At 38.1% G+C, this 144,179-nt stretch overlaps 1 protein-coding gene across 1 annotated transcript; it reads left to right on the top strand.

Moving 5' to 3' along the window:
• Nucleotides 1-59,698: 59,698 nt before the first annotated feature.
• LOC149153034 (uncharacterized) lies at nucleotides 59,699-93,168 on the top strand. Its single transcript, XM_089443669.1, has 3 exons — nucleotides 59,699-59,939; nucleotides 60,022-60,219; nucleotides 93,098-93,168. Exons 1-3 carry the CDS (start codon nucleotides 59,702-59,704, stop codon nucleotides 93,166-93,168), a joined length of 507 nt encoding a protein of 168 aa, XP_089299795.1. The 5' UTR covers nucleotides 59,699-59,701.
• The last annotated feature ends 51,011 nt before the right edge of the window (nucleotides 93,169-144,179 follow it).

Genomic DNA, 144,179 nt, shown 5'->3' with positions numbered 1-144,179 from the left:
CTAAAAATATAGTGAACAAAGATTTGAAATTAGTTCATGAGGTTCATCAAGATTTCAGCTCAAATGGGTTTTGATTTCAGCTTCTTAATCTTTGTATAAAAAATGTTATAGCGAAACTTCCACGATGACTTGTTTGAAGCTGCAAAATCCTAGAATCCAAGGCTCTGAACTTGCTTCAAAACAGACCTTCAAACTTTATCATAATTTTGTTTCCTATCTAGAACTCAATGAAACCTTAAAATAAATGCAATAGATCCTTTGTTAGAATCTCATGAGGGCCGAAAAATTACAGAGGTCGTCTCAAAAGATAGTTTGTTTAAAAGTTCTTCCTAGAGGAGGATATGCGGGTCACTATTTATATAAATGTCTTGAGTTGAGATGGTCTTCAACAAGTAAACATTGGAGGGATTGTAGGAGGACAAAACATTATTAATTATTGACTATTAAATGACCTCAACCAATGATGAGTGCCATGCCACAACCCCATGGGGTTTTACCCCAGTAACTAGGTTACTAACTTCAAACACGAATAACTCTCAAACCATGAAGAACTACGTGGTGTACCATATATCAACGGAAACATCCAGAAAAGTATAATCCATATAGAAGATCCTTGACTCAAAATAAGATGATTTTTCAAGTAAAAAATTCACATGCAATATCTGGGTAGCCCCTGGTGCTGCTTGGGTTGACATCAATGACAACCATTGGTCAACAATCTCCCCCTTTGGAATTGATGGCAACACAAGTACTTCCCCTACAATCATGATACCTCTTCCTACTACCTTCTCTCCCCCTTTGTCAGCAATGGAAAAGGGTAACTCCCCTTGACAAGCTGTCATCCTACATACCTTTACACACCTCCACTCACCCTTTCTTCCTAGTTAGATAAGAGAAATATTCTAATGAGAACTTGTGAGAATCCCAATATTTTTCCAAAGATATTCAAATCCTTCATGAGGTAATAGTTAGGCAAAGATGTCAGCAATTTGTTCCTTTGTGCCAACATATTCAAGCTTGATATTCTTTTCGGTGACCTGCTCTCTAACGAAATGATATTTGATCATTATTTGCTTTGTTTTGGAATTGGTCACAAGATTCTTGGAGATATTTATGGCACTAGTGTTATTGCAGAAGTTGGGAATAGGCTCATCAAACTTGACTTGAAGATCTTGCAAAGTTTGTTTCATCTAGTGAATTTGTGTACAGCAAGCAGCTACCGAGATATACTATGCTTCTGTTGTGGATAACGAGATTGAAGATTACTTTATACTTAACTATGAAACAAGGAAATCACCTAGATAGAATATTTCTCAACTAGTACTCTTTCGATCATCAACACTTCCTGCCTAATCTGCATCTGTATAAGCTTGGATAACTAGATCATTTCCTTTGGGATACCATAAAACATATTTTGTTGTGCCCATAAGATATCGAAGAATTCTTTTGACTGCAATAATATGAGATTATTTTTGTGTTTCTTGGTATCTTTCTACTTGTCCAACTGCCTACATTAGGTCTGGACGAGAAGATTACACATATAGAAGACTTCCAATAATAGATCTATACAACCTTTGCTCCACATACTTTGATGAATCTTCTAAACTTAACTTGCAAACTGTTACCATTGGGCTAAGGACGGGCTTGCAATCTTCCATCTTGAATTTCTTGAGCATATCCTTGATGTACTTGGTTTGATATATAAATATTCCTTTATCTTGCTAAGATATTTTAAATCCTAAAAAGTATATCATATCACCAATTAGAGGTGTTTCAAACTCACTTTGCATCTTTGTAGAATTTTTTTTATTTAATCTATCAGCATTTGCTTGCAACGATTATTTTGTCCACATATACCTCGATACTTGTTAGGTTATCTTGATCCAATTTCACATAGAGATTGTTTTTTATGCTTCCTTTCTTGAATCCTTGTTGAGATATCCATCAAGACGAGCATACCAAGCTCTATGATCGTGCTTGAGACCATATAGTTCTTTATTTAATCTGTAGATGTAGCCTTCCTTGTCAGAGAGCAGAAAACCTTTGGGTTATTCAATGTAAACTTCTTCTTCCAATTCACCATTTAGAAATGTTGACTTAACATACATTTGGTACACCTTGATTTTTCTCGAGCATGCATAGGCGAGAAACATCTTGATAGCTTCCATTCTTGCAATAGGGAAAATGTTTCTTCAAAATCATTTCCTTCTACTTGTGCATATCCTTCGCTGACTAATCTTGCCTTATTCCTGGTAAGTTGTCCTTCCTCGTTCAATTTATCTCTGAAAACCCATTTTGTTCCAATAAAAATTTTATCCTTTGGTCATGGAACGAATTTCCAAGTGTTCTTCTTCTCAATTTGATTTACCTCTTCATTCATAGCTACTACCCAATGTTCATCTTGACTAGATTCCTCAAAATTGTTGTGATGAATGAAGTTGTTGACTTCCTTTGGTTCTAATTCCTTCATTTATGTTCTCGATGATTTGATTTTATGGATGATTCTTTTGACACAATTCTTTTAAGACTTTCCTGCTAATCATTTCTTATCTCCTCTTGGTTGTCTTTTGTTTCCTTATATGATTGGTCTTGTTCTAGAGCTTCTTCTTCATCCTTCCCAGATTCTACTTCAAGCCCCTCATAGACGATCTCATTGTTATCCTTTAGAACAGAGTATTCGTCAAAAGTAACATTTATGCTTTCAACTATTTTTTTCACCTCAGATTGTAGCATCTATAAGCCTTTCTTTTGTGTGAATAACCAACGAAAATACCTTCATCAACATAGGTCGAACTTGCACAATTTTTGGTCTGCCTTTTTGATGTAGCATTTACCTTCAAATATTTTGAAGTATTTGACATTAGCTGGCATTCCCTTCCATAGTTCGTACGAAGTCATGTTATAATTTTCCTTGAGTAGACCTATGTTTATAATGAATACGACTGTATCAATTGGTTGAACCAAAAATTTATCATCCAATTTTGAGTCACTTAACATTGTTCTAGCCATTTCCTGTATGGTTTTGTTTTTTCTTTAAGAAAATCCATTCTGTTGTCATGTTATGGCTTTTGAGAATTGCCTTTCTATTCCATTTTTGTCACAGTATTGCTAAAATGCTTTGGACGTGAATTATCCACCATTATTTGATCTTAGACATTTGATCTTCAAATCAGTTTCATTTTCAACAAATTCCTTCTAGATTTTGAAACATTCGAATGCCTCTGATTTTTTCTTTAAGAAAGTGACGGTTGTCTTTCTAGTGTAATCATCTATCATTAGCATAAAGTATAATTCATTTTCTAAACCTTTTGTTCTCATAGGACCACATAGATCAGTATGTATTAATTCCAATGGACATGATGCAAAGTGTTCCTTTGTCTTGAACTCAACTTTTGTCTGTTTGTCATGCCGACAAGATTCACATATCATATTGGTAGGTTTTGAAATTTTAGGCATTTCTCTTACTCCTTCCTTTTTTCTAATCATAACCAAATTGTCGAAATTTATATGTCCCATTCGTTTGTGCCACAACCAACTTTCATCCTCTTTTGCCAAAAATCACCATTTATGTGTTTCATCCAAAATGTATAGGCCATTTGGAGCTCTTCTTGTTGTAGCCACAATTATTCCAAATTTACCTTTCCTAATTTCACATCTCTTAGAGTTGAATAGCATCATGTGTCCTTGATCGCACATATGTCAAACACTGAGTAGATTTTGATTCATATTTTTAACCAACAACTCATCCTTTGCTAATGCATCCTTGCTTCCAAGTGTGATCGTACCTGCTCCTATGATGTTTGAAGACATGTCATTTCCAAAATACATTGTTCCATCCTTCTTCTCCTTCAAGGATATGAACTTATTTTTATCTCCAGTCATATGCGTTGAGAAACCACCCTCAACATACCAAATGTTTTTTCTTTTTTGAGCCTTGAGCACGATAGCACATTTTTCAGTCTTCTTTTTCCATACTTGTTCATCCTAATTTTGTGAGAACTCCTTTAAACAGCTTTGAAGTCTGCAATCTTTAGCCAGATGTCCAAAATTTTTACTTTTGTAACATTCAACATCATCTCTCAAATGACCAAATTTGTTGATATTATGTTGAGTTCTATAAAATCCATTTCTGGAAGACCTCCTGGAACTATATTCATTCCAAACATAAATGTGACATTCTATAGCTCTATGTTCAAACCTTCCACATGAATAACAATGACCATAAAAGATAGTTTGAAACTTGGGAGGAAATATTCTTCGAGGAATTGTTTTCCATGGTTCTTCTTGCAAGTCTTGATCTCTTGATTTAGCTGAGATATCTAACTACTTGGTAGATTTTTCATATCCATATTCTTGTGTTGTCATAGAAGGACATGACTCCCTTTCATATTTTTCTTTGTAACCAAGACCACTCTTGTCACTGCATGATCTATGATTTCCAATGAGTTCTTCCAATGCCTTTGAGCTATTGGCATAGTTTTCAAGAGTTTTTTCCATTCTTTACTTCCTTTTGTAGAGAGATTATTTCATCTCCTAATGCCTCTCTTTCCTTGTTTCTTTCCTTTAATTCTTCCCTAGGTGATTCTTCAATGTGTTTGTATTCTTCAACCTTAATTTTAAGATTTAGGACCTGTTCTCTCTCTGTCTTTAATTCATATTCAAAAGTTTTGATGTGGGTCTTTTCGGCCTTAAGCTCTTTGATAACCCTAATCACTTTGTTTTAAAATTCAACCTTAGTCATCTCTTCTTATCCTTCTTCATCAGATACCTCTTGCTTATTGTGATTGGACGTAAACAATACTCTTTTATTAATTTCTTATTCATTAGCAATTTCTTCATCAGATGAGGATAAATCTTCTTTGGGGAAGAAACTCTTCTTAAACCATTTCTTCTTGCCTTGCTTGTTGTACTTCCTAGGACCTTTCTTTCCCTTAGTAAAAACCTCATTTTACTGAGGACACTTGGCTACAAAATGCCCAACCTCACCACAATCAAGACATATTAATGGAAGTTTACCTTTGAATTTTCCCACACCTATTCTCATTTTCCACATGAAGTAAGAAAATTATTTGTCTAAATTTTCTTCTTCTTCTTCTTCCTTTTCTACATCCTTACAATTGCAATTTTTTTTCTTTCAGAGTCTGCTTGTCCTTACTAGTCTTCTTGAATGTGGAAAATGTTGTTTCTAAGTTAGATGTACCATCCTCTTTTCCAATCCTCATTTCATATGCCATAAGAATTCCATGAAATTCATCTATGCTGAGATTGGTCAGATTCAGTCTATCTTCCAAAACATATACCTTTGGGTTGAATCTTGCTGGCAAGGTTCTGAGGATCTTTCAGGCAACAATTTTTGTGTCGATGGTTTCTCCCAAACCTTCCAATGTATTTGTTGTTTCATCACCACACTAAAATTATGCAGCAATATCTTCATCTTCCTTCATTCTGAGTTGCTCAAATTTTTCCCTAAAAATTTGAAGCTTTTCTTCTTTCACTTGTGAGTCACCTACATATATATTCTCAAACTTGCCCCATACCTCTTTAGTAGTTTTGGAACTCAGTACCTTAAGATAGATAGATTCGACAGGCTCGCTAATAATAAGATCTCTAGCCTTTGCATCATATACCATATTTTTATTACCTTGTTCATCTGGGATCGATGTGAAGCCTTTTTCAATGATTTCCCATAGTTTGTATCCTTCTACCAAAAAATGAACCTACATTATTCCACTCCAAAGTGCATAGTTATTTCCATTGAAAAAAGGAACTCTCTTCTTGGTGTATTCCATGATCTCCTTCCAGTTGTTAGACTACTATTGAAGGAACCAAACTCTAATACCAATTGTTGGAAATACTAGGGTAGTGAATCAATATTCCTTATAAATTCGCACCTTTAAATAGTTTTAGAGCATTAGTTAATATTCATTTATCATTAATATTTATACAATAACAATAGTAAATAATAGAACATAATAGGCACAACAATTTTAGGTGGAAAACCCCTCCAGGTCCAAAACCATCGTATCTAGTAACAACTATAAACAAAAGAACACAATAGGCACAAGAAATTGAGGTGGAAAACCACTCCCAGGTCAAAAACCACTAAAAGATTTTCTAATAAATTCTTTAATCTTCAGCACCAACTGAAATGAAAGTTACAACTTCGTAGAATTCTAGAAAACCATTCTTCTCCAGTTCCCACTGGAAGGACACCCCAACACTCTAGTTTCCTCAGTAGTCAACTAAATGGATGCACCAACATCCTAGACCATCCTACTACTATGAAGTGTTCACAAGCTCAAAACGATAAGTGACTTAATGAACTTGCCAAACACCTCCCTACCACCCTATAATGATCAGAAGTGAGGCAAGAGTGTGGACTCTCGTACCAGGGAAAATGATCCATGATACAATATGATTTACAATGATTTTCCTATACTTTACCGAACACCCAATCACACTATGACCTACAACCCAACCATGACATCATCCTACCAGTGACTCATATACCTCCCAACAATGGCTCTTTGATTCTAGGCAGATTTACTCTTTTACAATAATGACTCTTTCAATGATCACTCTTTTACAAATTTACAACGATAACTCTTTTACAGCAGTCACTTTTTGACAAGACCTGACACTTGACTCAAAATTGCTTCTTAGATCACTTGCAGCTACTGAGGCACTGTTGTGCCTACTTGAAGTAATGGTACTTTGGTATTGCATGTCCTTCTAGTATGTGTCTGAGGTGTTCTAAAGCATCATCCTTGTTGTACATGCACTAACAAGCAAGACCCAAACAAATACAAAACAATATACTTACGTTGTCTTGAAAGAACATATGTCAGAGATGGTACTCAAAATTAAAATGCAAACACTAATCAGATTTACCCTAGTATAGAAAACTTACCCTTGACTATTAATGTGTGGTCCTTACTGCAGTGATCCTTGAATGCATACTTTTTCTTGCCTTCTAGGTAATCTATATTGAATTTGTTGTATCTATGTAATTGAAGATATCCAAGGTCTGAAATTTCGCCCTCTGGTATCCCACTAAGTCCTACTTCCAACCCCATAACTTTGATCGATATTTGATTCTTCAAGAAAGAGATTCCCAATATCCCAGGATGACCCAATTATAGACTGCTTCAGTAGAGCGAATTTGCTAGAAGTGCCACAACTCACTATTTCGACCTTTGTCCCTAAAAATAATACCCAAAAGACTATAGATTCTCCTTTTTCTATCACTATTTACGAAATTTCAATGCAATTCTCAGAGAGAATCTTATGAAGCTATTCCTGAGGTCACCTATTTGACATGGAATTTAGGAGCATGCAAAAACCCTCACCTGCTCAAATCACATCTCCGAAGATATAGCAAACGAAGATCTGAAATATTGTCACAAGGTTCATCAAGATTAAGGAGCAAATGGGTTTTAATTTCCACTTCTGAAGATTTGTAGAAAAATATTTATACCTAAAATTCCACGATGACATGTTTGAAGCATCAAAATCTTAGAATCCAAGGCTCTAAACTTGTTTCAAAACATACCTTCAAACTTTATCATAATTTTGTGCCCTAAGTAGACCTCAACGAGACCTTAAACTCCCTGAAATAGATCCTAGGTTAGAAGCTCATGAGGGCCTAAAAATTACAGAGGTATTCTCACAAGATAATTCGTTAAAAAGTGCTTGCTAGAGGAGGATATGAGGGTCACTATTTATAGAAATATATTGTGTTGAGAGGGTCCTCAACAAGTGAATGTTGGAGGGATTTTAAGAGCATAAAACATTATTAATTATTTACTATTCAATGACCACAACCAATGATGAGTGTCATGCCACAACCCCATGGGGTTTTAGCCCAATAACTGGGTTACTAACTTCAAACATCAATAACTCTCAAACCATGAAGGACTACGTCACGTGCCATATATCAACGAAAACATCTCGACAAGTAGAATCTATCTAGAATATCCTTGACTGGGAATAGGATGAGTTGTTAATACAAAATTCCGATGCAATATCAGGGTAGCCCCTAGTGCTTCATGGGTTGATGTCAATGACAACCACCGATCCACAATTATTGTTGGGAATTGGATAATCCAACGCTTCTTGTTTGTTTCATGACATGTGCTTAACCACCTATTGTAGATCTATTAACTCTGGTGATGCATCTGTTTACTAACACCTGCAAGTTTTGGTGTAATGACAATCGTGACTCTAATAAGTGGTATCATAGCCAAATGTCTTGAGTTCAAGTCACACCCATTGTGCACTAGGGAGAGATTGTTGGGCATTGGATAATCCAATGCTCCCTATGTGTTTTGAAACATGTACTTAACCATATCTCGAGGATCCATTAACTCTAGTGATGTGTCTGTTACTAACACCTATGAGTTTTAGTGTAACAGAAACTGTGACTCCAATAAGAAGGATAAAAGCAAACTCTATTCATTCCATAAGTTCTTAGAGTATGGAGGCACATACTTTAGCTGGAAGGATTTGAGAAATCATAAGTGAAGTTCAATTATAAAATATGTTATGTTCCAAAACATATTTAGATGTGTTACTATGTGCCAAAACTTGCTCAATTGTCAATCATTTTCCAAGGGGCTACACGAATACTTGTTGCATTCTAAAACTTGAATTTAAAGCCACATACAGTGTTATTTCTACTCTTTCTTTTCCATGATTTTTTCCTTGCTTACTAATAATTTATTACTCGTTATTTATTAAATGTTTGATGTTTTAGTTGCATTATGGTCTCAATATTAGCTTTATTTCCTAATATTACTTGTAAAATCAGATCTACTTCAACCTTTGTTTCTAAATATGGATACAAGATTTTGTTTAGAAATCTTTATTCCCTTGAAAGAAACTCTCATTTTTTATTTATGTGCTTTTATCTCCTTGATTATGGTTGATTGTACAACTATTATCTTACTTTGGTAGCACCATGCACAAAAAACATGCATGAAGCAGCCTGCATGTACTTCCTACTTTATGAGTTGAATTGAAGATACTTCAACTAACTTTAGGAAACTAACTAGTGTATAAGTAGTTTCTTCCTTTCATTGCTTTATAATTCTCCCTACATAGAGACTCTAATTATCTTCATTTGTTTGGTTTGAGCTTGTATATTTCTTTCCCTACATTGAAATTATTATTTTTTATTCATCTTCCATAAATGGCTTGGTGCATCCTATTTTAAAAAATTAAACATATCTTTTTTAATTTTGCGATTACTTCAATGTCATGGAAAATAGTTGATCAATGATGGTTTCCAAAATTAACATATTTTTAACACACATCCAACACCTTTTTTAGTACCTTTTTCCATTTTCATACCACCCCATTATTTTTTTACCCATGCAAATGCATTATTTATCAAAGTACAATAATCTTCAAATTATTCCACTTTAAGGTTCATTTTTATGTATTTAGGAAGGAATTTTGATTTTCATGCTAACCTATGAGAATCCATGAAAATCACTTTAGGAAAGTTTAGGAGGAGACACTTGAATCAGCAGTAAAGAATAGTTGTTGCAACACCTTTTTGTGTTGTTGGAACACCTTTATATCACTAGAATACCCTAGGTACATCCTTGTAACACGATCAACATGCAAGTGTTGCAATTCCCATTGTTGAAACATGACTAAAGAGCATGTTCTGCAACTCTAGCCGCTACAACATGAATTGAGTACAATGTTTCAACACATTCCTTACAATATGATAGAGCACAATGTTGCAAATCCATTGTTGCAATATGACAAAACACAACATTACAACTTCATTATTTTAACACACCATGGAAATCCCTATAAAACCTATGTTTCAACACCCTAGAAATTGACCATCGATGATAACTGCTGGAAATCAAGGACAACCAATATAGTGCACCACCAACCAATTTAGCAACACAATGTTCATCAACAGATTTTAGGTTGACCAATTCACCACCTAATGAAAGAAGTGACAAGGGGTAGTTGGTTTCCTAGCAAGAAAGGATGTCCTAAATAGAAGATTGACCTAGATACCACCTATCACAATAGTAGAACCAATTAATGTATGTCTAGTCTTTCTACTCTTTTGTGAAATAATATTAGGTCCCTATACTACTAGTGTAGGCCCTTATTGTTATTAGTTCAACCCCCTTATGGTATTTTTGTGCCCATGTAGTCCACATATTGTTATTATTGTGCCCCTTAGAATCCCACTATTGTTATAGTTGTGACCTTAGAATATTATTTTTATGTTGGCTACGATTATATTGTGACCCCTTAGACTCTTATATATAGAAAGGAGGTCTTGTCATTTGTATCATCCAAGAATTGTTAATTTGTGTAATGTAAAGGAGGTTTCCCCCTTGAAGAGACTGATTTTGAAGTCATTGATCTATATTTTCTTCTATTTTGTGAGTTGGTTGCATAAAATTTAGTATCAGAGCTTTAGATTCTAGGGTTTCGCCACTCCAAAGAGGTCATTGTGGAATTTTCGCTATAAATTGTTTTCTACGAAGTTACAGAAGCTGAAATTATAACTCATTTGAACTGAAATCTTTATGAATCTTGGATCCGAATTTCAAATCTTGTATGAATATATTTATCTAGATATGATCCAAGGAAGTTACAGTTTTTGCAAGCTCCTAAATTACATCCCAAACAAGTGACCTTGGGAAAATCATCATAACTTTCTCTCTGAGCATCTGATTGAAATTTCATACGAAGTTATAAAAATAGGACGGACTTTAATTTTTTGTATATCGTTTTCATGTGAGAAGGTCTAAAAAATGACATGTGGTAGGTCATAAAAGTCATCTCTACTGAACTAGTCTATAATTAGGTCATCATGGGAGATTTGGCATAATGCTTTCTTGAAGAATCCAATATTGATCAGTCTGGAGGGGTAAGAAAGAGGACTCATAGGGATACTATAGGACTAAATTTCATACCTTAGAGATCCAAAATTATAAATATACAACAGATTCAATATCGAGCTCATACAAAGCGAACAAATGTGTGTAGGTTTTCTAAACAATTTCCATAAGTTTGGTTTTAAAAATTAGTTTGAAGTGATTCAAAGAGAATATTGAAGCATAATTATCATTAATTGATGCCCCGAAGAAAGAAAATGGAAACACCTAGTAAGAAGCCTGAATGATCTACCATGACTCATGAAGAAGAGGAAGAAATGCAACATGATATATCAAAATTACGAGACCAAGTGCAACAAATTTCACTCTCACAAAAAGTAATAGAAGCTAAAATGGATGGTTTAAGGAAAGGCATGGAAGCTAAGATGGGTGTTTAAATAAAGGCATGGAAGCTAATATGGATGGTGTGGAAGATAATATGGAAGCTAATATGGATGGTTTAGAATAAAAACTAAAAGAAAACATTGAAGATTTGAAGAAAGACATGGAAGGTTTGAAAGGAGGTTTGGAAAAGTTGCTACACGAAATGCTTCCTAATGGTGAAAAGGTAGTAGAGGAAACTCATGATGAGAACAAAGGTAATGTTAATAATGATTTCATAGAGTCTAATGTTGGATTGAAGACTCACCATGTTCCAAAGATCGATATGAGGAAGTTTGATGGAAAGGATCCCGTAACATGGATACTACATATGGAGAAATATTTTGATCTCCATAATGTGCAAAACACACAAAAGGTACGCATTGCAACTTTATATTTAGAACCCTATTAGTTTGTATGGTATCAATGGCTTTTCTCTTGTAAACAAATTGTCACTTTGTCGATTTTTATGGAGGAAAATATAGCACATTATGAGGATACAAAAAGCAACACCTTCTTTAGCCAATTGATAAATCTCAAACAAAAAGGTTCAATGGTGGATCACATTGAGGAATTACAAAAATTGAGTTTAAGGGTAAAATATCTTCTAGAGGAGCATAGGATTGATGTGTTTGTAGGGACTTTAAAGGATAACATCCAACATGAGTTTCAACTTTGGGAACTTGATTCATTGGAGAAGGCATTCAAGTTGGCAAGAAGAGTTGAATGAAAAATTATGGCAACAAGGAAGCCTACCCCTCACAACTATAAAGATGTAAGTGTTGCTGCCCCTAGCCTTCCACAACCTACAATGTTAACACCACAACAATTGGAAGAAAAAATAGAAAAAGGGCTTTGTTATAGTTGTGATATGAAATACACTAAAGTTCATAAGTATGCTGAGAACAAATTATTTTATATGGATTGTGAAGAGGAGGAAGAAAAGGAACCAGAAACATCAAAAGAAGAGGATATATACCAAGAACCAAACATAAAGAAAGAAGAAATGAATCTGAACATCTCTTGTACTACATTGGCAGGAATTACCACTAAAACCCTCAATATAGAAGGATAAATCAAGAAGAAAAAGGTAATAGTGTTGATTGATTCGAGTAGTACCCATAATTTTATTCATTGTAAGATAGCCAAGGAATTGAATTGCTTCCTATATCCAGCACCAGAGTGTCAAGTGATGGTTGCAAATGGAGGAACCATAAATTTCTCTAGAAAGTGCCATAAAATAAAGCTATCCATGGGAAATATGTATTTAATAGTTCAATGCTTTCCATTCCAATGGGTGGTGGTGATGTTGTATTAGGATTCCAATGGCTACAATATTTGGGTACGATAACTTTTAATTTTCAAGAATTTTTATTGAATTGTTTTTGGGAAGGAAAAGAATTTGAATTAAGGAGTATTGTAGGGAAACCGGGAAAGATAATAAGCTCTAACATCATGACAAAGCTTCTAAAGAAATAACAATGGGGCATAATTGCACAATTATGTTCACTTGAGGTTCCCACATCGAAATCATCCATTTCTGCATATTTCCAAAAAGTTTTGGACAATCATTCCAAGATATTTGAGACTCCCAAAGGCCTTCCAGCTATTTGTTATCATGATCATTATATTCATTTGATTCCAAGAATTGTTCCTCCAAACATCAGGCCTTACAAATATCCATATACCTAAAAGAGTGGAATTGAATGTATGGTTTCAGAAATTGCTAGAGGTTGGTATAATTCAACTTAGTCAAAGATCTTTCTCTGCTCCAGTAGTATTGGTCTACAAGAAGGATGGATCATGGTGCATGTGTCTGAATTATAGGGTGCTCAAAATTTTCACTCTTAAAGATAAATTTCCTATTCTTGTCATTGATGAATTATTGGATGAATTACATGGAGAAATTTACTTCACCAAGTTAGATCTTCATTCAGGATATCATCAAATAAAAATGAAGATTGAACACATTCCGAAAAAAGCATTTAGAACTCATGAGGTTCATTATGAATTTTTGGTGATGCCTTTTGCACTTACAAATGCACCTTCTACATTTCAAGGTTCGATGAATTCCATTTTCAAACCCACCCTTAGAAAAAAATTGTTAGTATTCTTTGATGATATACTAATCTACAATAAGTGTTGGAAGGATCATGTTCAACACATTCACAGGGTGCTCAAACTATTGGAGGAGAAACAATTATATGCAAAAGCCTCCAAATGTTTATTTGGAGTACAAGAGGTGGAATATTTGGGTCATACTGTATCTAATGAAGGTGTTAAGTTAGACCCTAGAAAAATTAAATCCATTAAGGAATGGAAAATCCCCACATCCATAAAGGATCTGTGAGGATTTCTCAAGTTGACAAGGTGTTATTGCAAGATTTTCAAGAATTATGGAATAATAGCAGCACCTCTAAAAAAAATATTGAAGAAAGATGATTTTTCTTGGACTCCAGAAGTAGCGAAGGCCCTTGAACATCTTAAAGAGGCAATGTGCCAAGCACCAGCCTTAGCTACACCAGGTTACACAAAAACGTTTATTGTGGAATGTGATGCCTCAAGATGGAATTGGTGTTGTTTTAATGCAAGAAGGAAGACCCATTTCCTTCAAAATTCATCCAGTCAAACGAAATTATTTACACAGAGCTAATTATGAGAAGGAAATGTTGGAAAATACTACATGCACTTAAGAAATGGTGACCTTACCTAATGGGATGACACTTCAAGGTAAAAAAGGACCATGATAGTCTTAAATACTTTTTATAAAAAATATTGTGTTCAGAAGAGCAGCAAAAATGGGTCACAAAGATGTTGGGTTATGACTTTGAAATCATCTACAAAAAAAGAAACAAAAATGTTGTTTCATATGAACTCTCAAGAAAGGATGAGGGTGTGGAAGCATTGTTTTGTGCCATTTCTATTATCCAACCAGATTGGATAAAAGAAGCAAGGGATGAATGGAAGAAAGACGAAGAAGTGTAGGAATGCATTCAAAAGTTGCAGGAAGATCCCAACACATCTGATATAGTTAGCTGGAAAAATTATTTGTTATGGTACAAATATCGTTTATACCTCTGTAAGAATTCCCAACTCAAACAAAAGATTCTTTTGGAATTGCACACCTCTCCCTTAGGAGGGCACTCAGGATTTTTAAAAACATACCACAGGTTAAGAAGGAATTTTTTTGGGATGGCCTTAAATCTGATATTCAAAAGATTATGGTGGAATGTTTGGTTTGCCAACAAAATAAAGTTGAGACAATTAAGACCTCGAGTCTGTTACAACCTTTATCCATTCCAAGTCAACGTTGGGAGGAGGTTTCAATGGATTTTATCATAGGTTTACCCAAGTTCGAAGGAAAAAGTGTCATCATGGTGGTACTTTATAGACTTACAAATTACACACACTTTTGTGCATTATCTCATCCATTTAAATCCAATATAGTCACTACTTCATTTATGGAAACAATTCAAAAGCTACATGGAAACCCAAAGATTATTGTAAGTGACAGAGATCCCATTTTCACTAGAAATTTTTGGACATAATTATTTTCTTCCTTGGGTACTCAATTAGCTCATAGCTCATCTTATCATCCCATGTCTGATGGAAAATTGAGATAGTGAACAAATTTTTGGAAGGATACCTTTGTTGCTTTGTATCTGATAAACAAACACAATGGGTCAAGTGGTTGCCTTTGGTTGAATGGTGGTATAACACTTCCTTCCATATTGCAGCAAAAATGACCCCATTTACGACACTTTCTAGATATCATGCACCATATGTCACATCATATTTGAGATAAAATTCTAAGGTTCAAGCAATCGAAGATCACATCGACCATCAACAACAAGTTCTCTAACTCTTAAAGGATATCCTCACATTAGTGCAGAATAGAATAAAACAACAAGCAGATGAACACCATAGTGAAAGAATTTTTGATGTAGGTGACTGGGTATTTCTACGACTACAACCATAAAAACAAATGTCCCTCAAGAAAGATAGGGAGGATAATAAATTATGACTAAAGTATTATGGTCTGTATAAGGTGTTATAAAAGATTGGTACAATGGCATACGAATTGGAGCTTCCTGCATCTTCACATGTGCACCCAGTTTTCCATGTATTATGCTTAAACAAGGTTATAGGTGACAAGCTCCCAGTTCAAAAAATATTTCCATAACTTGAAGAAGAAGAAAAAATCATAGTGGAACCTGAAGCAGTCACAGAAACAAGAAATCGACAACTACGAAATCGATCAATTTTAGAGTATCTCATCAAGTGGGATAACTTATTGGCTGAAGATTCCACATGGCAGGATTATAATTTTATACAAAAGCATCCAGAACTACTCAAGCATTGAGGACAATAATGTTTTGAAGGAGAGGGTCATTTTAGGTCCTTATACTACTAGTGTAGCCCCTTATTGTTATTAGTTCAACCCCTTATTGTATTTTTGTGCCCATTTAGTCCCCATATTGTTATTATTGTGCCCCTTAGAAGACAACTATTGTTATTGTTGTGCCCTTAGAATATTATTGTTATGTCGGCTCTTATTAGATTGTGACCCCTTAGACTCCTATATATTCAAACGAGGTCTTGTCATTTGTATCATCCAAGAATTGTTCATTTTTGTAATGTAAAGGGGGTTTCCCCCTCAAAGAGGTTGATTTTGAAGTCGTTGATCTATCTTTTCCTCTATTTTGTGAGCTGGTTGCATAACAAATTCTTATAACCAAGAAGAAATAGCCTGAGAATTTGAAGATTCTCATGGTTATCCCTCGATCTCTTAAACAAATTAAGGCTATAGTATTATGTATAAAAGAACCCTGCTCTATTTGAGCTACAAGAGGATGAATTAATTATCATTTGCATTTTGAATTTATACTAATACAAATTTCATGGTTTTGTTCCATTTTTATTCTCATATGTGCAAATGGTGTTCTACTAAATTAGGTGTTCTACTACTTTCATAAATAGTGTCTTACCTAAGGAGGTACAACCCTCTCCTTAGTTATGTGTGAATGGTGTGCTATTAAATTAGGTGTTCTACTACTTTCATAAATAGTGCTTTACCTAAGGAGGTACAACCATCTCTTTATTTAGGTACTACTTGTAACCATATAGATTAGCTTTTGGTAGACCCAACCAACAACATTTTTAGTAACTTTCTCCATTTTCATACCACCCCATTACCTATTTTCTCCATACAAATGAGTTTTTATCAAGGTATAGTTATCTTCTAATTATGTTACTTTAAAGTTCATTATTATGTCACTTAGGAAGAAATTTCCCTTTTTTATGCTAACCTATGAGAACCCATGAGAATCACTTTAAGCAGGTTCAAGACGATACTCTTGAATGAATAACAAAGGATAGTTGTTGCAACACCCTTTTGTGTTGTTGCAACCTAATATTCATTCTTATGTATTTATGAAGGAATTTTCCTTTTTTATTCTAATATTTGGGAATCCATGAGAATCACTTCAAGTGGGTTTACATAAATACACTTGAAGCAATAGTAAAGAATAATTGTTGCAACACCCTTTGTATTGTTGCAACACTTTCAGGTTACAAGAACACCTCTATATCATGGTAACACCCTAGGTACCTTGCTGTTGACACATGACTACGATACAAGTACTAAAACTCCTACTCCTCCAACAGGACTAAAGATTAGGTTCCACAACTCCATCCAATGAAACATGAATATAGTACAATGTTGCAACACATCACTACAACATGATAGATCATAATTCTACAACTCTATACATAAGAATTTATGGATTCACTGCTCCCCCTCACTTACTATTATGTATTTACACAATAAATTAGTACTTATAGATTACCTTTGGGTACAACCCTCAAACACCCTTTTTAGTACCTTTTCTCATTTTCATATCACCCATTACCCATTTTTCCAATACAAATTCATTTTTATCTAGGTACAATTATATTCAAATTATGTTACTTTAATGTTCATTCTTATGTATTGAGGAAGGAATTTTCATTTTTATGCTAAACTGTGAGAATCCATGAGAATCACTTTAGGTAGGTTTATTAAATTCTATTGAAAAAATAATAAAGGATAGGTGTTACAACGCCCCTTTTTTGTTGCAACATAATGTTAATTCTTATGTATTTAGTAATTAATTTACTTTTTTTATGCTAACATGTAGGAATCCATGAGAATCACTTCAGGCAGGCTTAAGGAGATACTCTCTAAGTAGTAGTAAAAGATAGCTTCTACAACACATTTTTTTGTTGTTGCACCACTTTTATGTTGCAGAAACACCCCTATAAACTTTGGTGTTCCTTGTATGGTATCAAACAAACTCCTAGAGCTTGGTATGAGAACATGGACAATTTTCTACTAGTTTCTGGGTTCAACCCTTTTCATTATGATCCTACTATTTATAGTCATAGACAAGGCTCAAATTTTTTGATTCTAGTTTTGTATATGGATGATTTGATCGTCACAGGCAATTCTTCACCTATGACTCAAAATGTTATGGACGTATTGATGGGACAATTAGTTGAAATTAATGGAGAAAGTTTGTTTCACGGTTGTGTGTGTCTTAGTTTAGACTTAGTTCCTATTTTCTAAGAGATATTTTTGGTCTCCCTAAATTCAATGTAATCTTATTTATTTCTAACTTTATGATGAATGGATGAGAGTGGTATTGCTTGGGCAATCTCCAGGTGTATCTCATTTCATCTGTGAGCTGCAAGCTTCATTTGCAAGTTTCATTCTCATTTGTCTTTCCATTTTTTATCTTGGTATCATATCCAGGTTAAGCTGTTGTTTGAGGCAACAGAGGATCACAAGAGGAATTTCTCAAGGATAGGCTCGGATTGGAGATTGCATGTGAGAGGTACACTGGTACATTTCTTTTTTCACAGAGCACTAATTTTTTTGAATAAACCTGATCAGCTTGCCCCAACAAAGATAGGTTATGCTGATCAACACTAGCAGCACATAGGGCAAGTGTTTTGATCAATGTTGATGTTCAGTACTACTCTCACGCTGATGGTGAAACATTATAGGAATTTTTTTTAGCACGAACTGCAGCAAGGTGAACTAACGCTGGTGTTTTTTGCATGTTAGAGGTGGCCCGAGACCAGATGTACCTGTGTTGGTGGTCTTGTTCAACATTTTTTTGTATATTGAAGGTCATCTATCTAGAGTTGGATCCATAACACCTAGATCTAGAGTTTTTGGAGGATCTGTAGTTAGATCTGTAGATCTATTTTTGGAGGATCTAATGTTGGATCCGTAGATTAGTTGCTAGATTACTAGATCTGTAGATTGGACCAATAGATCTATAATTGAAGTCGTGGATCTATTGATCAGACAAGCTATTGGTGGTGCTCGTGAATTAAAAGCAGGACACTATTGAGATTGTTTTTTCACAATGAATAATCACATTCCACAGACATACCTTAATGAAAGAAATAAGCTCCATGGGTCAAATTACGCCAATTGGAATTTCAAGTTGTAAACATTGCTCGAGGGTTCTAGTGCATGGACAATTGCAAATGGAGATGAAGAAAATCTGACTGCAATCGGTGGTGCCACAACCAGATTAGTTCAATATTGGGAAAACAGGGAAAATAAAGTGAACATGTTGCTGAAGATGTCAGTAAATATAACATAATCCCTCATATCCAAGACTGAAAAAACCACTAATGATATTTGTGTGACACTCAAGGATTTGTATAAAATGAAAAATACAAATTGTTTGTTGTTTCTGAAGAGTAAGATTCTCTCCAGTAGAATGGAAGAGAATAAATGTGTTGTTTCCTTCATCTCAAATATTAAAGAACTGAGGGACAAGTTAGGGGACATAGGGGAAAAAGTATCCAAAATTGATCTCATCACAATTAACTTAAATTACATGACAAAGGATTATCAAATGTTCATTAAAAGGAATACAGCAAGGAAAAAATCTCCCACCTTTGAAGAGTCAATAGGGATTTTGATCCAGGAAGAAGAGAGACGTAAGAATATGAAGCCTCAGAATGCATATCTAGCATTAGTGGCAAAGAAAAAGTTCTTCAAAGATAAACCAAGAGGAGGACATAAAAGTGGTGGTCTATCTCAGGAAAATCCATTTCAAGGTACGTCTGTAACACCATCCTCCCACATCTACCCAAGCAACTGGCCAAGTGGAGTAAACATGCGATGAGAGGCCACTATGATATGATTTGATCTCTTAAGGCACATTAAGGAAGTAAAATTGATAGAAACACACCATACAGACATTAATTGTTAGTTAGAGGACCCTTAATAACCAATTCAATACTTTAGACAGCTTGTTGTGGGGTCCCACTAAGCTTTTGGAAAATTTAAGGCTTAGTCACTCCCATGCTATAGGCATGAGTGCAACTAGAAACTAAAAGTCGCTCTCACACGCTTGCCTTCCAGTGACCAGAGACCAAAACTATTAGTGTTATGCCAACGACTCTGAGATTTGAGCCATTTTTTCAACCCCAGAGCCCAAGTCACTACCCAAAACTTAACCATCTCTTTAGATCAACAAAATAACATGGAAATGATAGTACTAAAGAAAATACTTGTTCAAGACCTTGATTAGACCCCTACTAGCCATGACAGGCATTTCATCAAACTTATTTCAAATGTGTAATATACAAGTGTAATTAACAATTTTGAGCATAGGAGTCTCATACTTAGCTAATAATTGCTAAGAACCATTGGTGTCTCAACACATCAACTGGAATTCCATCAGTTAGGTCATAGATACATGGATCATTCAATTACAAGTAAAAACATGAGGAAATCCATACATGGTTGTTGTCATAAAACACATACCTAACCAGCATAATAGGGGCAAAAATACTCATGAATGTACAACCATATAGCCCACATACAATCCATCAAAATTCTCATAGAAATACAAGGAGAAATAACCTTTTATTAATGCTGCAAAATCCAAACCCGGGATGGGACTTCCACATTCCACTCGAACATAGAATGGCTAAGCCAAATCTCTCTTCATTCATTCACCCCCATGCCATATTCCAAGCATGAATGTGGTATCTCATAGAACACATCATTGAAAACTCATCCAAGGCTTCTAGAGACCATCCACCTCAATCCATCAAACCGTGATTCCACCTCACAGTCGGACATCACAAAACCATCATTCGATTGTTCTCTATCCCAACCATCCAGGGCTCTAGATTGTTGTTCCAACCAAGGCTCCAGGACTAATAACTCAACACACAACTATTGTTGGGCTTGAGAGAGTTTGTTTGACCAAGGCTCCAGGACTAGTAACTCAACCCACAAAGGGATTCAAAGTGTTTGTCCAACCAAGGCTACAAGACTAGCAATTCAACCCAAGTTTTTATAGGGCTCTAGAGCGTTTGTCCAACCAAGGCTCTAGGAACTAGTAAGTCAACCCAATCTAAGGAAACATGAGAAACAACCAAAAACAAGTAATGAAAGTAAACTGACAGTCACCATGGCTATCTAGGAAATGACAAGGCTAGGAAATCCATTATCAATCTAAGTAATCCTCCATGCCAATGGCAGATCACAACCGATAAACCACATACATATGTCATGCATGCCAAAACTAGTGAAGGAAACATACATTCAACTTGGTACCCGCAAGAAAATATTATGTAGCTACTAATCTAGATGCCCTCTTATGCTTTCATCCTCTTCCTTTTCCTTCTTTCTCTAAAAATCCAAGTATGCCACACCCTCCAAGAGTGCTCCAAGGAAACTCTAAGTCTCCAAGAGTATGAGAGAGAGAGACAGAGAGAGAATAGAAGAGAGCTCAACCGCTGAACTGACAAAATGATACCAACTGATTCTCATAAGCCTTTTTATGATTGGGGCCCCTATTTTCTTTATTTTCCATTATTTTCCTTCATTTTCCTCCTCACATTAAACCTGTGACCTTTCACCTCCCTTTCCTCCTAATTTCGATTATTTTCATAAATAAATGTGCCAAAATGCCATTTTTACTTTCCAAAGCCTTAGGCATTTCCTTTGCCAATTTCCTTAGTCATAACTAATCACAAGTGATCCCCATCACTATGATTTTTCCAACATTCAACTTGGAATAAGTATCCCATCATCCGTGGTTATTATTTTTATTTTATTACATAGAATTTTCACCGGGGTTGTTATAGAACCGTCCCCCTTGGGGGAACACCATCCTCAATGTTCAACAACACCTATAACCACAAAACTACTATAATAAAAATATATTTTCGATGGATCTTTATAACTTATCTTGATGCATTATTTAAAATGATCAACCTACTAAGAAGCAACGCACATAATAACATAATAACATGACATCATAACAGCATACCGCATAGTGGAGCTTTATAACATAGTTCATGGCGATATTTACATCCATACACATATGTACATAAACCAACATCATCAAAACATATACCAAAATCACACCAAAACACCAAGCACAAATGGCTTTCACTCAACCCACAAACAAGGAAGGATACATAGCCCGCATTTGATACGCCATCTCCCATGCAGCTTCATCAGGCCCAAAGTGCTTCCATTATACTTTAACTTGCTCAATTGCTTCATTCTAGAGAATTTTTCTACAATATACACTAAGGATCCAGCTATAATTCTCCATCTAGTTCCACCTGCAATACAGACCAGCCAATCACATGGTCAACATCCTTAACATATGTCTTAATAAATGACACATGGAAAAAATCATGGACTTTCACTGTTAAATGCAATGCAAGTTGATAAGCTACTAGCCCAATCCTCTCAATGATACTGAAGGGTCCACAAAAACGTGGTGCCAGCTTCGCACATGATCTAATCCACAAGGAGATCTTCTTTTGTTTGATGTGAAAGTAACCCTATTCCCAACCTGGAACTCCTTGAACAACGTGCTCCTATCTGCATAAATCTTTTGTCTATCATGTGTTGCCTTTAGATTCTTCTTGATCACCAACATTTCCAGTTCCATGTCTTCTAACCTATCTAGTCCAATCAAAACCTTGCTAATAGGATCACTCCAACTGATAGGAGTTTTGCAACTCGGCCCATACAATGCCTCAAAAGGAATCATCCTCAATGATTCATGATAACCGTTGTTGTATGTGAGCTATAGAAGAGGGAGATACTCTTCCCACTTACTTTGCTGATGCATCACATACATCCTAAACATGTCCTCTAATATCCTGTTGACCCTCTCTGTCTGTCCATCTGTCTACAGATGATAAGTTGTGCTAAAGGCCAACTTTGTACCTAAACCTACAAATAAATCCTTCCAAAACTTGGAAGTGAACTTTGCATCCCTATCTGACACAATATTCTTTGGAACACCATGCAATCTGACCACATCTTAGATGAATACATGTGCTACATCACTAGCTTAGAATGTAGACTTAACCAAAATGAAGTTTTCAACCTTCATCAACATATCCACAATGACCATGATGGAATCATGTTGTCTCACTGTCTTCGGAAAACTTGTAATCAATTCCATGGAAATGACCTCCCATTTCCACTGTGGAATCACAATCGATTGTAGCAATCCACCTTGATGTTTATAGTTTTCTTTCACTCACTAACAATCAAAACATCTAGCCACAAACTATGCTACATCCCTCTTCAAATTCGGCCAATAGTAAAATATGCTCACTACAATTAATGTCTTCTGATAACCTAGGTGACTTGAATAAGGTTTCACATGAAACTATCCCAACATCACCTTCTTGAGCTCATTGTTATCTGGTACATATATCCTGTCTTGGAACCTAACCAACCCATCTGTTGTAAGACAATAATCCATACCCTATGCACCTTCTCGTGTACCTATACCTATACCTATTTCTGTACCTACACTTGTACTTGTACTTGTACCTATACTATCACATGTACATGTACCAACATCCTACTACAACCTATTCACAATCTCCATATACTTGACATCCTAGTGACTTGCCTGCAAGATCCTATCCTATAAGTCTATCCTAGGGGAGCTCACAACTTCCAAGAGATTTACTTGCACTCGTCTACTAAGATAATTTGCCACCTTGCTCTCTTTACCTTTGATTTACCTAATCTTGAAATCAAACTCACTGATCATGGCCAACCATCTAGCCTGCCTGACATTTAGATTTGGTTGGTTAAACAAACACCTCAATCCAATATGATCACTCATAAGTACAAACCGCCTACCAAGAATACAGTGTCTCCACATATTCAATGCATGTATGATCATTGTTAACTCAAGATCATGCATCGGATAGTCCTGCTCATGCTCAATTAGTTTCAGGACTCATAGCATACCACTTGTCCATCCTACATAAGGACTCCACCAATTCCTCTCTTACAAGCATCTCTGCATACTACAAATCCTTTTTCTGTAATTGCAATCTGTAATACCAGTGCTTACGTCAAAAACTGCTTAATATATTCAAAGATAGTCTCACACTCCAAAGTCCATTTGAACTTCTTACCTTTCCTTTGTAATGACGTGATAGGAAAAGAAATCTACGAGAAGTTCCTGATGAACCTCCTATAATAACCTGCCAAACCCATGAAGGATCTCACCTCATCCACATTCTTAGGAGCTACCCACTCCATGATGGCTCTTATCTTCTCTGCATCAACTACAATACCCTCCTTGGAGACAAATTCCCCAAGTAGTGTACCTCAGTCTAAAAAAAACAACACTTACTAAGCTTAGTATACAATTGATGCTCTCTTAACAACCTCAACATTCAAAAAGAGTGAAGGGATCTCTACTTGAATGGTTCATGAGGCACAATACTTGCTAAGGTTTTGCAAATGGGGTAGCAAGCTAAGTGGGCTTGATTGTGGGGAAAACTCCACAGTTAAGCGCGCTTGAGCCAGAGGAGAACTAGGATGGGTGACCTCCCGGGAAGTCCTGGTTACCGGGTGCAAGCCCCGGCAGTGACGATTGACGCTATGTGATTCATTTCACTAGTTTCAATCCCACTTCTTCACCCCTGTGAGCATCACCCGATGCAATGAGTGCTAAGTGAACAATTCAAAAATCATGAGAAATTAGTCAGTTACGACTACCGCTCATGGAAATGGTCATACGTTAATGACTTACTTAACGCAGTTGAATCCCAAAAATGATATATAATATAATGCACTGCGTAAACCCCTAATACTTAAATTCAAAAAGAGTGAAGGGATCTCTACTTGAATGGTTCATGAGGCACAATACTTGCTAAGGTTTTGCAAATGGGGTAGCAAGCTAAGTGGGCTTGATTGTGGGGAAAACTCCACAGTTAAGCGCGCTTGAGCCAGAGGAGAACTAGGATGGGTGACCTCCCGGGAAGTCCTGGTTACCGGGTGCAAGCCCCGGAAGTGACGATTGACGCTATGTGATTCATTTCACTAGTTTCAATCCCACTTCTTCACCCTTGTGAGCATCACCCGATGCAATGAGTGCTAAGTGAACAATTCAAAAATCATGAGAAATTAGTCAGTTACGACTACCTCTCATGGAAATGGTCATACGTTAATGACTTACTTAACGTAGTTGAATCCCAAAAATGATATCTAATATAATGCACTGCGTAAACCCCTAATACTTAAATTCAAAAAGAGTGAAGGGATCTCTACTTGAATGGTTCATGAGGCACAATACTTGCTAAGGTTTTGCAAATGGGGTAGCAAGCTAAGTGGGCTTGATTGTGGGGAAAACTCCACAGTTAAGCGTGCTTGAGCCAGAGGAGAACTGGGATGGGTGACCTCCCGGGGGAAGTCCTGGTTATCGGGTGCAAGCCCCGGAAGTGACGATTGACGCTATGTGATTCATTTCACTAGTTTCAATCCCACTTCTTCACCCCTGTGAGCATCACCCGATGCAATGAGTGCTAAGTGAACAATTCAAAAATCATGAGAAATTAGTCAGTTACGACTACCTCTCATGGAAATGGTCACACATTAATGACTTACTTAACGCAGTTGAATCCCAAAAATGATATCTAATATAATGCACTGCGTAAACCCCTAATACTTAAAAACCTCAACATTGTTGCTAAATGCTCGACATGGTATTCTTCATTTTTAGAATATACCAGTATATCATTAATAAACACAATAATAAAATTATCCAAATATGGACACAACATACTATTCCTCAAACACATGAATGTAGTTGGAGCATTAGTTAAGCCAAATGGAACAACAAAAAACTCATAATGCCCATACCTGGTCTAGAACATTGTCTTGTAAATCTTCTCCTCTTTGATCTGTACCTGATGGTATCTGGATCTCAGATCAATCTTTGAGAACGCTGTTTCTCCCTTTGAATGATCGAATACTTCATCGATCCTTGGGAAATGGTACATTTTCTTGATAGTCACTTTGTTCAACCGCCTTTAATTAATGCATAATCTAAGAGTACCATATTTATTCTTCAAAAACAATACTGATGTGCCCCATGGTGATACACTTGGCCTAATGTATCCCTTGTCCAACATTTCCTTCAACTGCAAATTTAACTCAACCAAATTAGGTGTGCTCATCTTGTAAGGTGATTTTGATGCTAGAGCTACCTTAGCACTAACTCAATAGAAAATTCTACCACCTTGTGAGGTGGAAACTCTGTAATGTCCTCAGGAAACACATCCTTTAATTTTTGTAGAACTGGGTATCTTCTCAACACATATATATCCTAAACTTCCTTACCCTTATCACTAGAAATGTGCATTGCAAATAACTTACACCCTTTCCTGTGTATATAATTTGCTTGCATAGTTGTCACCATCCTAATTGATGTAGATTTATTCTTACCCTATAAGACTCATGATTCCCCATTGTCATCAACACACTCAATAGCTTTGTCATAGCAGTCTACCTTGGTTCTATGAGATACAACCAATCCATGCCCAACAACATATTGTATGATCCCAAAGGTAACAAATTTAGATGTGTTGTGATAGGCATACCATTCAAATCAAATGCACAAGCTCTTACCCAATGATGAACTCATTTCTTCGTACCTATAATCAACTACACTAACCAAGACTTTGCATGCAATTCCTTACTGAAACCACACTTATCCACCAAGTCATGACTAACATAGCTATAATTAGATCTAGGGTCAATCAAAATGATATATACCTGACGCTCTGCTTGTTTGTTATCCAATGTTACATAGATACATGGAATACCCTGACCAACATATCCAACAGTTTGTGCCTCTTGTGCACTGTATATCTTAGGGCTACCACTCTGGCACTATGGACAATCTCTCCTACGATGATCTCCTCCACAAGTCCAACACCACATAGGCTCCTTATTTTGTTCCTCAGATCAGAGTCCCTGTCCTCTATCTGATGCATTGAACCTCTTAGGTGGTGTGGAATTCTCCTTTGTACCTATATCTTGAGGCCTTGCTCTCTTTTTGTCCCATTTTCCTTTGTTCTTTGCATTACCTCTCCAACCTGGCTTAGTCTCGGTTCTGTGCTATGACTTTTCATAGCGATGCCTTAGCTTCTAAATGGCCTACTCCAATGATCCAGGCTCATCGAACTCAATTCAATATTTAAATTAAACTTGTAACCCACTAATGAACCTCTGAATCTTGGCCTTTTCCTCTGTGAGATAAGGCACATAGCTCGGTAACTCCAAGAACTTGCTGGTGTATTCTTCATTTCTCATAGATCCCATATTTAGCTCATAAAATTCCTTCACCCTTTCATTAAAGTTTATTTCTGACAAATACTTCTTTTTCAATAATCGATCAAACTCACTCTAAGTTAAATCTTCCTCATGAATAAATCTGACATTCTTCACATCTTCCCACCAAATGTCTGCTTTACCTTTGAGAATAAATGTATCCACTCTAGCTTTCGTATTCTGTGAGTAGTCATGCAACCTAAAGAATTTCCTCATGTCAAGCAACCATGCCTCTACATCCTGTGGTTTCTTCATCTCTCCATCAAATGTTGGTGGCTTTTCTTTCTTAAATTCATCCAGAAAATATCCCCAGTTACTCCTCTTGTAAGGATGATAACGATGACAATCATGATGCATATCTAAGTCAGAACTAGAATCATACCTATGTCTATGACGTCTCCTATTTGGAGTGTCCATCAACCTGCTATCTCTCACTATGTCAGATCTATCTGACCTGTGACCACCATGCGATCGACTACCATATGCGCCATAAGTTTTATCCTCCTTCGTATAGCTAATCCTACATGGTCCCTATCACTGCAAATCTAACAAACTTTGAAGTATTACTACATTTACCTTTGCTTGTTTCTCTTGTGCCCACATGATTATGTCATTATCTGCCTTACAACTACTTATTTATTCCTTTAAGCTTCCTAGTGTAACTATCAAATCAGAAGAGTTCCCAACACCATATTGCTCTTCAGATTGCTAGGGAGAGTCTTTGTAGTCAACCATATTTCTAGCCATTTGATATTTCTTCCTGCAAGGTGTATCATGTCAGCTAAACCAAATCACAATAAACCAGCTTACCTTAGTATAACTCGGGGATGATACGTTGACTGTAAGATGAACAAATTAGCGTGATACATGTATAGCATAATCATGACAGCATATAGAAACATAAAACATAAGCATATGACCATGCAGTTGTCATTCTAGCTACGGTCCAGTCATCAATGCATGACCTCATTGATAACATTCATCACGACCTCATGCATGAAAACCACTATAATTATGTCACTATACACTTTACCACATGCAAACATGTCTTTGCATAAGCAATGCATAACCATCCACACATATGCATAAACACATATGATCAAGCATGAAAGAACAATGCTTGAAATCAAACCTGCAAGAATGATACATGCAACCAAGAATACAAGAATGTAACCAAGAATACTACAATGATACATGCAAGTGACATAAATCAGCATGTCACCATTCATACACTCATAGCGATGCATTCCATAATAATACCTCAAATTTCACATGATGACATCACTACAACCATGAACAAGATCATGCAAATGCAACAAGCACATGGAATGCAAGGGTGAGAGACACAATACCACTTTGTTACACCCTCCTCCCACATCTTCCCAAGCAACTGGCTAGCTGAGGTAAGCAAACAAAGACATGCCACTATGATATGATTCGACCTCCTAAGCCACATTAAGGAAGTCGAACCAACAGAAACACACCATACAAACATCAATTATCAGTTACAAGACCCTTCAAAAACAATCCAATACTTTAGACAGTTTGCCTTGTGGTCCCAATGAGCTTTTGGACAATTTAAGGCACAGTATCTCCCATGCTATAGGCATGAGTGCGTCCAAAAACTCAAATTCGCTCTCACAGGCTTGACTGCCAGTGACGAGAGACCAAAATTGTCAATGATATGCTAGCGACTATGGGTTGTGAGCCACTTTTTCAGCCCCAGAATCCAGGTCACGACCTCTAATTGAACCATCTCTTTAGATCACTAAAATAACATGGAAATGACACTATGAAAGAAAATGCTTGTTCAAGACCTTGACTGGACCCCTACTAGCCATGATACACATTTCATCAGACATATTGCAAGTGTGTGATCTACAGGTGTAATTAACATTTCTGAGAAAAGGGGTCTAATACTTAGCTGAAAATTACTAAGAACCATTGGTGCCTCAACACATCAATTGCCATTTCATCCATTAGGTGATAGATAAATTAATCATTCAATTACAAGTAAAAACATGAGGAAATCCATATATGGTTGTTGTAATAAAACACATACATAGCAAGCATAATAGGGACAAAAATACTCATGAATGTACAACCATATAGACCACATACAGTCCATCAAAATTCGCATAGCAATACAAGGAGAAATAAATTTTTATTAATGCTACAAAATCCAAACCCAGGATGGGACTTCCACATTCCACCTGACCGTAGAATGGTAGAGCTAAATCTCTCTTCATCCATTCACCCCCGTATCATATTCCAAGCATGAATGTGGGATCTCATAGAACACAACAATAAAAACTCATCCAAGTCTTCCAAAGCTCATCCACCTCAACCCATCAAATAGTGATTCCACCTCATGGTTGGAAATCAAAAAACCATCATCTAATTGACCTCTATCACATCCATGCAGGGCTCTAGAGTATTTATTCTAACCAAAGCTCTAGGACCAATAACTCAACCCACAATTGTCGCTCAACTCCACAACATTTGTCCAACCAAGGCTCTGGGACTAGTAACTCAACCCACCAAGGGCTTCAAAGTGCTTCTCCAACCAAGGCTATATGACTAGTAACTAAGCCCAAGTTCTTACATAGCTCCAAAGCGTTTGTCCAACCAAGGCTCTAGGAACTAGTAACTGAACCTGAGTTAAGGAAGCATGAGAAACAACCAAAAACAAACAATGAAAGTAAACCCATAATCACCATGGATATCCATGAAATGGAAAGGTTAGGCAATCGACTATCAAGATAGGCAATCCTTCATTCCAATGAAATATCACAACCAAGAAACCACATGCATGTTCCATGCATGCTAAAACTAGTGAAGGAAACATACATGTAACTCAGTACCTGTAAGAAAATATGATGTAGCTAATGATCTCGATGCCCTCTTATGCTTTCCTACTATTCCTTTGCCTTCTTGCTCCAAAAATCCAACTATGCCACACCCTCCAAGAGCTCTCCAAGAAAAATCTAAGTCTCCAAGAGTATGCAAGACAGAGAGAATAGAAGAGAGCCTCAACACTGAACTGAAAAAAGGTTACCAACTAATCCTTAGAAGCATTTTTATGAATGTGTTGTAGTAGATACAACCATCCTCCAAAAATTTTCCTTAGCTTCGTTTTGGAGCCTCCCTACCAACCATCCTTAGTAGCATGTCTTGCATTTTCAAGTACATAGGCTTCAACTGAGTTTCAGTGGCTTTCCAACCTATGCATGTCAGTTTTCTTCACTCCCTTCACAGGCTGCCATTCTGGACTTAAGCTAGTTCCTGGCTAAGTAGCTCTCTCATAAAAATTGTGTAATTCTGGATGGGAACTAGCCTTCCATCCAAAAATTCCGCAAATCTATTGGGCAACCTACTGGGCTCAGAAATTGTGCAATGCATTCAAACAGGCTTCCTTGAGAAAACTACGCAATCTGGCCCATCACTGTAGCTCAACCCCAAATTTGTGCAATTCTAGGCAGCAGTCACCTGCGGACCCCAGAAATTGTGCAATCACTCAGGGAAGACCAACCTAGCTCAGCCCAAAAACTACGTAAATCCCTCTCCTAGTCTTGCAAGCTATTGCATGTGCCTTCGGGTTGACCGACTCCCTTCGAGACTGAGAGAAACTTATTTGCATGCATGGGCTGCTTTCCCTGAAATAGCAAAAGGCAACATGTGAAAGGCATTCCTAGATTTAGGGATCTATTTTTAGCACCTAGAGGTTACATGCAAATATCATTTTAGAAACCTCTCACCAAGTGTCTCTTTTTCCTAGATTTGTGGCATGCACATCATAACCTCGATCTTATCAAAACTTATGAACCGGACACTGCAAATCTCATTCCTCACATCAACCTTGGAGCTCTAACACGCCAGATCTTTGATATTTTCAGCTTAGTTGTTTTAAGGTAAGTATGATTCTCATGCCTTGCATTGCTTTTCTGTCGCTTTTTTTGTTTTCCTTTTTGTGAGTGTTGTTTGCTTGATTTCAATGAAAGCTTCCTGTTGATTTGATGTATGTTATCTTGTAGAAGCATCATTTTAGTTTTTGTTCGCATCTCACTGTTGTCACATGCATGACACTGTTTTTGCACCAACAGTCACCGTTCTAGTGACCCGCTTTACACACATGCATGCTTTCCCGTTTTCTGAATCCTGCACTTACTGTTTGCATGGATGATCATTCACTCTTGTTTACACTCAGTATCACCATGCATTTAGACTTATCATGTTTTCATTCACCCTTTAGCAGGTCTGGGCTGCCTTGGCCAAGACCTTGCCTTGTTCGGCTAGCATTGTGCATTTCTGGAAGTGAAGACTCTACCTTCTCTTCATAAATTGCGCATGTATGACCAGCACTAACCTCTAGGCTCACATTACGCAATTCTAGGAGGCAGTTCCTTATTGGCCCTAGAATTTGCACAATGCAGTTTGCTGGTTTGCTTGTCACTCCTAACTAAAATTGTGCATTGCATAGTTTCAATCCTCAGTGGGATAGGTTTGACTGTGCATTGCATAGTTCCAGTAGTCAGTCAGCCTCTCGATAGCCCAGGTTGTGCCTTGCATAGTTTTGACAGTCAGTCTCCCAACCTCTCGGTGAAAATTGCACAATCTTCACAGACAGTCACACGGGTATGTTGCATGTTAGTCCTCCAATTTGTTTTGGTTTTCAACTAACAAATTTCTTGCCATGAGTGTTTCTATGTCTCCAAGTATCAGAGGTGTTCGTCTTCCTCTCAGCAGCATAGGTATTATGGTTTCTAGGAGAGCAGAGTTAAAGACACCATTGAGAGCGCAACTGAGGACGTAGTTGATCAAGTCTCTATGAGCTTTCCTATTTATGAAGATATCAAGTTGTTCATGGACAAGGATATTAAGATGAAATGGAAGCGGCATCACAACGAGTAACACCATCAGCAGCAGTAGACGCTAGCACACCTACGTGCAACAAATGCAAGAGGAAGGTTGTTGACAATGCAGAGGTGGAGAAAAGTTGCAAGTTCAAGCAGATCCACTTGTGATGAAATCATCTTTGGATATTGAGGCTATGAGGTGACAATGTGACAGGAGGATCATGTGAAGCTAGAGAGAGAGAAACAATGAAGGAGTTGCATGTGCTGAAGTAGCAACTCAAGGAAGAACAAGAGCTGCACAGACGAGAGAAGGAGTTGGAACAAGAACAGGTCTTGGTTGTAGTTTTTATAGCTATTTCTTATACTTTCTTTCCCAAGTTTTGATCCTCTTTCCCTTCAGGCCAACAAAACTTTATATGTTAATCGCCTTTTCTTATTATAAACAGGCTATTTTGCCATCATGTTCTTTTGTGATTTTTGCTGAATATAACGATGCAATATTCCTTTTTATGGGTAACTAGGGTAAGCATTGGAGAAATATTTTGGATCCTCTCATATTTTTTAGGTGTTTCTTGTGAGAACTAGGTTATGGAATGAACAGCTGTGTTGATCAGTTTAAGAGAAGGATGGAACAGATTGTTGTTACACTTTGTATGTTGTTACAGGTGTTGTTGTTACACCACGCGCTATTACAGGTTACCATTGTTACACCTCAGGTGTTGTTACAAATTTTTTGTTACCCAGTGATTGTTGTTACATCCCAAACTATCATTTGACCACAGGATGCTATTACACCATAGTTGGCAAAGTCATGGGTACTATTCCATGCAACAACTATTGGAAGTTATGAATTGTTTATTTAGAAAGTGATAGATCCAAGTGGTTATGATCTTAACCAATGTATTTGAATAACATTTCTATTTAGGAACTAATTATAATGATTTCTATTTTATGATCAACATGAGAATCGTGAGATTCTCATGACTGGTCTATTCCTGACTTTGGGTATGTAATAACTATAAGAGAAACATAATCTTTCATGTATGGAGACATCATAGAGATAATTGTTATTTTGATCTTGTAACTTTTAATTTTTTTTAATAACAAAGACACTGCAGTGATGTTGTTGATGTTTCTAAGTTGATTCTTTAACTAATCTCGTGTTCATTCCTACGTCACTGCTAGGGAGGAAGGGCCCTCCTCTTTAGCTGGGACTACATTGGTAGAGTAGTTGTATATTATTGTTTCTTTCTTATTATTTGTATGGTTTTCTATTGTCGGTATATAATTTGTAGAATATATTTGCTTCAGTTCCATAATTATGTTATGATGTTACACCAATTTGATTAGAAGTCTGGTAGTTGACTAGTTGGCGTAGTTATTAGTACAATGTGTGGTGTGAATTTGCTCTACTAATTGTGAAGTGTGATTTCATTATGTAATGTGTTTTAATTTTTGCATGAATGATTTAATTTCTGCAATTGATCCAACAACGTTCTTTATTGTTTTCTATTTTTATTCTTGTTTGTAACGTATTGGCATAGACAATGAAAACTCCAATGAAATAATAGACCTAACTAGGGTTGAAAATTAAATGGTTGCAGTATTGGTCAATTAGAATTGATTAAAACAACACTACATTTTGGCACTGTTGTCGGGGATGGCAATTGATGATACAGTCAGCCAAGTTGTTTGTTTGATGATAGAGTGTTCCTAGTCCACAATCGTTGGGTGGTAAAATGAGAGTAAGAACCTACACATCGCTCTAATATACCTATTTGGGCTCACCCTTGTGATCACTATGGCACTTAGGGTGTGGCATTTTGGTGTTTTCTTAAAGCATGTCTTCAACTCTTCAGTTGTTGAGAAAGTTAAAGCATGTCTTCTTAAAGCATCACTGCAACATACCTAGGCGGGCTCACCAATGTCAAAGATTGAGACACTTAGGGTGTGAATTAATACACATAGGGTCCATGTGTTCAACTGAAGGAATTATAGAAATACCAAAAATACCCCCCAAATCTAATTAGTCATAGAAAAAACTGGTCGTAAAAAGGAAAGGAAGAGTGTAGACTTGGGAAGGAAAACATTTATCTATGAACTAATCTCAAAGGAAGAGTGTAGACTTGGGAAGGAAAACATTTATCCATAAACTGATCTCAAAGGAAGAAAAATAACAGTGAAGTTCTCAAAGGGACGTAAGGAAAACAGAGCCACAAAAAGTTGTTACTCCCATAACAAGGGCAAAAACCTTTGATTCGTCTATCTCACTACCATACCATTCTAAAGCTAACGAAAACACTCCCAAGATTAAGCATTTGATTCAAAAACAACAGGGGGAATCTAGTAACCAGAACCTTAGGATTGAGGGACAAGGGGAAATTGAAGGGGGACATCAAAAACCTGAAACAGGAGTGCACTTATTTTTTATCAATATCTAGACTCAAGAAACACAGTGAAACAACTAGCCCTGAAGCCGCCTTTGTTTCCTCCCAAGATTTTTATCCTTTTAATTCATGGAATAATTCATATAACGCTCAACAATATCCATGGAAATACTCTGCGCCTTCTCCAACACATTTTCATTTGCCCTGGAACCAGTGGCCGCCCTCTCTATCTACTCAATATCCTCCATCTCAACCATATCCTTGGAATTAGAACTTGAGGGGGAATGCCCAAAGTAAATTCCCATCTGGATTACCAATGTGGTAGCAGCTACAATTTCCCCCTTCCCAAACTCTTGTTCCTACAATGCATGTGCGACCTTAATTGCATGTGCAACCTAACCCTAACCTAAATAATAAAGCAGCTCAGATCATAGAGGCTCCGACTACCTTCCAAACCTACTTTATCACTCCCGTTGGACTTAATAAAATTCAACTACGATCGGGTAAGTTGATTAAACAAAACCACTCCCCTATCATCACTGAGGAGGAATGTGAACCTGATGAACACCAATATTGCAGTAAGAATGTTGCAACTCCTAGGGCTACCAACTTTACTTTATCAACCTAGGGTTCATACAAACTTGGAGGTGATAGTGTTGTATACACAAGTAAATGTGATGGACCTACTCTTTTTCAATTCTAAGTTGGCAATAGACCACTAACATTTTTCAAACCAGAATTCCATTGATTCAAAAGAATCTTGATTACCAATGAGGAAAAGAGAGATCTACACTAAAAGCAATATTGTTTACTGTAGTAAGGAAAATGACTGAAATCAAATGCTTAAACACACCATTCTTCTAACTAACTACTAAGCGGTGTTGCTTCAAAAGAATGTTAAATTAACATGTATGCAAACCTACTATCCTAGCCATGCAAATTAAAAAATCAAACATTCTACTGTTGTGCATGTAAATGAATAAAATAACTTTGTTTTTCTTTTTGTCTTTTTTGTGTGAAAATGTGAAAGCTAACTTCTTTTCGTGATGTGGCAAGTGGCTTAGGGATGATGGTGAATGGTCAAAAGGCTTGGGAGACAAGTAGGAGTCCCTTTCTAGCTTCCCAGGGGATTTTATCACAATTTGGCCTGAAAACAAGCCACTACAGGTCAACCTATAGGATGTCCTAATGTGTTGTACAGGATGTCCTAAATCCCTAGAGGATCCTCTGTATTCCTATAGGCTACAACCGAGAGCAAAATGAGGGATGTTGAAGGTGATGGAAGCCTTAGGGAAGGTGTATGGTGGATGGAATGAGCCAAGGGAGTGCCTAAGACTCCTTCAAAGCTCAAATTATAGTTGTGAGATGGCTGGAGTTGCTCAACAAGCTTGTTGGGTTGTGTTATATTCTTTCCACGACTAGCCACCCTAGTTAACCGAGCGGTTAGAGGGGGTCCAGAGTGGAGCCCCCCCTTTGTTGCACCGATTGCACAGCGGGGGCATCACAGGGGGTTTGAGGGTGGCGGTTATGCCCTCTATACGAGGTCCAAGGCAGTGCCCGGGAGAATTTTTTTTTGGACCCTATATTAGGTGGGGCAAACCTACCTATGGTTTTGTGCATGGTTTTCACACATGGTTTTGAGTGCAATGGTTTCCATGGTATTGGATGCTTTGGCATGTATATATATGTATTGTAACATTGAAAAGAACATAATCAAAAATCAATCTGGTAGTCCCAGTTTTGGGATCTAGGGGAAAATCTCTGTATATATTTGTTTTCTGTGTTATGCTCTCTCTAGTGTTTATTTTATGTGTTTTAGAATTCATATGTAGGTAATTTCTGTATGGGGTTAAAACCTACATTTGGTATCAGAGTTATTTTGGCTTCAAGGGGATGCCTTTGCTGTTGAGGGGTTTTGCTCGGGCCTATCGTAGACCCTGTTCATTGGGAGATCTGCGAGATCGATTTTGGTGGTGAAAGAAGATGGAGAGTAGTGGAAAGATAGAAATCGAGAAATTTAATGGTTAGAGTTTTGAGTTGTAGAAACTCAAGATGGAGGATCTATTGGTAGATAAAGATCAGTGGATCATGGTAGATCCGGGTACTAAACCAACGGGAGTGTCCGATGAAGAATGGAAGAAGTTGGATCGGAAGACAAAGAGCATAATACGATTGTGTGTCTTAGATTCAGTATTGCTAAATGTATCAGGGGAAGCTACGTTGAAGTATTTGTGGGACAAGTTAGGGACGTTGTACCAATCTAAATCTCTGGTGAATAAATTGTTCCTATGAAAAAAGCTGTATAAATTGAGGATGAAATAAGGAGACTTAGTGATAGAGCATCTGAACACATTTAATACTATGGTAAGTCAGTTATTATCTATTGATATTAAAATTTCAGATGAAGATAAGTGCATGAGTTTGTTGTTTTCTCTACCAAATTCATGAGATAGTCTGGTATTGCAATAGGTAATAATGCAACTACCTTATAGTTTGATGAAATAGTCTCGTCCTTGCTGATGAAGGAGATGAGATGGAAAAGTATGGATAGCCAAAATGGTGATGCCTTGTCTATATGAGGAAGGTCCCAAAACAAAAACAAAAATAACTCATTGAGTGGGAGATCTAAATCTCCAGGAAAACTTGTAAAGGTGTGCTGGAAATGTGGAAAGGAAGGGCACTATAAAAGGGACTGTAAATCTAAAACTCCTAATAAAGGAAATGGATATGATGATGATCCTTCTGCAGAGGTAAAAACCACCTCAGATGAAGGTGGAGATGTGTACTTGGCTTCTCTAAGTACACATGTAGATCATGAAACATGGTTGATTGACTCAGGTGCATCCTTTCACTTCACTTCCCATAGAGAGTGGTTCTGCCAGTATGAGAAATATGATGGTGGTTATGTCTTCTTGGGGGATGACAAGAAGGCTAAAATAATTGGTCGCGGAAAAGTTAAGTTGAATTTGTAAGGTGGAAGGATTAGAACACTTCTGGGTGTTCTACGTGTTCCTACATTGGCCAGAAATATGATTTATGTAAGCAAGCTGGATGATGTAGGCGTAAAATCAATGTTCGAGAAGGATACCTGCAAGATGGTTCAAGGAACACTGGTATTGATGTGGGGAATTCAGATTGGAGCTCTGTACAAGCTATAAGGTAGCACTTTCATTGATGGGTACAACATTTTTTTGGTTCTTGAAAGTGGAGCAGAAAATCTAGTGGTCTTTGGAGAAAAGACCATGCTATGGCATCAAAGACTTGGACATATTGGAGAAAAGGACCTTCCAATACTTCATGGTAAAGATATGGTAGAAGGTATGTCTAATAGCTCTCTGGATTTTGATTTATGTGAAAATTGTGTATATGGAAAGCAGAATCGGGTAACTTTCCCCTCTAGTGTTAAGAGGGCGAAATGGATATTAGAGATTGTGCACAGTGATTTGTTTGGACCTATAAAGGTTCCATCAATAGGTAATTCAATGTACTATGTATCATTTATAAATGACTTCTCGAGGAGTACATGGATATATTTCTTTAAGAATAAATATGAAGTCATTGACAGGTTTAAAGAATGTAAGGCTATGGTGCAAAACCAGACAGAGAAAAAGATAAAGGTGTTTTGGACAGATAACTATGGAGAGTTTTGCAAGAAGGAATTTGAAGAATTCTGTAAGAAGTGTGGTATAGCACGGCAGAAGACTACTCCATGCACACCTAAGAAAAATGGAGTTTCAGAATGAATGAACAAGACATTGATGCAAAAAACATGAAGCATATGCAGTGGTGTCGGGTTAGGATAGGAATTCTTGGCAGAGGCACTGGAGATAGCATGTTACTTGGTCAATAGATCACCTTCATCAACGTTGGAGGATAAGACTCCACAAGAGGTATGGACTGCTAAGAAACCCTCTCTTTCACATATGAGGGTATTTGGATGTGATGCATACGTACATCTTCTAAAGGAGAAAATAACAAAGTTAGATAGTCAATTTGAAAAGTGCATCTTTATTGGGTATAAGGATGGTTTGAAGGGTTATAAGCTTTGGAACCAAATAACAAGGAAGGTTGTGTATAACTGAGATGTGGTGTTTAGAGAGGTGAAAGATGTTATTAAACATGAATTCCAACCAAAGGAACCTAAGAAGATAGATTTTGAGCTTAAGGAGGAAGAATCAAACTCTACAGCAGAAGAGGAATCAGAATATGAAGAGCTACAAACTCTGGCTGTGAGAAGATCAGATCGAGAAAGAAGGCAGCCAAAAATATATATTCCATCTCCTTTCTATTTAAATTTTTCTTTATCTATTACTAATGATGATCCCAGAACTGTGAAGGAAGCAATAGATTCAAAGGATTGAAAACTCTGGAAAGAGGCCATGGTTAATGAGATGGTATCTTTGCACAAAAATGAGGCTTGGGATCTGGTGGAGTTGCTAGTTGGAAGGAAACCCACTTGCAGCAAATGGGTGTTCAAGAAGAAGACAAATGTAGAAGGAAAGGTGGAGAAATAGAAAGCTCGGTTGGTAGAAAAAGGTTATTCCCAGGTGTTATGAATTGATTTTGGTGATATTTGTTCTCCTGTTGCCAAGGTAGCTTCTATTAGATTACTTCTATTTGTTGTTGTTGTTTTTGATTTTGAGGTAGAACAGATAGATGTGAAGACAAACATTTCTTCATGGGGATCTGGAAGAAGAGATCTACATGAAGCAACCTAAAGGCTTTATGGTGAAGGGTAAGAAAGAATTGTTATGAAAGTTAAAGAAGTCTATGTATGGGTTAAAACAGTCACCAAGGATGTGGTATCAGAAACTTGATATATTTATATGGGGCCTTGGCTTCACCAGAAGCAAAGTAGATCACTATGTGTATTTTAAATTAATTGGTGGTCGTGTTATTTATCTGGTCTTGTATGTGGATGATATGTTCCTGGTTGGAAATGACAAAGCAATTATCCAGGATTTGAAGACCCAATTGTCCTCCAAATTCGACATGAAATATCTCGGTGCTGCAAACTATATTTTGGGAATGGAAATTAGAAGAGATTGAGAAAAGAGGAAGCTCTGTTTAAACCAGAGGAAGTATGTCGAGACAATACTGCAGAGGTTTAATATGTAGGATAGTAAACCGGTGAAAGTTCATATTCCTGTAGGTGTGAAGTTATCTACTGAATAGTGTCCCAAGACACAAGAAGAGGAAGAGGATGTGTCCTGTGTTCCATATGCAAGTGCAGTTGGTAGCTTGATGTATGTGATGGTCTATACTAGGCCATACATTGCACATGCAGTGGGAGTATTAAGCAGGTTTATTTCAAAATCAGGGAAGGAGCATTGGACAATAGTGAAGCGAGTTTTCAGGTATTTGCATGGCACTAGTGATTATGGTTTGTGCTACCAAGGAAGACCAGGATTTATACAGACTGTTGGATATTCATGGCTTTGTTGATGCAGACTGGGCTGGAGATCTGGATCAGAGAAGATCTACAAGTGGGTATGTGTTTAACTTATTTGGAGGTGCAGTCAGTTGGATGAGTAAGAAACAATATGTAGTGGCACTATCAACTATAGAGGCAGAATACATGGCATCCACTCATGCAAGAAAGGAAGTAGTTTGGTTGCAGAGATTGTGTTCAAGTATGGGGTTATTACAAGGAGCTATAAGGATATACTGTGACAGCCAAAATGCAATTTTCTTAGCAAAGAACCCTACTTTTGATGTTCAATATCACTTTGTGAGGGATATGATAGAAGACAAAAATGTGTTGCTAGTAAAAGTGGACACTTTGAAGAATACTTCAGATGCATTAAAAAATCTGTGAGATCTAAGAAGTTCTCTTGGTGTAGAGAAACAATAGGCATTGCAGGGCTGGGTAAATGACTAAGCTCTCCTATGGAAAGAAAACAACAAGCGAGACAATTTTTAGTTGTGTTATATTATTTCCACAACTAGCCCCACCTTCGTTGCGCCGATTTCGTAGCGGGGGGGTCACAAGGTGTTTAAGGGGGGCGGTTAGCCCCCCTCTACGGGGTCCGGGACAGCGCCCTCTTGAGGGCCAAAAATGTCTACCTCAACATTGGGGGATAACCACCTGGTCTAGACCTTAAAGCAACTCCTTTTCTGTTTGGATTAGTGGCTCCGACTAGTTTAACTAGGTCCAGTTACCTTTTCCCTATCGTTATTGGTTTATGATGTATCTTTAACTACCAATAGACAGTGATATCATATCACTTCTTCTTGCTGATTGGGCAAGAAAATGAACTCTAAGCTAATTTGGGTTCAGCCAAGCCACAACTAAAATCTATCCTCTTTGAGAAGAGGACTTAAAAGAATGCATATTAATCTAAATGCAAGCTTATTCTATAATGCATGCAAAAAGAAACTAATCCTAATCCTATCTTAATTAGGCAGACATGGATCTAACCCAACTAAGAACAAGATGATTAAATGATAAGGATTTAAATATGTATGGCTTTTAGTTAATTTCAAGCTAACGAATTAGTTCAATTAACTGACATTTGTGAATACCATAACATATCCTATTGAGACCTTTTAATTGAAATAATAAACCAATAGCACTCAGGAAATAATTCACAAAAATGATATTGATTGTAAAATCAGTAAATCCAATAATTAAACAATAATATGCAAATATAGTTTGCAGCACATCACTATTTAATAAATCAGTTTTATAAGATAGATTTCTGAGTAAATAGTTACTCAGAAATCAAAATTTAATCCATAAGATTAGAAATACATAATAACAACATTCGGACAAATTACTCATATTGACAAAAGTGCACAAACATGAATAAAATGACGTATTCTTTTTATCATAAAAATGAAACTGATATTTGAAACAGTAGTATTAGAAATACCAATTTATTGCATCCATTTCTCTAACCCCGGTCTCTAACAATCCTCTACAGTGCTTGAACTTCTGCTTTCAAAACTAAATCCACAATAGTGCACACTCTGCTCCTCATACATAATTCAAGATACAAAGGAAAAATCTTCACTAATCCTCAGATCTGAGATTTTCTCTCCTCCCTCCTACAACTCTAAATTCTTATTACAAAAATGCTTTTAGAAGTCTAAAATTGCAGAGGAGAGCAGCCCCCTAATTACATTCTGCAATTTGCCATTTATAATATCTCCAAAGGTATTTTTGAGAGGAGAGTTTGTTGAAGAAAAATCTACCCAATCCAATTTTATTTGCTCAAAAATTCCAATCTTTAATTGTTGGACCATTTTCATTGATTGAAATCTTTTTATCCGTATCCCTTCTACTATTTTCCTGCAAAAAGAAATCAAAATAAATGAAGATGCAACAATAAAATCAAAATATAATTTTTGGCATTAAAACAAATCCAATCAAATTCAATTTAAATAAATAATTGAAAATAATATATAAACTCTCTTTTGATGCCTGGGATGGTTTAATTGGCCCAGGATATCATTGACAAATGAATCTGCATTGAGAAGAGGCTTGGACAAATGAAAATGCAGAAAATAAAACTCAGAAAATTGATTTTGTTTTAGAAATTTGGAGCTTGATCTTCTGCCTAATTTTCGACTCAATAAATGATCAAATCTATTAGTGAAACCTCCTCGGAAATGTTTTCTTTGATTTTATCTTTCTAATAAGCCATCCTGGGCCTCATTTGGCAAAGTAAAACTCAATCTATGAGCTTCCAAAGTTGATGGGTCAAATCTAGCATAAATATGGAAATTCTATTGCTGGGCTAAAAATTAGAATTTTAATTAAAAATCTAATCCTAAATTAGATTTTAATTATCTAACAATTATTTCTAATTTAATTGTTAATTATGAACTAAACTAATTAATTAATAAACTGTTATTAATTAATCTTAATCTAACTAATTAATATAATTAACTATTTATAACTAATTAATATTAATCTAAATAATATTTAAATTTTAATTTAATTAAATTAATTAAATTCTATATATTAATTAATTTAAAATTTATTATTAAATATTTAAACTATTTTAATATTAAAACTAACTTACCACTCCATTTAACTTTTCACTCATTCGTATGAGTGAGGTTTCAATGAAACTTCAAAATAAAACATAAAACCTTATGAATGCTTGTTGACTTTTAAAGATCAGCGATCAACGTTAGTGGAATGGAGGTGTCGGGGTTTGAAAATGATATGTGCTGATTAAAACCTCCGATCCGATTCAAAGCCCCGATGCGATCGAATTTTTATTATTATTTTTTATTATATATATTTTATGTATTAAATTTTATTTTAATTAAATTAATTATATTTTATATATTAATTAATTTAAAATTTAACATTAAATATCAATTTTAATTTTGGTTTTATTTTATGAATTTTAATTTTTAAACTATAGCCACTTTGAAAATAAACTACAGCCACTTCGATATTCTAGGTTTTCGAGATTAGTAATCAATTTGGAAGTTGGAGTAAATTTCTAAAATCCCAATGCTTCATGATTTGGTTGTATAAAAAAAATGAAAAATGTTAGTAAGAACTAACTAGGGGTTAATATTTAAAATAAATGCATTATTGAACTAATTTATTTACAAAAATGGTATATTATACATTTTTTGAATTTAAACTAGGCTAGATAAATTATTAGACTTCAAAAGGAGTGTCATTTACAAACCAGTTGACCAGATGGGGTGAAACGAGTATCAATGGGAAGCCTATAAAAAATCGATTTTAACAAAGCAATCAAAACAAGAATCCAAAGAAAATGAAAAATTTAACACAATCGTAGAATAATCAACTAAATAAAAATCCTAAAAGGTGTTTTGCCAAAAATTTTATAGAAAGGGTCCCCATTATTTGAAGTGAACAAGTCAAAAATGGGGGGTTGTGTTTTACCTCAACAATGGCGACACACAGGAGAAGAACCAGTTATCTCTGTTTAATATGAATGAGGTTTCCCCAAAATTCAAGTAAAAATAATTAAAGAATAAATAATTATGTTTGAAATGCTTGACTAGGTTCATTAGTCTGAATAAAAACAAGAATCATCTAACTATAATTTTTCTCAAAATTTCTCATAAATTAAAATATTTCAAAGCTCTATATCAGTCCTTAATTAGTTGTAGAAATAAAGCAGGGGTCACTTTCCAGCTTAGCTTTTAAAATATACTCATTTGTCACATGTAGAACCACTGCGGCCAGCAAACATCTATAGTCTCGATAGGATTACCTTTTAATCATCAATGATTCAGAATCCCATATATTTAAGAATAATTGACCTAGAGATAAATCATTTATATATGTTTATTTTTTAGTTTTTATTTTATTCTTTTTTTGTTCTTAAAAGCCATTGTCCTGGTTTGGTAGCCAAATAGTTGACAATGCCATTCACTGGTTATAATTGGACTAAACAAGTTGGCTCATGATGAGACCCCTTGTCTTATAATTAATTGCAATCATAAGCCATTACCCTGGATTGTTTAGCAATGTTTGTAATGTCAGACTATTTTTCCCCTATGATCATGGTAACCAGGCTCATGATGAGACCTCTTATCTTTTAAGTTTAAATATATTTCTAGATTATACTCTAGAAAAATAAGACTCTTTGGGACAGGGAGAAGCATTGACTCCTTAAGAGTTAAGAATGACAATTTCAGAGTTAAAGGTGTTTTGCTGTAAAATGTCTTTACTTTGTTAAAAATAACTTTTCTTGACTGATAATAGAACTTTGAAAGATCTTAATAAAATATTGAAATATCAAAATGATTACAATTTTGATGAAAAAGGAAATTTCTCAGATTTTATGATACTTTGTCAACTTCTCTTGATTGGTAATCTCTTCCTTAAGTATGTCTACCTTTATAATTAAGAAAATCAAACTTTATTAAGAGATTTAAGAAAAAGCTAATAGGTGACTATTAACAATTTTTCCCTATGTATGTCGACTATTGTTAGGTAACAAGAAGGCCTTTCATATAAATCATGGCAAAGTCACCAAAATCAAAACTGAAAACCAAAGGAAAAGAATTCTTAAGCCAAAGTGAGAAAAGAAATCAGCAAACAAAAATAAAAATGAAGAAATTTGAAAAGTGGAAGAAAAATGCAAGGTTTGAAATACAAACTCTGACAAGAATGGTTATACCAATATCTCAACAACATGAAGTAAAAGAAAATAATTATCTAATCATTCCTTCTTATGTTGAGATTCAGATAAATTTTACCTTTCAGGGTTGTAAATGTTTTAGGCTTTAGATAGCAGTGATGATAAAATTCAGCTACAATGAAAACTTTCTTTTTGATGTCAATCTTCTTGTTTCAAAGCATCATCTTAATCATTTTCTTAAAAATGAATGCTTAAAGAAACATATTAAATATTCAGAAACTTCCTAGTGTAGTTGTTTCAACGAAGATTATCACTGCTTCTTGAAATAAAACCAGGAGAAGAGTATAGGACTTCCAAAATATGATCTGGCGAAGGATTGAAAGATTTTATGAAGAGCTGCAAAACAAATTTATATGTCAGAAAAACAAAATTGAAACTAAAGTAAAGAAATGGAAACTAATTAAAGTGGGTACATGAATCTTACCATTGGATAATTGCATTTGATCTTACCTAAGAGGTATCAATTTCACCAATACTAGTTGACTTCTTCTTTTAGTTAACATTAAAACATGAAAAATTCAAACTAGACAAAATCTTATAACCCAAAATCATTATTTATTTGATTTAAACTAAAGCAAGCAGTACCATGTAAAAAATGGAATGCTTTGTGTTCAAGGGAATTGAGATTAAAACAAATACATCAGAAATGAGAATGAGAATTTGCAGTAATGAATGTTCTCAAAATATTATAAGTTTCATATAAACACCATAATTTTTATAAATGGTCCAGAATTAAGACCAAATCCAAGATAATGAAATTTAAATATGAAGATAAAAAAGTCTTGAATTACTTATTGAATTATGGAATTATATATTTAAATCTAAAATGTATGATAAAACGAAATGATTTGAATACACTGCAAATTTGTCATCAATCGCTTTCTTACCATAATGGTTACCCAAGATTGTTTTAAATTAACATAATGCCTTATCGTATGATTCACATTGCATGTAGAGGTATGTGTTGGAATTTATCGCATCGAAGGTTGCAATAGCAAATTGCCGATATGAGATCATGCGAAGAGAATATGTGCGATGAGATGGAGTGATCACACCATTGAAGAAATGTTATATTCAGATCGAGGACAGTCATATTGAAAATTGCACATCGCACATCACAGATCGCAGATTCGGAATAGTGGTATGAGCATAAATAAAAAAGAGATGAAGCGATTGCGATATCAACATATCGAAATAAATGAAAATAGTCATGTTGGAAATGCCAATATGATTCGTGTGATAGTGACGATGCAATGGATGACATGGTTCTTAGTGATCAGAAAACTTTAAGTATAGGATGTAATACAATATGATTCTTGTCATGCTGATATGCGATGAATGATGGGGCTCTTAGGTGGGACCAGCTTTGGACCTCAAAATAAATCGGCGATCAGCGATCTTAAGCACACAATGTAATATTCTTGATACGCCGATATGCGATGAAGAATGGACCCGATGGATTTATTATGAGAATTTAATATCATATTGGATTCGAAACATTAGTACTTTTAAAATTATGCCCCTCCCATTATTGCAATTGATCGGACTTGATATTTCTTATAAACTTGATTTAACTTTCATATCAGGTCCAGAATTATGTGTACATTACAATATTGGTAAAGTTGATTATCAAAGATCGGTGATTCAAGATAATGGAAGCATATTCAACTGAAAAACTTTGATATGTGAAACATGATATGGCATTTTATAAAAGAATGAGTGAGGTAACACATCAAAGGTCTTGCATTGTTGATCAAATGATTGTGATATGAATGATGTGATATCAGAATGAAATAATTGACAAAGATGAACGGGATGGGAATATTGTGAATATATATTCATTGTAGTATCAGAAATATGAAAATCAAGTTGAAATGTTTATGATATGAATCTTGGGATATTGTTTTAAATTTCACTTGAGTTTTCTAATGATTGAAAGCAAAGTTAAATAATTTTCAAATTCTAATCCCGGATGCGGGTGCAGGTAAAACGTGTTGATGGTATGGGCAGTCACGTGGGCAGGTGGCAGGCACATGACGACAGGAGGTACTAGGTGAGGTGGGTTATCAACTCGCATGCAATCCGACGGCCGAAGGCATTAATTCCGGTCTTCTCCGCTCGGGTGAGTTGCTTGGCAATCGGCGCCATGGAGCATTTTAAGGGGGAGGTGTTTGTTCTGCAAAATAATGTGGGATGGCATAGCGGAGATGCCCTGCTGAGTTCTGAGAAGCAAGAGGAGACGTGCATTCTGCTGATTGCAGGGAAAGGGACGAGCACGCCCTGCAACTAAGCTGAGATTGGGTTTGTCCTAAGCGCTAAGGAAGCTCCGGGTGCCTGCGTGAGGGTGCATCTGGAAAAGCCAGATATGGAGAGGGAGAGGCCGCGTATGTGTAGCAGGCGAGGGGGAACTAGAGGCAAGGCCTTCACGCAGCAGCAAGGCCACAATTCGCCCTCCTCCTCCATTGAAGTCACGTCAATGCCTCAAAGGTTCCAAGGAAGCAATGAGGAAGGTGGCGAGCGTGCTGGTAGAAGCATTCGTTCAGAGGAGGGTCAGTCGGAGCATCCAACGCTCAGGTATAGGCTCCCATGCCCTCAAGCCAATTCTACTCTGGTAATTTCCATTATGATTGAGCCGGGTGTCTCTCAAAGCGAGGAGGCAGAGACTATTATTGCTGCAAGCCATCCTGTGCGAGAGGCAGAGCTAGCACCGGATAGGCAGCGCTACAGTAGAGAGGAATCCCCCATCGCGTGCCTTCCGGTTGAAGCGGTTCCCAGTCGTCAGGCCCCTAGACGAGAGTTCAAAATTGACCTTGAGTGCCCAGTCCCTGCCGCCGGTCCTTCAGCGCTTGCTGGTCCAAGCAAGCCAGCTCAGGGAGGAACCTCTGGCGCGGTCATCCCTCTCTCAGACTCCGAAGATTCTCTCCGTTTCGGGTGCCGAATAGAAGAGGTGCCTCACACCACCGATGAAGAATGAGCTCGCTCCCGGTAACCTCAGCTGCATTTCTTGGGTTTTCTGTTTATGCTTCCGCCAACTGGTATCGACATCTTTGTCTATGTGTCGGCTATAATTGTTCATGTCTGTCTTTGTCTGGGTCAGTCCATGGCCCTGGTGTCTGTTCAGAGTCTATGTGTCTTCAGCGGCAGTGTATCAAATTCCAATTTTTGATTTTGCTCAATTTTGGAACTGTAATCAGGGCAAGAAGAAGGCTGACAGGCAAATCTCCATAGCCTTGCCCACTGTACTCCATATGTATCTCTGTTTTGTATGATAATAGAATTAGTCGTATTCAGAAAAAAAAAAAAAAAAAAAAAAAAAAAAAAAAATTCTAATTCTAATGAATCACAAATAAAATTTCCCTGAACCTGTTGCAAATTTGGAATGGGTTTGCTGCTTACTTCAAGTTTCGAAAACAAATGAAACAGAATAAGAATAAAAAATAAACTAAGGAAAAGAGAAACTAATAATAGATGAAAATGAACTTGTAAATGCGTACTTGGAAGGAAATTGTCTGTAGATTTTACCTCATGAATTTTCAAATTCTTCTTTCGATTTATCAAAATTCTGACTTTGTTCAAAATCATCTTATTATTTATTCTAAATTAGAGTGGGCAATCAAGCTAAAGGAAATCAATTATTTATGTTTAGGAAATATGAAATTCATAAAATTCACCAGAAATAAATATGAAACTATGCTTCCCTTTTGAATTGCAACAACAATTTATTACCTCTGCTCATTCCGAATTAACTTGAGAAAAATTTGTATTGTTATAGTGACTGTTCAATAATGCCTTTAGTAAATAAATATGATGCAGATTGCAACATCAGATAATAAACTAAAGATTAGAATGGGATAAAGCCACTCATTGTGAAAAAATATCAACACAGATTTAAATGTGTGCATATAGCAGCATAGACACCCTTAAGGTCATTTTAACCAATTTCGAAGAAAATAACATAAACTTCATGTGATTATAGTGAAAAGTTAGACTGACTAATAATGATTGAATTGAAATTAATCTTATAATAGATAGTCATATTTTCCACGAGATAATGAGATCATGAAGCTTTGTATCATCAAAACCTTCAATATATAAATTTCAAAAGAAAATCTTAGGAGGAAATCTCGAAATGAAGAAAAGTGGCTTTGAGGTGATTGGCGCCAAGTGCAACCTCAATTGAATTTAGTCAATACATTATTCAAAATAGGTAGAGAAGAGGTATTACTGCAAGAAATTTTTTGATTTAAAAATGGGAAGCAAGAATCAAAAAGTTTTCGATGAGAAGAAAATGTTTCACTGAACATGTGTGAGAAAGACTGATTGATTTGTTTTATTTATATATGCAGAATTGTTGAAAATAAATTAACTACATTAATTCTACTCATATTCTAACCATATGCAGGAAAATGGCTAGGTATAGTCATATTTTCAATGTAGCCACTCTCTCATTTTAATTCCTACATGTATGTATAATTCACATGTTAGTAATAAAAATAAAAATCTAATTAAACTAAGAAAATTAAATATGAAATTAGAGTGTACAGTTATTGTTAGCAACTTAATTAAAATCTCCTTCTCTTGAAATTTCATTTCCAGTTGAATACTAATTGGATCATAGAAATCTGGATGGGTTTCTATTAATGATTGGGAAAGGTTCAAAAGAGGAGATGACACGCCAGATTGTGGATATGAGCTTTTAGATCCAAAGGCCTAAAGAAAATTGTTAATGTTATTTACAAATGTTAAATTATTGACAATCTTCCATAAAGGAAAACTTTTCAAATATTTTTCAAATGAGTTAATGAAAAATGGATGGAAAACTGTTAGATATAATGGAAGATTATTAATTGAATTGGATTGCTGGCTAGATCATAAAAATACATTCTCTTGTTGACATTGCCTTTGAGAAATTTTGAAAAATAAAATCAGAAAATAAATTTAAATTTAATCAAAATAAATGTGAAAGAAAAATTAAAATGAAATCACTATTTATACAACTAATGTTGCAACACAATTGGGATTGTTTTGAAATAATTTCTTTTTCACAAGGATTGGCCAGAATTATGGAATTTGAATAATTTTCAATTCCAACTTGTGAATTAGAAAGAGAATTATGATTATGAGTAAGAATGAGAGCTTGATCATGATATGAATCATAAATTGGAATGTTTTCTCGAATAGTGAAATCATGAAGATAATTTGGTGCTTTAGAATGAGGATTGGTTGGAATAATTTCTAAATAGAAACGTTTCCCATTCTCAGATGTTATTTGAATTTTATCATGAGGATTCTCTTGAGAAAAATAGAAATCAACATCCTCAATGTCAGAGTAATTATTATAAATGACTTCACGATATTCTCTATAATTCCCTGATTTCGTTCAATATATCAAAACAAGGAGGAATAAAAGTTTCATGTTCACTAATGGCAAAAGAATAATCAATAATTGTTTCTCTATCTTGATAAAAACTTATTGGTAATTTATTTAGATCAACCTCTTTACCTTCTGAAATATCATTAATACCAAGAGGGGAAAAATTATCATCATTAAAAATATCAGGATAAAGGGAAAAATATGAATCTGAAACAATGCATTTACAAATGTCTATGTTTGAGAACTCTTGTACATTATGCTCATTGTAAATTTCAGATTGTAGATCATTCCTTTGTCTAGTCACGCTTTCTTGAAGAATTGTGCTCTAGTTCTCTGAATTTGGCATTTGCTCATCATGAAGAAATTCAGAAATTTGTACAACAGTTTGCATGTTATTATTTATTTTGATTGTTGCTTGTACTTGATGATTTGCAATCTGATTTTCTGAATTCACTGCAGAGTAACATTCATATTTCAAGGCAGCGTTTTCTCCAAAATTTTTGTTGTTGTCTTCTTGCATTTGGTTAGAAATATTTTCTAAGCTTTGTAAAACCACTTCATCATAATTTATTTTCACATCCATGTTGGAATTCTCATTTATGTTGGAAGGGGATGGAACAAAGCATGAACTAATTTCATATGGATTGGGAATGGGAAGAAGAGAAGACATATATTCAAACCAATCTAATGATTTTTCTTCTATAGGTTTATCTTCGACTTTAAATTTTAAACAATTCAAATGAAATCGAATATTAAAATCTCTAACAGATTCATTTTAAAATCTTTGTAGATATTCAATTTCATCACATACATGTTCATAATCATAACCGTCAAATTTACAAATGAAAATTTTAACAAATTGATCCCAGCTGTGAATTGAGGCAACTGGAAGAGTTCTACACCAGTTTCTGGCTTTTTTCGCAAATATAAGAGTAAAAATTCTGCATCAGATGCCTCCATCAATTCCTTGAAAATCATAATTTGAAACTTTTTGAATAAATTGAAAGACATGATTAAATGCAGAAGAATTTCTCTTACCATTAAACTTTACCTGAGACAAGAGTCTTACCACTTCGGGTGGAGTATTGGAAGGTGCATGTCCATGGATACAACTCCAAATTGGAAGTTTAAGAGGAGCCATCGTGATTTAAATAAAATGTTAAAATTGAAAAGACTCCAATAGACAACAAGTTTCAGGCCCTCCTTCTAACACCAAAAGTGTTGAGGGCCATGCCTCAACAATGGGGGATAACCACCCTATTCAGACCTTAAAGCAGCTCCTTTTCTATTTGGATTAGTGGTTTGGATTGGTTTAACTAGGTCTAGTTACCTTTTCCCTATCACTATTGGTTTATGATGTATCTTTAACTACCAATAGATAGGGATATCAGATCACTTCTTCTTGCTGATCGGGCAAGAGAATGACCTTTAAGCTGATTTGGGTTCAGCCAAGCCATAACTAAAATTTTGCCTCTTTGAGAAGAGAACATAAAAGAATGTAGATTAATCTAAATGCAAACTTAGTCTATAATACAAGCAAAAAGAAACTAATCCTAATCCTATCTTAATTAGGCAGATATAGATCTAACCCAACTAAGAGCGAGACGATTAAATGATAAGGATTTAAATATGTGGCTTTTAGTTAATGTCAAACTAATGAATTAGTTCAATTAACTGACATTTATGAATACTGAAACATATCATATCGAGACCTTTTAACTGAAATAATAAACCAACAGCACTCATCAAATAATTCACAAAAATGATATTGATTGTCAAATCAGTTAATCAAATAATTAAACAATAATATGCAGAAATAGTTCACAGCACATCACTATTTAATAAATCAGTTTTATAAGACAGATTTCTGAGTAAATAGTTACTCGAAAATCAAAATTTAATCCATAAGATCATAAATACATAATAACAACATTGGGACAAATTGCCCATATTAATAAAAGTGTACATACATGAATAAAATGACACAAACTTGTTATCAGAAAAATGAAACTGATATTTGAAACAATGGTATTAGAAATACCAATTTATTGCATTTATTTCTCTGACTCTGGTCTCCAACAGTCTACATTGCTTGAACTTCTTCTTTCAAAACTAGAGCCACAATAGTGCAAACTCTCCTCTTCATACATAATTCAAGAGACAAAGGAAAAATCCTTACTAATCCTCATATCTGAGATTTTCTCTCCTCCCTCCTACAACTCTAAATTATTATTACAAAAGTGCTTTTAGAAGTCCAAAATTGCAGAGGAGAGCAACCCCCTAATTACATTCTGCAATCTGCTATTTATAATATCTCCAAAGGTATTTTTGAGAGGAGAGTTTGTTGAAGAAAAATCTATCCAATCCAATTTTATTTGCTCAAAAATTCCAATATTTAATTTTTGGAGCCTTCTCATTGATTGAAATCTTTTTCTCCATATCCCTTCTACTGTTTTCTTGCAAAAAGAAATCAAAATAAATTAAGATGCAACAATAAAATCAAAATATCATTTCTGGCATTAAAACAAATCCAATCAAATTCAATTTAAATAAATAATTGAAAATAAAATATAAGCTCTCTATTGATGCCTGGGATGGTTTAATTGGCCAAGGATATCATTGATGAATGGATCTGCATTGAGAAGAGGCTTGGACAAATGAAAATGCAGAAAATAAAACTCAGAAAATTGATTTTGTTTTAGAAATTCGGAGCTTGATCTTCTGCCTGATTTTTGACCTAATAAATGACCAAATCTATTAGTGAAACCTCCTCAGAAATGTTCTCTTTGATTTTATCTTTCCAATGAGCTGTCATGGGCCTCATTTGGCCAAGTTAAACTCAATCTATGAGCTTCTAAAGTTGATGAGTAAAATCTGGTATAAATTTGGAAATTGCTGGGCTAAAAATCAAAATTTTAATTAAAAATCTAATCCTAAATTAGACTTTAATTATCTAACAATTAATTTTAATTTAATTGTTAATTATGAACTAAACTAATTAATTAATAAACTATTATTAATTAATCTTAATCTAACTAATTAATATTAATTTAAATAATATTTAAATTTTAATTTAATTAAATTCTATATATTAATTAATTTTAACTAATTTAAAATTTATTATTAAATATTTAAACTATTTTAGTATTAAAACTAACTTACCACTCCATTTAACTTTTCACTCATTCGTATGAGTATTCGTATGAGTGAAGTTTCAATGAAACTTCAAAATAAAACATAAAACTTTATGAATGCCCATTGACTTTTAATGATCGGCGATCAGCATCGGGGGAATGGAGGTGTCAGGGTTTGAAAATGATATGTGTCGATTAAAACTTCTGATCCAATCCAAAGACCTTATGCGATCGATTTTTTTTTATTATTTTTTTATCATATATATTTTATTTATGTATTAAATTTTATTTTAATTAAATTAATTATATTTTATATATTAATTAATTTAATTAATTTAAAATTTAACATTAAATATCAATTTTAATTTTGGTTTTATTTTATGAATTTTAGTTTTTAAAATATAGCCAATTTGAAAATAAACTACAACCACTTCGATATTCTGGGTTTTCGAGATTAGTAATCAATTTGGAAATTGGAGTAAATTTCTAAAATCTCGATGCTTCATGATTTGGCTGTATAAAAAAAATGAAAAATGTTAGTAAGAACTAACTAGGGGTCAATATTTAAAATAAATGCATTATTGAACTAATTTATTTACAAAAACGGAATATTGTACATTTCATGCATTTTAACCGAGGCTAGATAAATGATTAGACTTCAAATGAGTGTTGTTTACAAACTAGTTGACCAGATGGGTCGAAACGAGTATCAATGGGAAGCCTATAGAAATTGATTTTAACAGAGCAACAAAAACAAAAATCCAAAGAAAATGAAAATTTTAACAAGATCGTAGAATAATCAACTAAATAAAAATCCTAAAATGTGTTTAGCCAAAATTTTTATAGAAAGGGTTCCCATTATTTGAAATGAACAAGTCAAAAATGGGGGGGATTGTGTTTTACCTCAACACATCCCAGGGAAAATTGTTTTTTGGACCCTATATTAGGTGGGGTGAACCTACCTATGGTTTTGTGCATAGTTTTCACATATGGTTTTGGGTGCGGTGGTTTTCGGTCCAGGTATTGGATGCTTTGGCATGCATATATATGTATTGTAACATTGAAAGGAATATAATGAAAAATCAATTTGGTAGTCCCAGTTTTTCGATCCATGAAAAATCTCTGTGTAAATTTGTTTTATGTGATATGCTCTTGCTAGTGTTTATTTTTGATGTTTTAGAATTCGTATGCAGATAATTTTTGTATGCGGTTAAAACCTAAAAAGCTTGGAGAAGTACTCTTGTGAAATGATAAAATTGGTCAGGGTTTTAGTGAAAGAAGGTGATGAACATGGATGGATGAAGTTGGGATGAGGTTGTTGATAATGACATCTATATGTATTGTTGAAACTCCTCCACTACATCAAGCATTGACATTTATCCATAAATCATGTAAACAAGAAGGATTCCAATTAACTAAGGAAAACAAAATTTCATGAGCTAGCTGCCTATTTCATGCATCGGAAAACTTGCAGAATAATATAAAAAATTGATGAGATCTAATGTAATACTGAATATAGCAGAAATGGAAATCAAATCCTATTCTTGAAAACTAGCAAAATGCTGACCTAAGTAACAGAAAACCCTAAATTCCATAAGAAACTAGAATTTTGTTCTTTTGGGGCTGCATAGGAGTTTTTTCCTCGAACCATGATCCCCTAAGGAAGGAGTGAGGAAAAATCCATTACTGATAGCTTTTTGATATTTCTTTATCTCTTCTAAGCTACTGCTAAAGTAAAGCACAAATGGAAGCAAACTAATTAAATCCAAAACTACTTGCAATGCAATAATGTTAAAAATAATTCAACTATGAAATCAACTAAACATACAAAAACAAGAAGAGGAACCTCTTCTACTAGGGTTGGGTCCTAACCCAAGAGCTTCAACCCTCTGATTCAACACAGTGTTGGATCAAGGAAATGCTCATTCTCATTATCAAACCAGAAAATTACATAACAATGTCTTCCACAAGTCTTGAATTCCAAAATTACTAGTGTTTTTACATCAAAATTCCGAATTCTAATGAGGCTCTAGGCCTCCTTATTTATACAACTAAAGTCTCCAATGACTTCCTTCAATCTAGGGAGGCTTAGTTTCCAAACTCAAGATAAACGAGCTCTTTAACTTTCACTTGCTCAATTGCCTTTTGATCTCCATGACTTGGTTTCTTTTACTCCAAGCTAGTGTGATTGATGGAGGAATATTTGAATGAGTGAGGAGTAAATGAGGAGGATCTACCTCCTACAATCTCTGCTCCTTGTCTCATTCGATTTTTATCCCTTAATTAGCTAAAATTTCCATGATTTTCTCTCAAAAACATGCAATCAATGATGTTGACACCTAATCATCAAGATTGGGTGAATATAATGTAAATAAATGAATAGGTAATATGAACAGTCATCGAGAGATGAAGTGAACAGTCTCTCCCTCATGTATATAATGAAGACCTACCTGAAGAAATAATATACAAATCAATTTGTGTTGAGGAGTTATTGCCTGGTCTGACATGGTATCAGAGCCAGCTCCCAAAATAGTTGTAACTCCCTTCTGCCTACTGCTCTCTGTCCACTGTCTACTACACTCTCTGTCCCCTCCATAGTCACTGCCATTCCACCCTTTGTTTTTCTTCAGTTACCCATGCATTATTGTTCACAACTGCTCTGTGTTATTTTCCACAACTAATCTACGTTGAATGAACCGTTGTGGTGAACCCGTGAACATATTCTACATTTTTTTAATAACTGTGCAAGCAAACATTCACGGATGGACATACTCGCTTCCAATATGGATATCCGTTATCAGCACAAAGGAAGGAACTTCATAACTTGATAGCTGCTGTTGGAGAGGTAAATCCCCTCTACGGATAGAGGCGATCCCTACTAGCCCAATAGGGGTCTAGCAACAATCACACAATGCTGCCACGCATGTTCCTAGTTACAATTAAACAAGAAGTAAAGAGCACCTACTTGGATTCCTGCGCTGTCGTTGGACGAAGAGATGTCTCCTTCGCTCCTTCGCTTCGGCTGGTCACAGTCCTCCGCGATCCCCGCGAACGGACACCTGCACACACGAAGAGAAGGCAAACGCAAGCGTGAAATCTAGTAAAAGTAACTATATGCCAGTCAGAAAAGACATAATTCACATTTATCCATTGCATAAACAAACGAGAATGGAACAATAATAGCAGTCATCTATTATTAATCAGAATAGAGAAGAGTACAACCAAATGTTCTGACGTCGATAAACTTCTCAGGAGGGATCAGTCAGCATGTATCTCAAGCATTCACCTTTGAGGATGGTTCTCCCAAGACAAACAACTCTCTCTCTCTCACACAAATGTCACAAACAAACTTCCCCAAGCAATGAATCACTTCCACTCCTAACACACCAAACCTATAGCAGCAATCTGAGCACTACAAGCTCTGTACAATCCAAGCTAAGTTTAGCTAGTTCCCACTAGTTTCTAACTAGCTGCTCATGGTAATGGTGGAAGTTTATATAGGAGAAGGAGTCTCCTAAAAAGGTGGAAAGATGAGCTTATCTTCAAGGGGAGTAGTTGCAAAGGGTCGAACAGACATGCCATAGAAGGGAGTCGATATTCACAAAGCTAACAACCAAGCCTGGAGAGATCTAGAAGGCTGGTTGTTTGAACAAATTCGCCCAAACTGGATCAGCGCGGATTATATGGAGACTGTCGCGCTGTCAGCACATAACAATAACTGAACAAGTCATGTCAGCGCGGAAGAACATGGGAAAGCCGCGCTGTGCGTCATCGCGGAAAAGTGATGTTCTTCCGCGATGGCAGCGCACGAAATACACTGTGAGGCGCTGGTCATCGCGGTTATTTTAGGAACAGACGCGCTGATGCACAAAACTTTGGAAAAATGGGTTTTTAAGCCAGTTCAGGGATCAAACACTTAGTGATTGTGACTTCTGGACACAGCAGGGTGACTGACAGGAAGGCAGTGATAAATTACTGTGTAACAGATGCCCCCTAAAGCATGAAGACCGAGAGAGTGGGAGGGGTGAAATGCTTTACAACACACGCCGAACTGGAATACCGCCAGGAAGTACCGAAAAATCTTTGACAATCATATACATGCAGTCTAGGCATGGGCGCAGCCATCCAAAAGACATGCGAGACTGGTCTATGGTATGGACGCAGCCACCCAGCTAAAGAGACCATAATAATGACAAGGTATGGTCGCAGCCATCCATGAAGACTCAGGTATGGGCGCAGCCATCCATCAATGAGTCATGTAATGATTATCCACAAAATCGCAACCTGGACCACAGTGAGCAAGGATCCAGGGTCTTGCGCTCCATCTTGACCCGAACAGAGTACAAGTCCACACATGTGAATACAGGGGTTGGAGTCGAACATGCATGAACATCGTCTGATTACCGGCCAATGATGAGAACCGTTAACAGACGCGAGAGGTACCACCAATAATGACAATGGCCCTCAAGGTACTATAGGTACAATCCGTGGCGTGTGAATCAATGAGCTGGTGTCGAACACCCACGGAATCATTCGATCGTAGGTCAATGATGTAAACCTTGCGTCGAACACGAGGAACCTGCCATTGAGGCATGCAGGCTCCAAGGCACCTGGAAGGAGTCTCTAAGTCACTTTCTCGGATAATGAGTTGAAGTCGACGAGAAGTGGCCTTGATCGAAGGTGGGCCATGATGATTCCCACATCATCGACATGAGACAGAGGTATAATAATTTGTGATGAGATAGCGAACGAGGTTGCATTGTGGCAGAGGACAACTTCTCTTGAACATATAATGGCACTGTAACGGATTTGGCAGTACTTGACATCAAATGAGCAGCGGATAGGATGATGACGGCAATGAACAGATGAGAGGTCAAATAGGATATCCCAAACTCATGGAGGCTAGTGAAAACGAGATGAGATGACCCCACCCAGACATGAAACAGCGGAGTGCCATGTTCAAGAGTGACGTACTGCCGAGACGACTGTAATCAAAGTTCCATTTTCCCCACCTTTGCAGGCAGGTACCCCGATTATTTTTGGATGACAAGCTTGACGGGGGTAACATATGCTTGATGTGTGTCATGTTGACAATATCCGATGTCATTGAGTGTTTAACGAGCCTGACAAAGGAAAAACTCGGCTTCTTTTCTTGTTTCGAGAATCTGAAAAGAATGCGGAAAAGGAGACTCCAGGGGGGTCCTTTTTCATACAGTTGTGTCTCTCGAGCCCGAAAAAGTATAAAACTGTGCTCGAAAGAACCACCCGGTCATTACAACCGAGGAGTACTTTTCATGAATAGTGTCTCCGACCGGAAAAAGTAAAAAAGTGGTCGAAGACACGTCGTTTTAGAGCCAATATCGAGTGCGAAACGACAAACACCCGGCGATCTTTTTGGTTTAACGGTCGGAAAAAGAGCTTAAAACCGACCGCCTTTCGTTCCCTTTAACGAGCTGAAAGGGAGCTCGGCCATCTTCTCTTGTTTAACGTCGGAAAAGAGCTTAGAGACGACACTTTGGGAATCACATGAATTGTGGACTGTCATGACCAAGCTGCGATACCTGTACCTGCACAAGGGCACTACCCGCATAAATCCATTCGATATACGTAAAAAACATATTGAAACATGCTTGAAAACAGAACCAAGGCTAGTTTTATGGCTAAAAATGGTAAAAACCCAAAAAATATGGTAATTTAGGAGTTTTTACTATAAATAGGGGGGGGGTAATAAGTCATTTTTACCATTTTACTATTTGGAGTGCGAAGAACGTGGAGAAGCTAAAAAGTTGACGGAGCGATTCCCAGCCCATCCGGAGACCATTTTCAGATCTGCTTCTTCCAGGTAGGTTCTCATTCCTTTGCCCTGCATTCTGGTTCATTTTAGGAGTTTTTTAACGGTTGAATGGGCCCAATTGGGCATTTTTTATTTGCATGGGTGCGCCCTCGGTCAGCGCGGAAATTGCCCACGGGGTCGCGCTGACCGAAAAATAGCCAATGTAACCAACTTCGGGTCAGCGCGGAAAAGGCGTGTTCTTCCGCGCTGACCTCGCATTTTTTACACAGAGCCGCCATTGTCATCGCGGCTGTCCCTAAAACAGCCGCGATGGCGCGGAAAAGTTTTGTTTTTTTAATAAATGAACGTAAATTTCTCCATGAAAACAATTCTGATTGGTTTTTATTGTTCATGCAGGACATCATGGCCTTTCAATGGCAAGAGAGAGTTCACGATGTAGAGGATGTGGCTGCTTGGGGAGACGTAAATTGCTGCAACGCCATGCGGGCGTGCGGATTCATGAAATTCTTCCTTACGCCGCGTCTGAGGGCCCAACATGATCTGCTGGAGCTGCTGATCAGGGCATGGAACCCGGTGGACCAAAAATTCACCATCCGTGGTCACGACATTGAGTTTGACCACATGGATATCTTTTTCTTGACTGGGTTGTCGCGCCGAGGTGCGAAGCCCATCTTGGAGGGGCAGCGACCTAGCGGCGGTACTCTGGATGACCTGATGGCTGAGGTTTGCCCGGGGGCGGTGAAAACGCGGAGTGGGAAGTGCTCGATCCCCACAGTGAGAGACATAGTGCTGCGCACCATCCTATTCATGGTGACCCAGGCGGCAGGTAGCATGGCGAATCACGAGGCGTCCAAGACCCATCTCCTACTAGCTCTCGAGTGCCTCGAGCCTACCGTGTTTGATTGGTGCACGGCAGTGGCCAACAACATGAAGAGGCAATTGAGCAACTGCCGTCGTGGGGAGACGAAGCAGTTCGGCTATGGATCGATCCTGGTCCCGCTCATTCTGGAGTGAGTACCAGCCATGCGACTGCAGTCTATGGCTGTGGATGCCCCCAGAGATCCTCGAGAGACGAGGGCCTCACGATGGGCTCGGATTATGCCACGTGGGGGTGGCGGCCGACCACATAGCTGGGGGGCATTTTTCAGAGACTGGTTGGACCAGCAGGAGATCTTCGTACAGGATTGGCCATATGCGGGGATGGATTTCCGCAATGATCCTGACTTGGTGCTGCCTCCGGGTGAACAGTGGGATGATGCAGGTATGACACTTTTTGTCTTTTGAGTTTTGTATTGTTTTTAAAATTTTTATGTACATGTCCTAATAAATGTCTTGTCATGCAGATGTGGGGCCTACTAGACCGATTGGCCTGGCTGCCACGGCACGGAGAGAGGGCCCGGGAGCCGGAGCTTTGGCCTTAGCCCCTCCAGGGGCCAACACACCAGAGATTGTGGCTCGCAACCTTGAGGGGTTGCTGGAGGGGGTGCCAGACTTCCAGGGGGTCGAGGAGGTTCCTGTGGAGCATCAGATCCACACAGTGGGTGTGGAACCCAGAGTGCACCGCCTTCTGAGGCAGGTGGCACGAGCGGCTGTGTACTACAGAGAGCACCATCCATCCGATTAGTCACCTAGGTTTTATTTCCACTGTTTATTTTGAGACATTATGACTCAGATGTATTGAGATTTTGGGACATGTACTTCTATTTTTGAGCGCCTCAGTGCGCCACACGATATATATATATATATACATACCGATTTTTGGATGAGTCGTTGTTACATGTGATGATGTGTTATCTTGTGTTATGCGTTTGTTCAGTACAATTTGTGATCTTATGTATGAATTTGCACGACACTCGACTCATGGATTTTATATGTTTAATGCAAGCTTAAAAACACACACGTGCAAACTATGCTTGAAATGATTTATTTACATATGCTTATGGTCTTACTATGCTGTTCTTTCCTTCCTTGTATGATGTTTATCTGTTTCGCAAATGTCTATCTAATACACGATTTGCCAATGCATCAGTCAACGTATTTAATCGTCTCGGAATATGCTGATAAGTAATGTAATCGAAATTCCGTTCTAACAATCTTACACGTAGGTACAACCTTAATATGCGCTGGTCTCTGACGGAATATCGCCTGTTGAGTTGATGGACAACCAGCTGGGAGTCCAGGTTCACCACTAGCTCTCGGATGCCGAGGTCAACTGCTTCGGCAAGTAATTCTATTACAGCACTGTACTCGGCAACGTTGTTAGTGGTATGACCTAGGCATACACCCTGCAGGTTTATCAACTCCCCGTGAGGATCGTAGATCACCCACGCTGCCGAAGACAAATTACAAGTACTACGGCAGGCACCATCAGCGAAACCAACATAAGGAGTACGAGACATCTACGCAGGAAAGAGAAAGCATAATAAGGGGCAAAAACACGCCTTCACACCAAAGCAAAAGAAACTCATGCAGTAAAAACTCAAAAACACACGTATATACAAAGTGATTGTGAGCAGCTATGCATAGTACTTCTTCAGATACAGCCCATTTCGGGGCTTGTCAAGAGGATTTCCTTCATAATCAATCAACTCATATGCGCCCTTTTGTAAAACACGTTTCACGATGTAGGGACCTAACCACATGGATTCGAGTTTTCCTGCCCCCAGCTTATCCTTAGCTTGATCGTAGAGCAGTACTAAATCTCCCTCAACAAAGGAACGAGGATGAATATTCTGATCGAAGTGAGCTTTGACTCTCTTCTTCTGCGCTTCGATAGCCAGAGAGGCCAAACGACGAGTCTCGTCTAACCGTTCTAGGTAAAGAAGCCGTTCCTCCACCGGAGTGGTGTTGGGAAGCAACTCGACAGCTAATTTTAATGAAGGAATTTCACATTCGACGGGAAGGGTAGCCTCCAGTCCATAGACCAGTTGAAACAGGGTGAAACCGGTGGCATCCTTCACAGAAGTCCGGTAGGCCCACAAGGCTGGGAAAAGCATTAGATGCCAGTTTGACTTGTGTGTATTGACGGTGCGTTGAAGCATGGTGATCAAAACTTTGTTCACGGCTTCAACTTGACCGTTAGATTGAGGATAGTACGGTGACGAACTATCTTGACGCAAGCCTAACTGGCTCGTTAACTCTGTCATCATATGATTTCGGAAATGCTTTCCATGATCTGTAACAATAGCCTGAGGGACTCCGAAGCGAGTGATGATATGATTGAATAAAAACTGCGCCGCTGTGTGACCGTCTTCGTTTAATGTAGGCATTGCTTCGGCCCACTTGGTGAAATAATCCACGGCAACGATAATGTACCCATGCCCCCCGGCCGAACGAGGGTTACAGGACGTATAATCGATGCCCCATTTGGCAAATGGACCTACGGTTACGACAGGGTGCAGTGGTGCAACAGGTGCACGCATCTTCCGGTGGTAAACCTGGCATTCATGGCATGCGCGTACAGCAAGGATGCAATCCTTGAATATAGAAGGCCGGAAATAACCAGCGCGGAGGATCTTTTGAGCGGTAGCGTATCCGGACATATGGCCGCCACAAGCGCCGGAGTGGCAGTCATTCATGACTCGCTCAGCTTCCTCGAGAGTTAAGCATCGGCGAAGAATAGAATCGACGCCGAGGCGGTACAGGGTGTCGCCTAAAATGCGATACGGTTGAGCCTGATGACGTATCCGTCGTCGAGCTTCCTTTGATGTATTGGGACGAAACGAAGACGTTTGTAAATATACAATGATGTCCCCGTACCATGGGTCGAGAGTGCTGATGAGAAAGAGCGTTTCATCCGGAATTTGCTCCTCTGAATGAGATGGTGCAGACTGAGATGGTAAGGAACAGAGCAGTTCAGCAAAGACCAGTGATTTCTTAGACTTGGCGGCAGTAAATTCCAAGTCAAACTCTTGGAGGATGACGATCCACTTCGAGTATTTGCCCCCCAGCAACTGACGTGACAAAATATAGGTCATGGGGTTGCAGTCAGAGATCACGGTCGTTGTGCGCAACAGGATGTAATGACGGAAATGTTGGACGGCACAGACAGCGGCCAATGCCAACTTTTCGACATATGCATAGCGAGTCTCTGTATCGAGGAGGTTGCGACTAAGATAGTATACAACGTGCTCCGAGCCATCGTCGTCGTCTTGCACTAAAACCATGCCGATGGTGGTATCGGCAGCGGCCAGATAAAGGGTGTAGTCACGGTGGTAATTTGGAGGTCTTAGGAGCGGAGCTGAGACCAGAAGGTCTTTAAGACGCTCAAAAGATTGCTGAGCGATAGCGTCCCAATGAAAGGGCGTGTCTCGCTTTAGTAATCGCGTGAAACCCTTGGCCACCTCGGCATAATTTGGGATGAATCGTCTGAGAAAATTGGCTTTTCCCTGCAAGCTTTGTAATTGCTGTAGAGTGGCAGGGGGAGGAAGATTCACAATGGCCTCGACTTTAAGGGGATCCAAGCGGATGCCCTCTCGGGAGACGATAAACCCGAGTAGTCGGCCAGATTCCACGCAGAAGACACACTTATGCGGATTGAGTCGAATACGGTAGTGTCGACAGCGAAGGAAGATTTCGCGTAAATGAGATGGATGGTCTTGACGTTTAGCTGAATGAGCGGGTAGGTCATCCAGGTAAGGTTGTACGATGTGTCGGATATCATGAAAAGCATACGACATCGCACGTTGGAAAGTGGCGCCGGCATTTTTGAGACCGAAAGGTAGCTTCTTGTAAGCGAAGGTGCCCCAAGGACAAATGAAAGCAGTCTTGTGCTGGTCTGCGGGGGCTATGTTGATCTGGTTGTAACCAGAGAAGCCGTCCATGAAAGAATAAATTTCGCTTCCTGCGGAATCATCGATAAGCTGATCAATAAAAGGCGTAGGAAAGTTATCTTTTGGACAGGCGCGATTGATATCGCGATAGTCAACACAAACCCGAATAGTGCCCTGTTTTTTATTGACAGGAACTATATTAGATACCCATTCCGTGAGGGGAATGGCATAAATGAAACCAGCTCGAAAAAGCTTTTCAACTTCGGCCTTGATGGCTGCAGCCTTTCGAGGGTGCACCGGGCGTAAACGCTGACGAACAGGCTTAGCCCCAGGATAGGTAGGGATTTCGTGCTCCACGATACTGGGGTCAATGCCGGGCATTTCTTCGTAAGACCATGCGAAAACATCACGAAATTCACGAAATAGATCTTTGTAGATTTGAATTTCCTCAGGAGTACATGTGACTCCAATATGAATATTTTCGACAACCCCTGTTTTGACAGAGATGTCGATAGCCAAAGTCTGCGTAATGTTACCCATGTTCCCTTCCGAAGCCACTTGATATAACTGGATAGGTGTTTGGAGAGGGATATGTGGGAGACATGAAGCAAACTTTCCGAGACACGTGGCCATTTCCGAATGAGGAGGGAGGAACGAAGAGTGATGGTGGTGATCTGACCAAGGGAGCTCTTCGGGAGACATAGTCTCGATAATAGCCTCGTCGGATGGGAATGATTCCTTCAGGGGGTCCGAAGTGGCCTTCTCTCCCAACCAAGGGAAGGTTTCAGGTGAATCGGGAACGCTGCCTGGAATAGCAGGTTCGGAGGTTGAAGCCGATGCAGCAACTATTTCGATGTAGTTGAGCTCGGCTAGGCTCAACGGCATCATCTCGCCCTAGGAGTCTTCTTGATTCACGGGAGGGAGAACCCATGGATCAGAATGCGTTGTGATCATGTTAACGGATGCGAGATTTGGAGGTGGGAGGGGAAAGACTCCCATCAAGGAGGGATCTTTAAATAATCCGGCACCCACACTCTCGAGCGATTTGAAGGTATGCTCCACGAATGGTACATTCCCTTCAGAAGAGGAAGCAAAAAAGGACAGCTGGTCCACCGTGACGATTTTTCCTTGATGGGGAAAACGAACGACACGGAATAAGGAGGAAGCCACGGCTTGCATGGCATAAGTCCAGCTTCGTCCTAGAAGGAGGTTGTAAGTGAGATTAGCGTCAACGACTTCAACCTCGACTTCTACAGTTTTCCCTTCTAAAGAGATAGGTAAACGCGGGAGGATACCAAGTGGACGAGATTCTCTTCCATCGAACGCCTCTAGGGTGGTGGGAGACTGGCTCAGAGCAAGCGAACCAATAGCCTTCCAACAAGCAACCGACATGATGCAGGTTGAGGCTCCTTCATCAATGACAGTACGGTGAATCGTCTTGCCTTTGATGAGAACTTGTATAAGGAAGGCCACCTGATGAGGCAATCTCTGCGTGAAACCTTCGAGGTCAAAAGAAATTAGATCCGAATCTGCCGGGTCGATGCCACCAATTGCTGATAGCAGGGACTTCCTCTGGGAGGGGCAGCTCTGGAGGACTTCTAACGCGGACATAGCAGAGGGAGCCTGAGCTAAGTCCTCAACAATGCTATAATGCTGAGCGGCACGAGCATTGGGGTTATAAGATGACTTCCTGAGTACACCTTTGGGAGGGGGTCGGGGGATCGTCTCGGTGCTGGGCCGTTCAATGTGAAGAGGGCCAGAACTGGACGCGGGAGCGTTGGAGGGGACCTCCGGCTCCATCCCGGCTGAAGATGGATAATCTTTCGTTCGAGTCGTAATATGGACGGGGATGGTTCCCGCCATGAATACTTGAGAACTGAACGAGGAAGAGGATTGAGAAGGGTCTGCCACCTGATGCGTCTGCTGGGATGGGAAAGGCTCTTTAAGCACGGCGGGGGACCCTGAAGCACCTTTTAAAAGCCGACTAACCTCGGACCGCCTGGGGCAGTCCTTGGTGTAGTGATCCTCCTCACAAATGAGGCAGGGATACTTAGGCTTCCGCTTGGCTCCTTCCTCGGCGGGAGGTTTAGGAGGATTCTGCTTAGGTTGTCCGGATTTTTCTTTGGCCTTTCCTTTCTTTTTGCCTTTCGAGGATTTGTCTGCCGCGGTGGACTGAACGGCATTTACCTTGGAGGTATTCCCAGGAATAGATGGGCTCTGAGAAGCATTCTCGTTAGAGGCGTTTTGTTTCTGCTTCCCAGAGTTTGCGGTTGATTTCTTACTTGATGAATTCATGGAGCCAATAACTCCATCAACAGACGGTTTCGGTGGAGCTTTGGTTTGTCCGTGCCTCGGGGCATCTGGCAAATAGTCATACAAAGTACCTGACTGAGAATATACTAAGTCGAGGTATTGAGCTCGCGCAATCGCTTGCTCTTCAGTTACACACGCCCCCATTGCAATATCTTTGGCAATTTTAGGGACAAAGGACGTGGTAAACCAGTCGGTCAGGAGTTGATCGGGAATCCAAAATTTAATCAAACGACGGCGCCTTCTCCATTCATGTATATGATCAGAGATGTGCGTTGCCGTATCCTGTTTCAGAGACGTGAGCAAATGGGTCCCAGTCTCGTACCGAATGGGTAACTGAAAATGAGTAAGAAAGGCCATAGCCAACGAGTTAAAGTCTGAAAACATACCGCGATTAAGTTCGATGTACCATTTTGCGGCTGAACCAGTGAGGGTCCTCTGGAAGAGGCGCAGTCGGATAGAATCATCAAGCCATGAGTTAGATGAACACCAAAGGTGATATGTCATTACATGGGCTTGAGGATCCTCTCCGGCTTTTCCGTCGAACTTTGGACAGTCACCTGGTATTTTGGTCGGAACCGGTGGCCAATATGAGTTATGCAAAATAGGATCGTTTGTTAACTTGGACACATCGGGTAGTTCCAACGTAGCCAAAAATGGTAGCTGCGGGTTGAAGGACATCTGTGGCTGAGGGTTCGAGGCGGTATTAGGGTTCCACCCAGATTGGGGTTGCCCCCACAAACTTTGTCCAGACGGACCTGGCCCGAAAGGACCGGCCGCATAGGAATTTTGTCCCGATGGACCTGGTCCGAAAGGACCTGGCACATAGGGAGTTTGTCCGTAGGAGTTTTGTCCGTGTGCGGACGACTGTCCCTGTGTTTGCCCCCCAGCTCCCCATGAATTAGCAGCTTGCCCGCCAGGTTGACCATATTGATAATTTTGATAGGGAGTGACCTGTGGTTGCTGATAATTTTGGTAAGGAGCATACTGATTTTGCCCCTGGGGTTGCTGGTAGCCATGTGACTGCTGGGTCGCATACGGAGCCTGGTAGGCAGGCTGCGTTTGATATGGAGGTTGATAACATGTTTGAGTCTGAGGCCCAGAGTACTGTCCTTGAACCGGTTGAGGTTGGACCACACGTCCCGAAGGTTGACTTGGTCGGATTCGAGATGGACCTGGTTGGCCAGCAGGATAGCCTTGCTGAATGCCAGGTTGTCCATGTGCCACCAAGGGTTGTCTTCGCGGAGCGGGTGGTCGAATTGGTTGGATAGCTGGTTGACGCCGAGGCTGGCCAGCTTGTCCAGGTTGACGGTGAGGGTAGACCCCGGGTTGATTTGGCTGTATAGACGGTTGGCCCGTTTGTCCCCCACCGTAACCGGGTTGGGAAGAGGGTTGGGCTTGCTGTACGGCAGGCTGCCCTCTTTCGTATATAGGCTGGGCAGAGGGTTGCCCCCCTTGCCCAGAAGGATTTGCGATTCGAGGGGTAGGTGGGCTCTGTTGAACATAGGGTTGTCCACCCTGGCCATAGGGATACCCTTGCTGGACGGCTGGTTGATTTGAAGGATTGTAAACTGAGCCAGTTTGTCCAGAGGGGTACCCTGGCTGGAAACCAAGCTGGTCCTGAAAAGACGGTTGCTCTGGCTGCCCAGTAGGTTGATTTTGATATGGGTATGGCGGACCTCCCATGTCCATAGGTTGTTCCTGGTAAGGTTGACCTTGAGGATGCCCAGATTGTCCTGGGTCAGGCAGGCCATACAATGGTTGCCCTTGAGGGGGCTGCACGTAGAATGACGGGTCCTGATTGGGTGGTCCTATGGGCTGCCGAGGAGGGTCTCGGTTTCCAAAGTACTTAGTAGTGTGGTCATACATGACATTCAAAGATTCCTCGTTCTCTTCGAAAGGGCGACGAGGGAGACCTGAGATTTCCTCAAGGAACTCACCATTTGCATCGAAGAAGAAAACAGGACCATCGTAATCTGGGTCCGTTATAGGTTCCCCATAAGCATCATACGGTCCTGATCCTGGAATGCCTCCAACAAAAGAACCAGCTTGAGGAACTTCAGACGAGGGAATCGGTACAGCACTGACGACCGGAGTCGAACGTGCTACACAAACAGTAGGTTGAGCGGGAACTGAGGTGACGGGCGGGTTGAGTTCTGACGTGAGGGGTGGGAAAAGAGGCTGCGAAACAAAAGGGCCGATCGAGGCAGCGAGAGTAGGATCCCATATAGTGGTAGAAGTTGTTCTAGCATCATACCTATCCCTTAGCGATTGATATCGTGGAGGGAGGGGAGATGAAGACGGGATCGGGGTCTCAATGTCTGTGACCGCGGGTGTCTCGATGTCTGTGACTGCGGGTGTCTCACCCGTGCTGGAAGCTGCCCCCTCCATCGGAGATGACATACCTAAAGGGGTACGGGGGGTTTGGGGGGTATCCCAATCTTCTTCCCAAACGGGATTCCAATCCTCCAAGTAATCTGGGTTGCCTGGGGACCGTGCGTTAATAGGCTGGATACTCGGAACAATGGGAAGAGTACCGCCTACAACTGGTACCTCGGGAGCAACAGAGGATTGAGAACCTTGGTCAGTTATACCGGAAGTTGATGGGTCAGCCAGGATGACCAGACCCCTTAGAACTCTTAAAGGAAACTATCGATAAAAGCCTACTCAAAACTATCGCACACAAGACCTAGAAAAGGTGATGTTATCGTGGCCAAATTAATTTTAAGATGCAAGGACCAAACTTGACCTTTTCATATTTCAGGAGTCGATAAAAGGACAAAGATGACTCCAGTCTCCTTCGAATGTTTAATGAGCACGAAGTGACAAGACGCTCACAGGCACCTTTTCGTTTAGGGAGTCCGAAAAGGATCAAAAGCGACTGCTCTGGAACTCTAGGTAGAGGGTGTGCCAAACTCTTCGCAAAATCACAGAATACTTTTTAGGGTACGGGTGGTCAATCTTCGTGAATGCTGTGTTCACTGCATTGCGAATTGTAGGGCGGCCGACTCGGCTTCCTATGGATAAAGGATATAAGCCTAGTGGGGTCTCCCTATATACTCGACGGTACGTGGGAGCGCAGTCCGTATTAGACCACTATCGAGTCACAGAAGGAGGAATCACCCAACCTAATGTGAAACAACAGTGACTATGTTTTAAGACGCCGGAACACGTCTCTAACCTAGACCTCTAAATATTTGCGTTTAGTTCCAATGCGTTTTTAGATTCATTTGGTTCATTTTATAGTTGATCTTGAGATTAAGTTTCGATTTCAAGCTCTATCGTATGTTCGCTCACAATTACTTAGATGCAATCTATATGCAAAAGAATTTCGTTTCGTTCGATGAATTCTAGCTACGAGAGAGCAAAGAATTTTTTAAACAAAACGAATACAAACAAACAAGCAGCTAAATGCAACTAAAGCGAGGAAAGGAAACTTTTCTTTTGAAAATGCAAATCAATGAAATGTTCTTTTCCTTTTCGAATTTTAAAGCAAGCTACTAATTCGTTTTCTTTTCAGTGACATAAAACACCTAAAGGAATTTGGAGGAACTTGAACACCAAGTAAACTACTTAATGAGAGCACACAAAGTTCTCGAAAACACTCAACCAAAGTCTCGAAATCAAAAGGAAACAAGGCAATGCACGAGCTATGTGATCTAAGCTCTGCAAAACAAGCAAGGATCGCAAGCAAGGAGGAAGCGAAAAAGACCACTTGGGAGCGCAATCCAATACACTCTGACAATCACTGAAAAAATGCGAAAACGAGTCTAGAACGAGCTGGTCAATCAAGCAAACAGGGATCCTCACGGGAGGCTTGACACACACACGGCCACTAGATGTCCTAGGGTTCAGAGTGCGCAATCAATAGAGAAAAGCAAACATCCGACGGACCAGAGTCGCAACCAGTCAATTAGAGACCCAACACAATCCAGTAATCGCAAAAGTAAGGATGAAAACACGAACCAAGCAGCGAGAAGGGAAGTTGTTTGCAAACTCAAAACCAAGCAAAACGAAACCCTATGGAGTTGAGCTCCGTAATCAAACAGTTCAAAGTTCAGAGAGTGAAAAACAAGTCATCAGACAAGTGGGGAGAAGAAGGGAAAGTCACAGCAAGAGGTTTAGGAGGTCAATTTGGACAAAAATGAGTTTTTCAGGCTCAGCGCGGGTAGCCTTCAGCAACTTGGCGCTGACAGGGGGAGGCCTTTAGCAACTTTGCGACGTCAGCGCGGAAAGTCAGGGAAAAGGCGCGCTGCCCTAGAAGAAACGAGGTCAGCGCGGATATAAGGCACACAGACGCGACGACCAAAATCACAAAGAAGAGTGGGCGCGATGTCAGCGCGGAAGAACACGAATAAAGCGCGCTGCCCTTGAAAACGAGGTCAGCGCGGCTGTTAGACGTACAGGCGCGATGAAGAGAAAACCAAAGAACAGAGTCGCGATGTCAGCGCGACTGTTCCGAAATAAAACGCGCTGAGAGCAAAAAACAAGGAAAACCGAAATAAAACTTCCCAAACCAAAGGCAGGAGCTTTTCAATGATAAAAATGCTTCCCAGAAACGCCCAGAAAGTTCATAAGCAAAAAGACAATCCCAAAAACTCGAAAAGAGATCAATCAAAGCCAAACACAAAAGTGGACTCAAGAGACAAAAAGGCTGATCCCCAGCGGAGTCGCCAAATTGTTGGAGAGGTAAATCCCCTCTACGGATAGAGGCGATCCCTACTAGCCCAATAGGGGTCTAGCAACAATCACATAATGCTGCCACGCATGTTCCTAGTTACAATTAAACAAGAAGTAAAGAGCACCTACTTGGATTCCTGCGCTGTCGTTGGACGAAGAGATGTCTCCTTCGCTCCTTCGCTTCGGCTGGTCACACTCCTCCGCGATCCCCGCGAAGGGACACCTACACACACGAAGAGAAGGCAAACGCAAGCGTGAAATCTAGTAAAAGTAACTATATGCCAGTCAGAAAAGACATAATTCACATTTATCCATTGCATAAACAAACGAGAATGGAACAATAATAGCAGTCATCTATTATTAATCAGAATAGAGAAGAGTACAACCAAATGTTCTGACGTCGATAAACTTCTCAGGAGGGATCAGTCAGCATGTATCTCAAGCATTCACCTTTGAGGATGGTTCTCCCAAGACAAACAACTCTCTCTCTCTCACACAAATGTCACAAACAAACTTCCCCAAGCAATGAATCACTTCCACTCCTAACACACCAAACCTATAGCAGCAATCTGAGCACTACAAGCTCTGTACAATCCAAGCTAAGTTTAGCTAGTTCCCACTAGTTTCTAACTAGCTGCTCATGGTAATGGTGGAAGTTTATATAGGAGAAGGAGTCTCCTAAAAAGGTGGAAAGATGAGCTTATCTTCAAGGGGAGTAGTTGCAAAGGGTCGAACAGACATGCCATAGAAGGGAGTCGATATTCACAAAGCTAACAACCAAGCCTGGAGAGATCTGGAAGGCTGGTTGTTTGAACAAATTCGCCCAAACTGGATCAGCGCGGATTATATGGAGACTGCCGCGCTGTCAGCACATAACAATAACTGAACAAGTCATGTCAGCGCGGAAGAACACGGGAAAGCCGCGCTGTGCGTCATCGCGGAAAAGTGATGTTCTTCCGCGATGGCAGCGCACGAAATACACTGTGAGGCGCTGGTCATCGCGGTTATTTTAGGAACAGACGCGCTGATGCACAAAACTTTGGAAAAATGGGTTTTTAAGCCAGTTCAGGGATCAAACACTTAGTGATTGTGACTTCTGGACACAGCAGGGTGACTGACAGGAAGGCAGTGATAAATTACTGTGTAACAGCTGCCCACCTACATGCATGAATCAAAGCTTTTGGAGATCGATCTGCACATGAAAGGGTTGATGCGGAAGTTTCTGGTATATACGTTGAAGTTTTGGCATACACATTGAAGTTTTGGCACATAACACTGACATTCCTGCTGCATGGTATACAATTGAAGTTTTTGAAAAACGCTGCTTCGGAACGTTACATTCAATTGTTGATTTGTACGTTGCTCTTGTTGAAGAATGTTGGTATAATAACGTTGTTTTGGCATTGTAAAAATATGCTGGTATTATAAATTGACTTTACTGTCTGTTGGAATACACCTTAGCCTTCGTTATGAGCCTTTGTGGGTTGTCATCTTATTCTGTTGATGAGCCTTTGTTATGAGCCTTCGTAGGTTGTCATCTTATTCCGTCGATGAGCCTTCATTATCATTTAGTTCTTGCATAAACAATGAGGTGAGGGAAATATGTTGCATAAAGGTGTAGCGTGTTACCTACTGTCCAAGAACACTGATGTTCTGGTGCATTAACTCGACCGTGCTTGGTATATGAATATTGTGGAATATGTTATAAGGAATACAACATATATTGCATGATATATGAATATTGATAGCTTGCAGTTGATTCCATTTTTTTGTAAAGTCATAGCAAATTATTATTAGTATTTTGCTACGAATACTGTAATTATTTTTGGGCTCAGTTCAAATTTTTATGATGGAGAAGTTTGTTGAAAAAGATAAGGGTTTGGAAAAGAAGACAACTCTTCTTGCACACAGAGAGAATAATCTTGCTCAAGATTCTTCCAGAGGAAGAGGTAGAAGAGATTTTAGAGGCAGGGGGGGTAGAGACTCTCAAGGAGAAAAGGCAGATTTGCACTGCATACACTGCAAAAGAAATAGATCACATGATGCCTCTACATGCAAGCTACCATGGGACAAAATTGAGCAGCAAAGAAACCAAGAGAAAGGTAAAATTGATGATACAGACTAAGGTAAAGAACTTGAATCTGCTCACTATGTTGTGGCACAATGTAATATTGGAGTAAATGAAGATTTCTTTAATGCTTCACTTGCTTCTTGGAAAAATGATTGGTTGCTTGATTCAAGAGCAACCTGCCACATGGCTTATAGAAAATATTTTTTTGAATAATTTACTGACAATGTTGATGGAGCAGTATACTTTGCAGACCAATCAAAAATCAAGCCATCAAGGCTTGGCACAATCAGGCTTAAACTATGTGGTCTTCCAGACTTTCTTCTGCATCATGTTCTATATCTCCCTCAGCTCAAGAGAAACTTGTTGTCCTTGGTTTACATTTTCCAGCAAGGTCACTCCATTCATATGTTTGATGGCAAGCTTGAGGTAAGAAAAGCATCTGACCACTCACTTGTCATGAGGGGAATAGAAGAAGAAAGGCTTGTCAAGCTACAAGGTAACTCTGCTCGTGCACAACATCTCTTATACAATTTTCATCATGAAGAAGGTACACTTCCATCAAGTTTATTATGGCATGCTAGATTTGGACATTTGAACTATGACAGCCTTCGCTTCTTGAAGAAAAACGGTGTTGCTAGTTTGCCTACAATTCATAGGAAACTTAAGCAATGTGATTCTTGCATTCTAGGAAAGCATAGCAAATAGTCTTTTCATGATTCACATTCAAGAGAACATAGAAAACTTGAACTCATTCATTCATATTTATGTGGTCCAATGTCTGTTCCTCCTACAAATGGAAATAAATATATCATGACATTTATTGATGACTACACCAGAATGTGTTGGGTTTATTTATTAAAGAACAAATCTGATGCTTTTCAAACATTCAAGAATTTTCATAAATGGATTGAAAATGATGCACAATCTCATATTGGGTTTATTCGCATTGATAATGGAAAAGAATACACATCAAATGAATTTGAAAACTATTTTCGCCAACATGGGATCAAACATCAAACAACTGTGCCTTATAATCCGCAACAGAATGGTGTAGCTGAAAGAATGAATAAGACAATCTTAGATATGGTACGATCCATGCTATTCTTCAAAAATGTAAAGATAATGTTTTGGGCTGATGTTGTTCTATGTGCTGCATATATAAAGAATAGATGTCCATCTAATGGTATTAGAAACAAGACTCCATATGAAATGTGGTATGGACATGTTCCTTTGATAAAGCATCTCAGGGTCTTTGGTTCCACCTGTTATGCCTTGATACCAGAGGTACATAGAAACAAAATTGGTGCTAGAAATCGTAACTGTATCTTCCTAGGGTATTCAAACACCTCCAAAGCATACCATCTCTATGATGAAGTAAATAAAAAGTTTGTTGTATCTAGAGATGTAATTTTTCTTGAATCATCCAAAACTGACAATGTTGTTGAGCGGTAACTTGATCGTTTGGATAGATTCGCAAAAGCAAAATCATTTCAAGAATTTGATAATCAGATTCCATATCTTGAAGGGGGGATTCCTATACTAGATCAACACATGGAATCTTCTTCTGAAAAACACTCTCCCCCGTATGAAACTCCAACAATGGATGATGATTTAAGTGATGTGATTGATAGAATTGGGAGACTCAATTTTGATTCAGTCCCAACTCAATCAACGGAGCAGCTTGGACCATCTAAAAAATTTCCCCCAAAGTGGCTAACAAAGACACTTGAAAGTGTTCATCCTGATGAGGTTGGAAAGACAAGAACTAGAAATTCAAACCAGCAAAATGGAGGTGATGTAGATGATTCTAATTCACCTGTTGATATGGATGTTTCTTATGATTGTGAATTGAACTTGTCTACAGATTTTGAGCCAATTTCCTTCAAAGAAGTTGCTTCTCATGATGAATGGAAAGAAACAATGCAAAAGGAGTATGATGCCCTCATAAAAGATGGCACTTGGAAGCTGGTTGATCCTCCATTAGGAACCAAACCAATTGGCTACAAGTGGGTATACAAGAACAAGTATAAAGCTGATGGCTCACTTGACAAGCACAAAGCTAGGCTTGTGGAAAAAGGTTTTGCACAGAAGGAAGGGGTCGATTATGAGGAGACTTTTCCCCCACAGCAAAATGGGTTACCATCCAGACACTCTTTGCCCTAGAAGCTCAGAACGGTTGGAAAGTCCATCAAATGGATGTAAAAACTGCTTTCTTGAATGGAGATCTAAAAGAAAATGTTTTTATGTCCCAACTTGAAGGATTTGCTATGAAAGGACATGAACATAAAGTATGCAAACTAGTGAAGTCCTTGTATGGCCTCAAACAAGCACTGCGAGCCTGGTATGAAAAACTAACTAAGCATCTTCTGAAACTCAATTTCAAACCTTATGATCTTGATGATGAAACTTTATTTATCAAGAAAGTTGGAAAAACAGTTGTATATCTTGTCGTATATGTAGATGATCTTTTAATGAGAGGGAATAATGAAAGCTACATTGCATCCATAAAGAAGGAATTGGGGAAAAGTTTTGAAATGACTGATTTGGGCTATGTTCATTACTATCTTGGTATTGAAGTAACCCAACATCCGAAGTCCATATTTCTTTCTCAAAAGAAATACATTGGAGATCTATTGAACAGGTTTGGCATGACAGAATGCAATACTCTTACTACTCCAATGGAACAAAACTTAAAACTCACATCTGTTGAAGGAAAAGAATTTGAGGATGCAACAAAGTATAGACAGCTTGTAGGAAGTCTCAACTACCTAATTGCTACCAGACCAGACATTTTGTTTGCTATTGGAATCCTCTCCAGGTTTATGCAAAAGCCTTGTGAGGGATATTGGTCTGCTGCAAAAAGAGTTCTAAGGCACTTGAAGGGAACTCAAGACTTTGGAATCAAGTATGCACAGGTGGACAACTTCAGCTTCATTAGATACTCTGATTTAGACGTCGATGGAGACAAAGAAACTGGGGTATCTACCTCAGAATATGCTATGAGTCTTGGATCAAGAGCTGTCTCTTGGAGATCACACAAAAAATTAGTTCCAGTAGATTCCATAACATAAGCGGAATATGTGGCAGCAGCTGAAGCAAAAAAAGAAATTGTGTGGCTCAGGAAAATTCTTGAAGATTTGCAGGTAAAACAAGTACAATCAACTCCACTCATGATTGACAATACCTCTGCAATAAAGTTGGCCAAGAACCAAAAGTTCCATGATCAAACGAAGCACATCAATACTAAATATCATCTGATTTGACATCATGTTGAGGCCAAAACAATCCATCTCCGTCATTGTTCCACTAATGAGAAAATTGCAGACATCTTCACCAAAGCACTTGGAAGAGAAAATCTTGAACAATTCAGAATGATGCTTGGACTCACCAATATCCCTTCAGATTAGGGGGGGGATGTTGACACCTAATCATCAGGATTGGGTGAATATAATGTAAATAAATAAATAGGTAATATGAACAATCATCGGAAGATGAAGTGAACAGTCTCTCCCTCATGTATATAATGAAGACCTACCTGAAGAAATAATATACAAATCAATTTGTGTTGAGGAGTTACTGCCTAGTCTGACAAATGAAAATTAGTCCACTAGCATAATATCTCACTTTGATACATCTCATTAAGAAAAATACAATCAAAACATGTAATAAATTATGAGAGGAGTTGATTTGAATAAGCTAGGAGGTGTATTAATGGTCCATATAGTTACCCAATGATGAGGCTCATCGTCACCCCCTAATAAAAGTGTTACTCATCCTCTGAGAAACTCAATCTATATCCATGTCTTTCATTTCTCTAGTGGCCTCCCTGACATCCCATGCTTCTGCTATAGTTTCCTGTTCCTGTGCATAGAATCCTGCCTTCCTTTCTATCTCCTCCCACTGCTTTATTTCTTCCTCTTCCTTCCTTCCTTCAAACATTCCTAAGAGTGGTGGTGGACTGAGTCTCAAGCCAATCCAATTGAATTTGAGTCTTTGGTGAGCTTGCTTGTACATGGGTGTCTTGTTCAGTACTTCTGTCATTCTCTGGGGAGAATGTTTCTCTCTTATTTTCAAGTTGTAGGGAAAAGTATTCCATCTCCTCTAGAAATATTGCATTTTTTCATCCCCTAACAACCTGAACATTTCCTCAAAGTGTGTGATTTCTTGCTCTTGGGCAGCAAGGCACCTAGGTGCAAGTTGAGGGTCATTTGCAATCAAGTTATGGGTGTTGATGATAGTCATTAGATTTGATTGCTCAGCTCTTATCATGAGGTGTTTTGTTTCTTCCTTTTCCATTACTTTCTTCATTTCTGCAACCATTTCTTCCTCATGATTCATCCATGATGCCAAACGCATCAATTGTAAGTCCCCTAGTTTTCAATTAGGGTCCCACACATTTAGATCAGTCGAGGCCAAGTTGTGGAGGTAAAACTCAGACATTTTAGCTCTATCCTCCAATGTTCTTTGATCATAGAGATCAATGAATTGTCTATAATCTTGGAATGTCATAGTGCCTCTTTGTGCTTAAGTCTTGATTTGGAATTGCAACCACTATTCCTTAAGATACAATGCATAGGACTTAGATGGCATCCTGCACTAGATTGCCTCTAAGGATAGATTTGCCATGGATGTCAATTTATTCTTTCTCTCTCTTGTAGTTGTCCCCTTAACCATGCATTTTTTTGCCTCCAAGTGAGCTTTCATCATTGCCTCTCTATCTCTTAGGCTGCTCAGTTCTCTTCCCATCTCTTTAACTTTTTCCTCCATGTGACCTATGTCCTCCACTCCTTTAGATTTGGAAATTTGCATCCACCTATGTGTTATTTCCCTTTCTTTCTCAAGCTCAAAGAATAAGGGGATGAAAAATTTCTGTGGAATGACCCTACCCCCTTCAATAAATCGGTATTAGGAGTCAATATTAGGTTGAGGACTAGGATCCCTCAAATCTAGATCCTCCTTTTTTGTTTCTTGCTGCATACTCCCTTCTTTGTCCAATTTCTGAGTTTCCTGTAGCTTTAGCAGAGTTTCCTGTAGGATTGCCTCTGCTTCCTATAGGTCCTTCTGTGTATCCTCTAAGAGACCTTTTTGTTTGGATGCAAAGATCTAGTGACATGTATCCAAACATGAGTGATAGGAGATTTGGGAGAGGCTTGTCCTGATGATCCTTCTCCTTTATTTTTCATAAGAGGATTTATCTTTTCCTATTGTTTTGGTGAGTCTTCAATGACAATAGGAACCTTGGTGGGAGTTTGCAGTTTCCCTTACCTTATTCTTGTACTTTTTCTTGTCCTAAAGTACAATGGAGTTTATCTCTATCTCTTCCCTTTCTGTTTGATAAGGGTACTAAGGGCAGTGAGGGAAGCTACTGCCTCTTTCTTAGTGGGTTCTGGAGATACCTTGGGTGATTCCTCCCCTTATTTGCATTGCATTATAGACCTTTGTTCTTCCTTGTCTTCTATCTCTCGTTTTCCATTTTCCTTTTCACTCTTGTCTTTCTCCTCCTCTTCTCCCTCTAGTTCCTCACTTTGTTCATCGGTTTCCTCCTTTGCATCTTCTTTTGTCTCTTCACCACTTTCCTTCTCCTTTTCTTCCTCTTCTTCCTCCTCTATTTCCTCTTCATCCTCATATATTTTTTCTTCATCCTTCTCCATTTCTTCTTCATCCCTTTCACTAGCAGTGGGGCTTTTGTCATATTCAAGGGATTTTATGTCTTCCTCTGTCCACATGTCTTTGAAAGTTTCCCATGTGATAGGGATTCTAAGGTTTTGGAGGGAATCTTCTATGATAAGTCTAATTAACCCATGATGGGCTAATTGTTGATAATTTCCTTCCGACACCTTAATGATCTTATCTATCACTAATTGAAGAAGGATGTAGGGTATGCTGAGTCTATTTTGAGGAGCTGTGTTTGCTCCAAACCTCAACTCTTGGAGAAGCCTAAAGTGGTATCCATTTACCAAATTGTACCTACCTTCACATGATATATACTTAATAAGGAGGTAGCTAATTCCATTCCAATAATATGGTAGGCTTGCTCTTCTGACTCCATTTTTGTCTTCCATGGCCTGCTCTCCTTCTAAAAATAGTTTCTTCATTGCAATTTGGCTATTTCCCTTATCCTATTTTCTCTGGGGCATCCCTAAAGGAAGGGTGGTGATTATGCCTATGATTTCAAGGGTGAGTTCTATAGAGAGGCCTTTCACCATAACAGTGGCATGGGTCTGAGTCAGTGGAATCAAAGTCTCTTGCCACTTCATCATCATATCCCCTCAATTTTTCAAAGAAACCCATCTAATTGTGCCTTGTGAATATCTCTAGTACAGAAGGGTGTTGATGGATCTTCACTGTGTTGATGGGTTCCCTCTTATTAAATCCCCCTATAACTTTTCTCTAATGGATGGAGGGTTGTATATGTCTGATACCAAATTTAGTGGATGAGGAATTTTAAATGAAAATTTTGTGTACACAATTCCCCTAGACTGCAATCTTTTTCAACGAAATAGAAGGCTTTTCTATATTCTTTTCACTTCAAATAATGTGGGAAAGTTCAACTCCTACCTCCTTATCACTCTCTGATGAATCCAACCTCTATTTTCCCCTTTTAAAGTTGCTCACTACCAATCCTGTATGTGTTGTTCTATATCCTGTAGGATTTCTTGTAGGATCCTGTAGGTGCTCTTGTGCTGAAAAAATGAATTCTACCTTTCCTGTAGACTACTTGAGGACTGAGAGAAACTTTTCTAGTGTGTAGCCTTGAGAATGTGAATGCCTCTATGCATGGGGATCAACGTTTATTTCCTCATATGGGTGATTTGAGTAGGGTGGTGTGCTACCAGCCGAGGTATGAGTATCTATTTTTTTACCATTGGTCCCACTACTGCATCATCATTCTCCTCACCTTGTAATCAACTCCCACTTTGGGCATCTGTAGCTTAACCACTTTTGACCTCATCTCCCCTTTCTCTAACTTGACTGCTGCCATGTGTGAAGGAACTAATTGTATTCTCTTTGTTGACTGAGTGAAGGTAGCCAAGTTAACTGGCCACCTTTTTCTTATAAAACCAACTCTTTCACAACTTTTACATGTTTGATCATATCATGCTAAAGAGAGACTGGAAGCGAGTTACATACTTGTGCTAATGATTCCTTGATGTTGTTTGTTTGAAGAGTGAAGTCCTTGCTGTGTATTTGCTACATGTGTTTCTTCTTCTTCTTTTTTATTGTCCTCTGATGTTTTTCTTTGTTGTGCAGTTACTAGATGGTGATGTTGATGATCCTGATGCTATTGCTAAGCTTTGGAGGAGCTTCTTTGACCTCTGGATCTCCATGCTAGTGCTGATTGCAACCTCGGGTTTTTTGTTTTTGTTTTGTGGGATAGGCTGCTACAGGATTTCCTACAGGATATCTTGTAGTTTCCTCTCCCTCAAACATTTTAATCATTCTTCACTTCTGGAACATGAGGATGGTTGGCATGGGTAGAGAAGGGGTCTAGGTATTGATGAATGAGAGGTATAGATTTTAGGTGTTTTCCCCTTAATCTTTGTCTTTATCCTCTTTTATCTGTCCCTTTTTCTGAAAACTGTAATAATTTTTTTGAAACTGACTTTATTGGATGAATGCAGGGGTGTTCATGGTGGAGAGAAGCATGGTGATGAGATGGTGAAGTAGAAATTTATTCTTTTGACATAAGCAGGTCATCCCCTTTCTTTAGGGTCACTTCCTTTGGGATTCCCAAGTCAATGTAATTCATATAGGATCATCCTATAGGTTTTCAGGGAATCCTGTAGAGAACACAGAACCCTTGCAAATTGAGCTAAATGAGTAGAAAAATGGAGGGAATGATGGAATGATGAAGGATAATGAATGGAGAAATAAAAAAAATGAACTAGACAAGTCCCTTTTGATCTTCCCTTGTTGCGCTGATCCTCCTCCTGCTGACCTGCAAACAAAATTTTAAAACTTTTCTTTTCTCCTTTTTATTTTTTATATAATTTTTTTCTTCTTTTTTTTCTTTTTTAAAAGCAACTAGTGTGCCTCCAAGAGGTTTTCATCCTAGCCGCTTTCCCTTGGTGCCTCAAAAGGGGTTTTCACCTGGAGATCATTTTTATTTCTTTTTTTTTTTACACCATTAGACCGCCTCAAGAGGTTTTCAACCCAACAGTGGGACTTAGGTGCCTCATGGAGGTTTTCGCCTGAGTCTCCTTATTTTTTTCTCTTTTTTATTTTTTAGTGACCTGATGAGGTAGGAAGTGAGACTTGTTCCACCACCATCACTGTCTTGTTGATGCCTTCAATGAATTCTTGCTTTCACAAGGGCTTCTTCTAAACCTTCAACCTGTGCCCATTAACAAGTAAAGGAATAACCCCTGCATCAATTGTTCTAATCTGTACTAAACCAATATCATGACATTTCTCTATGACATAAGGCCCTAACCATCTAGTCCTTAACTTACCTTTAAAATATTTGTATCTGGAATCATACAACGAAAACCAATCACCTTCTTGAAATTGTTTGTCCTTGATGTTCTTGTCATGCCAAACCTTCCTCTAAATTTGAGTCACCTCTGTGTGTAGGAGGGCTTGCATTCTAAACTCATCTAACCCATTCAGTTGGAGAAATCTCTCTTTGTGTGCACTGCTAAGATCTAGATCTAGTTGGGATGCCATCCTCAATCTATTGTACTCAAATTCAATGAATAATAAGGCCTTCTTCCCATAGACCAACTCATAGGGAGTGAATCCAGTGGTGGTCTTCCAGGTGGTGTTGTAGGCTCAAGTGGCCTCAAATAATCTATCTGTCCAATATTTTTTGTTGTTGCTAACCACTTTGGTCATAATTCCCTCCAACGCTCAGTTGGTCACCTCCAATTTCCCATTAGCTTGTGGGTGATAAGGAGTCGATGTTCTATGCTTGATCTTATGCTAGCTTAACAAGTCTTCAATCATGTTAGATGTAAATTGGTTGCTTTGATCAATGATCAATTCTCTAGGGTACCCAAACTTATAAAATGCATTTTCCCTTAATAACTCAGCCACTTTCTCCTCTGTTACTCCTTTGATTGCCTTGGTTTTAGCCCACCTGGTCAAATAGTTAGTGCACACAATGATGTACTACTTTTCTTGGATAGAAGGTAAATAGGTCCAATGAAATCCATGCCCCACTTGTCAAATGGCTCAAAAGTCACTTGAGGTTGCAGAGGCATTTAATCCCTTGGAGTAGGCTTTCCCATCCTTTGGCACCGATCACATTGACTAGTATACCTTCTCACATCCTGATGAACAGTGGGCCAATAATAACTATCTTGTAACACCTTTAATGTTGTCCGCTTGGCTGTAAAGTGATCTCCACAAGGCCCATCATGATAAGTCTTCCACATAACTTTCTTTTCTCTTTGGAGGAAAAATTCAATGAGAACTGTGTAGACACGAAGTAGTTTGCTATGTCAGCAAACCATGGAGAGAGAACTGAAATGGCAAATAAGTATTCATCTGCTAACTGATCATCAACCATTCCTTCCTCCCTTGTAGGCAAAGTTAATCTGGAAAAAAATATGCAACAACATTCTCCTTTTCGGGCTTATCAATAATAGTTAGATCAAACTACTATAATAAAAGTAACCATCTAATAATCCGGGCATTCACATTAGGTTTATTCATTAAATATTTAATTGCAGCATGGTCAATATGTAAAAATGTTTGGAAACCTTTAATTTAATACCTAAATTTTTTCAATGAATGCACAACAGCTAGGAGCTTCTTTTCAATCACTATGTAGTTTAGTACTACCTTTGACAAATTATTATTGATGAAGTAAATGGCATAAGGTAGCTTTTCATCTATCTGGCCTAGAGCTGCTCGTATGGATTTGTGTGAGGCATCAGCATGTATGTGGAAAGGAAGGGCCCAATTTGGGCCTAGGAGAATAGGTGCAGTGGTTAACTTTTCCTTTGAGGTGTCTAGGGCCTCTTGATAGCTTTTTGACCATACGAATTTAAAGACTTTTTCCAACAACCCAAATAAAGGAGAAGATAACTTGCTGAAGTATTTTATAAACCTTCGATAGTATCCAGCAAATCCTACAAAACTTCTGAAATCTCTTTGCTTTTATGGAGGTGGGACCCTTTTGATGATGGCTATCTTATTTGGGTCCACCTATAGTCCTTGTCAGGATATTGAATGACCTAGAAGAGTCCCTGCAGTCATTAAGAACTCACATTTTTCGGGACTAAGGGACAGGTTCATTTCAATGCATTTGTTCAGCACCTTACCTAAGTTGGACAAAGCCTCTTGGAAATCACACCCATAGGGTGTGAAATCATCCATATAAATTTCTACTACATCATGGACTAGCTAGGCAAAGATACTCGATACTTTTGTCTGGAAAGTGGCAAGGGCATTTCATAAGCCAAAAGGAAGGACCCTATAGGCAAAATTACCCCAAGGACAAGTGAAGGTGGTGTTATCCTGGTCTTCTGGGCTGATCTGGATTTGATTGTACCCATTGAACCCATCTAGGAAAGAGAAAAACTTTTCCCTACCAGGCCATATAGCACTTGGTTAATGAAAGGTAGAGGGAAACGGTCCTTCTTTGTTGCTTTCTTTAATTCTCTTTAATTGACACAAATCCTCCAGTTACCATTTTTCTTTGGAACCAACACCAAAGGAAAGACCCACCCAGTGTCCCAGATAGGGTAAATGAATCTTGCATCTAGCAGCTTTTGTAGTTCTTCCTTGACTATATCATTGAGAGCTAGATTCATTATCCTTTGGGATTGTCGGACTAGTTTGCAACCTTCTTTGATATAAATGTGGTGAGTACGCACCAAGGGGTGAACTCCCTTAATTTCCTTGTAACACCGAGCAAAGGCATCCAGATGTTCCTTTAGCATGTTGCACAACTTTTATTCTTGGTGTACAGAAAGAGATGGATTGATTTTCAAAGTTCTCTCAAGGCTGAATTCTATGATTTTGACATGGGTAGGGTTTGAATCAGCTAAGCATAGATCAATCTAATGGTTTTTATGGGTTTCCTCTACTACTTCCTCTAAGGACAATGTGTTGGGAGTTGGAATTTGGAGCATGTGTTAAATCAAATCATCTTCATCTGGTGGTCCTCCTCCCATGCATGTTTCTAAGGTATAGAGTTGGGCTAAGTAGACTTCATCTTCTTCCTCCTCTTCCAGTCAAAAAGTTAATTCATGCTCCAGAGATGACTGAGCAGGAGGGTATAGGATTAACTGCTTGGACATATGCCCATTTTTTATAGTCATATTTCCAGCCTTGCAGCTAATGTAGGCATCGAAATTGGCTAACCAGGGCCTCCCAAGAATGAGAGGGTAACCAGTAAGATTGGCCTTAGACTAGAGAACTAGGAAGTATGCAGGGTACTCCCAAGATTCAATAGAGACCATCACCTCCTCCACAATCCCCTCAAGGATTATTATTGGGCATGGAATCCCCCCAAGGCATGTTTTGGGGCTTGAAGCCCAAGCTTTGACCAAATCTTGTTGTAAAAGCTCCATGAATTGCTGGCGTGGGGCACGAAAGTATGATAGAGTCACAGGGTTGTCTGCCCTAGTTTGTAATGTAATGTTAGTTAGATATACCTACCCATGGTCCATGACCATTGGATTGTATAAGTAGATCGAGGCTCTAAGTGTAGAAAAGGGAAACGAAAAACGAAGAGAATAGAAGCATGAGAAGTCGAAGTGTAAAGTGTGTCTGTGGGTTGTAGAGTAGGAGAAGGCTCTGCAGGTGAGTGCGCAGAGGCCTAATAGCCCACAGCTGAGTGTGCGGACCCCTGTAGTTGAGTGCGCAGGGCAGGTCGAGTCTGTAACCATTGGAGAATCAATAAAGAGAATTTTTCCTATAATTATATGTATCTTTTTCTAGTTTAATGCATGATTGGATATAATTTGCAAGTATATTGTTTATTTATTACGTGAACCCATATGAATGTTTTGTATTGTGAAGTATAACTTAAGACATCTAAGTTTGCAAAGGTGCTTAACTAATACTGGAAGATAAATAAGATCTCAAGTACTAATGCAGAGCATGGCACAACCCCTGGTTAGGGCTGCGCGAAGGCAGGGTATCAAGCCGTGAGGAACAAAAGGTGCGTGAAACCACCTGCACATAGGAACAAACAAAGGACTAGTCGAACCTTTCAGACATCTCAAGGGTGCAGAAACATAGTTCTATCACCCTCCCATACTACTTCGGGTGAGACCTCAGTTCGTGCTCTGCAGACTGTTGCTGAAAGGGCTAGTAGTATCGGGATTTGTTTGGATAATTAACTCTAAACATTGGTCAGGCCCCAACAATCCAAAAAATGGTTCTGTTGCCAAGACCAGGATCTATATATAGATGTCTGATGTCGTTTCAATGGAATCTGACAAAGAAAGGAATTGACGAGTGGTTGGATAGAAAGATTCACGAGTTCACGACGCAAGAAAAGAGGTCCACGATTATCAAAGGAAGAATGGTTAGATTGCTACTTGTATATGAAGATCCATGAAATTTTCTTTGCATCCTTCCCTATTGAGTTATATGAGTGGATGGCGAAGCCAGCAGATAGCCAAGGAAGGTGTAAACTCGACAAATCTATTGTGTGGACTCCAAAATTGATGCGCAGACTGGAAGGATCGGAAGATCAAATTGCACACGTTGTTGATCATTGGCTCGATCAGATCATAGGAGGATTCATCATCGAATTCGGGGTAGATACTTCAATCAGCTATAGCGAGGTAGTGCAATGCTTCCTCAAGGGATCGCAAGGTAAGTACGTTAAATCTTTGAACACTTGGATTAAAATGCTACTGTTTGAAAAGTGGGTCATGCGAATAAATTGATGTTTGGGGCTACACAAAGTGGGACAATCTAAAAAAATGAAGGTAGCAAAGAAGTAGAGACTAGCCCCTTGATTTCCCCTCTGCGAGGAGGTGAAGAAGAACTCACGAAGGTCTCGCCAAGAAGTGTGATTAATCTAATAAGGCAGAGGATTCCGTGCATACCACCCCCACCCATGCCACCACTAGTTTCACCATCTTCACCCTCGACTTCGCCCATACCACCTCCAACACCACCATGAAGCAGTATGGCCAGCGCGATAAAGCTACCAGTGTTCAAGGGAGTAGGGAATGAAGATCTGGACCAATTTTGGTTTGTGGTAAAAGCTGTATGGGAAGCACAGGTTATCACGGATGACAATATAAAGAAGGCAACATTGGTCAGTGCTCTGCAGGATCGTGCGCTGACCTGGTAGTTTAAGAATTCCAATCACAATCTGAATGCTGGGACAGCAAATAACCAAGCTGTGCTAAACAAGGAATTTAGAAGACCAAAATTGGAGGCACAGTCGATCATTGGATTCAAGGAAATCACAATGCTACCAGGCGAAACCCCATGGGAGTTGGATCAAAGACTAAAGTGCACAATTCATGAAGCGAACATTACCTTAATAGATAGGAAACACCACGAATGGTTTGTAGCCTCGTTAACCTACATCTACAGAACGCACTGTCTCAACAAAGGCTAGCCACTTAAGCTGAGGCTTTGGAGGTCGTGATGAGATTGCACGAGACTCCGATGCAAGATCCTAACCTGGAGTCCAGCAGATTCACGCATAGTTGAAAATTTTTTTCCTTAAGACACAGAGTTTGAAACAAAATATGACGGCTCATCTAGAAGTGTGTGACGAGGTATGGTGCGTAAAGTGAAAGCTCCAGGGGCATGACAAGGACCACTACCCGGTGTTTGTGAATTACCTTGCAGGAGGAGGACCAATGCCATTAAGACTAGAGGCACAAGTAGGACCAAGCGTAGCACTCGCGTTATGGTGCACGATCTATCAAATAGGAGGGAAGCATGCTACAGATAATTTCCATCTATTACAAATAGTATACGCAAAATTCGCAACAGTTGTTTTGTAATTTCTGCAGGTTAGTCGGCCATGATGAGCGCACCTGTAGAAGTTATGAACTGATGATGGATTAGACTCCTACCTATAGAGTTCAGGCTGAAACACAGCCCCTCGATCAAAATGTGGGAATGGCACGCACTGGATTTCAGGGATGCAGATGAGGCCGAGGTGGAATGGGACCAGGAAGATTTCGTGGACAGCTGATATGTTGCAATTGCAGAGCGTCAGGGCATTATGCCCGCGATTGTACAAATCCAACGAGACCATCATGCTTATATTGTATTCAATTTGATCATGAGATAGAGGACTGTCTCACATTGATAGAGAGGTTGCGCAATAAAGGAGCACTCCAGCCTCCCCCGACTCAGAACCTACAAATGATGAGGTTTGAGCCACGCAAGGAAGACCCTAACATAAATATCATTCTTTGGAGTATTATTACGACAGGGGATGACAAAGGCAAGTAGCCTGAAGAAAGTACCTGGGTTCACAGGGCTCCAACAAACAAACCAGAATTTGATTTGGAGCATGTTAAGGAGTCCTTCATGGAAGCTAAGAGGAGCTTCGCAGATGCCTCCACTTCAGGAAGTAAAGATAGAATAGAGCCAGAAATGGACACATCAATACTCACTACGTTCTTAGAGACATGCATGAAGCTACTGCATGATAGCAAGGTTGTAAAGGGGCTACAAGAACTTATAACTAGATGCGTTGGGACTGCGCCAGGAGAACTGCGCGTACTCTGGAAGCTCAGGAAGCACATGACATGAACAGGCAGGGAGATGAGATTGGCCACGTAGATCAGAGAATATGAGATGGACCAAGTGAATTTGGATCTAGGATTGGACGCGAACGTCCTGCCAAAGCAGACATGGGAGTGCATGGGCAAGCCTATGCTACAATGGTCTCCTATCCAACTACGAATGGAGAACCAGCAAAAGATCCTACCTATGGGGAGATTGCAGGGAATCACAGTAGATATCAAAGGAGCAAGCATGCTAGCATGTTTTGAAGTGATAGAGATTGTTGATGACAATAATCCCTACCCCGTACTTTGGGGAATAGATTGGGTCACTGACATGAATGGAGTGATAAATCTAAAGAAGCATAAGATGATTTTTGATAAAAGGTCACTGCGTGTGGTGGTACCTTTAGATCCTGTAGAAGAATCGCGCTACACAGAGCCAGTGCACGATTATGACAATGATGATGACTTGGACTATATCTACAAAATAACCGCGTGGGAGCAGGACTAGGTAAATCCAACTGCAGATGGCCAAATCTCGTGGGAGCACAAAAGCTCTTGCATATTAGATTCTAACGAGGAGATAGAGCGATGGCAAAACTAGTTACATGACATAGCCATGCTCAATTGTAACATGATGACAAGGTCGTTGCGCTACGTAGCAACAGAGGTAAGAGATATGCCTACGTATGATGGGTTGGACGAGGTGGATGATTTCCTGAAAAAACGTTGAAAGGGAAGTACCGGAAAAGCAGCGTTTCGATACTCTGAAATGGGTACTGCAAGCTATGCCCGCAAGATGGTGGGGTACGCACCAATGAAGTTTTGAGGACTGGCACAAATGCAAAAGGATGATGCGCATGTGGTTTGGGAAGCCTCAGATGCGATTAAGAGACAAGTATGATGGACGGGGTGATCCATGTGCACACCTTGCAAAATGGACAAAGGTCTATGGGGAAGAGCCATAACCTGAGTGGGTGCACCTATTCTATCATACCCTAGATATTATACCCATGAATTGGTATATAGAGATAGAGCTCTGCCATGGCACGAACTAACAGGATATGATGCGTGAAGGATTCTTGTTAACCTTCACGTTTGAGGATCATTGGTGGGATACTGTTGATGATGCGCTACAAGCAGTACAAGCAGCTATCTTTAAAATACCCTAGGAAACAATGGAAGTGGTTCAGCCTAAATGGATGACCCAACTGAGCTAAGCGCTGGAGTGTTACAATGTAAACATTAAAGAAGACGAGGAAGATCCGTGAAAAGTTAACATTCCAAAAACTAAAGGCTATCGTGAGGTTCAAGGACTATTGGTTAAAGACCCTGACATTACCGCGTAGGTAAGGATGAATTAGGTGAACATTGGTATGGAGGCCGAACCAAAGTATGCAATGCTTGGCGACTACTGGGATGATGCCACGGCGGATAAGGTCATTGAGTTACTCCATGAGTACCAAGACTTATTCCCGACTAAGATCACGGACTTATAGGGGATCGTTGGCAATTTAGGGATGATGAAGATCACCCTAAAACCCGATGTGAAGCGGGTTAAGCAGAGACCTTACCACTTGAATCTGAAGTACAAGGAAAAGGTCCATGTAGAACTCGACAAAATTCTTGCAGCTGAAATTATTGATCCGATGGAAGAATCCGACTGGGTAAGCCCTATGGTAGTACAAGAGAAGAAGCAGAAGGGCGAGATAAGAATATCCATGGACCTTAGGAAATTGAATGACGCATATGTGCACAACCCATTCCTGACCCCGTTCATAGATGAATTCTTGGAAAATGTTGGTGGGTAAGAATCATATTCTTTCACTGATGGGTTCTCAGGCTACCACCAGATCAAAATCGCATCAGAAGACAAGATAAAGACTACCTTCGCGACTAAGTGGGGTTACTTTCAATACACCGTCATGCCATTTGGGTTAAAGAACATGCTAGCTAGCTTTTTGCACATAGTTGTTGCCGCATTCAAATAATATATCCATAAATTCTTGGAGGTCTATCTGGATGATTGGACTGTATTTGGATTGGTTAAGCACCACGTAGCGAGCTTACGCTTGATGCTGGATACTTGCCAACAACACAAAATCACGTTGAACCTTAAAAGGTGTATGTTGTTCATTCTGTTTGGGAACCTATTGGGACATGTGGTTTGCAAGCAAGGACTAATGGTAGACCCCGCAAAGATTGCAGTAATTCTTAATTTAGAAGCACCGTGAAGTGTTAAATAGTTGCGCGCTACCTTGGGGCATACAGGGTACTATAGGAAGTTCACCAAAATGTATGCCCAGATCACCGCGCTGATGGAAAAACTATTGAGAAAGGATGTCGCGTTCTGTTGGAATGATGATTGCATGAAGAGCTTGGATGTACTAAAAGAGAAACAGGCCTCTGCTCCAATCCTAGTCTTCCCGAAATGGGATGTGGAGTTTCATGTCCATGTTGACGCGTCATGTATAGCGCTAGGAGCAATGCTCACACAAGAGGGTGGAGAGGGCTTGGATCGCCCTATCGCGTTTGCAAGTCACAACTTGTCCAAAGTGGAAAAGAACTATTCCACAACTGAGCATGAGGGGTTGGCTATGATGTACGTGCTCCAAAAATAGCGGCACCATTTGCTAGGAGGAGATTTCAAGATGTATACAGACCATTCCGCACTAAAATACTTGGTCAATAAACTTGTATTGGGGGGGCACATATGCAGATGGCTCTTATTGTTCCAAGAATATGACTTTGAGGTCATGGTAAGGCCTAGACGAATGAATGTCGGACCGGACCACTTATTGCATATTGAGACGGGCAAGGAACCTACTAGTTTGGAGGAAGGATTACCTAACACACAGCTCTTTGTTGTTCGCATCGCGGATGGGCACTTTGAGGATATAATTCACCTTCTAACAATAGGGACTGCGGTGAAGGAATACTCCGTCGATCAAAAGAAGGAACTGCTAGTGCGCGCGACTGCTTTTTCCGTCATCGCGGGGCACCTATACAAAATGGGAAATGATGAGATACTACGAAGGTACGTTCCTGAATATGAACGAATTCAGATCCTTGCAGAAGCACATGGGGGTGCTACATGAGGACACTATGCAAGACGAGCATCCACATAAAATATTCTCCACGCAGGGTTGTGGTGGCCAATCCTTCATCAGGATTAAAAAGCACATTGTAAGGCCTGCGATATATGTCAAAGTACCGGTAAACCATCACAGAGGGACGAGATGCATTTGAATCCACAAATGACACTGCAGCCCTTCGAAAAGTGGGCAATTGACTTTGTAGGACCTATCAAACCTCAGGGAAAAATGGGCGCACGATACATCATATTCGCAGCGGAGTACCTGACTCGCTAGGTGGAAGTGCAGCCAGTCAAAGACTGCATAGCCACCACGGGTGGAAGTTTTTGTTTGAACACGTGTTGACTTGATTTTCTGTCCAAAAATATTAATGAGTGATGATGGTACACATTTCCTGAATGAAACCATCAGCGTGCTAACAAAAGAATTCAAGGTATATCATCAGAAAAGCACACCATATCACCCACAAGCCAATAGGACAGTAGAAGCATTCAACAAAATACTGGAGACTACACTAACCAAAGTATGCAATGCGCAGTGGAGTGATTGGGACCTTTGCGTACCTGCAATATTATGGGCTTATAGGACAACATGCAAGAAACTGACGGGACAAACACATTTAGGGTTAGTTTATGGTGTGGAATATGTCATGCCAATGGAGTATATTGTACCTAATCTGTGCATAGCAGCACTCACATGTATGATGGACTGTGAAGCCCTATAACAATGGCTTGTGCAGTTGTAAGAACTCGAGGAGGAACGGTTCCTTGCTGGCTTTCATCAACAGGTACAAAAGCAGCGTGAGAAGGCCTGGCACGATCGCCATATTAAATTGTGCACCTTCAAGGTAAATGATTTAGTGTTGCTGTATAACAGTAAGTTTTATAAATTCCTGGGAAAGTTCAGAATGCATTGGCTGGGACCATACATTGTTAAACAGATGGAGGCATGGTATAGCTAGTCAAACTAAATGGAGAGCCTTTCCTAGGCAAAGTGAATGGCAGCTGCTTGAAGCCCTACATGGGTGGCCTGGCTATCTGACTAACCGACAGAAGCATAGTCTTTGTGCTCCAAGGATCCGAACAAAGGCGTAGGACTATAAAAAAATGCGAGGGATACCATCACAAATGCAGAGAAGCAATTCCGACATAGAGGTCTCGGAACAATGTATGAAACAGATCCAACAAGCAGCAGCTCAGTGTGTTACTGACCTTGTTGCAATATGAGAATAGTTGGAGGGACTTTGCACAAAGATCACCGCACTGACAAAGTGACTCGAGGGTGAGTCACAATGTTTTTGTTGGGGGCCTGTTGGGAATGGAATCCCCCCAAGGCATATTTTGGGGCTTAAAGCTCAAGTTTTAACCAAATATTGTTGTAAAATCTCCACGAATTGCGGGCGCGGGGTGTGAAAGTATGATAGAGTCATAGGGTTGTCCGCCCTAGTTTCATAATGTAATTTCGGCTGGATAGAACTACCCATGGTCCGCGGACCATGGGATTGTATAAATAAAGTGAAGCTCTAAGTGTAGAAAAAGGAAAACAAAAAATGAAGAGAATAGAAGCATGAGAAGTCTAAGTGATTGAGTCGAAGTGTAAAGTGTGTCTGTGGGTCACAGAGTAGGATAAGGCTCTGCAGGTGAGTGCATAGAGGCCTAGTAGTATGCAGCTGAGTGTGCGGACCCCTGCAGCTGAGTGTGCAGGGTAGGTCGAGTCTGTAACCATTGGAGAATCATTAAAGAGAAGTTTTTCTACAATTTTTTGTATCTCTTCCTAGTTTAATGCATGATTGGATATAGTTTTCAAGTATATTTTTTATTTACTGCGCAAACCCGTATGAATGTTTTGTATTGTTAAGTATAACTTAGGAAATCTAAGTGTGTGAAGGTGCTTAACTAATACTGGAAGATAAATAAGATCTCAAGTAATAACGTAGAGCATGGCGCAACCCCTGGTTAGGGCTGCGCGAAGGCAGGGTATCAGCCTACAAGGAATGAAAGGTGCATGAAGCCACCTACACACAGGAACAAACAAAAGACTAGTCGAACCTTTCAAACATCTCAAGGGTGTGGAAACCTGGTTCTAGCACCCTCTCATACTACTTCAAGTGAGACCTCAGTCCGCGCTCCGCGGACTATTGCCAAAAGGGCCAATAGTACTGGGATTTGTTTGGCTAATTAACTCCAAACCTGGGTTAAGCCCCAACAAGCCAACAATTACTGTGGAATGGTCTGCAAGTTGCAATAATGTTGTGGTCTTTCTCAAAGAACCGTAGAGATTGAGATTCAGCGTGGTGTCCTTGGTCATTACATTAATGGCAGCCCCAAGATCAATCAAAGTGTGTGGGACAATGGTGCCATTGATGTGCACATCTACTACAAGGCTTCCAGGGTCCAAATACTTTGGAAAAATTACATGCCCCAGCATTAAGTCAGATAACTATCCAATGACATTAATGGTAGGGGTGTCTCTTTCTAGCCTCCCTAGATGTTCGAAGCGCTTCTCCTTAATAAACTTGTTGTAAATAGGTACATCCTTTATGGCTTGAAGAAGTGGAATTTTGACACATAGATTTTCAATTCCCCCAGAAGTTCATTCTCTTCTAGGGTAGGCTAGACTAGATGAGTTAATCTCTCAGGAAAAGGTGGTGAATTTATGCTAGGCATGTTTTCCTCTCTTTATTCCTCACTCTCCCTAGATGGAGGTAGAGGTTGGTTGTCTGGGAGTACTCTCCCAGATCTCAGGTTGATTTCCTGAATCTCCATAGCATAAACAGGATAGGATGACTCTCCATTGTATACTTGTTGTGCCTATCTGTTTTTCAGGTTTGGATTTGGCTGGGCAAGCGTCTGGGTTTGTTTACGTGGATCAAGGTGTAAAAGTTGTGGTTGAGTAGGTGGTGAAGGCAATAAAGCTGGAGCATTGTGGTATGGGGTCCTCCACCCATGGGGTGGTGCATTCCACTTAGGTTTTGGTAGAGTATATGGTTGAAATGATTGGCTGGTTGGCTAGGAATGGTACTAAGTTGCAAAGGACCAAGGAGGAGGTGTAAACCAGGAAGGATGAGCAGGGGGCCCCCAAGAGGGAATGGATGTGGTCTAGCTAGGGTTGTAATAGGAATGGGATTACCCTTACATGCTCTGCTGGTATGGCCGAGGCCCATGAGGTCTCCTTTGATTTATGTAGAAGATTTTTTCAGTCACCCCCTCAGTTCCCCAATACACAGCTTTTAGTCTAGGTAGAGAAGGGAACTTATCTTTGGAGTGGTTCTTTTCACAGACCGACCATACTTCAATCAGATTCAATGGACATTCATTCCGTGAGTACCTCCTTATACATCTAGGGCAGAAAATGGCTAAGGCTATCTCTGCCTTCTCCTTCTTTCTATTAATGTGCATAGTGTCCATCTTTAGGGCAAGGATTTGCAACATCTCACTCTTCAAATCTTCCAGTATATTTCCAATTTCACCTTTGATGGATGTATTGGAAGAGGATGGACTTACCATATGTTGACTGCCCCTACCCTTTTTCCTAGCTAGCCTAGAATGGTTCCTAAACACAATCTTGATATCTTCATAGGGTAGTTGGTAGATGTCCCCTCTTGTTGGCAGGTTTAGGGTATCCAGAAGATCTTCCCTTACCCATCTAAGAAGGACTAACTTCAGTGACTCGGGATCAAGTGTGCACCTGGCCCTTTTGTAGCTAAGCTGGAATCTTTCTTCATAATCCTCTAGGGATTCATCATGCCCTAAGGTCATCCTAAAAATTTCCTCTTTAGTATCTTTGGACCTGCAATAGTTTCGAAACTTGTTTTTGAAGGCTTGCTGCACCTAACCCCAAGTTGTGATGTTAACCCCAAGTAAACGCATGAACGAATGCAAAGCTGCATCCTTGAGAGTGGATGGGAATAGTTTCAACTTCTGCTCATCATTGGTGTAATCATAGGTTCTGCATATGACATCAAACTCAAACAAGAAAGTGTCTGGATCTTCTGAGGTCAGGCCATGGAAATGAGGAAGAGTAAAGGGGATTATATTCTTCATCTTGGTATCCCCACTAGTTTCTCTGATGGGAAAGGCACCCTCAACTCTTTCTCTATTTCCTCTATCATTTCTATTTTCAGCCATTGGGTTAGTTGGAATGAGTTCTTCTTCTTCTTCTCCCCCTGTATGCTCTTCAAATATCTCTATTTGTTCACCTAAGGGGTTCTCCAATTCACAGCCACTGAAGAAGAGGGAAGGTTGGTTGTCTGAAGCGGTGGGGGTATTGGGCAGAAATTTTCCTAAGTTATCCCTATTCCTACGAGGCATGAAATAAGTGTTTTTGTTTTGTTTGTGTTTTTTCAAGCTTTGAAGATAATTTACAGAATTGAAATTAAAAACTGAATGGAAACTAACTAACTGAATGAAAGCTAACTGCTTGAATGAAATCTCACTTGCATAATGGAAAAGAAAGCAAACTAGATTACTTTTGCAGAAATGAAGCTAATATCAGAATGTCAAAGATAAGAAACGGAAGGAAGAAAGTAGAAATTAGATATTACTCAAACACCTCCCCAGCAATCACTACAAGAAAAAAGGACATTGGTGAGGGGCGAAAAATGTCACCATAAGCTCATTGGGGACAGTCAAAAGAACATTCATCACCAAAAACTGAACGTCACCAAAGGTGGAATCGCCAAAAGTATAGGTCTTGTAGTGACATACAAAGTTCGTCACCAACAATGATTTATAATGATGGATAATGACTGTCACCATCTCATATGAGCAATGGTGATCGACCATAGCCTCCGTCACCAAAAACTAAACGTCACCAAAGGTGGCATCACCAAAAGTATACATGTTGTAGTGACATTCAAATTTTGTCACCAATAATGGTTTATAATGACGGATACCGACCGTGACCATTGCATATGAGCAATGGTGACAGACCATAGCCTCGGTCACCAAAAACTAAACATCACCAAAGGTGGCATGGCCAAAAGTATAGGTGTTATGGTGACATTCATGGTCCATCACGGATATTGATTATAATGACGGATAGTGACCTTCACCATTTCATATGAACAATAATGATTTATTGTAATGGATCTTTAATGGCCATCACTATTAGTGCATATATATGGTGACGTTCATTGACCGTCACCAAAAGCCGCATTGCTAGAAGTATAGATGTTGTGGTGACATTCATTGTCCATCACAAATTGACTATAATGATGGAAAATGACTGTAACTATTTCATATCAACAACAACGATTTATGGTTACGGACCTTCGAGGGTCGTCACTATTGATGCTATATATGGTGGCGTTCGTTGACTGTCACCATTTTATATTTTTGGTGAGGGTAGAAAAATGTCACCAAAGCTCATTGGTGATGGACAAAAGAGCCTCTATGACCAAAAATTGATCGTCGCCATTCCATATGGATGTCAAGGCACAATGGAATCGAACAACCAACCTCCTTCTTGTAAAGCAGGTGCTCTTCCATTGAGTTATCACCCTTTAAAGAATTATATTTTTTAAAATTAGACCTTGAAACTTCATAAATTGTAAATTATACAACTTTCAATAAATTAAAGTCTCATCAATATTTTACTAAACAAGCAAAGCAACATCGAAGATGTACGTCCCTACCTAATGGTTATTGAAGTTATGAAAAATGGGTGGAGGGAAAAATAGTTATGTATAAGAGATTCAATATGTTCAATTGAATACTCAATTAGAAGTGAAAATCTAAAGACATTTATAACCTATAAATGACCTATAACTATAAAATGCACCAAATATTGCAAAGGAAATGTCATAAGTGGATATCATTTGGAAGAAGAGGAAGCAGGGACTTGGAACCCTTGTACATCTTGGCATTCCTTAGCACTTGGCACATCGTAGCTTGTTTGACATGTCTTCATACTATCTGGCACATCTTAACATGGCCTATCATTCCTAACACACCTTGGCAATCAAGATCTCACAATTAGCATTGCATTTTCCATGACTTGGAAACTGTAGATTCACTAGAAGACCTTGGAACTCCCTATTGTCATGCACTTTGTTATCCTCCACAATGACACAGACCGATGAAGAAATCGACAGAAGTAACCACAGACCAAGCTTTTAGTTTGGTAGCTAGCCCTACAAAACCAGAGAGGGCTCTCTCTATGAAATCACAAGCCAAGAGATGACTAGAATGTAGAGGATTTTAGGCTAGATAGCTAGGGTTAGGTGGTTTTTTGGAAAATTTAGGGACTTGGAAATCTATCCACCGGTGTCTTGTTTGGCAGGGACTTTGTCGAGGAGGAAAGGGCTTGGAACTCCGTCTAGGATAAAGCACCTAACATGCATGACAGAAGCTCCCTATAATAGAGTACCTCCTGCCTAGAAGAGTGTCCCTTGCTAAAAATATAGAACACTTGTCTATTGTGCACTTTTCTTAAAGATAAATCTGTGCATAAAATAGTACTAAGAGAAACACCTAAATTAAGAAAAGTGAGCATCTAAGTCAAACTATAAAATAATAATAAATATGGCTCTATATAAGTTTGGGAAACACTAGACAAGCATGCTTTCATACAACAACAATAAGATCCCTGAAGTCGATGTGATTCTTTCATCGTTGCTATACCCTCACAGTAAAACTACAATCTATAGCATGTACCGCAAGGCTGTTTGCATTTGTTGAAGGTGTAGATTGAAAATATCTACTGAGATGAAGTACTATTGAAGGAGAAACACCTTCAAAACAATAGATAAAGTCTATTGTGAATTCAACCCATTTACAAACAGACCAAGGCTGCTACTGGGTACAATTCTTCGCTGAATGGAAACTACAATGTATTGTAGTGCTGCTAAAGAAAAAACACCTTTAGTGCAACAAGGATAAAACTCTAATAGATATTGTCACTATGGCCTCGGTTGTCGATGATCTCATCAATATAGGTAACAACTTCGCTAATTGAAAAAACAAAAGTTGAGATGCATAGATCATTTGAAATGACAAATTTGGGCACACTTTATTATTGTTTAGGAGTGTTAGTATAGAAAATGAAAGTTAACTTGTTGCGTCTTTATGTCGCAGGCCAAGGATGCGAAGAAATACACAAAATATTAAATAGCATGGTATAGGTCGATTGCAAGTTATTTTGAAATAGGAATGGAATTCTCCTTGTGTAGGTTCTAGTCTAGTGGGTATAACTTTAAATAAGAAACTGATAGCTATAGGGTTTAAATTGTCTCACAATTCATGAAAAGTCCCAAATTTGTTCACTAGAAAGAAGTAGAGCGAGTCCTCAGGTTTATGGAAGGGGACACCCTATTTGCAGGAAGATAACTTGAAATTAGTTGGGCATATTATTTCTCATCTTCTTGTACATGTGTGCTTTGAAAAGATAACCACATCCAAAGACTCAATAACAACTCTGGTAAAGTTTGTAGTTGTGAAGAACTTCTAAGAAAACCCATCGCTTGATGACAATTGAGCGAGGAATATGTCGAAGGATTCAATCTTGCTCTCAGTCATAAAAAGGAAGTTGGGGTATCCAGTGTCTTGCCAACAAACCGACTCCAACCATAATGAGAAAGGTAGGTTAACTACGAAACCTCTTTCCCACTTTGTAGTATTGTTCCATCTTGAATTACAACAAGTATCTAGTTACTTATATCGACAAAACTCATGCCAGGTAAACACTGCATGATAAAATTGTGACGTGAAAGCTTGACACACATTCTAGTTTCCCTCTAAAAGAGGGTAAGCCAAAATATTATGACAATCTTAACTGTAATTTGATCATTTAATATTGAGGTATTGCATGGAATAAACAATATACTATCAATGCACTAATGAAGAACTCAAAATAAATGAATTTTTTATTACTATAATAGCACCTCTTGGGATTCTTAGATAAAACACCTAACCTGCATGGAAAAATCTTCCTAGAATATAGTACCTCCTACCTAGAAGTGTGTCCCCTGCTCAAAATATAGAACCCTTCTCTACTGTGTACTTTTCTTAAAGATAAATTTGTGCATAAAACAGAACTAAGAAAAACACCTAAATTAAGAATAGTGAGCATCTAAGTCAAACTATAAAAGTATACTAAATATGGTTGTATACAATATTGAGGTATTGCATGGAATAAACAATATACTATCAACGCATTAATGAAGAACTCAAAATAAATGAATTTCTTATTGCTACAATAGCTCCTCTTGGGATTCTCAGATAAAGCACCTAACCTACATGGCAAAAGCTTCCTAGAATAGAGTACCTCCTACCTAGAAGTGTGTCCCCTTCTCAAAATATAGAACCCTTCTCTAATGTGCACTTTTCTTAAATATAAATATGTGCATAAAACAAAACTAAGAAAAACACCTAAATTAAGAAAAGTGAGCATCTAAGTCAAACTATAAAAGCATACTAAATATGCCAAAAATCGATGCACTTCTTTCATCACTGCTACAACCTCATAGGGAAACTATAATCTACAACATGTAGCCCAAGGCTGCATGCATCTACTAAAGGTGCAAACTAAAAGTATCTACTAAGATGAAGTATTTTTGAAGGAGAAACACCTTCAAAACAACAGATAGAGTCTAATGTGCATTCAACCCATCTGCACACAGGCCAAGGTTGCTACTGGGTACACTTCTACCCTAAATGGAAACTACAGTGTATTGTTTCTCTACTGAAGGAGAAACACCTTCAGTGAAACACGGATAAAACTATAACATATATTGTCATTGTGGTATCAGTTGTATAAGTTCTCATCAATATAGGTAACAACTTTGATAATTGAAAAACCAAAAGGTGAGCTACATAGATAATTTGAAATGATAGATTTGGGCATACTTTATTATTTTTTAGGAGTGTTAGTATAGAAAATGCAAGGTAGCCTATTGCATCTTTATGTCATGGACCAAGGATGTGAATAAATACATAAAAGATTAAATACCATGGTACAAGTCGATTGCAGGTTCTTTCGAAGCAAGAATGGAGTTCTCCTTGTGAAGATTCTAATCTATTGGGTATACATTTAAATAAGAAATTTATAGCTATGGGGTTGGAATTGTCTCACAATTCATGGCAAGTCCGAAAGTTGTTCACTAGAAAGAATTAGAGTGAGTCATTAGGATTTTGAATGGGAAGACCCTATTCACAGGTAGATAACTTCAAATTAGTCAGGCATATTATTTCTCCTCTTCTTATACTTGTGTGCTTTGAAAAGCTAACCACCTCCGAAGACTCAAGAAAAACTCTAGTAAAGTTTATAGGTGTGCAACACTTCTGAGAAAACCCATCACTTAATGAAAATTGAGTGAGGAATATGTTGAAGGATTCAATCTTGTACTTAGTCATAAAAAGGAAGTTGGGGTATCCAACATCTTGCCAACAAACCGACTCCAACCATAATGTGAAATCTAGGTTAACTGTGAAACCTCTTTCCCACTTTGTAGTATTGTTTCCTCTTGAATTCCAATAGGTATCTTGCTACTTAGATCCACAAAACTGGTCCCAGGTAAACTTTGCATGATACAATAGTGATGTGCAAGCTTGACACGCACTCTAGTTTCCCTCTAAAAGAGGGTAAGTCAAAATAATATGATAGGCTTAACTGTAATTTGATCATACACTGTTGAGGTATTATATGGAATAAACAATATACTATCAATGCACTAATGAAGAACTCAAAATAAACGAATTTCTTATCGCTACAATAGTGCCACTTTTGGGATTCTTCAAGGAGCCACTAATTTATACACATTTGGAATCTTTACTTGGTCTGCAGAAAGATTAAGAAATGGTAGTGATCACTCTTTTTCCTTCCATGGAAGGTATATACAAAGTCAGCAATAAATTGATTTAAAATTGAGGTATATGCCTGAAAAATAGGAGTCTGACTCTTCAACTCTAATTTAGTGGAAAGGAAATATTCAATTGTAAATGCTTGATCTTCTATAGTGTAAATTTCTAGATAAATGGTTAGCATAAATCTGTCCATTGTCCACATATCCCAAAAAACCATGTATATCTGGACTTTGGTTATGTGTAAGAGAGAGGAGATCACATAAATAATCTATTATCAAAAGAAAAAGTTAATGCACAACATTCTATGGAGATTTTTTTTTTAAATTTTATTACATACCTTAGAAATTTTGAAAGGACATAACTGAAGCTTCCCTCTCCTTCCACACTTCATTAAATATGCCCCTTTCCCAATGTAGATGTGGCCTAGAGAATCAGAATCAAAAAATAGAATATGAAAAGTAATTCTAATGAATTAAAGTAGCTATGTTATACCTCAAACAAATGGACTATGAGAAATTGGATTCATTCTCTACAAAAGATGATATAGCAAGATCTAATTACATTTTTAACTAAAACAAAAGTAAATTGGATTCATGCTCTGCAATAGATGATATAATGAGATCTAATGACATTTTCAACTCAAACAAAGGTAATTTGAGTAAGCTCAAGTTCCAAAATGATGGCATCCAACTTCTGAGTGGTAGTTACTATATATATCTAGCTAGAGGCTATAACATAAAGATATTTGTTATACATGAAGATAAAAAATGAAAGGAATGTGAAATTTTGACCATCAACTATAATTTCCTTTCAAGGACTAGATCAAACCATAGCATTGTTATCAAGATAATCAACTCACCCATTCTAGTACACTTCTAGTAGTTTCATGATAAAACTCAAACTCAATAAACTTCAAACAACATAAATTAACCAACAATATGTTTGAGGTTGGTTACCTAAGGATTATATCATACTAAATTACCTTTTGCATCTAACATTGAAAATGACTATGAAAAAAATGAATACAAATCAGTGATTATGATGGATGCATGTGATGAAATAAAGTAAAAAAAGAACTTACTTATTACTACTGATAAGCCTTCTAGGGGGTTCTTGGATGAAGTTGATCCTGATCTACTTTCTGAAAGCAAAGAGACACTTTCTAGCTACTCCGATTTGACAGACAACAACCCTAATGCTTATGAAAATGAATATGGAAATCAATAAGCATCGATGAACCTGGTCTTGAAGAAGGTGTCTCAAAGTCTAATATGGATAGTATTTTAAATTTCTATAGCTAGCAGAGGGTTTTCCCAGTTGGGTTCCCTAGAATTTTTTATTTTTATTTTTGCTATAGTGTGAGTGTGTTTTATTTCTATTCTATTCCACTACAAATTGGTAGAGATATTTTTTGTCTTCATGCAACAATTAGATTCAAATTTATTCATTCCAGCAGTAGCATAATTTCAAGGAAATTCTACACAAGGGACAATTAATCTATATTTTCATTTATATCTTTTGCAAGTAAAATTCACAACTAAATTTTCATCCAAAGTGTTTAGGTTACTAGCAAGTGGTATCACAACATATCTCAACATTGCAAGGCATAAATCATACAATCCAATAAGGTTGAGACTTGAGATACAAAAATCTTCCCAAGTTATGCAAGAAAGAAAACTGTTGAATTTTAGTTCTAAATCTATCCAACCATAACAAAATTATGCCATTTTCAACACCCTCTAGTCAAAGTTATTCCTGGTCTCATTCAACTCAATTAAGAATGTGTTAATGTCGTTGAGATTTCTTCTTCATTTCACGCTTCTAAGTTATATATTTATGCAACCTAATATATCATTTATGTTAAGTGATTATTCATTAAAAATTATTTAGTCTATCCAAAGCATCTACCTAATTTTCTGATCAGTTTCTAGGAAGACTCTATCAGAGATTTGCAGCAGAAAATAGAAGACCGTTTTACTACCTAGTGTTATAAAACTCTAATCTGGAAAAAGTATTTTGGGTTCTTTCCCTAAAAGTATTTACAAAATTTTCAATCCCAAAGCCATTTTAGGGAGAATTTTAGTCAAGGAGAAATTTAGTATTATTTTTGGAAAATTTGAATGCAACTAAAAGAAATTCTTCTCGTTTCCTCAAAAGATTCCAGCACCAAATATGAGTGAATTCACAGAATTTAATATTTGAAAATAATTAAATTTCACTTTGCTTTTCCAGGACCATATATGAGTGAATTCACAAAACCTGAGATTTGGATTTTGGAAACACTTAAATTTCACCTCATTTTTTAGTATTGGAAGTTCCCTGAGATACAAACATGTAGCATTAAGGATCTACTTTGCTTGTTTAAGGACAATGTTTAGTTTATAAATAGTGATACAAGAATCCTTGTATACATGCATGACACAGTTCTTTGGTCACAACTAATGAAACTGGACTCCATCAATACATAACAGACAAGGTAGAATGTAAGAGAGAATCTACTTTTCAACATATACTCTGACAAAAATAAAAATCTATACAGTCATATAAAGTTGTCAATGCACCAAAGAAGGAATTAAAAACAAAAATAAAAATAAGACAAGGTAGAATGTAAGAGAGCATCTACTTTTCAACATATACTCTAACAAAAATAAACATCTATACAGTGATATAAAGTTGTCACCACACCAAAGAAGGAATTAAAAACCAAAATAAAAATAGCAACAGGCTTGGATTTTTATGGTTACTCTAAAAAAATGTTAAATAGGATCATTATGTTAATATGGAAAATAGTGTAGTTGATTATGATTTATTGAGCCCAAGGGGTAAGCCAACCGAATGTCATTAATGTTACTGGGTATTTGGCTAGTTCTGTGATGGCAGGTGCCCTGTTTGAAATCCCTTGGGTGAGGTGCACTAGTCAATGCCAATGGGTTTACCAGGGATTGCATCCATGAATGTGGGGAAACATCCGTTGGGATTCCCCAGAGAGTTTTACTTGGAAAGAATAAAAATAGGATTTCCTAAAGAGAAATTTTGAGATGCATACAGTGTAAACCAAGTAAAATCAACTCTATAGAGACAAACCATAAAAGAAGGAAAAATACATATGCTTTTACCTATGTTCCCTTGTTTTCCCTCCCGCCCTGTGAAAAGTGAAAATATGCTACTCTTAAACTTAAAATAAAGGATGAAAAAAATAGTGAATTTTGAACCAGTCCTCATGTGGAAGAAGACTAAAAGTGGGGTGGAAATGCAGCGAGGTTAAAAATGAAACATATCTGGGCACCATTAATGGATTGAAGAGGTAAAACCTTAACTCACAACTCCCTTCAATCTCGTTTTCCCTCCTTCCCCATGAAAAGTGAAAATATGTTACTCATAAAATTAAAGCAAGGATGAATAAAATAGTGAATTTCAAACCACAGATTTTAGGTGTATGTACTCCTCCCTGTGTACTCCTCCCTGTGTGAAAGAAGACTAAAAGTGGGGTGTAAATGCAGCGAGGTTAGAAATGAAACATACCTAGATGCCATTAATGGATTGAAGATCCAATGGTGGGGGATATGAGGTGTGTGTACTCCTCCCTATGTGGAAGAAGACTAAAAGTGGGATTAGAAATGAAGCATACATGGGCACCATTAATGGATTGAAGATCCAATGGTGGGGTTCAATATCAGTCTGCTACTGGTAAAACCTTAATTCACAACACTCTTCAATCTCGTTTTCCATCCCACCCTGTGAAAAGTGAAAATATGCTACGGTTAAACTTAAAAGAAAGGATGAAAAAAATAGTGAATTTTGAACCAGTCCTCCTTGTGTGAAAGAAGACTAAAGGTGGGGTGGAAATGCAGTGAGGTTAGAAATGAAACATAACTGGGAACCATTAATGGATTGAAGAGGTAAAACCTTAAGTCACAAATCTCTTCAATCTCGTTTTCCCTCCTGCCCTGTGAAAAGTGAAAATATGCTACTAGTAAACTTAAAAGCAAGGATGAAAAAAATAGTGAATTTTGAACCAGAGATCTGAGGTGTGTGTATTCCTCCCTGTGTGGAAGAAGACTAAAAGTGGGGTGTAAATGCATCTAGGTTAGAAATGAAACATACCTAGGAGCCATTAATGGATTGAAGATCCAATGGTGGGGGATCTGAGGTGTGTGTACTCCTCCCTGTGTGGAAGAAGACTAAAAGTGGGGTGGAAATGCAGCGAGGTTAGAAATGAAATATACTTGGGAGCCATTAATGGATTAAAGATCCAGTGGTGCGGTTCGATATCAATCTGCTACTGGTAAAACCTTAATTCACAACACTCTTCAATCTCGTTTTCCCTCCTGCCCTGTGAAAAGTGAAAATATGTTACTCTTAAACTTAAAAGAAAGGATGAAAAAAATAGTGAATTTTGAACCAGCCTTGTGTGGAAGAAGACTAAAAGTGGGGTGGAAATGCAACAAGGTTAGAAATGAAACAAACCTGGGCACCATTAATGGATTGAAGATCCAATGGTGGGGTTTGATATTAGTCTACTACTGGTAAAACCCTAATTCACAACTCTCTTCAATCTTGTTTTCTCTCCCACCCTGTGAAAAGTGAAAAGATGCTACTCGTAAATAGTGAATTTTGAACCAGATATCTGAGGTTTGTGTACTCCTCCCTGTGTGGGAGAAGACTAAAAGTGGGGTGTAAATGCAGCGATGTTAGAAATGAAACATACATGGGTGCCATTAATGGATTTAAGATCTAATGGTGGGGTTGGATATCAATCTGCTACTAGTAAAAGCTTAATTCATAGCTCTCTTCAATCTCATTTTCCATCCCACCCTGTGAAAAGTGAAAATATGCTACTAGCTTTCCCTCCCTCCACCTTATGAAAAGTGAAAATTTAATTCACAACTCTCTTCAATATCATTTTCCCTCCCATCACGTGAAAATTGAAAATATCTACTAGTTTTCCCTCCACCCTATGAAAAGTGAAAATATACTACTTGTTTTAGAAAGTCAATGAAGATTGGAATTAGGAGGGCTTTGTTACATCAAAATTAAGGTTGAATTGTTTCAAAAATGTTAAATTTCTCTCCCTAAAAAACAATAAATACAATATTTATAGAGTATACAGTAGATGTGTAGGTGTAATGTAAGTATGTAAACAATTCTAAATATGGGCTTAGTTAAAGAATAATAGTAATAATAATAATAAAAGTCAAAAGTATGGGGATGAGTGCAAAAATCTAAATGTTGGCTCAATTAATAATAAAAATAATAAAATTCAATTTGTTATATTTTCATTTTGTTATTAACTTGTGAATACGTCTTGTTACAATACCATAAGGCAATACCACGGATTATCAATACCTCAAACCCAAAAACCATAACATATTTCACAACCAAAATATTTTATAACAATATGACAAGATTCTTAACCATGGATATTCACTGCCCACTTTACACTGGATATTATTAACTTGTAAAAAATTGGTTTTGTTATAATAACATGGCCCAATACCATGGCTTATCAATACCACATGCTCTAAAAACATAACTTATTTCACAATCAAAATATTTTATAACAATATGAAAATATTCTTAACCATGGATATTCATTCTCACTTTACCATGAATATTATTAACTTGTAAATAGACTTTGTTACAATACCATCAGCTAATACCATTGCTTATCAATATCACATGCCCAAAAACCATAACCTTTTTCAAAATCAAAATATTTTAAAAGAATATGACAGGATTCTTAATCATGGATATTCACCCCCTCTTTGTCATTGATATTATGAACTTGTGAATAGGCTTTGTTACAATAGCATGGGTTAATACCATGGCTTATCAATATCACATGCCAAAAAATCATATCTTATTTCACAATCTAAATATTTTATAACAATATGACAAGATTCTTAACCATGGATATTCACCCCCACTTTACCATGGATATTATTAACTTCTAAATAGGCTTTGTTACAATACCATCAGCCAATATCATGCCTTATCAATACCACATGCCCAAAAACCATAACTCATTTCACAATAAAAATATTTTAATTTAATTTAATTTTATAAAAAAAATTATTTGAAGCTAATAGGAAAAGGGTTGTAATTAGTTTTGAGATATATATAAACCCTCTATCCTCACGACTACTAAAATTATTCCCATATAAATTAAACTAAGGTTTTAATAAAATAAAAAATGACAATACTTTTCTATTTAAAGATGTGAAATTTATATAATACAAATATTAGTAAGAACCAACATAGATCTATCTTAACTAAGGATCCAAGTGATGATAGCAAGAAAAGTGAAGGGAAGACAGGGGGAGGGAGACAGTGACAAATATGGAGGGAGGAGAGAGAGAGAGAGAGAGAGAGAGAGAGATAAAGAGAGAGTGATGGGGGGAGACAGAGAGGAGGAGGTAGGAAGAGAGAGAGGGGACAAAGAGAAGAAGAGAGGGGGGGAGAGAGATATGGAGTTGGAGGGGGAGAGAGAGGGAGGAAAGAACTAAGGCATAGGGAGATAGAGGTGGAGAGAGAGGGAGTGACAAGGGATATATGGATAGAGGGAGAGGGAGAGAAGAGAGGAGGGGAGAGAGAGAATAGGTGGGGATAAAGATAGGGAGAGAAGGGAAAGAGAGAGAGAGGGAGGCACAAAGATGGAGGGGGGAGAGAGAGAGAGAGAGTGATGGGGGGGACAGAGGGAGGTGAGAGAGAAAGGGAGAGAGAGGACTAAGAGAGAGGAGAGAGAGATGAAGTTAGAGGGGGGAAGAGAGGGAAGGAAGAAGAAAGACATAGAGGGAGAAAGGTAGAGAGAGAGAGAGGGAGTGACAAGGAAGCAATGGAGAGAGGAGAGATAGAGGGAAGAGAGAGAGGCGAAGAGGAAGAGGGAGGGAGAGAGATAAATATGGAGAGAGAGTGTGTAAGTTTGCGGGGTGAGACAGAGAAAGGGAATAAGAAAGAGACAGATAAAAATATAGATATTATATAATATTATATAACCAGCCTAGATCCATCTTAACCTGGATCTACCAAGCGCCAAAAAAGAGGTTTGCACATCGAGAGATTGGATCCCTCTCGGCGCTTGATAGATCTAGGTTAAGATGGATCTAGGCTAGCTTAATAAGTTTGTAGTTGTATTTGATAAACTAACACTTTTTTTATGGTTGTGTTTGGAAACAATTTTTCCATATTTGGTGTATTTATCATAATAATAATAATCTAATTTTAATTTAATTTTAATCTTACCTTTTTTATGCAATGATTTTGTTGTTAGTTTATAAAGATAGACATGTTATACTTTTGGAATTTGAAAAGGAAACACGTGCTCTTAACTTGGTTGTATTGAAAGCATTTAAGTGTAAGAAATAAACATGCCCTCTTAACTTGGTTGTATTAAAAACATACGTGTTCTTGTATACTAGGTGGGTGCAAACAAGAGAGAGTATATGGTAAGTGGATTAAATAGTTAAAAACAAATGTTAGTTAAGGAGAAAGTTACACAAATCTAACGAATAGGCTAGGGTTATGATATTACTATTTTGGGACATCTAAAGTTGAAGGTACATTTTATGGAGGTGTAGTCTAAGCCCTTGGGTGTAGGGCACATATTATGGGTATCTTGGACTTTTGGTGTGTGTTAGTGGTGTCAACAAGTGGTGGAGTGTCCAACCAACGAGCAGGCAAAGTTTTTCATTTACAAGGTTGGCATCAATCAAGTATTCTCCCTCTCTACCCAACTCTAAGATGAGGAGTGTGCATAATGGACTTGTTATTGTAACAAATTGAAAATATTTGATTATCTTTAAGTTCAAGGGCTTGAAGTGGCTACCTCAAACTATAAATATTTAAAGGAACTATGTGTTTTTCAATTAAACCCTTGTGGTCAAGGAGTTGTAAAAGAGGAAGGCCTTATGGCTATTTTTAAGCGGTTGTAATGACCCTCGTCTTGTGGTAAATATGTAAATATGATGCTAATGGTCCTGATCTTAGTACATTCACGTATATAACGTAAATATTTTCCTATCAACTTTCATTGTGCAAATATGATAAATATTTTGTGGTTACCCTAATGTACATGTTGAAGTTCCACTTGCATGATTATGGGAAACACTTCTCAATTATCCTTGTGTACATGGGGAAGATCATAATTACTCTATGCGATAAAAACACCTAGTAATATTTTCACACTGAAAACTATACAATAAACTTAACCCTAATATCTTAGTGAAGAACAAGTAACTAGCTAGACTCTGGAAGGATTTTTCGATAAACTGTTAGTGAAATTCATTGCAGTTAGCTGTGCCAATGTGTGGTGAGTGTTAGTGAGTGCTAGGGAAACACAAGGGAGCACTAAGTCAAAATGCATGGAAATGTATGAATAAGAGTGTGTGATAGGGAGTGTCAATGAGTTCTAGGTGTGGTAAGAGGGGAGTGACATGGTATGCTAAGCAGCGCTGTCATTCTAGTGTGCGAGAGCGACATTCAACCAATATGTGCTAGGTGCCAAGGTGTGCCAAATAGTTCTAGGAAGTGTTAGGGATCATTAGGGAAACACAAGGGAGCACTAGGTGAAAATAATGCATGCAAATGAACGATTAAGAGTTTGTGACAGGAAGTGTTAGTGATTTTAGGGTGTGCTAAGGAGGGAGTTACAAGGTATGCTACGTAGTGCTAAGGCATTCTAGAGGCCCGGGAAACATGACAAGATGTGATAGGTGCTAAGGTGTGCCAATGCATGCTAGGGTGAGTTATGGAGTGTCAGGGAAAAACAAGGGAGCACTAGTTTCAAGTGCATGGAAATGAATGAATAAGAGTGTACGACAGGGATTGTCAGTGAATTCTAGGTGTGCTAAGGAGGGAGTGACAAGGTATGCTAGGTAGTTCCAAGGAATGCTAGAGTGCCAGGGTGACATGCCAAGATGTGCCAAGTCCTAGAGTGTGCTAATGTGTGTCATTGAGTGCCATGAGAACACAGGGGATAACTAGTTCAAACTGCATGGAAATGAATAGATAAGAGTGTGTGATAGGGAGTGTCAGCAAGTTCCAATTGTGTTAAGGAGGGAGTGACAAGGGTATATGCTAGGAAGTGCCAAGGCATGCTAGAGTGTTAGGGCATGTTAGGGAGTGGTAGGGTCTGTTAGGGAGTGGAAAATCATGCCAAGGAATGCACGGGATGATAATGTGTGCCATGAAGTGCCAATGGATTGTTATACATGCCAGATGTTATAGCATGTGAAGATGTAAACTATGTTGCTTAGTTGTTTAATGGGCACTATTGGATGTGAGCCTTGACTTGGTAACTTGTTAAGTAGGATGAGTTAATATTGGACATGAGAAGCCTAAGATGATTTATGGTCCAATAGGGTAACAAGGCATGGTCTAGTTCTAGTAAATGTAACTTGGTAAAGTTGTTGTAGTCGAGGCAGTACTTGGTTGGGTTCCTAAGTCTAAAAGAAAATAAGGGTAGTTATGAGGGAATGATAATTAAGGAGTGTCATGGCATGCCAAGGAATGAAAATTCATGCTGACATATGCCAGATAGTGTCAATGCATGTCAAGGAGTGTTTGGTAGTGTCATGGAATCATAAGGAATAACTAGGTCAAAGTGCATGGAAATGAATGAATAAGAGATTATGCCAGGGAGTCTCAGTGAATTCTAGGTGTCCCATGGATGAAGTGTGTTAGGGGAATTTCATATTAGAACTTGTACGAGGAAATGCTATGATTATGATAAGAGGATGGAAAAAGCAGTTTGAGACAAGGGAGACATTGGTCTAGGCACAACACTATTTTTTCAATGACTTGGTTAGGTTCCCAAGTCACAAAAAAAGAAAGGCTGTCTATGAGGGCATGAAAACTAGGGAGTGACAAGGTGTGCAAGGAATTTTAGGAAGTTCTAACACATGTTATAAAGTTCCAAGGAATGTTAGGCATGTCAAGACATGCCTAAGTGATAAGGCATGCCAATGTGTGCTAGGTTCTAGGAGGTGGTGCCAACACATGCTAGGGATTGCCAAGGAAACACAAGGGAGGACTCGTTCCAATTAAATGTAAATGAATGAATGTGCTTGTGTGATAGGGAGTGTTAACAAGTTATAGGTGTGCTAAGGAGGGAGTGACAACATATGATAAGCAGTGCCAATAGACAATAGAGTACTAGGAAATCCTACTAAGATGTCACAAGTGCCATGGTGTCCCAATGTGTGCCAAGGAGTGTTAGGGAGTGTTAGGGAAACACAAGGGAGCACTAGGTCATAATACATGGAAATGAAGGAATAAGACTGTGTGACATGGAGTGTTAGTGAGTTCCAAGTGTGTTAAGGAGGAGTTACAAGGCATGCATGGCAATGCTAAGGAATGCTAGAGTTCTAGGGTGACATGCAGCCAATATGTGCCAACTCATGTAAGGAAGTGTTAGTTGGGAGTGCTAAGGAAACACAAGCAAGAACTATGTCAAAATGAATGGAAATGAAAAAATAAGAGTTTGTGATTAGAAGTTTCAGTGAGTTCTAGGTATGCTAACGACAAATTGACAAGCTATGTTAGGCAGTGTTAAGGCATGCTAGAGGCTAGGGCAACATGCCAAGATGTCATAGGTGCTAGGGTGTAACAACACATGTCAAGGAGTGATACGGAGTGCTAGGGAAACACAAGGGAGAACTAAGTAAAAATGCTTGGAAATGAATGAATAAGAGTTTGTGACCAAGAGTGTTAGCGATGTCTAGGTGTGCTAAGGAGACAGTGACAAGGTATACTATGTAGTGCCAAGGAATGCTAGAGTGTTAAGGTAGTAGGCCAAGATGTGTCAAGTGCTACGATGAGCTAGGGAGTGTTATGGGGTGTCAAGGAAGCATAAGGAAGCACTAGTTCAAAATGCATGGAAATTAGTGAATAAGAGTGTGTGAGAGGGAGTTTCAATGAGTTCTAGGTGTGTTAAGGAGGGAGTGACAAGGTTATATGCTAGGCAATGGCAAGGCATGCTAAACTACCAAGGCATGTCACGAAGTGCCACGGTGTGCTAGGGAGTGTCAAAGCATGCCAAGGAATGTAGGGGTTGTTAGTGCATGCCACATAGTGCCAAGGAATTCTAAGACATGTTAGGTGCTATGGCATGTCAAGATGTAAATTGTGTTGCTTAATTGTTTTAGACCAAGGTTGGATGTGATGAGCCTTGTCTTGCTAACTTGTTAAGTGGGATGAGTGAGATTGTACATGAGTACCCTAATATGAGTTACAAGTAGTTCTTATGTGAATAAGGCATATGTTGAATTTCCATGACACGTGAGAATCTAGGTTTGGCCTTAGAAATTTAATGTGAACACACTCAAGTACCACAACACATCTGCTATGCAGAAAGAAATTTTCCATGAAAGAAAAAGTAATGGATTGAATGCACATAATTTAGGGTCTGCACATCTTCATATGTTAATTCTTATTATTGTGATATACAATAGCCATTTACATGTCTGGTGTAAGACTCCTCTGGAGATTTCTATCTAACAACAACATCTTTATGGTAAAAGGTGTACTCTCAGAGGTTTCTCCATCAAAAATAGTAACCAAAAGGGACCTTACTGTGCACATGGATAAATAATTAAGAATATTGTTATCTATGAGTGTTGATGTGGAGGTATGGGACAAAATTACACAGGCAACGAACCTTTTTGTTCAACTAATCAAGATATAAAAAGGAAAATGTGTGATTATATATACATGTGTGATAGTATTTGGACAAATGCCAGCATAACCCACAAATTTGTTGACATTTTGTTGGAGCTGGCCTATAATTGTTCCTAAATTTAATAAACATGTAAAATAGGACTGACTTTTCAATACAAAATATAAATTTATAGGAACATGGCCAAATTGTGAAAGTGTAAAAATTGGTATGGTTTGAAGGGACCGATCCATTTGAAAAGTCTTAAATGTGGTAATGAAGGTTGAGCCTCATTCTAGAACCCATTTGGGCACCCATCTTAAGAATTGGTGTACGATGCAACACTTCAGAATAATTTTTGTAGCAATCATGTCAACACTTGTATAGTGACATGGGGTTGGAGTTGGCCTGTTAAAGCTCATTGGTCTACTTTGGAACTTCTCTAGGGTGATTCCTTAGATGATTTGGAGTACAAGGGCATGATTTGATATTTAGTTTGCATTGAAGAAGTTTTGGAGTCTAGATACTGTATAAAAACCCCTTGTTCTGAACAAGGAAGCACATGCCACTAAAGAAAGTAACAACAAGTACACAAATTTGAAACTCAAATCACATCACTATTTATTACTCTTTGAAACAAGAAATAACTAAAAATTTTAAACACTACTATTCACTTTTCCTTTAGTCTATAAGGTACAATGAATCTGGAAACATGTACAACAATGTCTCAACTTTCTTAACTCCTAATCCTAGTGCACCTTCCTTGCATGGATAGATAAGACAATTAAAGCCTGTCACTAGTGAATATGATATGAGATATGAAAACATGCTTCCTTAGCTAAGGTTGAGAATTAATAACTAGGGAAGTGCTCCTTTTAACTGTGCATGCAAAAAATAAATAAAACAAAGAGTTTCGCTACTCCAGGTGCCAGAAACAAATCCACTGCCTAAGGTAAGTGCTTTGCCCTGAACAAGATATTAAGGACTCAGAAACTTTGGTGCTTCCTTCAAGAGAGTTGTATGCCAAACAAAACTAAGGTATCATGCACTATCCTCCAAATCCATTCACCTTTAACAGAAATCTTGTGCCCAGAAAAAGACAAGAGACCAATATCCAACAGAATTTGATGACTAGCCAAAGACCCTTGTCCTCAAACAACGAGATAATAAGGGAATGTCAACTAGGGTGGAATATTTCACCACCAAAATTGATAAGATATAGAAGGGGTCAAAAAATATTAGACCTAATGCTCAAGAACAAATGAATTAATCCACACTTGGTGATCCAAAATGAATTCAATCCTTCCTTATTTATAGATTTTCTAGAGGGGTTTCATATTCTTAAGTGGTTGAGTAAACCTTACTCCAATCCCCAAATTTGGGTTTTCTAAGCCCATTTTCCCCAAAAATTGCCCAACAATGGGTATTTTGGGGTTTTTTCCCCTTTATGGAGGACTATAGTCTATGGGGATGGATAGGATATTACGTCCCATTCATCCTCAATTTGTAGAGGACGTTACATGGCACCTAATAAAAGAAACAATGCTTTAGTTTAGGAGGTAATAACTAAATGCTTATTTCTTTCCACATAGGACATACATCTTGCAAAAATGATCATGGGGTACAAATACTACAAAAGGCCTAAACCTTACTAGCATTGTCATAGTCCAAGAATAAAAACCCTTTCAAGTGAAACAAGGTTAGTACCACATACTACAAGCATAAATGATAAATTCAAAAACAATATACTTATCCAATGAAAGAATGACGAATCATATTAGCACACTTTAAATTTAATATCTCTTGAGTTGCAATGTCAATCAAAATTTCTCAGGTTGGATCATATTTAAGTACTCAATGTGGTTTTCGGTCCAATTTGGGGAAAAGGAGGAGCTCTTGGTGACAATGGGATGATCAGGCTTTTAAGAAGGGAGCTCTGCTATACTTTTCAACATACAAGCCATTCATTCTAGTGGAGGAGATATAGAGAATCCTTTAATAAGGACCTTTCCAAGATCTATTTGGAGGAAAATCCATTTTCAAAGCTTAAACTTAGTTCTAGATTCAAACAAGAGTAGTCATTTTTCTAAACTATTATTAATTCCCAAGAAATTGGAGCCAAGCTGACATGTTGACCATTTATTCTTATACTGAACAAGGAAGCATTTATGAAAATTCCTTGGCCCTTTGATCTAGTATTTGATGTAAATATCTTGATTAGAAATGTAATAAGAGATGCAGTTTATGTTAAGGAAATGGGAAAAGTAGAGGGCCAATTAATAATTATCTCTAAAAAGCTCTCAATAGAATCCTAACATATTTGAAATGGAAAAGGATAACTCCATGGTTATTTTTTGCTTTAGAAACTTTGCTAATTTCCATGATTGAAGCATGTATTCATGCCTTGAAAGAAGCTCACAAATGCTTTTGATATTAGTTGAAGCAAAGAAAATGCGCAAAGTTACACTCACATAGAGGTATGGAAAAAAACTATGTGGAGCTTGTTGTCCTAGACTCCAAACAAAGAATGGAAAAAAGGTGAAAAAACCAAGTCAAAAGTTATGTGTATAAGCTTTTGTCATGCATAGGTAGGTGTTAACTCCACACTCTACAGCGAAGGCTTTGTGGTGCAAGTGACACAAAGGTCTTCATGCAGAACTTTGGATTAAAAGGAGTGGAGCTTGATGTTACATGTACAGTATTACCCCACTTTCTGTATGAGTTATAGGAGATAAAAATAATGAGATACGGGAGATATAGAGTAGATACTATTGTTATTCAAATTTAACAAAAAATATTACTATGTCTTCCTCAACATAAAAGAAACATCTTCCATAAAATATTTTCTGCTTGAACCTAATTTAAAATGAATCTATTCCATTGACGCATCCAACAATAAATATAAACGATGTTGATGGGCCAATTTCAGTTTAGAAAATTCACAATTAGTTTCAATTGTAAGATCTTCTAGTTTCACTTCAGATTTTAGTTACAAGCAGTGAAACAGGACTCGCTAATCAATCATGATTAATGACGAGTCAGAATCTGCTCGCTCTCCAAATGATCTAATCTAAATATGTGTTGCTGATTAAAATAGATTCCTGTGATTGATTCCAATTTATTTGATTTTCAGCCTTGACTCGACGAGCACGAGTTTTTCAAGTTTAGGTATGATGCATTGCTAAAAACTAAACATCAGTCGTTCAAAAATTTATTTCTCATTTCTCAGGCCCCAAAATCATACATCGAGACCTTCAGTAATCAATCACTACTCACTATTACATAGTCCAATCTCAATATTGAGGAACCGCCAAGGTGAGCCTAAGTCCAGACTCCATATCGAGCAGTCGCCAATGTGTGCTCTATCCATACTCCATATCGACCCTCAAGTAGTCAGCGTCACCTTCAGCGTGTGTTACCTTTAGGCTTAGCCAGTTCACTATTCAACAATTGAGGTACGTTGGCACTTGGCTTAAATAATAGGTATATTACTATATTGAAGTTTAAATGTTGTTTTCAATGGCAAGTTTTAAGTTTCATTGTTCAACAATCAAATGTTTTCCGTATTCCTTTATGACTTTTCAACCCTATAAATGGGGCTTAAATAAATTTTAAAAATGCACTAAGAAATGGTTTCATACCAACCATCAACCAAGTCATCAAGCATTCCTTCCTTGGTCGATGTCTTGCCGACTTCAAAGGATTTAACCATGCATTCACAACTTTGGGTATTTTTTGTTCTTCTAGAATCTGTTATTGATGTATTGGTTCAGTTGTCTTATGCTAAAAGAACTTGCAAATTCAATATTAAAATGCAATATATGTTGATAATATTTCCTTTAGGTAGCATTTCCTCATATATACCTAATTGTGTTTCAAGGTCATAATGATATATTAGGTCGAAATGTGCTTTTGTTGCTAGACAGACTCCTCTTTGATCCTTAACAAAACCTCATATCCTTTAAAACCAACCCTCTTTTTCGCGAGGTTTTGTATGGCATTTTTAATTTTAATTTTTTATTGTATTTTACAAGAGAAAAATTAAATAGAAGGCATAACTCCAAATCTAAATAGAAGTCGCAATTTAAACACAAGTCCAAAACAAAAACAATGCCGAGGGAGAAGGACTTTGCTTGGGCTTATTGTGACAAGATTCTTGGAGACCCTAAGCTCCTTTCTAAATTTTGCAAAGCGAAATGTAGTGGAGGAATTTAAACCCAAGGCCAAAGGAACCTACTTGTTTGGAGGAAGGATTACCTGACACATAGCTCTTTGTTGTGCCCATCGCGGATGGGCGCTTTGAAGATATAATTCACCCTCTAACAATAGGGACTGCGGCGAAGGAATACTTCGTCCATCAAAAGAAAGAACTGCTAGTGCGCGCGACTGCTTTTTTCGTCATCGCGGGGCACCTATAGAAAATGAGAAATGATGAGATACTACGAAGGTACGTTCCTGAATATGAACGAATTCAGATCCTTGCAGAAGCACATGGGGGCGCTACATGAGGACACTATGCAAGACGAGCATCCACACAAAATATTCTCCACGCAGGGTTGTGGTGGCCAATCCTTCATCAGGATTAAAAAGCACACTGTAAGGCCTGCGATATATGTCAAAGTACCGGTAAACCATCACAGAGGGACGAGATTCATTTGAATCCACAAATGACACTGCAGCCCTTCGAAAAGTGGGCAATTGACTTTGTAGGACCTATCAAACCTCAGGGAAAAATGGGCGCACGATACATCATAACCGCAACGGAGTACCTGACTCGCTAGGTGGAAGTGCAGCCAGTCAAAGACTGCGTAGCCACCACGGGTGGAAGTTTTTGTTTGAACACGTGTTGACTTGATTTTCTGTCCAAAAATATTAATGAGTGATGATGGTACACATTTCTTGAATGAAACCATCGGTGTGCTACCAAAAGAATTCAAGGTATATCATCAGAAAAGCACACCGTATCACCCACAAGCCAATAGGACAGTAGAAGCATTCAACAAAATACTGGAGACCGCACTAACCAAAGTATGCAATGCACAGTGGAGTGATTGGGACCTTTGCATACCTACAATATTATGGGCTTATAGGACAACATGCAAGAAACCGATGGGACAAACACCTTTAGGGTTAGTTTATGGTGTGGAAGATGTCATGCCAATGGAGTATATTGTACCTAATCTGTGCATAGCAGCACTCACATGTATGATGGACCGTGAAGCCCTATAACAATGGCTCGTGCAGTTGTAAGAACTCGAGGAGGAACAGTTCCTAGCTGGCTTTCATCAACAAGTACAAAAGCAGCGTGAGAAGGCCTAGCACGATCGCCATATTAAGTTGTGCACCTTCAAGGTAAATGATTTAGTGTTGCTTTATGACGGTAAGTTTTATAAATTCCTAGGAAAGTTCAGAATGCATTGGCTGGGACCATACATTTTTAAACAGATGGAGGCATGGTATAGCTAGTCAAACTAAATGGAGAGCCTTTCCTAGGCAAAGTGAATGGTAGCTACTCGAAGCCCTACATGGGTGGCCTGGCTATCTGACTAACCGACAGAAGCATAGTCTTTGTGCTCCAAGGATCCAAACAAAGGCGTAGGACTATTAAAAAATGTGAGGGATACCAGCACAAATGCAGAGAAGCAATTCCGACATAGAGGTCTCGGAACAACGTATGCAACAGATCCAACAAGCAGTAGCTCAGTGTGTTGCTGACCTTGTTGCAATACGAGAACAGTTGGAGGGACTTTGCACAAAGATCTTCGCGTTGACAAAGTGACTAGAGGGTGAGTCACAATGTTTGTGTTGGGGGCCTATTGGGAATGGAATCCCCCCAAGGCATATTTTGGGGCTTAAAGCTCATGTTTTGAACAAATATTGTTGTAAAATCTCCACGAATTGTGGGCGCAGGGTGTGAAAGTATGATAGAGTCATAGGGTTGTCCACCCTAGTTTCATAATGTAATGTCGGCTGGATAGAACTACCCATGGTCCGCGGACCATGGGATTGTATAAATAAACCGAGGCTCTAAGTGTAGAAAAAGGAAAACAAAAAATGAAGAGAATAGAAGCATGAGAAGTCTAAGTGATTGAGTCGAAGTGTAAAGTGTGTCTGTGGGTCACAGAGTAGGATAAGGCTCTGCAGGTGAGTGCACAGAGGCCTAGTAGTATGCAGCTGAGTGCGCGGACCCCTGCAACTGAGTGTGCAGGGTAGGTCGAGTCTGTAACCATTGGAGAACCAATAAAGAGAACTTTTTCTATAATTTTGTGTATCTCTTCCTAGTTTAATGCATGATTGGATATAGTTTTCAAGTATATTTTTTATTTACTGTGCAAACCCGTATGAATGTTTTGTATTGTTAAGTATAACTTAAGAAATCAAAGTCTGCGAAGGTGCTTAACTAATACTAGAAGATAAATAAGATCTCAAGTAATAACGTAGAGCATGGCACAACCCCTGGTTAGGGCTGCGCGAAGGCAGGGTATCAGCCTACAAGGAACGAAAGGTGCATGAAGCCACCTGCACATAAGAACAAACAAAAGACTAGTCGAACCTTTCAAACATCTCAAGGGTGTGGAAACCTAGTTCTAGCACCCTCCCATACTACTTCAAGTGAGACCTCAGTCCGCACTTCACAGACTGTTGCCAAAAGGGCCAATAGTACTGGGATTTGTTTGGCTAATTAAATCCAAACCTGAGTTAGGCCCCAACAAGCCAACAGTTACTGTGGAATGGTCTGCAAGTTGCAATAATGTTGTGGTCTTTCTCAAAGAACCCTAGAGATTGAGATTCAGCATGGTGTCCTTAGTCATTACATTAATGGCAGCCCGAAGATCAATCAAAGTGTGTGGGACAATGGTGCCATTGATGTGCACATCTACTAAAAGGCTTCCAGGGTCCGAATACTTTGGAAAAATTACATGCCCCAGCATTAAGTCGGATAACTATCCAATGACATTAATGGTAGGGGTGTCTCTTTTTAGCCTCCCTAGATGTTTGAAGCGCTTCTCCTTAATAAACTTGCTGTAAATAGGTACATCGTTTATGGCTTGAAGAAGTGGAATTTTGACACATAGATTTTCAATTCACCCAGAAGTTCATTCTCTTCTAGGGTAGGCTAGACTAGATGAATTAATCTCTCAGGAAAAGGTGGTGAATTTATGCTAGGCATGTTTTCCTCTCTTTATTCCTCACTCTCCCTAGATGGAGGTAGAGGTTGGTTGTCTGGGAGTACTCTCCCAGATCTCAGGTTGATTTCCTGAATCTCCATAGCATAAGCAGGATAGGATGCCTCTCCATTGTATACTTGTTGTGTCTGTCTGTTTTTAAGGTTTGGATTTGGTTGGGCAAGCGTCTGGGTTTGTTTAGGTGGATCAAGGTGTAAAAGTTGTGGTTGAGTAGGTGGTGAAGGCAATGAAGCTAGAGCATTGTGGTATGGGCTCCGCCACCCATGGGGTGGTGCATTCCACTTAGTTTTTGGTAGAGTACCTCCTTCAATCAGATTCAATGGACATTCATTCCTTGAGTACCTCCTTGTACATCTAGGGCAGAAAATGGCTAAGGCTATCTCTGCCTCCTCCTTCTTTCTATTAATGTGCATAGTGTCCATCTTTAGCGCAAGGATTTGCAACATCTCACTCTTCAAATCTTCCAGCATATTTCCAATTTCACCTTTGATGGATGTATTGGAAGAGGATGGACTTACCATAGGTTGACTACCCCTACCCTTTTTCCTAGCTACCCTAGAATGGTTCCTAAACACAATCCTGATATCTTCATAGGGTAGTTGGTAGATGTCCCTCTTGCTGGCAGGTTTAGGGTATCCAGAAGATCTTCCCTTACCCCTCTAATAAGGACTAGCTTCAGTGACTCAGGATCAAGTGTGCACCTGGCCCTTTTGTTGCTAAGCTGGAATCTTTCTTCATAATCCTCTAGGGATTCATAATGCCCTAAGGTCATCCTGAAAATTTCCTCTTTAGTATCTTTGGACCTGCAATAGTTTCGATACTTGTTGTTGAAGGCTTGCTGCACCTAACCCCAAGTTGTGATGTTACCCCAAGTAAACGCATGAACGAATGCAAAGCTGCATCCTTGAGAGTGGATGGGAATAGTTTCAACTTTTGCTCATCATTGGTGTAATCATAGGTTCTGCATATGACATCAAACTCAAACAAGAAAGTGTCTGGATCTTCTGAGGTCAGGCCATGGAAATGAGGAAGAGTAAAGGGGATTATATTCTTCATCTTCGTATCCCCACTAGTTTCTCTGATGGGAAAGGCACCCTCAACTCTTTCTCTATTTCCTTTGTCATTTCTATTTTCAGCCATTGGGTTAGTTGGAATGAGTTCTTCTTCTTCTTCTCCCCTTGTATGCTCTTCAAATATCTCTAGTTGTTCACCTAAGGGGTTCTCCAATTCACAGCCACTAAAGAAGAGGGAAGGTTGGTTGTCTAAAGCAGTGGAGGTATTGGGCAGAAATTTTCCTAAGTTATCCCTATTCCTACGAGGCATGAAATAAGTGTTTTTGTTTTGTTTTGTGTTTTTTCAAGCTTTGAAGATAATTTGTAGAATTGAAATTACAAACTGAATGGAAACTAACTAACTGAATGAAAGCTAACTGCTTGAATGAAATCTCACTTGCATAATGGAAAAGAAAGCAAACTAGATTACTTTTGCAGAAATGAAGCTAATATCAGAATGTCAAAGATAAGAAATGGAAGGAAGAAAGTAGAAATTAGATATTACTCAAACACCTCCCCAGCAATCACTGCAAGAAAAAAGGACATTGGTGAGGGGCGAAAAATGTCACCATAAGCTCATTGGGGACAATCAAAAGAGCATTCATCACCAAAAACTGAACGTCACCAAAGGTGGAATCACCAAAATTATAGGTCTTGTAGTGACATACAAAGTTCGTCACCAATAATGATTTATAATGATGGATAATGACTGTCACCATCTCATATGAGCAATGGTGATCGACCATAACCTCCGTCACCAAAAACTAAACGTCGCCAAAGGTGGCATTACCAAAAGTATACATGTTGTAGTGACATTGAAAGTTCGTCACCAATAATGGTTTATAATGACGGATAGCGACCGTGACCATTGCATATGAGCAATGGTGACAGACCATAGCCTCGGTCACCAAAAACTAAACATCACCAAAGGTGGCATGGCCAAAAGTATAGGTGTTATGGTGACATTCAAGGGCCACCACGAATATTGATTATAATGACGGATGGTGACCTTCACCATTTCATATGAACAATAATGATTTATTGTGATGGATCTTTAATGGCCATCACTATTAGTGCATATATATGGTGACGTTCATTGACCATCACCAAAAGCCGCATTGCTAGAAGTATAGATGTTGTGGTGACATTCATTGTCCATCACAAATTGACTATAATGATGGAAAATGACTGTAACTATTTCATATCAACAACAACGATTTATGGTTACGGACCTTTCACGGTCATCACTATTGATGCTATATATGGTGGCGTTCGTTGACTGTCACCATTTCATATTTTTGGTGAGGGTAGAAAAATGTCACCAAAGCTCATTGGTGATGGAAAAAAGAGCCTATGTGACCAAAAATTGATCGTCGCCATTCCATATGGATGTCAGGGCACAATGGAATCGAACAACCAACCTCCTTCTTGTAAAGCAGGTGCTCTTCCATTGAGTTATCACCCTTTAAAGAATTATATTTTTTAAAATAGACCTTGAAACTTCATAAATTGTAAATTATATAACTTTCAATAAATTAAAGTCTCATCAATATTTTACTAAACAAGCAAAGCAACATCGAAGATGTACGTCCCTACCTAATGGTTATTGAAGTTATGAAAAATGGGTGGAGGGAAAAATAGTTATGTATAAGAGATTCAATATGTTCAATTGAATACTCAATTAGAAATGAAAATCTAAAGACATTTATAACCTATAAATGACCTATAACTATAAAATGCACCAAATATTGCAAAGGAAATGTCATAAGTGAATATCATATGGAAGAAGAGGAGGCAAGGACTTGGAACCCTTGTACATCTTGGCATTCCTTAGCACTTGGCACATATTAGATTGTTTGACATGTCTTCATACTATCTGTCACATCTTAGCATGGCCTATCATTCCTAACACACCTTGGGAGTCAAGATCTCATAATTAGCATTGCATTTTCCATGACTTGGGAACCGTAGATTCACTAGAAGACCTTGGCACTCTCTATTGTCATGCACTTTGTTATCCTCCACAATACCCTGGACTGATGAAGAGATCGACAAAAGTAACCACAGACCAAGCTTTTAGTTTGGTAGCTAGCCCTAAAAAACCAGAGAGGGCTCTCTCTATGAAATCACAAGCCAAGAGATGACTAGAATGTAGAGGATTTTAAGCTAGATAGCTAGGGTCAGGTGGTTTTTTGGAAAATTTAGGGACTTGGAAATCTATCCACCGATGTCTTGTTTGGCAGGGACTTTGTCGAGGAGGCAAGGGCTTGGAACTCCATTTAGGATAAAGCACCTAACATGCATGACAGAAGCTCCCTAGAATAGAGTACCTCCTGCCTAGAAGAGTGTCCCCTGCTAAAAATATAGAACACTTGTCTACTGTGCACTTTTCTTAAAGATAAATCGGTGCATAAAATAGTACTAAGAGAAACACCTAAATTAAGAAAAGTGAGCATCTAAGTCAAACTATAAAATAATAATAAATATGGCTCTATATAAGTTTGGGAAACGCTAGACAAGCATGCTTTCATACAACAACAATAAGATCCCTGAAGTCGATGTGATTCTTTCATCGTTGCTATACCCTCATAGCAAAACTAGAATCTATAGCATGTACTGCAAGGCTGTATGCATTTGTTGAAGGTGTAGATTGAAAATATCTACTGAGATGAAGTACTATTGAAGGAGAAACACCTTAAAAACAATAGATAAAGTCTATTGTGAATTCAACCCATTTGCAAACAGACCAAGGCTACTACTGGGTGCAATTCTTCGCTGAATGGAAACTACAATGTATTGTAGTGCTGCTAAAGAAAAAACACCTTTAGTGCAACAAGGATAAAACTCTAATAGATATTGTCACTGTGGCCTCGGTTATCGATGATCTCATCAATATAGGTAACAACTTCGATAATTGAAAAAACAAAAGGTGAGATGCATAGATCATTTGAAATGACAAATTTGGGCATACTTTATTATTGTTTAGGAGTGTTAGTATAGAAAATGAAAGTTAACTTGTTGCGTCTTTATGTCACGGGCAAAGGATGCGAAGAAATACATAAAATATTAAATAGCATGGTATAGGTCGATTGCAGGTTATTTTGAAACAGGAATGGAATTCTCCTTGTGTAGGTTCTAGTCTAATGGGTATAACTTTAAATAAGAAACTGATAGTTATGGGGTTTAAATTGTCTCACAATTCATGAAAAGTCCCAAATTTGTTCACTAGAAAGAAGTAGAGCGAGTCCTCAGGTTTATGGAAGGGAACACCCTATCTGCATGAAGATAACTTGAAATTAGTTGGGCATATTATTTCTCATCTTCTTGTATGTGTGTGCTTTGAAAATATAACCACATCCAAAGACTCAATAAAAACTCTGGTAAAGTTTATAGTTGTGAAGAACTTCTAAGAAAACCCATCACTTAATGACAATTGAGTGAGGAATATGTCGAAGGATTCAATCTTGCTCTCAGTCATAAAAAAAGAAGTTGGGGTATCCATTGTATTGCCATCAAACCGACTCCAACCATAATGAGAAAGGTAGGTTAACTACGAAACCTCTTTCCCACTTTGTAGTATTGTTCCATCTTGAATTACAACAAGTATCTGGCTGCTTATATCGACAAAACTCATGCTAGGTAAACACTGCATGATAAAATTGTGACGTGAAAGCTTGACACACATTCTAGTTTCCCTCTAAAAGAGGGTAAGCTAAAATATTATGACAATCTTAACTGTAATTTGATCATTTAATATTGAGGTATTGCATGGAATAAACAATATACTATCAATGCACTAATGAAGAACTCAAAATAAACGAATTTTTTATTACTATAATAGCACCTCTTGGGATTCTTAGATAAAACACCTAACCTGCATGCAAACATCTTCCTAGAATATAGTACCTCCTACCTAGAAGTGTGTCCCCTGCTCAAAATATAGAACCCTTCTCTACTGTGTGTTTTTCTTAAAGATAAATTTGTGCATAAAACAGAACTAAGAAAAGCACCTAAATTAAGAAAAGTGAGCATCTAAGTCAAACTATAAAAGTATACTAAATATGGTTGTATACAATATTGAGGTATTGCATGGAATAAACAATATACTATAAATGCACTAATGAAGAACTCAAAATAAATGAATTTCTTATTGCTACAATAGCTCCTCTTGGGATTCTCAGATGAAGCACCTAACTTGCATGGCAAAAGCTTCCTAGAATAGAGTACCTCCTACCTAGAAGTGTGTCCCCTGCTCAAAATATAGAACCCTTCTCTAATGTGCACATTTCTTAAATATAAATATGTGCATAAAACAAAACTAAGAAAAACACCTAAATTAAGAAAAGTGAGCATCTAATTCAAACTATAAAAGCATACTAAATATGCCAAAAACCGATGCACTTCTTTCATCACTGCTACAACCTCATAGGAAAACTATAATCTACAACATGTATCCCAAGGCTGCATGCATCTACTAAAGGTGCAGACTGAAAGTATCTACTAAGATGAAGTATTGTTGAAGGAGAAACACCTTCAAAACAACAGATAGAGTCTAATGTGCATTCAACCCATCTGCACACAAGCCAAGGTTGCTACTAGGTAAACTTCTACCCTAAATGGAAACTACAGTGTATTGTTTCTCTACTGAAGGAGAAACACCTTCAGTGAAACACGGATAAAACTATAACATATATTGTCACTGTGGTATCAGTTGTATAAGTTCTCATCAATATAGGTAACAACTTCGATAATTGAAAAACCAAAAGGTGAGCTACATAGATCATTTGAAATGATAGATTTGGGCATACTTTATTATTTTTTAGGAGTGTTAGTATAGAAAATTCAAGGTAGCCTATTGCATCTTTATGTCATGGACCAAGGATGTGAATAAATACATAAAAGATTAAATACCATGGTACAAGTCGATTGCAGGTTCTTTCGAAGCAAGAATGGAGTTCTCCTTGTGAAGATTCTAATCTGTTGGGTATACATTTAAATAAGAAATTTATAGTTATGGGGTTGGAATTGTCTCACAATTCATGGCAAGTCCCAAAGTTGTTCACTAGAAAGAAGTAGAGTGAGTCATAAGGATTGTGAATGGGAAGACCCTATTCACAGGTAGATAACTTCAAATTAGTCAGGCATATTATTTCTCCTCTTCTTATACTTGTGTGCTTTGAAAAGCTAATCACCTCCGAAGACTCAAGAAAAACTCTAGTAAAGTTTATAGGTGTGCAACACTTCTGAGAAAACCCATCAGTTAATGAAAATTGAGTGAGGAATATGTTGAAGGATTCAATCTTGTACTTAGTCATAAAAAGGAAGTTGGGATATCCAACATCTTGCCAACAAACCGACTCCAGCCATAATGTGAAATCTAGGTTAACTGTGAAACCTCTTTCCCACTTTGTAGTATTGTTTCCTCTTGAATTCCAATAGATATCTCGCTACTTAGATCCACAAAACTGGTCCCAGGTAAACTTTGCATGATACAATAGTGATGTGCAAGCTTGACACACACTCTAGTTTCCCTCTAAAAGAGGGTAAGTCAAAATATTATGATAGGCTTAACTGTAATTTGATCACACACTGTTGAGGTATTATATGGAATAAACAATATACTATCAATGCACTAATGAAGAACTCAAAATAAACGAATTTCTTATCACTACAATAGTGCCACTTTTGGGATTCTTCAAGGAGCCACTAATTTATACACATTTGGAATCTTTACTTGGTCTGCAGAAAGATTAAGCAATGGTAGTGATCACTCTTTTTCCTTCCATGGAAGGTCTATACAAAGTCAGGAATAAATTGATTTAAAATTGAGGTATATGCCTGAAAGATATGAGTCTCACTCTTCAACTCTAATTTAGTGGAAAGGAAATATTCAATTGTAAATGCTTGATCTTCTATAGTGTAAATTTCTAGATAAATGGTTAGCATAAATATGTCCATTGTCCACATATCCCAAAAAACCATGTATGTCTGGACTTTGGTTATGTGTAAGAGAGAGGAGATCACATAAATAATCTATTATCAAAAGAAAAAGTTAATGCACAACATTCTATGGAGAATTTTTTTTTAATTTTATTACATACCTTAGAAATTTTGAAAGGACATAACTGAAGCTTCCCTCTCCTTCCACACTTCATTAAATATGCCCCTTTCCCAATGTAGATGTGGCCTGCAGAATCACAATCAAAAAATAGAATATGAAAAGTAATTTTAATGAATTAAAGTAGCTTTCTTATACCTCAAACAATTGGACTATGAGAAATTGGATTCATTCTCTACAAAAGATGATATAGCAAGATCTAATTACATTTTTAACTAAAACAAAGGTAAATTGGATTCATGCTCTGCAATAGATGATATAATGAGATCTAATGACATTTTCAACTCAAACAAAGGTAAGTTGAGTAAGCTCAAGCTCCAAAATGATGGCATCCAACTTCTGAGTGGTAGTTACTATATATATCTAGCTAGAGGTTATAACATAAAGATATTTGTTATACATGAAGATAAAAAAAAATGAAAGGAATGTGAAATTTTGACCATCAACTAAAAGTTCCTTTCAAGGACTAGATCAAACCATAACATTGTTATCAAGATAATCAACTCACCCATTCTAGTACGCTTCTAGTAGTTTCATGATAAAACTCAAACTCAATAAACTTCAAACAACATAAATTAACCAACAATATGTATGAGGTTGGTTACCTAAGGATTATATCATACTAAATTACCTTTTGCATCTAACATTGAAAATGACTATGAAAAGAATGAATACAAATCAGTGATTATGATGGATGCATGTGATGAAATAAAACAAAAAAAGAACATACTTCTTGCTACTGATAAGCCTTCTAGGGGATTCTTGGATGAAGTTGATCCTGATCTACTTTCTGAAATCAAAGAGACACTTTCTAGCTACTCTGATTTGACGGACAACAACCCTAATGCTCATGAAAATGAATATGGAAATCAATAAGCATCGATTAACCTGGTCTTGAAGAAGGTGTCTCAAAGTCTAATATGGATAGTATTTTAAATTTCTATAGCTAGCAGAGGGTTTTCCCAGTTGGGTTCCCTAGAATTTTTATTTTTTTTTTTGCTATAGTGTGAGTGTGTTTTATTTCTATTCTATTCCACTACAAATTGGTAGAGATATTTTTTGTCTTCATGCAACAATTAGATTCAAATTTATTCATTCCAGTAGTAGCATAATTTCAAGGAAATTCTACACAAGGGACAATTAATCTATATTTTCATTTATATCTTTTGCAAGTAAAATTCACAACTAAATTTTCATCCAAAGTGTTTAGGTTACTAGCAACTGGTATCACAGCATATCTCAACATTGCAAGGCATAAATCATACAATCCAATAAGGTTGAGACTTGAGATAAAAAAATCTTCCCAAGTTATGCAAGAAAGAAAACTGCTGATTTTTAGTTCTAAATCTATCCAACCATAACAAAATTATGCCATTTTCAACACCCTCTAGTCAAAGTTATTCCTAGTCTCATTCAACTCAATTAAGAATGTGTTAATATCATCGAGATTTCTTCTTCATTTCACACTTCTAAGTTATATATTTATGCAACCTAATATATCATTTATGTTAAGTGATTATTCATTAAAAATTATTTAGTCTATCCAAAGCATCTACCTAATTTTCTGATCAGTTTCTAGGAAGACTCTATCAGAGATTTGCAGCAGAAAATAGAAGACCGTTTTACTACCTAGTGTTATAAAACTCTAATATGGAAAAAGTATTTTGGGTTGTTTCCCTAAAAGTATTTACAAAATTTTCAATCCCAAAGCCATTTCAGGGAGAATTTTAGTCAAGGAGAAATTTAGTATTATTTTTGGAAAATTTGAATGCAACTAAAAGAAATTCTTCCCGTTTGCTCAAAAGATTCCAGCACCAAATATGAGTGAATTCACAGAATTTAATATTTGAAAATAATTAAATTTGACTTTGCTTTTCTAGGACCATATATGAGTGAATTCACAAAACCAGAGATTTGGATTTTGGAAACACTTAAATTTCACCTCATTTTTTAGGATTGGAAGTTCCCTGAGATACAAACATGTAGCATTAAGGATCTACTTTGCTTGTTTAAGGACAATGTTTAGTTTATAAATAGTGATAGAAGAATCCTTGTATACATGCATGACACAGTTCTTTGGTCACAACTAATGAAACTGAACTCCATCAATACATAACAGACAAGGTAGAATGTAAGAGAGAATCTACTTTTCAACATATACTCTGACAAAAATAAAAATCTATACAGTCATATAAAGTTGTCACTGCACCAAAGAAGGAATTAAAAACAAAAATAAAAATAAGACAAGGTAGAATGTAAGAGAGCATCTACTTTTCAACATATACTCTAACAAAAATAAACATCTATACAGTGATATAAAGTTGTCACCGCACCAAAGAAGGAATTAAAAACCAAAATAAAAATAGGAACAGGCTTGTATTGTTATGGTTACTCTAAAAAAATGTTAAATAGGATCAATATGTTAATATGGAAAATAGTGTAGTTGATTATGATTTATTGAGCCCAAGGGGTAAGCCAACCGAATGTCATTAATGTTACTGGGTATTTGGCTAGTTCTGTGATGGCAGCTGCCCTATTTGAAATCCCTTGGGTGAGGTGCACTAGTCAATGCCAATGGGTTTACCAGGGATGCCATCCATGAATGTGGGGAAACATCCGTTGGGATTCCCCAGAGAGTTTTACTTGGAAAGAATAAAAATAGGATTTCCTAAAGAGAAATTTTGAGATGCATACAGTGTAAACCAAGTAAAATCAACTCTATAGTGACAAACCATAAAAGAAGGAAAAATACATATGCATTTACCTATGTTCCCTTATTTTCCCTCCCGCCCTGTGAAAAGTGAAAATATGCTACTGTTAAACTTAAAATAAAGGATGAAAAAAATAGTGAATTTTGAACCAGTCCTCCTTGTGTGGAAGAAGACTAAAAGTGGGGTGGAAATGCAGCGAGGTTAAAAATGAAACATACATGGGCACCATTAATGGATTGAAGAGGTAAAACATTAACTCACAACTCCCTTCAATCTCGTTTTCCCTCCTTCCCCGTGAAAAGTGAAAATATGTTACTCGTAAACTTAAAGCAAGGATGAATAAAATAGTGAATTTCAAACCCGAGATTTTAGGTGTATGTACTCCTCCCTGTGTACTCCTCCCTGTGTGAAAGAAGACTAAAAGTGGGGTGTAAATGCAGCGAGGTAAGAAATGAAACATACCTAGGTGCCATTAATGGATTGAAGATCCAATGGTGGGGGATATGAGGTGTGTGTACTCCTCCCTATGTGGAAGAAGACTAAAAGTGGGATTAGAAATGAAGCATACATGGGCACCATTAATGGATTGAAGATCCAATGGTGGGGTTCAATATCAGTCTGCTACTGGTAAAACCTTAATTCACAACACTCTTCAATCTCGTTTTCCATCCCACCCTGTGAAAAGTGAAAATATGCTACTCTTAAACTTAAAAGAAAGGATGAAAAAAATAGTAAATTTTGAACCAGTCCTCATTGTGTGAAAGAAGACTAAAGGTGGGGTGGAAACGCAGTGAGGTTAGAAATGAAACATAACTGGGCACCATTAATGGATTGAAGAGGTAAAACCTTAAGTCACAAATCTCTTCAATCTCGTTTTCCCTCCCGCCCTGTGAAAAGTGAAACTATGCTAGTCATAAACTTAAAAGCAAGGATGAAAAAAATAGTGAATTTTGAACCAGAGATCTGAGGTGTGTGTATTCCTCCCTGTGTGGAAGAAAAATAAAAGTGGGGCATAAATGCAGCTAGGTTAGAAATGAAACATACCTAGGAGCCATTAATGGATTGAAGATCCAATGGTGGGGGATTTGAGGTGTGTGTATTCCTCCCTTTGTGGAAGAAGACTAAAAGTGGGGTGGAAATGCAGCGAGGTTAGAAATGAAATATACTTGGGAGCCATTAATGGATTGAAGATCCAATGGTGGTGTTCAATATCAGTCTGCTACTGGTAAAACCTTAATTCACAACACTCTTCAATCTCATTTTCCCTCCTGCCCTTTGAAAAGTGAAAATATGCTACTCTTAAACTTAAAAGAAAGGATGAAAAAAATAGTGAATTTTGAACCAGCCTTGTGTGGAAGAAGACTAAAAGTGGGGTGGAAATGCAACAAGGTTAGAAATGAAACATACCTAGGCACCATTAATGGATTGAAGATCCAATGGTGGGGTTCGATATTAGTCTACTACTGGTAAAACCCTAATTCACAACTCTCTTCAATCTCGTTTTCTGTCCCACCATGTGAAAAGTGAAAATATGCTACTCGTAAATAGTGAATTTTGAACCAGATATCTGAGGTTTGTGTACTCCTCCCTGTGTGGAAGAAGACTAAAAGTGGGGTGTAAATGTAGCGATGTTAGAAATGAGACATACATGGGTGCCATTAATGGATTTAAGATCTAATGGTGGGGTTGGATGTCAATCTGCTACTGGTAAAAGCTTAATTCCCAGCTCTCTTCAATCTCGTTTTCCATCCCACCCTGTGAAAAGTGAAAATATGCTACTAGCTTTCCCTCCCTCCACCTTATGAAAAGTGAAAATTTAATTCACAACTCTATTCAATATCATTTTCCCTCCCATCCCGTGAAAAGTGAAAATATCTACTACTTTTCCCTCCACCCTATGAAAAGTGAAAATATACTACTTGTTTTAGAAAGTCAATGAAGATTGGAATTAGGAGGGCCTTGTTACATCAAAATTAAGGTTGAATTGTTTCAAAAATATTAAATTTCTCTCCCTAAAAAACAATAAATACAATATTTATAGAGTATAGAGTAGATGTGTAGGTGTAATGTAAGTATGTAAACAATTCTAAATATGGGCTTAGTTAAAGAATAATAGTAATAATAATAATAAAAGTCAAAAGTATGGGGATGAGTGCAAAAATCTAAATGTTGGCTCAATTAATAATAAAAATAATAAAATTCAATTTGTTATATTTCGATTTTGTTATTAACTTGTGAATACGTCTTGTTACAATACCATGAGCCAATACCACGGATTATCAATACCTCAAACCCAAAAACCATAACGTATTTCACAACCAAAATATTTTATAACAATATGACAAGATTCTTAACCATGGATATTCATCGCCCACTTTACACTGGATATTATTAACTTGTAAAAAATTGGTTTTGTTATAATACCATGGGCCAATACCATGGCTTATCAATACCACATGCTCTAAAAACATAACTTATTTCACAATCAAAATATTTTATAACAATATGAAAATATTCTTAACCATGGATATTCATTCTCACTTTACCATGAATATTATTAACTTGGAAATAGACTTTGTTACAATACCATCGGCCAATCCCATTTCTTATCAATATCACATGCCCAAAAACCATAACTTTGTTCAAAATCAAAATATTTTATAAGAATATGACAGGATTCTTAATCATGGATATTCACCCCCTCTTTGTCATTGATATTATGAACTTGTGAATAGGCTTTGTTACAATAGCATGGGTTAATACCATGGCTTATCAATATCACATGCCAAAAAATCATATCTTATTTCACAATCTAAATATTTTATAACAATATGACAAGATTCTTAACCATGGATATTCACCCCCACTTTACCATGGATATTATTAACTTCTAAATAGGCTTTGTTACAATACCATCAGCCAATATCATGCCTTATCAATACCACATGCCCAAAAACCATAACTTATTTCACAATAAAAATATTTTAATTTAATTTAATTTTATAACATTTTTTATTTGAAGCTAATAGGAAAAGGGTCGTAATTAGTTTTAAGATATATATAAACCCTCTATCCTCGCGACTACTAAAATTATTCCCATATAAATTAAACTAAGGTTTTAATAAAATAAAAAATGACAATACTTTTCAATTTAAAGATGTGAAATTTATATAATACAAATATTAGTAAGAACCAACATAGATCTATCTTAACGAAGGATCCAAGTGATGATAGCAAGAAAAGTGAAGGGAAGACAGGGGGAGGGAGACAGTGACAAATATGGAGGGAGGAGAGAGAGAGATATAGAGAGAGTGATGGGGGGAGACAGAGAGGAGGAGGTAGGAAGAGAGAGAGGGGACAAAGAGAAGAAGAGAGGGGGGGAGAGAGATATGGAGTTGGAGGGGGAGAGAGAGGGAGGAAAGAACTAAGGCATAGGGAGATAGAGGTAGAGAGAGAGGGAGTGACAAGGGATATATGGATAGAGAGAGAGGGAGAGAAGAGAGGAGGGGAGAGAGAGAATAGGTGGGGATAAAGATAGGGAGAGAAGGGAAAGAGAGAGAGAGGGAGGCACAAAGATGGAGGGGGGAGAGAGAGAGAGTGATGGGGGGGACAGAGGGAGGTGAGAGAGAAAGGGAGAGAGAGGACTAAGAGAGAGGAGAGAGAGATGAAGTTAGAGGGGGGGAGAGAGGGAAGGAAGAAGAAAGACATAGAGGGAGAAAGGTAGAGAGAGAGAGAGGGAGTGACAAGGGAGCAATGGAGAGAGGAGAGATAGAGGGAAGAGAGAGAGGCGAAGAGGAAGAGGGAGGGAGAGAGAGATAGATATGGAGAGAGAGTGTGTATGTTTGGGGGGTGAGATAGAGAGAGGGAATAAGAAAGAGACACATAGATAAAAATATAGATATTATATAGTATTATATAACTAGCCTAGATCCATCTTAACCTGGATCTACCAAGTGCCAAAAAAGAGGTTTGCACATCGAGATATTGGATCCCTCTCGGCGCTTGATAGATCTGGGTTAAGATGGATCTAGGCTAGCTTAATAAGTTTGTAGTTGTATTTGATAAACTAACACTTTTTTTATGGTTGTGTTTGAAAACAATTTTTCCATATTTGGTGTATTTATCATAATAATAATAATCTAATTTTAATTTAATTTTAAGCTTACCTTTTTTATGCAATGATTTTGTTGTTAGTTTATAGAGATAGACATGTTATACTTTTGGAATTTGAAAAGGAAACACGTGCTCTTAACTTGGTTGTATTGAAAACATTTAAGTGTAAGAAAGAAACATGCCCTCTTAACTTGGTTGTATTAAAAACATAAGTGTTCTTGTATACTAGGTGGGTGCAAACAAGAGAGAGTATATGGTAAGTGGATTAAATAGTTAAAAACAAATGTTAGTTAAGGAGAAAGTTACAAAAATCTAACAAAATAGGCTAGGGTTACGATATTACTATTTTGGGACGTCTAAAGTTGAAGGTACATTTTATGGAGGTGTAGTCTAAGCCCTTGGGTGTAGGGCACATATTATGGGTATCTTGGACTTTTGGTGTGTGTTAGTGGTGTCAACTAGTGGTGGAGTGTCCAACCAATGAGTAGGCAAAGTTTTTCATTTACAAGGTTGGCATCAATCAAGTATTCTCCCTCTCTACCCAACTCTAAGATGAGGAGTGTGCATAATGGACTTGTTATTGTAACAAACTGCAAATATTTGATTATCTTTAAGTTCAAGGGCTTCAAGTGGCTACCTCAACCTATAAATATTTAAAGGAACTATGTGTTTTTCAATTAAACCCTTGTGGTCAAGGAGTTGTAAAAGAGGAAGGCCTTATGGCTATTTTTAAGTGGTTGTAATGACCCTCGTCTTGTGGTAAATATGTAAATATGATGCTAATGGTCTTGATCTTAGTACATTCACGTATATAATGTAAATATTTTTGTATCAACTTTCATTGTGCAAATATGATAAATATTTTGTGGTTACCCTGATGTACATGTTGAAGTTCCACTTGCATGATTATGGGAAACACTTCTCAATTATCCTGTGTACATGGGGAAGATCATAATTACTCTATGCGATAAAAACACCTAGTAATATTTTCACACTGAAAACTATACAATAAACTTAACCCTAATATCTTAGTGAAGAACAAGTAACTAGCTAGACTCTGGAAGGATTTTTGGATAAACTGTTAGTGAAACTCATTACAGTTAGGTGTGCCAAAGTGTGGTGAGTGTTAGTGAGTGCTAGGGAAACACAAGGGAGCACTAAGTCAAAATGCATGGAAATGAATGAATAAGAGTGTGTGATAGGGAGTTTCAATGAGTTCTAGGTGTGGTAAGAGGGGAGTGACATGGTATGCTAAGCAGCGCTGTCATTCTAGTGTGCGAGAGTGACATTCAACCAATATGTGCTAGGTGCCAAGGTGTGCCAAATAGTTCTAGGAAGTGTTAGGGATCATTAGGGAAACACAAGGGAGCACTAGGTGAAAATAATGCATGCAAATGAACGATTAAGAGTTTGTGACAGGAAGTCTTAGTGATTTCAGGGTGTGCTAAGGAGGGAGTGACAAGGTATGCTACGTAGTGCTAAGGCATTCTAGAGGCCCGAGAAACATGACAAGATGTGATAGGTGCTAAGGTGTGCGAACGCATGCCAGGGTGAGTTATGGAGTGTCAGGGAAAAACAAGGGAGCACTAGTTTCAAGTGCATGGAAATGAATGAATAAGAGTGTGTGACAGGGATTGTCAGTGAATTCTAGGTGTAATAAGGAGGGAGTGACAAGGTATGCTAGGTAGTTCCAAGGAATGCAAGAGTGCCAGGGCGACATGCCAAGATGTGCCAAGTCATAGAGTGTGCCAATGTGTGTCAGTGAGTGCCATGAGAACACATGGGATAACTAGTTCAAATTGCATGGAAATGAATAGATAAGAGTGTGTGATAGGGAGTGTCAGCAAGTTCCAATTGTGTTAAGGAGGGAGTGACAAGGGTATATGCTAGGTAGTGCCAAGGCATGCTAGAGTGTTAGGGCATGTTAGGGAGTGGTAGGGTCTGTTAGGGAGTGGAAAATCATGCCAAGGAATGCAGGGGATGATAATGTGTGCCATGAAGTGCCAATGGATTGTTATACATGCCAGATGTTATGGCATGTGAAGATGTAAACTATGTTGCTTAGTTGTTTAATGGGCACTATTGGATGTGAGCCTTGACTTGTTAACTTGTTAAGTAGGATGAGTTAATATTGGACATGAGAAGCCTAAGATGATTTATGGTCCAATAGGGTAACAAGGCATGGTCTAGTTCTAGTAAATGTAACTTGGTAAAGTTGTTATAGTCGAGGCAGTACTTGGTTGGGTTCCTAAGTCTAAAAGAAAATAAGGGTAGTTATGAGGGAATGATAATTATGGAGTGTCATGGCATGCCAAGGAATGGAAATTCATGCTGACATATGCCAGATAGTGTCAATGCATGTCAAGGAGTGTTTGATAGTGTCATGGAATCATAAGGAAGAACTAGGTCAAAGTGCATGGAAATGAATGAATAAGAGATTATGCCAGGGAGTCTCAGTGAATTCTAGGTGTCCCATGGACAAGTGTGTTAGGGGAATTTCATATTAGAACTTGTACGAGGAAATCCTACGATTATGATAAGAGGATGGAAAAAGCAGTTTGAGACAAGGGAGACATTGGTCTAGGCACAACACTATTTTTTCAATGACTTGGTTAGGTTCCTAAGTCACAAAAAAAGAAAGGCTGTCTATGAGGGCATGAAAACTAGGGAGTGACAAGGTGTGAAAGGAATTTTAGGAAGTTCTAACACATGTTATAAAGTTCCAAGGAATGTTAGGCATGTCAAGACATGCCTAAGTGCTAAGGCATGCCAATGTGTGCTAGGTTCTCGGAGGTGGTGCCAACACATGCTAGGGATTTCCAAGGAAACACAAGGGAGGACTCGTTTCAATTAAATGTAAATGAATGAATGTGCTTGTGTGATAGGGAGTGTTAACAAGTTATAGGTGTGCTAAGGAGGGAGTGACAACGTATGATAAGTAGTGCCAATAGACAATAGAGTGCTAGGAAATCCTACTAAGATGTCACAAGTGCCATGGCGTCCCAATGTGTGCCAAGGAGTGTTAGGGAGTGTTAGGGAAACACAAGGGAGCACTAGGTCATAATGCATGGAAATGAAGGAATAAGACTGTGTGGCATGGAGTGTTAGTGAGTTCCAAGTGTGTTAAGGAGGAGTTACAAGGCATGCATGGCAATGCTAAGGAATGCTAGAGTTTTAGGGCGACATGCGGCCAATATGTGCCAACTAATGTAAGGAAGTGTTAGCTGGGAGTGATAGGGAAACACAAGCAAGAACTATGTCAAAATGAATGGAAATGAAAAAATAAGAGTTTGTGATTAGAAGTTTCAGTGAGTTCTAGGTATGCTAACGACAAATTGACAAGCTATGCTAGGCAATGTTAAGGCATGCTAGAGGCTAGGGCAACATGCCAAGATGTGATAGGTGCTAGGGTGTAACAACAGATGTCAAGGAGTGATACGGAGTGCTAGGGAAACACAAGGGAGAACTAGGTAAAAATGCTTGGAAATGAATGAATAAGAGTTTGTGACCAAGAGTGTTAGCGATGTCTAGGTGTGCTAAGGAGACAGTGACAAGGTATACTATGTAGTGCCAAGGAATGCTAGAGTGTTAAGGCGGTAGGCCAAGATTTGTCAAGTGCTATGATTAGCTAGGGAGTGTTATGGGGTGTCAAGGAAACATAAGGAAGCACTAGTTCAAAATGCATGGAAATTAGTGAATAAGAGTGTGTGAGAGGGAGTTTCAATGAGTTCTAGGTGTGTTAAGGAGGGAGTGACAAGGTTATATGCTAGGCAATGGCAAGGCATGCTAAACTACCAAGGCATGTCATGAAGTGCCACGGTGTGCTAGGGAGTGTCAAAGCATGCCAAGGAATGTAGGGGTTGTTAGTGCATGCCACATAGTGCCAAGGAATTCTAAGACATGTTAGGTGCTATGGCATGTCAAGATGTAAATTGTGTTGATTAATTGTTTTCGACCAAGGTTGGATGTGATGAGCCTTGTCTTGCTAACTTGTTAAGTGGGATGAGTGATATTGTACATGAGTACCCTAATATGAGTTACAAGTAGTTCTTAGGTGAATAAGGCATATGTTGAATTTCCATGACACATGAGAATCTAGGTTTGGCCTTAGAAATTTTATGTGAACACACTCAAGTACCACCACACATCTACTATGCAGAACGAAATTTTCCATGAAAGAAAAAGTAATGGATTGAATGCACATAATTTAGGGTCTGCACATCTTCATATGTTAATGCTTATTATTGTGATATACAATAGCCATTTATATGTCTGGTGTAAGACTCCTCTGGAGATTTCTATCTAACAACAACATCTTTATGGTAAAAGGTGTACTCTCAGAGGTTTCTCCATCAAAAATAGCAACCAAAAGGGACCTTACTGTGCACATGGATAAATAATTAAGAATATTGTTATCTATGAGTGTTGATGTGGAGGTATGGGACAAAATTACACAGGCAACGAACCTTTTTGTTCAACTAATCAAGATATAAAAAGGAAAATGTGTGATTATATATACATGTGTGATAGTATTTGGAGAAATGCCAACATAACCCACAAATTTGTTCACATTTTGTTGGAGCTGACCTATAATTGTTCCTAAATTTAATAAACATGTAAAATAGGACTGACTTTTCCATACAAAATATAAATTCATAGGAACATGGCCAAATTATGAAAGTGTAAAAATTGGTATGGTTTAAAGGGATTGATCCCTTTGAAAAGTATTAAATGTGGTAATGAAGGTTGAGCCTCATTATAGAACCCATTTGGGCATCCATCTTAAGAATTGGTGTAGGATGCAACACTTCAGAATAATTTTTGTAGCAGTCATGTCAACACTTGTATAGTGACATGGGGTTGGAGTTGGCTTGTTAAAGCTCATTGGTCTACTTTGGAACTTCTCTAGGGTGATTCCTTAGATGATTTGGAGTACAAGGGCATGATTTGATATTTATTTTGCATTGAAGAAGTTTTGGAGTCTAGATACTGTATAGAAACCCCTTGTTCTGAACAAGGAAGCACATGCCACTAAAGAAAGTAACAATAAGTACACAAATTTGAAACTCAAATCACATCACTATTTATTACTCTTTGAAACAAGAAATAACTAAAAATTTCAAACACTACTATTCACTTTTCCTTTAGTGTAGAAGGTACAATGAATTTGGAAACATGTACAACAATGTCTCAACTTTCTTAACTCCTAATCCTAATGCACCTTCCTTGCATGGATAGATAAGACAATTAAAGCCTGTCACTAGTGAATATGATATGAGATATGCAAACATGCTTCCTTAGCTAAGGTTGAGAATTAATAACTAGGGAAGTGTTCCTTTTAACTGTGCATGCAAAAACTAAATAAAACAAAGAGTTTCGCTACTCCAAGTGCCAGAAACAAATCCACTGCCTAAGGTAAGTGCTTTGCCCTGAACAAGATATTAAGGACTCAGAAACTTTGGTGCTTCCTTCAAGAGAGGTGTATGCCAAACAAAACTAAGCTATCATGCACTATCCTCCAAATTCATTCACCTTTAACAGAAATCTTGTGCCCAGAAAAAGACAAGAGACAAATATCCAACAGAATTTGATGACTAGCCAAAGACCCTTGTGCTCAAACAGCGAGATAGTAAGGGAATGTCAACTAGGGTGGAATATTTCACCACCAAATTGACAAGATATAGAAGGGGTCAAAAAATATTAGACCTAATGCTCAAGAACAAATGAATTAATCCACACTTGGTGATCCAAAATGAATTCAATCCTTCCTTATTTATAGATTTTCTAGAGGGGTTTCATATTCTTAAGTGGTTGAGTAAACCTTACTCCAAGCCCCAAATTTGGGTTTTTTAAGCCCAGTTTCCCCAAAAATTTCCCAACAATGGGTATTTTTGGGCTTTTTCCCCTTTATGGAGGACTATAGTCTATGGGGATGGATAGGATATTATGTCCCATTCATCCTCAATTTGTAGAGGACGTTACATGGCACCTAATAAAAGAAACAGTGCTTTAGTTTAGGGGTAATAACTAAATGCTTATTTCTTTCCACATAGGACATACATCTTGCAAAGATGATCATGGGGTACAAATACTACAAAAGGCCTAAATCTTACTAGCATTGTCATAGTCCAAGAATAAAAACCCTTTCAGGTGAAACAAGGTTAGTACCACATACTACAAGCATAAATGACAAATTCAAAAGCAATATACTTATCCAATGAAAGAATGACGAATCATATTAGCACACTTTAAATTTAATAGCTCTTGAGTTGCAGTGTCAATCAAATTTTCTCAGGTTGGATCATAATTAAGTACTCAATGTGGTTATTGGTCCAATTTGGGGAAAAGGAGGAGCTCTTGGTGACAATGGGATGATCAGGCTTTTCAGAAGGGAGCTCTGCTATACTTTTCAACATACAAGCCATTCATTCTAGTGGAGGAGATATAGAGAATCCTTTAATAAGGACCTTTCCAAGATCAATTTGGAGGAAAATCCGTTTTCAAAGCTTAAACATAGTTCTAGATTCAAACAAGAGTAGTCATTTTTCAAAACTATTATTAATTCCCAAGAAATTGGAGCCAAGCTAACATGTTGACCATTTATTCTTATACTAAACAAGGAAGCATTTATGAAAACTCCTTGGCCCTTTGATCTAGTATTTGATGTAAATATCTTGATTAGAAATGTAATAAGAGATGCAGTTTATGTTAAGGAAATGGGAAAAGTAGAGGGTCAATTAATAATTATCTCTAAAAAGCTCTAAGTAGAATCCTAACATATTTGAAATGGAAAAGGATAACTCCATGGTTATTTTTTGCTTTAGAAACTTTGCTAATTTCCATGATTGAAGCATGTATTCATGCCTTGAAAGAAGCTCACAAATTCTTTTGATATTAGTTGAAGCAAAGAAAATGCACAAAGTTACACTCACATAGAGGTATGGAAAAAAACTATGTGGAGCTTGTTGTCCTAGACTCCAAACAAAGAATGGAAAAAAGGTGAATAAACCAAGTCAAAAGTTATGTGTATAAGCTTTTGTCATGCATAGGTAGGTGTTAACTCCACACTCTACAGTGAAGGCTTTGTGGTGCAAGAGACACAAAGGTCTTCATGCAAAACTTTGGATTAAAAGGAGTGGAGCTTGATGTTACATGTACAGTATTACCCCACTTTCTGTATGAGTTATAGGAGATAAAAATAATGAGATACGGGAGCTATAGAGTAGATACTATTGTTATTCAAATTTAATAAAAAAATTTACTATGTCTTCCTCAACATAAAAGAAACATCTTCCATAAAATATTTTTTGCATGAACCTAATTTAAAATGAATCTATTCCATTGACGCACCCAACCACAAATATAAACGATGTTGATGGGCCAATTTCAGTTTAGAAAATTCACAATTAGTTTCAATTGTAAGATCTCCTAGTTTCACTTCAGATTTTAGTTACAAGTAGTGAAACAAGACTCGCTGATCAATCGCAATTAATGACGAGTCAGAATCTGCTCACTCTCCAAATGATCTAATCTAAATATGTGTTGCCGACTAAAATAGATTCCTGTGATTGATTCCAATTTATTTGATTTTCAGCCTTGACTCGACGAGCACGAGTTTTTCAAGTTTAGGTATGATGCATTGCTAAAAACTAAACATCAGTCGTTCAAAAATTTATTTCTCATTTCTCAGGCCCCAAAATCATACGTCGAGACCTTCAGTAATCAATCACTACTCACTATTACACAGTCCAAACTCAATATCGAGGAACCGCCAAGGTGAGCCTAAGTCCAGACTCCATATCAAGCAGTCACCAATGTGTGCTCTATCCATACTCCATATCGACCCTCAAGTAGTCATGCGTCACCTTCAGCATGTGTTACCTTTAGGCTTAGCCACTTCACTATTCAACAATTGAGGTACGTTGGCACTTGGCTTAACTAATAGGTATATTACTATATTGAAGTTTCAATGTCGTTTTCAATGGCAAGTTTTAAGTTTCATTGTTCAACAATCAAATGTTTTCCGTATTCCTTTATGACTTTTCAACCCTATAAATGGGGCTTAAATAAATTTTAAAAATGCACTAAGAAATGGTTTCATACCAACCATCAACCAAGTCATGAAGCATTCCTTCCTTGGTCGATGTCTTGCCGACTTCAAAGGATTTAACCATGCATTCACAACTTTGGGTATTTTTGTTCTTCTAGAATCTGTTATTGATGTATTGGTTCAGTTGTCTTATGCTAAACGAACTTGAAAATTCAATATTAAAATGCAATATATGTTTATAATATTTCCTTTAGGTAGCATTTCCTCATATATACCTAATTGTGTTTCAAGGTCATAATGATATATTAGATCGAAATGTGCTTGTGTTGCTAGACAGACTCCTCTTTGATCCTTAACAAAACCTCATAGCCTTTAAAACCAACCCTCTTTTTCGCGAGGTTAGATATGGCATTTTTAATTTTAATGTTTTATTGTATTTTACAGGAGAAAAATTAAATAGAAGGCATAACTCCAAATCTAAGTAGAAGTCGCAATTTAAACACAAGTCCAAAACAAAAACAATGTCGAGGGAGAAGGACTTTGATTGGGCTTATTGTGACAAGATTCTTGGAGACCCTAAGCTCCTTTCTAAATTTTGCAAAGTGAAATGTAGTGGAGGAATTTATAGATTCAAGTACCACCTTGCACAAATACCTGGCCATGATATAGGGCTCTGCAAAAACATTGACAAAAATGTCAAACACCAAGCAACCTTAGCCATTGATATGTTGAGTCAACATAATGCAAAGAAAGAAAAGAAAAATAAATAAATAGGAACTCCTGAAGTTGACAATTTTTCTTCCACTACCCCATTGTCATCTCCATCTATTGAATCCTCAATGCAATTCCAAAGTTTCCCACACATGCCTCTAAGTCCAAGTCAAACTCAAGGCCAAATGAATCCTCCTGCATTCAACATTGGAGGTGGAAACATAAACACCTTTTTTTCTCCCCGCACAAAACCTGGTTCCCAACCTACCTTGGATACCATTGGTTGGAAAAATGTATCCATAGTCAAGCAAGGAAGGTCATTGCTAACTTTTGGTACTATTCTGACATACCTTTCCACTGTACCATAAGTCCTTATTGGCAAGTAATGATTGATGCAGTTGTTGTTGCAGGTCCAGGGTTCAAAGCTCCTTCATTAGAGAGCATTAGGACAAATTTTCTATTAGAAAGTGTTGAAGATGCCATGCTTGTGCTATCTGAGTTTCGTTCATCATGGGTATAAATAGGGTGCATGATCATGAGTGATGGATGGATAGATCAGAGGAATAGAACTTTAATAAATCTCCTTGTATCTTGTCAAGTAAGTACAATGTTTCTCAAATCAGTGGATGCCTCAGACAAGGTTAAGACTGCACAACTTATTTGTGAAATGATGGAGGAAGTTGTTCAAGAAGTGGGAGAAGAACATGTTGTAAAAATTGTCACTGACAATGCAGCTAATTATATGGATGTTGGTATACCTTTTGAGATTAGGCACCCCATTATTTTTTGGACCTATTGTGTTTCCCATTGTATAGATTTAATGCTTGAGGAAATTGGTAAGCTTCATTGGATACATGAGGTTGTGGAGAAGTAAAAATCCATAACCAAATACCAATACAACCACATTATTGTCTTAAACACCATCAGAAAATACACTGAAGGTAAAGAAATTGTTCGACCTTCAGTGACTAGATTTATAACAAATATCATATCTTTGAAATTTTTGGTTGAGCAAAAGATAAATCTAAAGAGGATGTCCTTGGGACCTGAGTGGATGGCATCTAAACATTCCAAGAGCCTTGAAGACATTGAAGTTGTTGCACTTGTGTTTAATGACGGTTTCTGGAAATATGCTGAAGAGATTATTATTGTGATGGAGTCCCTTGTTAGAGTTCTCAAGTACTTCAAGTCTTTTAACTTTTTCATGTTTTAAATTTAATTTTAAGCTTCTTTTTATTTTCCATATTTCGTATTAATTTAAATTTGAAAGCTTGAACTTTCAGGATGGTTGATGGTGATAAACCCACTATGAGTTACATTTATGAGGCGATGGATCTTGCAAAGGAGGCCATCAAAAGAAGATATGGGGATGAGGAGGAAAAGTATATGCCTCTTTGGCAAATTATTGATGCACATTGGGATATGAAATTGCATTCCCCCTTACATGCTGCTAGGTACTTTTTAAACCCATAGTATTTTTATGATAAGAGGAAATTTAATGAGGATGGGGAGGTTCACAGAGGACTTATTACATGCATGGAAAGGTACTTCCCTAATCTAGAATTTCAAAGTCATGTCTTTTCCCAACAATAGGACTATAGAGCACCACCTAAATTATTTTCCTATACCAGTGTTATACAAGAAACGTCTAAGGTGTTTCCAGGTACCCTTTGAGGCTTGAAGTCTTTATTTTAGGAGTCATAAATCAGTACTTTGGATCATGTTTGGACTCATAACATATATGAGATGCTTATTCATTCATGATATTTTGGACATCTATTGATATTATGAATTGTTTGGATATGGCTTTACTGAATATCAATGAAAAATGTTTTTTTTAAATCAATATATGTGTATATTTTTATTTATTAAATTCACTCATTTTCTCCCGATTTTTTCCCATTTTTTTTTTTTCCAATTTTTCCACAATTTGATTAAAACTCTTAGCTCTTTTTCCTCACCATTTTATTGTCTATTCCAAGTCTAGTAACATTGGTTACAAGTTTCATTCTTCACTTATGAGTGCTAAGGTGTGCTAGAGAGTGCCAATGCATGCTGAAGAGTGTTAGGGAGTATTAGGACAACACAAGGGAGCACTAGATCAAAATGCATGGAAGTGAATGAATATGAGAGTGTGTTGGGGAGTCTCAATCAATGCTAGTTTTCATGCCAAGGAGGGAGTGACAAGGTATGCTAATAATGGTTAAGGCATGCCAGAATATCAGGGAATGTCAAGAAGTGCTAGAGTTTTCTTGGTAGTTCCAAGGTGTGCTAACATGCGCCAAATAGTGCTAAGGCATTCCAGGTGCTAAGGCATGCTAGGATGTGCAGGGTGCTAGAGTATGCCAATATGCGTCAAGGAGTTTCAAGGAAACAAAAGGAATAACCAAGCTAAAATGAAAGGATATGAACACATAAGAGGGTTAATAAGTCGGGACTTTATCTTTTTCAAAAGGTGCATGCTAGGGACACTAATAGATCAAGGAGTTTCAAGGAAACAAAAGGAATA

This window comes from Pinus tabuliformis, chromosome 9 (assembly GCF_031772625.1).
Source record: "Pinus tabuliformis cultivar Carrire ecotype Pingquan chromosome 9, CPIR1, whole genome shotgun sequence".
Lineage (NCBI taxonomy): Eukaryota > Viridiplantae > Streptophyta > Pinopsida > Pinales > Pinaceae > Pinus > Pinus tabuliformis.
Note: the sequence above shows the minus strand (reverse complement) of the source record. Positions and strands in the feature narration are given on the sequence as shown.

Excerpts from the sequence above, each read along its gene's own strand:
- LOC149153034 (XM_089443669.1), top strand. The coding sequence starts at position 59,702 with ATGCGACTGCAGTCTATGGCTGTGGATGCCCCCAGAGATCCTCGAGAG. Across the intron at positions 59,940-60,021 it reads TGAACAGTGGGATGATGCAG|ATGTGGGGCCTACTAGACCG; the intron begins GTATGACACTTT and ends CTTGTCATGCAG. Across the intron at positions 60,220-93,097 it reads GCATCAGATCCACACAGTGG|GTTTGGATTTGGCTGGGCAA; the intron begins GTGTGGAACCCA and ends TCTGTTTTTCAG.